General features: G+C 43.4%; 1 protein-coding gene and 1 long non-coding RNA gene across 3 annotated transcripts; both read right to left on the bottom strand.

Annotated features, from left to right (window-relative positions):
- Positions 1–1,418: 1,418 nt before the first annotated feature.
- Lgalsl (galectin like) lies at positions 1,419–8,527 on the bottom strand. The gene is made up of 5 exons (XM_020161693.2): positions 8,373–8,527; positions 7,518–7,589; positions 7,269–7,357; positions 6,470–6,647; positions 1,419–4,528 (listed from the first exon to the last, which is right to left on the bottom strand). The coding sequence occupies exons 1-5, from the start codon at positions 8,406–8,408 to the stop codon at positions 4,385–4,387; spliced, it is 519 nt and encodes a 172-aa protein (XP_020017282.1). The 5' UTR covers positions 8,409–8,527; the 3' UTR covers positions 1,419–4,384.
- Positions 8,528–72,657: 64,130 nt separating this feature from the next.
- On the bottom strand, positions 72,658–115,628 carry LOC141414825 (uncharacterized). Of its 2 annotated transcripts, none has more exons than XR_012439710.1 (4): positions 115,382–115,628; positions 115,135–115,271; positions 112,798–113,078; positions 72,658–77,524 (listed from the first exon to the last, which is right to left on the bottom strand). It is a non-coding gene; the product is annotated as an uncharacterized lncRNA (long non-coding RNA). The 2 variants fall into 2 exon arrangements; XR_012439711.1 differs by having other exon boundaries at positions 115,483–115,628.
- Between the last annotated feature and the right edge of the window lie 28,551 nt (positions 115,629–144,179).

Here is a 144,179-nt window from a genome sequence, read left to right as displayed (position 1 = left end):
GTGAGGTCAAGACTTAAATAGGCTGATTTTGAGCAATTCTTTAGGACACTCAAGTTTAAAACCACCAGAGACCTTTGTCTTTTATTTGCTGGTGGACCCAAGTGCCTAGAATAGCAATTGACACAGCTCAGTAAATACCTGTTGAATGAAGGCCCTACAGGGATTGTGGCACTCAGAGGTTCTAATTACTGATCTCTGCTAGACCATCTCATTCAACATGCTGTCATAAAACAACTGTAATGTCACATCCCCCAAGGTGCCCTCCTTGCTTGGCTGGGGACAGGAGAAGCTCTCCTATCTCTGCCCAACAGCCTCAGCAAATCATCCTCGCCTTAGTCGGCCTCGCCCTGCCCGGTCTGAACTGCCAAAGCAATGACAGAGCAAGCAGCCAACCAGCCTCACAGTTCTGCTTCCTTAACAAAAATTAGAGCAATTAGTAAAACCTTAAAAGGTATGAATAGGACTCTAGATCTAGCATGTAAGTAAATCTCTATCATCAACTAGTATCTAAAGCTGGGCAAACTGCTGTAAGTCATCCAGTTTTATTTGTAGGCTGAATAACTAAAGGATAAAATTTCTTCCCTGATCATTCAAACCACAGGAAAGAGAAGGCAAGAGAAATACAGGCTTACAATGTGCTAAAACTATATTTAACAATTTATTAAGAACCCACTGTCCAGTACCTGTGACACAGGAGAATCATGAGCTCCAGGCTAGCCTGGGCTGCATAAAGAGATCCCATTTCACAACTGTGTGTGGAGGGGAGAGGGGGATGGAGGCAGAGAAAAAGGGAGAAAGGAGAGAGAACCCACTGTGTCCTTCAACAGGTGAGTGGATAAAGAAACTACAGCACATCCATAGAATGGAAAACGGCTCAGGAACACAAAGGAAGAACTATTGAAATACAGTATGCGTGAAGTTCAAATGCATAATGCAAATTAAAAGCCAGCTCCAAAAAACTGTGTGATTCTGTCTTTTATTACATTCCAGAAAATGCAAAACTATAGGGAGGAAAACCAGATCACTGGTTACCTGATCAAAGTTAGGGGTCAGAGAACAAGTTTAACTACAAAAGGGAATTGGGGTGGGTGGGGATATGTGATGATTCTGGTTCCCTATTCAAATGATACATTCTGAATCTATGCATGTGTTACAACTCACAGACCTGTATACCAAAAAGTAAATTTAATGCATGCAGAATTTATTCTATTTTTTACTTTTTCATTATATTAAAAAAGAACCCACTGTATCCACAACATAAGGGGGGCTCTGAGACACTTTCTTTTCTTTCTCAATGTGGGAAACACATGAAAAAGTGGTCATGTAACGTGAGTGAGGGATCAATGCTACCCTGTATGGTCTTTGCTAAGTACATTATACCGAGGTCAAATACAGCATGTAATAAACTGGATGCCATCTTGTAGAAAATTCCTTTATTATAGTGCAAATAACTTTCAGCAGTGACATAATGTAACAACACATGTAGCAATGTTTTTACACCATACAGTAAATAAGAAAGTGTTTCTTTGAAAATATGTCATCATAGAACATTATTTCTACATCAATGCCGGAAAATGCCAAGGGTGTTTCTCTCAAGGCAATAGGTTTTCTCCCTCTTTTTGGATGATTTTCTTTTAACTACAAGTGGAAGGATTTGTCATTTAACAAATCATCAATTCTAAGAGTGAGCTCTTAGTGGTTTTGAAAGTGAGGCTGGCGAATTTTGAAATGGGATTTCAAAATTTAAAAAAATAATAATTTTAAGACAATTCTGGAATAGCCCAGAAAGTAGAAGCCACTTTTATTAACTGTGAAGTAGATAAACACATTCATTCCAATTTTGCTGCAGAAAGATTGTCGAAAGCCTGCCTTTTATTTCCCCAGAGCCTGATTGCTATCCCTTGGTTTTGGTTATTGTAAAACTAGGGCTCTGGTTAGAAATAACTCCTTACATATGCAAATACTTTGCTGTGAACCTTTAAATTGCACTTTCTATCCTAAAATTCCCACCTTGGACCTCACAGGGTGAGGAAAGGGGTAAACATGTTCCAGTTTCCAGCTAACCATTAGGACAGTGGGACTGGCCCCCTACTCATTTAGCTCTACCTAAATCAAATCATCACATCATTTAGATTAACCCCACTAGACTTATCCAAGGGCTTCCCTCTGACCTGTAGGGACATGAAGGGTTAACACTGTATTTTCACACTAAGCTGCCTAAGGGCTTGGCTGCTAGTGAGTTAGCAGATAGGTAAAGAGAATAGTTTTACTTCCAGTCACTTTTCCTCCCTGCTGCTCTAGTTTCTGCTCAATTATGCAGTGGGTAGGGAATGGTTGGCTACTCAAGAGTCCTCCCAAGGGGTCTTCCACTATGAGTTGAACCAAAACCCCTACAAATATATTTCAGGGTGCTCTCTAAGTCTTTCTACAAACACTCCTAATAAATGGCTTTATAAGCCACGGGAAGTTAATCACAGGCTTGAAAATACCTGGGGCCAAAGAGCAGCCCTCATGGCTGAGTATGGCTGAATAAGTCAGCTGGTATGTAAAGCTTTTTCATGTATAGCTGGTCTTGTTAAGAGTATCTTTGTACATAACACCATGGAACTGTGCTAAACAGTTTCAAAGTTGATATGAATCCAAATATATCACCTATAAAAAACACAATTTTAGTTTGCTTTATTTATCTTAGACTTTGGTACTGAAACACTGTCTACATTCTTGACACATGAATATGACATGGCCACTTCAGTGCCTCTGCATGTTGTGTAAAAAAAAAAAAAAAATCAAAAGCAAAGAGGACAAGGACATGTTGTAAAAAGACATACTATGCTGAACAAACAAAACCTAAATTATACATAAATACACCCCCACCCCAGCACCCCTTTCTTCCCCCACTAACAGGCAAAAGCAATGCCAAGGGTCCTTCTCTCCAGGGCCAATGTAGCTTGCGAAGTCCAATGCCCAGGGCTCCAACCATCCCTGGCCTTTTAGGTGACATTTACAGTCTGTAGCCACCTGCCAGAAACAAGCTACATTTTGATCAGTTCCCTGAGTGCAGGGAAATTTTACAACTCCATTCAGTATAGATTGTACTCAAAAGACATGGAGTCCTGGGAGTGGACCTTTCTGATAAACTAACCGGATCCTTTCCTAATCTGGATCCTCTCTTATTCTACTATCTCCTCCAAGCCAATACAGTAGAATGTATCTACTCTGAAGTTCCAAAGGCATTGCTTAGGGATATTGGTGAGGGTCACATAAGAAAAGTTATACAATGAGCTAACAGCTTAAGTTGATATAAATTATTTCCAAGTAAGTCATTTGGGGCCGTTTGCTTCTGCTTTTTACACTGCAGCTTTCATATGATACTTTTAAAAGTTTATGTAATAGCCATTTAAAAAATTTTCTATGCAATCACCTCTTATATGTTTTCAATTAATTTAATAACAACTTAATGAGCTATTATGTAAATCTAGGGAGAAGGAGTTAGTTTTAAGGAAGCCAATACTGTGCTAATTCACAGTAAGGAGAAAGAGCAATGCAAACAGAATTTCACATCATTGACAATAACTTGAAAGCAGTCTTAATCGAAATGTTGCAAATTTTTCCCAAAAGCACTTAGAGCAACTTATGTGAAGAGAGTCTAAGTCCAACAGTATGGAGAATATGACTCAATTTTTAAGGAGTAAATTCACCTGTTTATGAGTATAATATGTAATTTTTCCCCCTTGGACCTAAGGTATTTATACATTCAAAAGTTCACCTTGCTGTTCTTGAGACATTGCTCATTCTCTAATACATACATTGAATATAAATAAATAACTACGAGAAAGCTTCAAAAATCCGAGTTAACACTATGCTGTGCAAAAACCCCGAAACAAAACAAAAAAACAAAAAACCAAACCTTGAACAACCTACATTCTATGTAAATACCCTGACTAAAATGTTGGTTGTGCTACACAATTTCACTTCAGTGCAGAAATGCGTTGATTTTCATGTACCGTTGTTGCTTTTAATGTCTTTAAGTACTTTTGTTTCTAAACATCACCTTGCTTCAAAATGATGAATAATTTGCTACCAAATCACAAATCATCACAAATCCATTTTAGTTTAGTTTGAATAAAATCCAGCATAAATGTATTACTTTGTTTTGGGAATAATGGCTCGGTGTCTTTGTCTGACAGTTTTCTTCCTATGGGCAAACCATAGTCAAAGTTGTCATTTTGGACTTAAACTGCACAGAAAGAAGAGACAGTGAAGCTTGCCTTTTGTTTTTGTTTTCTTTTTAAGTCTCCAGCTCTTGCTAGGACCTTCTTCCAGACTGACAGTCATATAGTTGTGGCACCTGATCCTACATGAAATAGAAGTGCTTTAAACAACATCAGCCAAGTTTGGTGATCTGGAGGTCCCCATTTATCTTTATGGTGTCAATTGCAGATAACGTTTGAATACGATGGTAAAAGTCAAAAAGTTGGTGTCCATCCACAAACACTCGGAAACGTGGGTGCTCACAAAGAATTTCCACCTGGAAAAAAACAAAGAATAATCTCAACACACAATTTAATGAATGCTGCTGAAGAAAACAAACAAATGCAACTTCATTTTAGAGAAAGGCAACCTCCCCCCTGGTTTTACTTAGATACTGATTTCGGGGTTTCACTTCCTAATTTCTCCATTTAGTAGGTCTAGAGTAATGTCAAAAGAATCTGCATTTCCACCACATCCAAAGGTAATGCTGATGGTTCTAGAACAGGGCACACACTCTGAGAACTGCCCTATATTTTTCAATATCCTTTAAAGATTTTAAACTGCTTAGATTTTAACACTTCTCCCTGCATTCCAGAAAGTAACGTAAAGTAGCACAGATGTGTTTGTATGGCACTTAAGCCTCCACTATCATCCCCTGAACAATTCCATCCCACCTTTAGAGGAACCCCTCATGAGGCAGAAGTGGTATCCATTAGCAGCATGTAATAATAGTGTAGACACTCAAACATAGTAAACACTAAGGCAGAGGGAAGGTTGCATAGTAATTACCATTGGACCAAGAATGTGTAATTAACAAGGCTTTGTTAAGCCAAACACAAATAGTGATTCCATATCGTAGAAGCTTTTTCTTGTCCTTTTTCTTAAGTAATTCACCTTAGCTTAATTATTGCTTCTGTGTTATGATGTATTTATTAAAAGCATTGGTATTCACCATGCAAAGAGACTCTATATGTGATGTTAGTCACACTTAATTCGTATTATTGCTAAAATTATATCACCAAGAAAGGCCTGTTTCACTCCAGTTTTGTTATTGGGAAGCATTATATTCCTCCTGGAAGCCAGAAGTTCTGGTTGCTCACACTACTGAGCTAGACATTAAGATTCATCATTAAAAAACTGCTCTGGCCAAGAGGAGCCTAAGAGGACATTACCATTCTAAAGAAGGGGATAGAATGGGACAATGGGGCAGGGATGCCTTCCAGAGTGTGTGATTAGAAGGGCAAAAATCTCAATTTTATCACTGATGTAAAAGTCATGGATTCTTATTTTCCTCCCAGACTGTAAGGAAAAAAAAATAATCATAAGGCCTTTGAAAATTTCCAGATGAAAAACAACATGTTAGGGCTATATGCAACACAGAGCTTTTAACTGAGTTGCCATTACTGTTATGTATGATAATGGGATGTGATGAAGACAACTTTTCACCCGGTCTGACATTTCAGTAAGTCCTTCTAAATACATTACTGACTTGCATCTCTTACTTGGCATTACCCAGCATAGAGGAAGACTCCTGCTAATGCTGCTTGATTAGATGGCAAGTTTGGGTTGTGTTTCCTTTCTGCTAGATAGTGGGGAGCAATTCCACGTTCATCCAGGCCCAAGGGAAAGAATCTATCAGCCACATGGTCTGTGACCATGAAATAGACTGAGGCTTAATTAACTTAAGAGGGGGAAACAAAGATGCAGACATGGCCTCGTTAGCAAAGGGAATGGGAGAAAATGAAATGATAATCATGAAATTGCTTAAAAAGTTCTAACTAATAAAGTTTCAAGATCCTTCAAGGCTGAAGGAAAAAAACGAGGGAAATTCTGACAGTAATATTTATCAATTAATCAGATATTTGGGGGCAGGTATTTACTAGATGACATACTATGTTAGCTATTATATAGGAAAGTATTTATTAAACACTTGCTATATTAACTAAGTAGAGTTGTAGTTAAATATTCTTTTTGATCTCGATATGTAAATACTCATGTATTTACTAAATGTATGGGCTGAACAGACCCAAAAGCTACCATGGTGAGTATTAATTTCTATCAATAAACAGAGATCTTTCGATTTTTCTTTTTTCACCATCAAGTAGCAAATTTCCTAGACATGCAGAAATCCTGGCTGCTGAAAGTGCTCTTGGCACACCCTAGATCAGAACATCCCAGCTCTGCCAATGGTTGGGGCCATGGTTCTCGAGGAACTTACCCTGAATGGCTGGTCTGGGATGAATGGAAAGTAAGGGATTGCTGACTGCTCTTCACCTCTTTCCCCCGATATACATGAATTTCTGAGTAGCTGCCGGTCTGTGAACACAGCTTTGAGTTCAATTGCCACATCAGCAGGAGGATCCTCCGAGTCACCGCAAGTCAAACTGATGGCAAAGCTAAAAAGAAAATAGTCTCATCTATTCAGAGTTGGATATAACATTTCAACATGACCCAAGGCTTTTTCTGAGTTTGTCTGAGTTTAGACTACAGAGCAGTAGGGTTACACTCAAACCAACTGATTTTGTTACCCAAAGCAGGCTCTGGTAAAAACTTTGGTGGAATTGAAAATGTCTAAAATGACAGATTTCAAATATCCCAGGCTACCCACAAGTCTGTGTCTTAATCCTTTTCAGAATTTTCAAAAACAGTCCCAGAAATTGGTCAGAGGAAACAGTATCTCATAAAGTTTGGTTGTTGTTTATACTGATAGTTCTTGCTCTAAGCACCATGTTTCAAATCCACAAAAAAAAAAAAAAAAAAAAAAAAAACCACTTTGGCCTCCCTAAGGGTCAAAGAGAAAATGTGGGGCTATATTTATCATCTCTGATATAAATAGCTGTCTAGAGAAATGATGGCTGGGATTCATACACATTCTTTTCATGGGAACATGGTACTTTCTTGGCACTCCCAACTAGCAACACTGTCACCAAGAAGAGGAGAGAGGAGACAGCCTCAACAGGAGTGGGCAGGGCCCTACTACTGCCTGACAGCTGTGTGGTGACAGGACTCTGCCTTACCTCTCTGGGTTGAGGTCTACGATGCCCATTACTAACACCTTCTTGCCTGGTCTCATGCCACCTTTAATGTGCCCACAAAATGGAACTATCTGCAAAGGGGAAGAGGAGAAACAGTAAGTTTACAGGCTGTTAGAGAAAAGCCAGGCCCTCAGATCCTGAGGACCTGACCCATTAGAAAACGCAAAGAAAATGTACTTAGAACGGAAGAAGGTACAGGCAGAGATACAGAGCACAGAGAAAAGCATTTACCAGTCGTGGGAAGTACACGTTGGCTTCCACTGGAGAGCCCAAGGAGTTGTTTAAGTGCCCATCATCTAGTTTCTAAAAATAGAAGCACACAGATTGGCTTTCCACAGACCCTTTTCTCCTAGGAGGTGGAGGGAAAAGGGGAGGGAGGGGGAAGAACCCACACAAATCTGGTGGAACCCAGCAGCCCTCCTCAGTCACACAGGCAGTGTCTGCAAATTCTCCTCCTAGTCGATTAAATAACCGCATAACCCCCCCCCACACCCCACCCCGAACAAAACCCATCCTTTCCATCCCGTAGCTAAGCCTCCGAAGATCCAAATCAAATTCAAGGTCGAGGCCCACCGGAGGAGCCAGTGCCCCATGCAAGAGGACTGCAGGCCCCTCTCCAACCACAAATGTTTCTGGAACCGCGGTCGACCGGGCCTGCCCTCGGGGACGTGGCTGAAAGTGGAGCAACAGCGCTCAACTTCTCTCGGGAGCCCCTGGCGCGGCCCCAGCCCCATCTCCGAGGGGGAATCCCCGGGACGTCGGGGACGGTCGCGGGGCGACACACACACTCACCCACGCGCACACTCACGTGCAACGTGCACACACCTGGCCGGCGGTTGCACGGGTGGACACGGAGGGGGCTGTCGTCCGCAATCACCCTCCCCAGCCCCAGCGCCCTCGGGTCGGGAGAGCTCCTCCCGGGCCCCGGCGCGGGCCGCGCACCGCCGGCCGGTGCTAACAGGTACAGGGCGTCTTCCCACGCGGGGGGACGCCGGGCTGGGCCTGCAGCTCCTCTCCACCCCAGCCCCCGGCTGCAGCAGGCGGCGGCGGGAAGGGGGCGCCTCGCGTGCGCCCCGCCACACTCACCACTACGGCATCACTGTCGGCCACCGATCCCGCCATGTTCTTGCACGGTGCACCGAGGTGCACGGCAGCCGGCCAGGCGGCGGGGGACGCTGGACGCGGAGCGCGGGCGCGGAACCCGGGGCGGTTTCGCGCTGAGCGGGGGCGCGGGTCCGAGGCGGGCGCGCGCGCACACACGGGCACGCGCGCGCGCACGCCGGGGGCCCCGGCGCCGACCCGGCAGGCTGGGCCGGGGAGGAGGGGGAGGGGAGGCAGAGGCGGAGTGGCCCGTGAGGTCCAAGGTGGCGACGGCTGCCCGGACCTGGACCGCGGCCGCCGAGTGCGAGCCGGCGGTGCTGCAGTGATTGCTGTCCTTGTCCAAGAAAGAAAGGTGGCGAAGGCCGGGCCGCGCCGGCCCTGGGCGGCATTTAAAGGCGGCCGGGACCCGGCTCGGGAACCGGGAACAGGGCGGGGACCCGGCTGGGCTGCCGCAGCTTGCTCGGCTTGCCCTGCCCCTCGGCCATTGGACGGTGGCGGGAGGGACGGGCCTGTCCTGGTCGGAGCGTGCCGGAGGGCGGGACCCTGTCCGCGGGAAGGTGGGTGGGGCCGGGGGACTGGGGCAGGGAGGACCGAGGCCTGCCAGGTGACAGGTGCTTGTGACATTCCCGCCCCTCCCTCCCAGCGTCCTAGTCGCTAACCTTCCCTGTGCCGTGACCCCAGGGCAGAGGAATAGTGGGACAGGTGGAGGGAAGGTGGGGGCGGGTATTCCAAAGCAGAAAAGATCATTTCACTGCCCATATTAGAAAGAATCAAAGGTCTGCAGAAGTGAACATTTGACTCCAAAGAAGGAAAGGACTCAGGGAGGGACTTCCCTATCCAGGAGGCAGAAGACGACCAGGCCTGTTTTCCTCATGGAAGCACAGGCAGGTTTGGGTAAATTTTAGCAAATTAAGATGAACACCCTTGTGTTTTACAAGTCGTTTGCCCACATCTTGGGTAGTAATTTAATAAAACTCTGACATCCTTTGTGGAGTACTTCCTAAGGAATACACCCCTCTTTTATTCTATAGTACAAATTCCTTTATGCATTTCCATTAGGACGATGATGTAACTTCTTAGATAAAGCTGTATCAACACACCCTCTATTAGATGACAACCTTGGCTTACACATTCCATCGTGTGAATCACAGGGTGTTCTACACTAATAAACCAGGAACATGTGTGACCTACTGCAACCCAGGAGGGGCCCTCAGAAGGTGTCACTGGCTGTGTGGCCTGGAACATCACTGAATTGTTTGTGTCTTAGTTTTTCCTTTATAGACTAGAGCTAATGATGGTAATCTCAGTCAAGATGGAAGAATTACCTGTACACACCTGCAATCCCAGTCATATCTTTTGTGGAAGTGGTTCTGTCAATTACAGGCTGAATGGCAGCACAGTTGTGGCTTACAGTTTTACACTTGTTTACCATTCTGAGTTCAAAAATTACACGCATTAATTACTCTAAAATATTGGGAAACTTGGTATTTTTGAAAGCATACTTTGGTATATCTCAATTCTAAGAGTCTGGCATAGAGAATAAAGCATGAATGTGGTTCTTTGTTCTTAGCTAAGCTAAAAGTAATACAATATATCATGATATTAATGAGTTGGTACCCTGTGTTCCAATCCTGTCTCTCCTGATGAGAACTAGGCAGGGAGTTTGGATGTTGATAAGGAAAAGTATATCCTGAACTGCTGACTTGTGACATACATCAGGGTCTTGCTGACCTACTGCCCCTGGAGCCCATGAACAATAACAGCCCCTGTCTGACCATCTGAGGCCAAAATCTCCCCGCTTTTGCCACCCCCACATGTGGGAGGAGTTGATGACACATAGCCCAGTCTCTGAGAGTTAATGACACATAGCCCAGTTTTCAAGGATTGACCACACCTATCTCTGCAGACCCCAAAAAAACCTTGAGGTTTTGGGACCTCCAGGCAGCACTCCTTCTGGAGTCTGCCCACCCACTTTTGCTTTGCTTTCCACAAATAAACCTGTTCCAATCCTTGTTTACGCACAGCAGCAGCCATATTCCCTTGTGTTCAGCTACCTACTACTTGACTGTGTGCTAAAAAACTTCTTGCTTCTTTCTGCTTATTTGTTTTGGGAAATTGTTTTACCAGCCCAAAGCACTGAAAATCTCCAACACTTTGACTAGCTAGGTGATCTTGGAAAAGTTACTTGACTTCCCTGCCTTAGTTTCTTCCCCAGAGATGATAGTGATGGTGATGGTGGCCCTGATGATAACGCTATCTTGAGCTATCATGGAGATTAAGTAATTTGGCTCCAGCACCTTCTTCAGAAGAGCGCCTGGCCCAGAGCAAGTACTTACTCTACAGAAATCCTGAGTGCCTGCTATCTACCAGGCACTGCGGATTCAACAGGGACATTTTTGTTGAGATTTCATTTTAGTGGGGAGAGGCAGTGAATAAACAAATACACACTATGATGCGTGCTAAAGATATTAGAGAAAATAATGAAGCAGGTAAAAAGGAAGAAGGAGAGAGGAGGTAAGGCAATGTTGTGGTCAGGGGACAAACTGCTTTTGCTCTGGGGAGATGGGAAGCCTTTGGAAGTTGCTGAGCAAGGGTGTGACAGTTGACCTTCTGTTGTAGCCACATCCCTCTGACCGCTGTGTGGAGTGGCCTTTGGGGAGAGAATAGTGTGTAGAAGGGAGGGACTTAAGAGACTCCTGCACTGTCCATGCAAGAGGTAATGGCAGTTTAGAAGTGGTGGATGTGGTGCTGATGTGAGAGGCTGTATACCCTTGATAAGCCCTAGTTATTGCCATTAAGAAGCTTTGACAGTTCATATTCCTCTCCGTCTCACTTTCTTCACTTGCCAAATTAAGGACTTGGGCTCATTCATCATTCCTTCTGAGCTTTTAAACAGTTCTGTTAGTTCCTGAAAGCTATGTAAGTACCAACCAAATTTTAATGGGTTTGAGAGTAGGGGCTGCTGATTCAACCTTAGGTTGAATCTTGTGATAAATGTTTTTGTAGGATGAAGAATAACCCTTTGATTTGTTTTGTGAGTGGAGTTTAAGATATTTGGATTGCTGAAGATGAGTTTCTTACTTTTAGGATTATAAAGAATAGTGAGGTACTGAACCTGCCCAGAATACTTGAAAAGATAAATTACCTTTTATTTAAAAAATGCTTGATCCCTTCTCAATCAGTGTAAACGGTTAATTTTGCATATGGCAAGCAGAGAGAAAGCCTAAAAGAATTTTTTGTTGTAAGTAAAATCTGAGCATGGTTGAACTACCTTTTATAGAGAAAAGCCACTAGCAAATTAATGAACTATAGAGCTTTACAATTTTTTTTTGAGTTGTAGAGTGAAAGGTAGGCAAAGTTTGCAATGTGTTTTGATTATAGGCATTTGTAGCTAAAAAACATTAACCAAGACTGTGATCCATCTATGAAATTCAAGATGAAATGCATTCCTACTAGAAACTGCTAAAAAGGGTAAGAGGGCAGTCAAGCATGATTAGCACTGAGGAAAATAGAAACAGGGCTTTGAAGATGGACTTCCCAGATAAAACAGCAGATCACTTCCTTTTTCCCTTCTCATTTGATATGTTTTATTCAAATGTATGCATGCAGAATTTAGAATAGTGGGTGGAGAATTAAGAATTGATGGCAGTATTGCTATGTGCAGGGGTGCAATTGGACCAAGGAGAGATATTTGGAGATGGTTCCACTAAGACTCTGTAATAGGAAGGGTGACCCTCCAGCAGCACCCTGTGGGTATAGTTGTCAGATCAAAGGGCTCTTGTAATAGAGGTTTGTGTGCATTTTGCATTCCGTTCCACAGTACTGCTAATTTTGATCTGTACCTAATGTGCTCCCCATACTTGTACATTTGTAAAACTGACACTTCTCAATCATTGACTGTGTTTATGGTCTCGTGGCACTGACTCTTTCACTCCAGTCCTGCTGTGAGGAATAAGACTCAGCATAGTGTTATAGGTCCTTCAGGATTTTAGTTCTCCATCATTGTTTTTGTCAGGCCAGTGTCTGCTCTAATGGCAAGTATTCAGATAGACCACAAAATACACAAACCCAGCATTCTGTTGTTTATTTAGTTAGGTGGGAGGGTGAACATTTATCAAGCAATTTTTCTTTATTTCTTTTTTTTTTTTTTTTTTTTTTTTGTTTTAAATAAGATTTTTATTTTATTTTATTTATTTTTTTTTTTCATTTTTCTTTTATTATTCATATGTGCATACAAGGATTGGTTCATTTCTCCCCCCTGCCCCCACCCCCTCCCTTACCACCCACTCCACCCCCTCCCGCTCCCCCCCTCAATACCCAGCAGAAACTATTTTGCCCTTATCTCTAATTTTGTTGTAGAGAGAGTATAAGCAATAATAGGAAGGAACAAGGGGTTTTGCTGGTTGAGATAAGGATAGCTATACAGGGCATTGACTCACATTGATTTCCTGTGTGTGGGTGTTACCTTCTAGGTTAATTCTTTTTGATCTAACCTTTTCTCTAGTTTCTGGTCCCCTTTTCCTATTGGCCTCAGTTGCTTTAAGGTATCTGCTTTAGTTTCTCTGCGTTAAGGGCAACAAATGCTAGCTAGTTTTTTAGGTGTCTTACCTATCCTCACCCCTCCCTTGTGTGCTCTCGCTTTTATCATGTGCTCATAGTCCAATCCCCTTGTTGTGTTTGCCCTTGATCTAATGTCCACATATGAGGGAGAACATACGATTTTTGGTCTTTTGAGCCAGGCTAACCTCACTCAGAATGATGTTCTCCAATTCCATCCATTTACCAGCGAATGATAACATTTCGTTCTTCTTCATGGCTGCATAAAATTCCATTGTGTATAGATACCACATTTTCTTAATCCATTCGTCAGTGCTGGGGCATCTTGGCTGTTTCCATAACTTGGCTATTGTGAATAGTGCCGCAATAAACATGGATGTGCAGGTGCCTCTGGAGTAACAGTCTTTTGGGTATATCCCCAAGAGTGGTATTGCTGGATCAAATGGTAGATCGATGTCCAGCTTTTTAAGTAGCCTCCAAATTTTTTTCCAGAGTGGTTGTACTAGTCTACATTCCCACCAACAGTGTAAAAGGGTTCCTTTTTCCCCGCATCCTCGCCAACACCTGTTGTTGGTGGTGTTGCTGATGATGGCTATTCTAACAGGGGTGAGGTGGAATCTTAGTGTGGTTTTAATTTGCATTTCCTTTATTGCTAGAGATGGTGAGCATTTTTTCATGTGTTTTCTGGCCATTTGAATTTCTTCTTTTGAGAAAGTTCTGTTTAGTTCACATGCCCATTTCTTTATTGGTTCATTAGTTTTGGGAGAATTTAGTTTTTTAAGTTCCCTGTATATTCTGGTTATCAGTCCTTTGTCTGATGTATAATTGGCAAATATTTTCTCCCACTCTGTGGGTGTTCTCTTCAGTTTAGAGACCATTTCTTTTGATGAACAGAAGCTTTTTAGTTTTATGAGGTCCCATTTATCTATGCTATCTCTTAGTTGCTGTGCTGCTGGGGTTTCATTGAGAAAGTTTTTACCTATACCTACTAACTCCAGAGTATTTCCTACTCTTTCTTGTATCAACTTAAGAGTTTGGGGTCTGATATTGAGATCCTTGATCCATTTTGAGTTAATCTTGGTATAGGGTGATATACATGGATCTAGTTTCAGTTTTTTGCAGACTGCTAACCAGTTTTCCCAGCAGTTTTTGTTGAAGAGGCTGCTATTTCTCCATCGTATATTTTTAGCTCCTTTGTCAAAGATAAGTTGCTCATAGTTGTGTGGCTTCATATCTGGATCCTCTATTCTGTTCCACTGGTCTTCATGTCTGTTTTTGTGCCAGTACCATGCTGTTTTTATTGTTATTGCTTTGTAATATAGTTTGAAGTCAGGTATTGTGATACCTCCTGCATTATTCTTTTGACTGAGTATTGCCTTGGCTATTCGTGGCCTCTTGTGTTTCCATATAAATTTCACAGTAGATTTTTCGATCTCTTTAATGAATGTCATTGGAATTTTGATGGGAATTGCATTAAACATGCAGATTACTTTGGGGAGTATCGACATTTTTACTATGTTGATTCTACCAATCCATGAGCATGGGAGATCTCTCCACTTTCTATAGTCTTCCTCAATCTCTTTCTTCAGAAGTGTATAGTTTTCCTTGAAGAGGTCTTTCACATCTTTTGTTAGGTTTACACCTAGGTATTTGATTTTTTTTGAGGCTATTATAAATGGAATTGTTTTCATACATTCTTTTTCCGTTTGCTCATTGTTAGTGTATAGAAATGCTAATGATTTTTCTATGTTGATTTTATATCCTGCTACTTTGCTATAGCTATTGATGATGTCTAGAAGCTTCTGAGTAGAGTTTTTTGGGTCTTTAAGGTATAGGATCATGTCGTCTGCAAATAGGGATATTTTGACAGTTTCTTTACCTATTTGTATTCCTTTTATTCCTTCTTCTTGCCTAATTGCTCTGGCTAGGAATTCCAGTACTATGTTGAATAGGAGTGGAGATAGTGGGCATCCTTGTCTGGTTCCTGATTTTAGAGGGAACGGTTTTAATTTTTCTCCGTTAAGTATAATGCTGGCTGTAGGTTTGTCATATATAGCTTTTATAATGTTGAGGAACTTTCCTTCTATTCCTAGTTTTCTTAGAGCTTTTATCATGAAATGATGTTGGATCTTATCAAAGGCTTTTTCTGCGTCTATTGAGATGATCAAGTGGTTTTTGTCTTTGCTTCTGTTAATGTGGTTTATTACGTTTATTGATTTTCGTATGTTGAACCACCCCTGCATCCCTGGGATGAAGCCTACCTGGTCGTGGTGAATAATCTTTTTGATGTGTTGCTGAATTCGGTTTGCCATTATTTTGTTGAGGATTTTTGCATCAATGTTCATTAAGGAGATTGGCCTATAGTTCTCCTTTTTGGAGGTGTCTTTGCCTGGCTTTGGGATAAGTGTAATACTGGCTTCATAAAATGTGTTTGGCAGTTTTCCTTCCCTTTCTATTTCATGGAACAGTTTAAGGAGGGTTGGTATCAGTTCTTCTTTAAAGGTCTGATAGAATTCAGCAGAGAATCCATCAGGTCCTGGACTTTTCTTTTTGGGGAGACTCTTGATTGCTGCTTCAATTTCATTTTGTGTTATAGGTCTATTCAGGTGATTAATTTCCTCTTGGTTCAGTTTTGGATGATCATATGTATCTAGAAATCTGTCCATTTCTTTTAGATTTTCAAATTTATTTGAATATAGGTTCTCAAAGTAGTCTCTGATGATTTCCTGGATTTCCATGGTGTTTGTTGTTATCTCCCCTTTTGCCTTCCTGATTCTACTAATTTGGGTTTTTTCTCTCCTCATTTTAGTCAGGTTTGCCAGGGGTCTATCGATCTTGTTTATTTTTTCAAAGAACCAACTTTTTGTTTCATTAATTCTTTGTATGGTTTTTTTGGTTTCTATTTCGTTGATTTCAGCTCTTATTTTTATTATTTCTCTCCTTCTATTTGTTTTGGGATTTGCTTGTTCTTGTTTTTCTAGGAGTTTGAGATGTATCATTAGGTCATTGATTTGGGATCTTTCAATCTTTTTAATATATGCACTCATGGCTATAAACTTTCCTCTCAAGACTGCCTTAGCTGTGTCCCATAGGTTCCGGTAGGTTGTGTTTTCATTTTCATTGACTTCTAGGAACTTTTTAATTTCCTCTTTTATTGCATCGATGATCCATTCTTCATTAAGTAATGAGTTATTTAGTTTCCAGCTGTTTGCATGTTTTTTGTCTTTACTTTTGTTGTTGAGTTCTACTTTTACTGCATTGTGGTCAGATAGTATGCACGGTATTATTTCTATTTTCTTATATTTGCTGAGGCTTGCTTTGTGCCCTAGGATATGATCTATTTTGGAGAAGGTTCCATGGGCTGCTGAGAAGAATGTATATTGTGTAGAGGTTGGATGAAATGTTCTATAGACATCTACTAGGTCCACTTGATCTATTGCATATTTTAGATCTTGGATTTCTTTATTGAGTTTTTGTTTGGATGACCTATCTATTGATGATAATGGAGTGTTAAAGTCTCCCACAACCACTGTGTTGGCGTTTATATATGCTTTTAGGTCTTTTAGGGTATGTTTGATGAAATTGGGTGCGTTGACATTGGGTGCGTACAGATTGATGATTATTATTTCCTTTTGGTCTATTTCCCCTTTTATTAGTATGGAATGTCCTTCTTTGTCTCGTTTGATCAATGTAGGTTTGAAGTCTACTTTGTCAGAGATAAGTATTGCTACTCCTGCTTGTTTTCGGGGGCCATTAGCTTGGTAAATCTTCTTCCAGCCTTTCATCCTAAGCATATGCTTATTTCTGTCGGTGAGATGAGTCTCCTGTAAGCAACAAATTGTTGGATCTTCTTTTTTAATCCATTTTGTCAAACGGTGTCTTTTGATGGGTGAATTAAGTCCATTGACATTAAGTGTTAGTACTGATAGGTATGTGGTGATTCCTGCCATTTAGTTATCTTAGTTGTTTGAAGGTTTGATTGTGTGTACCTAACTTGATGTTACTCTCTACTGTCTTGCTTTTTCTTATCCTGTGGTTTGGTGCTGCCTGCCTTTTCATGGTTAAGTTGGGTGTCACTTTCTGTGTGCAGGATCCCTTGCAGAATCTTTTGTAATGGTGGCTTTGTGGTCACATATTGTTTTAGTTTCTGCTTATCATGGAAGACTTTTATTGCTCCATCTATTTTGAATGATAGCTTTGCTGGGTAGAGTATCCTGGGGTTGAAGTTATTTTCATTCAGTGCCCGGAAGATCTCACCCCACGCTCTTCTTGCTTTTAATGTTTCTGTTGAGAAGTCTGCTGTGATTTTGATGGGTTTACCTTTGTATGTTACTTGTTTTTCTCTCTTGCAGCCTTCAATATTCTTTCCTTAGTTTCTGAACTTATTGTTTTAATGATGATATGTCGTGGAGTAGTTCTATTTTGATCTGGTCTGTTTGGTGTCCTGGAGGCCTCTTGCATTTGTATGGGAATATCTTTTTCTAGATTTGGGAAATTTTCCATTATTATTTTGTTGAATATATTACGCATTCCCTTCGCTTGCACCTCTTCTCCTTCTTCGATGCCCATGATTCTCAAGTTTGGTCTTTTGATGGAGTCAGTGAGTTCTTGCATTTTCTTTTCACAGGTCTTGAGTTGTTTAATTAATAGTTCTTCGGTTTTTCCTTTAATTACCATTTCATCTTCAAGTTCTGAGATTCTGTCTTCTGTTTGTTCTATTCTGCTGGATTGGCCTTCCGTTTTGTTTTGCAGTTCTGTTTCGTTCTTTTTTCTGAGGTTTTCCATATCCTGGCTGTTTTCTTCTTTATTGTTGTCTATTTTTGTCCTGAGTTCATTTATCCATTTATTCATTGTGTTCTCTCTTTCACTTTGGTGTTTATACAGTGCTTCTATGGTTTCCTTTATTTCTTCTTTTGCTTTTTCAAATTCTCTATTTTTATTGTCTTGGAATTTCTTGAGTGTCTCCTGTACATTTTGGTTGACCCTATCCAGTATCATCTCTATAAAATTCTCATTGAGTACTTGTAGTATGTCTTCTTTTAAATTATTCTTGTAGGCTTCATTGGGTCCTTTGGCATAGTTTATCTTCATTTTGTTGGAGTCTGGCTCTGAGTTTCTGTTCTCTTCATTCCCCTCTGGTTCCTGTACTAATTTTTTGCTGTGGGGAAACTGGTTTCCTTGTTTTTTCTGTCTTCCTGTCATTGTCCTTGGTGTTGTTACTGTCCCTGTACTGTGTGTAATTAAGTATTTTCTAGCTTGTAATAATAACAATGGTAATATTGAGAACGGAAGAGTGAGCTGAGATGGAAAGCAAGAAGTTAAAGAAAAGGGGAAAACAAATATACAGACAAGAGGGAGAAAGCAGAACAAGGTATCAGACAAGAGAGTTTCAAAGGTATAAACAGGGAGTGTTAGTGTACTAATCGACAGTAAGGTGAACAGACAATAGAGAGACAGAGAGAGGATTGAGAATCAAAGATAAAAAAAATAAAAAATAAGTATATGAAAGTAATATCTATTTATAAAAATGAATTAAAATAAAATGGAAAATAGGAAATTAAAAAAAAAAAAAAAAAACCAAAAAACTTCCAAGTTTATATGCAATGCAATTTCAGTCTTAATAATTTGGATGTCCGTCTTAATCTCCAGTCCTGGAGTTGGTGCCTCAGATGTTGTTCTGTAGTTGTCTCATCAAAGGGGATGCATAAAGTAGAACAAAACTACACTCACACACACACAGAAGAAAAAATAAAAAAAAGGCCCCACCAAGTGTCCCCAGTTCAAATGCAATAGTTTCAGTAAGTTTTTCGGCTTGCAGGTGTAATTCGGTTGTTCTCTCATCAAAGGTAGGGAGAAAAAGAAAAAAAAGCGTCTGGAGACAGTTCTGAGAGTGGTATCTGCAACTGTGGCTCGCCTGCCTGCTGCTCTCAGCCTGTAGCTGGCGGCGTTATTTATGCAGATCTCTGGGGTGAGCTTAGCACTCACCTGGTCCCACAGGCTTTGTTTGCTCAGAGTTCTCCTGTGCGGGGGAGGGGGGCCTCTGCTACAGGCTTTTCCCTTTCCAAGCACTGGGAAAGGCGACACTGCCCCGAGTTGTCAGGCCTGCGTGTTTATTTACAGTTCACGTGGGAAGTGGGTCTTTCCTCCTCTCACAAGCGTCCCTGCTCCTGGTTGCTGGCGCGCCCCGCTCCCAATTTTTCTTTATTTCAAAACATGACTACAGTTCTTAATTATCTTAAGAACTGTGGTCATGGCTATCAAATAATAATTTTAGACACACACTCACAAATTTCTTTTGTACCAAAGTAATTACAGGACAGCCATAAAACTTGACAGCCAATGCCAGCCCCCAACTTTTCATCATTTTCAGTTTATTTATGAGGAAACTAGAACCAGCTTCTTGTGTGTGTTTTAATTACGAAGCGCAAGAAGGATTGATTTCAGAAAACCTCGAATTTAAGAAGAAATTCATGAGCCCATTCCCAGTGAGAGCTCATGGCTTCAAAGTGTGCACCATGCTCTGTGTGCGTGTGTGTGTGTGTGTGTGTGTGTGGAGGAGGGAATGGTGTCACTGGGGGCCCTTTTTGGTGCTGAGAAGTCATCCTTGGAGTGCTCCCTGTTCTCAAGAGAGCTCCTGTCAGGGAAAGGTATCAAAACCCCATCTGAAGGGGAAGCAGGATGTGTTCTGCTGAGGAAAACAACTCTGCTTTCAGCACTCAGAACTGGCAGCATGAATGAAAGATATTTTAAGACTCTCCAGCCTGCCTTTTTACATACACTGAGTCAACACAACTGCTCCTGTGCCTTCCCTCCTGCCTCACCTCCAGCAATTCCAACAGGCGGATCTGCCAGTCTTTTACACACAAGGAATGTGACAGGCCTGCCAGGAGGTGCCCCAGACCTAATTACTTTCTTATTATTGCTGAGTACTTCTGTTTTCTTTGCTGGCATATAGTTCTCCCTTTCATTGCTTCTGTGATTTTATTTTCTTGTCAAGTTGTATAAACAGCTTCTTAGTTTTGTAGTTTCGTGGAAACTTGCCTGGCCTGGCTGGGTGGAAGGAGACCAAGATTCCCATTCAGTGGTGACGTTGAGGTCCTGCTGGCAGGGAGGAGCACAGGAGATCGGTTGGGAGGTTTAGAGGAAATGTCTAGGGACACAGATTTCTAGCCTTCTTCAAAGGTGAGCTACACAGACCAGGGGTCACAGCACAGCTTCTGAACAAACCACCATCCAGTGGAGAATTTCAACTTGGCATCCAAATTTTATTACCCAAAGTGGTTAGGGAAGACATGCTTCATTGATTTATTGGATAATGATTCATTGAGCTGGGCTCTGGTCTAATTCCTGTTTTGATTATTTTTGACTTTCTTACAAAAATAAATAGCCACACACATACTTGCACTTAAAATACTTACAGACATGTTTCTTAAGGGCTTCTTTAATTAAACTAATGTTTCCACTGAGGAGAATGCCATCCCAAAGTATGGCTGTAGGAGAACAGAATATGCCACCTCCAAAATATATTTCTTTGGCATATTTTGGACTGGTTATTTTGAGAAGCTGCAGGCAGGAGTGGCTCTGAAAAGCTGTCTTTTTTTTTGGTAAAAGAAAATCTACATCTATACAGGAAATCTATAGCAGTAAAGTACCTTGTATCAGGAAGATGGATGTTCTAGACAAGTTTATCACCTGAGAGACTTATCTGCATAATCGGAAAACCTTTATTCACCATGCATCTTCTGCCTCACCTTCTTCTAACTTGTGTTCCGTAGCTCAGGATGCTATCCAAGCTTCAGTCATCTGCCCATTCCTTTGAGTCTCAAATCTTTGTGGAACTCTCATGGGTATGTACACTATTAAATATGATTTTTCTTCTGCTAATCTGACTTATGTCAATTTAATTCTTAGCCCTGATAAAGAACCTGGGAGTGAAGAGGGCAGTCATTTTTTTCCCTCCTACATTCATGTTACAGATACCTCCTCTGCACACTGCCTCTTCCATGTGGCAATATTCAAAACAGATCTCAGAACTTCTCTGCCAACATGGCAGCATAGCCTAGAAAAATGAAAACACAACGCTGTGAATTTAGGTACTGTTTCCAACCCACTCTCAATTGGTTAATATGTTTTCTATCTAAAGCCAGTTTGTCAGGTACACATTGATTTTTAACCTGATTAGTTAATTTTGTAGGGACAAAATAAGTGAAGAGTTGAAGAAAACATTTAATATGTAAGTATATTTCATATGCATTTTTTTTATGGTGCTAGGGATGGAATCCAAGGCCTTGCATATGCTAAACACACACTCTACCTTGCTACACTCTCAGCCCAAAAGATGTTTTTAAATTCATTTTTATTTTAGTCATTTTTTTTGAGACAAGATTTTGCCATGTAGTCCAGGTTGGCCTGGAATTTGCTTGGCAGCCTATGCTAGCCTCAAACTCTCAATCCTCCTACCTTAGCATCCCCAGTGCTGGGATTATAGCTACCTTAGCATCCCCAGTGCTGGGATTATAGGTGTGTACCACCACACCCAACTCCAAAAATGTTTTAAGGTAAGAGAATTTCAGATGGGCAGTCTACGTTGATTAAACTCATCACATGTCTTTCATTCACAGTGTTGGGCTCAGCTTGCTCAGTGTTGCTCTGAAACCCGAGAATTAATTTGAATTCTAAATTCAGGAGGCTTTGGCTGGGACACTACCTTTCAAGATTGCTTGGAGTATGTATCTAAAGATGAGATGGAATGGGGGGAGAGGGGACTCTTCAGCTTTTCTTAAAAACTGACCCTCATTTTCATTACCAAGAATTAATAAAAGCAACCTGGGAAGAGGAAGCAAAGTTGCTTTCTGTGCTTACTTATTTACTTACTTTTGGCAGTAATGGGGTTTGAACTCAGGGCTTCTCACTTGCTAGGCAGGCACTCTACCCCATGAGCCACACCTCCAGTCCTGATTCTAGAAGTTTAATGTCAGGAAACACTACATCATGAGAAAGAGAGAAGCCCAAACTTTTTTTTTTTAATGCCTGAGGTGGAGGTACAGTATTAAATTTCTATCTCCCCATGCTTTCTCAGCTTTCTCTGCTAATGGGTATCCTCTTTGGCAGTAATCTGGAATCTTCCCCCACACAATTCTTCCCACCCAGTTCTGTCCACCCTAGGCACCAGACCCTTACTAATGCAAAATGGCTGTTTCCCCAGAATCCCAGCTTCTCCCTGGACAGGTTGGTCCACTTCGTTCCTGGCCATCCGACTCCTCTCTGCTCCTTCTAGCAGATGTGGGCTTCCCTCTCCTCCTGAGCAGGTTCTTCCTCCACAGTCTGTGTCTTTAGTAGGCTGGATTTAGTGGGTAGATGCTCACCCAGACTGAAATAGAACATTGAAATCAAACAAGAGCATGCCATTTATGTCTGAGCCTTCCTCAGGAGGCAGGAGGGGTAAGTTCTTCAGGAAACTGCATCTTCTTCTCTTTTGATCATGATACTCTAGCTACCACATGCAGAAAAATGTGTATCGTCCCACATTGAGCTAAAGACATATAGCTAGTAATTATCCTAGAGAAGTTACATCTAAGGGTCGACACTGGATGATTGATACAGTTTATCTAATGCCAGGTAGTATGCTATTAATGGAAATGAGAAGAAATGAGCTGGTGGGAAAAGAGGTTGGGCAGAATTTGTGAGGGTGAGCAGGATATATTCTTCCAGGTCTAGTGCTGATTTTAATCTCAGTGTTCTAATACAGGCTCATAAAACAACCACAGGCTCACCCCAAAGCCCATAGTAATTATGACACAATGCTAAATGAGAGCAGAGTACCCACATCTTTTGGTAAATTGTAATTCAGTTTCTTTTGTCAGTGTTGCACTTGCATTTAGTCAGCGTGGTCTTTTAAAAACATAAGTTGTGCAATGTCAACCCTCCTTAAAATCACTTGGAGGGAGGTGGTTCTCTTGGTATTTATAATGAAGTCCTAATTCCCTTTCATGGCCTTCAAGGCCTTGTAGGGTTAGGTCATACCTGTCCAATTTCAGATGGGGGCTTTACTCTCCCCCTGCTCACCAGTCTTGAGCCAAACCTGGCCTCCTTAGTGTTCTTCCAGCACCAAGTGGACTCATTCTTTAGGGCTTTTACTCTTCCTCCTGCCTGGAATGTGCTGCTCCAGGCACTTTCCTGCTTTTTCATCCTTAAATTCTTAGCTCAAATGTCAACTTCTGTGGAGAGGCCTTCTCTCATGGAGGCCCCACCCAGGGCTCTTTCTCCTCATCTTCTCACACTGTTATTTATCTCCATCTTCAGCTGGCTTGTGTCTTACTTGGTGTGGCTTTTCTAACCAACGTAAAGGTCTCAAGAGCCAGACAGCTGCGAGAACTGGGCATGAAGCTCCATTGTTTGAACGAATGAGTGAGCAAACAAATTGATGAATAATTCATAGCCACAGATCTTCAGATGAAATACAGCCTCACAGCTGGAGACTCCAGGACCCCAAGATTGTCGTTCACTCATTTAGCTCCTGCTTCACAGCTTGAGAACAATCCTCCTTGGGTTGACGGCGTGAGGCCTCCTTCCCACCCTGAGAAGTCTGATCCTAGTAGCCTATGGGCTTTCTCTAAGTCCATGTTAAACATTAGCCAGAGTTGTTAGGGCTAAATTTAAAATGTCAGAAAATACCCTTGTCAGCAATAAACTGTTGAATTTGTAAGGTCTAGATAAGGAAGATAATGGTAAAAAAAAATCCTGAATCACAAGCCTACCTATATAATATCTATATTAGTAGTGTTATTCTGACTTCATCTTGATTGACTCTTTAGACTATCCTGACATGGAACTTGAAGATCTTCTCTAAGAGAAATGAGTAATGGAGGCACTGCTTTTCCAGATTGCTTTTTAAATTTTATTTAACAAGTACTTGCACAGTGTTCACTAGGTGCCAGGTGCTTCTCTAATTACTTGACAAATACTGCCACAGGTCAACTTCTCTGGAAGCAGCAGTTGGAACAGAGTTTGGGTGTGAAACAGAGTTTGAGGATTAACACTGGTGTGGCTCCCCCAGGAAGTGCCTGGCCTTAGGCAAGGCCACTGTCTGCAGCTGGGACAGCCTGAGTTGCTGACCATGCTCTCTGCAGCTGAGCACCAAGTCCTTCCTTGAAGCAGAATTGGAGAAGTCAATCTCTGTCTGCTAAAAAATGAACACTTTCATCCTTGCAACAATCCCATGAGGTAGGACCTTTTATTGTTCCCATTTTACACACGAGAAAGCTGAGCTTTGGAGAAATTAGATAACTCACCAAACTCAGTCAGGTAGCAGAGCTAGGATTTGACCCAGGCTGTACGGGTCAGCTATGCTATCTTATTACTTCACACAGAGAACTGTGAACAGCCTAATAATTAACAGTAGTAGTAACAGCATTGGCAGTTTACTTTGACATTGTGAAGTCACTCACATCCATGCTTTAGTTTTTTTTATTTAGTCCTTTGTAAGGTGTGTGTGTGTGTGTGTGTGTGTGTGTGTGTGTGTTTGCTTGGTAAATTTGCATTTACAAAGAATAACATTAAAAGGTAATAATTTGGGGCTGTCTACTGCATTCAAATATTAAATCTTGCCTACAAAAAAATCTAAGAACCAGGGCTAGAGACTTTCAGGACAGTGACTGGGCTTGAATCCCAGGACAAGAAGAAGGAACCCTCTTTTGGTGTTCGGGTGGTAGAATGAATAGGTGGAAGAAAGGTTAGGTTAGAACACACAGGGGGAGGCTGGCCTCGTCTGCCAGTCACAGAAGGGAAATGTTAGCAAGGAAAGAGGCCTGATGAAAAAAATGGGTAACCCTCTGAGGAAAAGGGTGAGGAGGTCAAGGGAGGGTTTAAGACACTGGGAAGGACTCAGAGGGCTGAAGAGGAGGAAGGGAAAGATGACATCTGGGCTGCTCCTCAGAGTGGATGGAGATGTGGACTTAGACTAAGAGGAGGAAAGAGGAAATCCAGTGGCAGTAAAATGTATTTCCATTGCCATGTTTTGAATTCTAGATCCACACAATCTTTTAAAAATATTTAAAAATCATTTCTACACTATGGAATTAGACTTCTTATTCTAAACAATGGGCTTAGGTAAGGAAGAAATCCAAAGATGGCAAGTTTTATTTGGACAATGCAGAATGCACATTTCTCTCTAACTTATAATTTATTTTTGTCTAGAAGTATTCATGCAATAGAAGTCATTATCCTTAAGCCTTTTAGCTCCTGTGGGATTAACTGGTTGCAGATTCTTTTTCTGGACTTTGGTGAAATCCCCTTTGAATCCAGTGGAGAATTTCTGTTTTAATCTCTTGCTACTTTCATTTGTATATAAAACATGTTCCAAAAGGCTAGAACAAAATCTTGGTAGTGAGTGCTCTTTGCAGAAGTAGTCAGTGGGGGTAAGATTCAGCAACATGACATAGAAACAGGCCAAATGTGTCCTCTAAGCCAGGAGGATTAAAGGATCCTGCTTGGGATCTGAATGAAGGTTATTCTTGCTACTGAATTGAGTATGTCACCATCGTTGACCCTTATGTTAGCAGGTTCTTTCCCTTATGACATATTCTTTCACATTCTCTTATGGATGTTCTAACATGATTTATTCATTTGCTCTTTTTCACAACACATAAAGTCATTTTAGCTACTTGGCCTATAGCCCACAGCATAATAATACTCTAAATAATTCACAAAGCAAAGCAAGTACGGAAGTGTTTAAAAAGTAATGCACAGCAACGGCAAGAAAATTTGTGATGCTAAATACAGGTCTTGCTTAGAGTAAATACGCAAACTCATTTATTACCCTAAACCAATTGGGAGAATGTTAAGAGACAGTATCTCTGAAGTATAATACATTTCTGGTACCATCTGATTGAAAACTAGCATGACTTCAGAGAAACATAGGTGTTTAGCTTAGAGTACACAGTTTGCACTTGGGATGGGGACAAAGGACTTCTTTCTGAACTGTACTATGCCATTGAAGAATGTTTTTCCAAGCCCTATGGACCTTATGAAAACAAACATAGGACTAAGTGTGGAGGGTTGGTTGTAGTCTAGCTTCAGGGACTACTGTAATGGTGGAGGGAGAGGAGAAGGTTTAGAATTCTACATGAGACCTTTTGACCCTTGGATGAGTCTGATTTGCCTTTCTGCAGTCACTTTTCAGCTGGGAATGGTTTGTTGATCCAATGAAAATAAGTTCTTTTTTAGGAAACACAAAAAAAGATGACATGTCTGAACTTTGAGATGCTTATATTTAATCCTTAAACACTGCATTCAGAAGCCACTCCTATTTCCAAGACATGTGACTCTTCCAAGAGCTGAACTCAGTATCAAAAAGTGAACTGTTTGGTAGAATAATTTACTCACCAAAAAAACTCAGGAATGTTCTTGTGAAAAATAATCAAGCACTGGACGACCACTGACAGGTACAATTGCAGGATTATAGGATATACACTTCTAATGGTTTAATAGATGAGATGAGTTTCTGTCCAGCATGGTTAGGCCAACTAAATACATTTTCTGTTCCCATGTGTGATGCTTTTCCACTCAGCTAAACTAGCCTTAGGACAAATTCATTTTCCCTTTCTAAAAACCAAAAATTAATCATCCATAGACCTTAAATGAATTTGATAGACAATCAGTATGGATCCTCATCCTGCATCTCTTCCCTGTAATGCTGTGATGCAAGCCACACACATATTTTTCAGCCTGGTGTTGTTCAAGAATTAACTGTACAACTCTTTCATGAGATGATATTCAAGCCACACAAAGATAGCAAAGTCAATGAGGCTGGTAGAGAAAGTGACTATAATCCATAAAACCAAGAGGTACTTAAGATTTAACAAGATTAACAAGTGCTATTGAAAAGAGCTACCTGGCTTGAGTCACACGAAGGGGTGATGCCAGCCAGCTCAATGTTCAGTTCTCTTGGCTTTGTTGTCACACCACACAAGTGGAAAGCTCCTGAAAACTTGCAGGAAACTGTAATAAAGTTCTTTAGAAAATGTTCAGATAATTGTATCTTAATGATTATTTCTCTTGGACCTCTGCAGAAGGAATGAGTTGTTTTTCTTCACTGACTGAGTTACTTGCTGTTAAGATTTCTTTTGTCTGCTTTGTCAGAAAGCTTACATCAAAAGCTTGCCCAAGTTCTTAGCTTCTAGTCATTTAGTTTCCAGTAAGTGCTGGCCTCTTTTGCCACAGTTTCCATTTTAAAAACTCTAGTGGGTTCATCAATGGCAAGCAGAGAGAGGCAATCCTTCCCCTTTTCAGGCTGTGTCTAAAAGCAGGAATGAACGGAACTCACTAAATTATAGACAAAGATCGTCACTCATGTCTACCAATCTTTTTGTCCCTGGGCAAAAGCAGTTTTTCCAGATCAGTCATTTTAGTTTTTATGACAACTCCCATTTTTAGAACACTATGTTTTACATTTTATATGCTGAAAGTTGGCTTTAAATGCTCAATAACTAGATGATCCCAGGAATTTTGGGTGATCCCTGGATAAGCAATTTGCTAAATGCTATATGTAGATACAACCTCCAAAGATATAGTAGGTATATATGTGCGTTACTATATGGATAGGTAAATAGAACATGGGCTTTTATTTAGATGTTTGATTTGGGCTTATCAACATATAGAAAATACAAGTGCTATCCCTGTCAGTGTGGGTAGTAGCTTGATGCACCCATTTTGGCGATTCTTCTAGCTGACTACATCATGTTCAGTCTTTCCTTCTTCTTTACAAACAGGACCAAGCTGGGGTCATTAGCCATTAGGGAAATGCAATTAAAACCACAATAGTTGTTTCTACACACCTATCAGAATGGCTAAAATAACACAGCATCACCACCACTAAATGTTGCTGGAGATGTGCAGAAATTGGACCTCTCACATGTTGTCGGTGGGAATGTCAGGTGGTATAGCCACTCTGGAAAACAATTTGGTAATTTCTTAACTAAACATGCAACTGTAGTACAACCTGGGCATTTATCCCAGAGAAATCAAAACTTATGTTCACACCAAAACCTGAATGTGAATGTTTATAGCAGCTATATTTTGTACAAGTGCAACTTCAAGTCTCCTAGATTAAAGGTGTTTTTAATCCAGTTGACATCTCCTATATAAAATGCTAGAGCTACCCTTCTGCCCTTGCAGACTGAAAGAGAAAAAAAAGGTTGGAAATAAAATCAAGTACTTGAAGACTTACCTTAAGCCCTCTAGGGAAAGGGAGAAAGTAATATTATATAAACTCCCAGGCATTATAGTGTTGCTCTTTTTGGTCCCTGATCTGAACCTAGACACTATTGGACAGAATTCAGATTCCTGAAAAAATAAAGTGCCCAAGTTTAGAGAGTGTTTATGGAAAGTTTACTATGTATAAGTCATGAAATTTCCCCATGAAATGAACCTGCACACCTAATGGTTATATTCTGCAGATGAACAAATTGAGGTGCAAATTGATATTTGCTTTTATATTATTTCATTGGCCTTGGTCAGGTTTCCTAACTCCTGGTTTGTGGTCTGTGGTCATCATTAGCAAGAACATACAAGGGTGCTCTGGGACTAGACCCTAAAATTAGGGCAATGAGAGTCTGAAGAGTTTGTTAAAATGTGCAAAGAAAAGAGGTCTTGAAATATTAATCTTTGTGAAGCTCATTTCTCCTCCTGAATTCTGGGTCCTGCCTTTAGTGGGCTTGTTAGAGTAAGAATACAGAGAGGGGAAAAATACAAATATTGCAGTATCCAAACCTCATTCTTGAATTGAAAGTCAGGGCTCCAAGAACCCTGGGCATAGTTTATGCTATAGCAAAGACAGAAAAGTGATGGGAAAGATGTCACCTCATGCTCTGTGCACTCCAGGGAGACAACTCAGATGTACCCTGTCCTAGAGAGAAGAGAGCTAAGAGGACTTTTCTATAAGGCCCCAGCCCACCCCATAGCCTCCTGTACTAGCTGAGTGAGAATAGCACTTGTGTGCCAGGCAAAGTAGCCATGTGACAAATCTCCTCCACAGAAAAGAATCTTCCTGTGCTCAGTAACTTTGAAGAGCTCTGCCCATGCCACCCCTAAATGGATTCCTCCAACCCTCTGGTGTAGAGAGCCTTACAAGAGCAGCAGAGGGTCCTGAGTCCCACCCAGGAAGGGAGAGGATGGTGTGGAAGAAAAGACCTTGCAGAGGAACTCAGAGGCTGGACCAGGGAGAAAGCCGGCCTGGTTAAGGTACAGAGGTTCCTCAGGTAGGCAGAGCTACATCTCTATGGAGGATGATTGACCTGATTGAAAGCTGCCTGAGTCCCTGGGAGTTGAAGGCAAGGGGAAAGATGATTTCTGTCACTGGTCCCAGGTCTCAAAGGCTGTCTCAGTTGAGTGGTGGGGATGTGGCCTGTCTAACTGCATTCAGGATGGACTGGTAAGGGCAGGACATCTGTGGCCTGGACTGGCAGTCATGAAATGGCCAGTGACCAGTCCTGCTCCTGGCAGCAGTCATTCCAGCAAACCCATGGATTTGCATTCCTGAGGAGTCCCAGAAAGCATTGGGAAGAGAAACAGGAAAAGGCCAGCTTCTGGAGACTTAGCGTCTTCTGGACACCAAGGGGAAGGGCTGCCTCTGAGTGTGGGGTAGTGAGGGAAATCTGTGTGACTGTAGAGGCTTGGTTGTACGTAAAGGCATTTCTTTACCTTGATCTGATCCTCAGCCAATATAGCACCTTTATCCTTACAGTTTTCAGATCTGGATTTGGTGCTTAGATTAAAACACACATGACAAACTTGTGCGTGTTGTTGGAGCAAAAGGAAGCCTACGGTTTTGTGCATAAGTGATGAGAAAAAGCAAGAAAATCCTCCCTCCCTCCATTCCCCCCCCTCCTTTGCTTCACTAAAACAACAGTTGCACAGGCAACGAGTGTGTACGTTTGCACACACGCACATGTGAGTGTGTGTGCGTGTGTACTGCTTAAGTCTGGGTATTTCTAAAACCCCAGCAGAGGCGCAGGGAGGCCTCCCAAGCACTGAGATTTAAGGCAGTGGCTCCAGGCTAGGAATGAAAACACACACTCCTACTTTCAGCTAAACCACAAGTTCTTTGTTTATAAAATGAAAAGGTTGAATTGAATAATTCCAAAACATTGTAATTCTGGGATTAGTAGTTTTCCTTAGATTTAAGTTTACTTAGAGTTTAAGTTAAACTCTTCCTAACATAAGCTCCTCTTCCTGAAGTCCAGCTGGCTCTGTGTGTGTGTGTGTGCACATGCATGTGTGTTGTATGTGTGATGTGTGGCATAAGTGTGGTGCCGTGTGTGTATGTGGTATGTGTAATGTGCGTCTGTATGGTATGTCACACACTATTTGTTTTTGCTGTTCCAAGCAACCTCCCACAATGCCTGTCTAGGATAGATTTCCGGATCCTTCAGCAATCCTCTCTTCCACCGCCCTCCAAATAAGCAAGAACACATGTGAGAAGGCTTCTTCACTCCAGCACCTCTTGAGATGCAGCCAAACAGCTGGAATTATATGCTTTGCAGAGCACCAGAGATGTGGCATGGAAGTGGGAAGTGCAGTTCGTATTTGGAAGCTAGATCCTATTTCTAGACCCTAAGAGGGCAAGCCTGGTAGAGCTGGGCTGCCTCTTGTCAGCAGTGAGGGGCATGTGCAGGTGTGAGTGTGTGCGCGGAGTGAGGAGATAGGATTCACAAAAACTGTCTTCTCTGGCACTCCTCCCCAATTACATGTACCTTTGCATTTCAGATTTGAATTTAAAGTCAGAGTCTTTCCTCTGGTCTCTTTTTCTCCCCAGCCGCCTTGCTTTCTTGTTTGTTCAGACAGTAGGTCAAGCGCCTTCTGGACAGTACTCAGGGTTCTTAATCCCTGCATGGGGGATTAGCAGAGGGGTTACAGCAGAGAGATTAGAGCGCCCTACAAGTGTCAGAAAGCTGGGCCCAGAAGTCTTCGGACAGCTTCCGCCTTCCTGCTTATGGGAGGGGGTGGGCTTGGCTTCCGCTTGATTCTTTGGGAAATCCAGAATTGGTAGTGTCCAGTTGGCATTCCACATCTGTTGGCAGTCATATGCAGCTGCTTCACAAACCACCTCAAACCAAGTGGCTTAAAATAACAATCATGAGCAGTTTTGTTCACAAATCTGCATTTGAGCAGAGCTCAAAAGGATAACTCATCTCTGCTCCTACATGTCACTTACTGGGGTGGCTTGAAGGTGAGGGCTGAGTCAACAGCTGGGGGCTGAAGTCACCACAACCCAGTTCACCCACATAGCAGGCATTCCATATTGGCTGTTGACTGGGGCCTTAGCTGGGATGGTAAGCAGTGGTACCTACATGTGGCTTCTTCATGAGCATGATGTTCTCACATGCATGGAGGCAGTGTTCCAAGAGTGAATGCTTCAAGAGACAAAGTGGAGGTGTGTGGCATTTTTAGGACTTAGTCTCAGAAGTCATTTAGTGTCACTTTTGCCATCTCCCATTGATGAGGTACTTAAAAAGTTCTATCAAAGACCAAGAGAGGGTGATGTCAACCCCACCAAAGAATGGGAAGAGGGTTCGATGTCACATGGTAAGAATAGCATGTATTGTGGTGTGTATAGGGTGCTATGCACTTTGTTGCAGTAATATAGTGCAGATGTATAATGTATAGTGAAAATGTACTATGGCATGGTAGCCATGTTTGAGTGTACAATATGGCACATTTCTTTTCATTCTCACCAGCCCTGTATTTGCCTCTTAAGACCTGTTAGCTTGAATGCATAGACAGATGAAATTTTCGTGAAGACTATTCTCATATGGATGCTAAAGCTTACACTTTTGCTTTGTCATGCGGTAGGCAGAATGGCTCCAAGGTGGACCCTGCTCTTGAATGTGGGGGACCTATGAATATGATGGGATTTTACTGGGGTGGTTAGGCTACATAATTTGGCAAAGGTGAGGGGATTTTGTAGAAGTACTTGAGGTCCCTCCTTAATTGCCTTGGGTTAAGCCAAAGAGAAAGTACCCTTATGTCAAATGGGTATGATATAATCAGGCAAGTTCTTTAAAAGAAGGTTTGGGCCGTCCTTGAAGAGAGACATCCTCATCTGGGCTCTGAAGGAGTGGGCAGGCATGTTGTGGGAAGGCCATGAAATAGGACGGTGGCCTCTAACTGTGGAGACCAACCCCTGGCTAACAGCCAGCAAGAAAACAGCCTACAACTGCAAGGAAATAAATTCTGCCAACATCTTTAATGTACTTGGAAGACTTCCACATAACACAACCCAGCAGACATCTTGATTTCACCTTTGGAGACCCTGAGCAGAAAACCCAAGTTCTCTCTGTCCAGGTTCCCAACCCACAGAAACTGTGAGATAATACACTTGTAGGTTTTAAGCCACCAAGTTTGTGGTAATGTGTTACACAGCAACAGTAAACGAACACAAGCCATACCATGAACTCCACTACCAAGAAAACTTTAGTTGGTTGGTAACTGGAGAAATACAGGGTGGATCCAGTATTGACACTCCACAGGCTAAGAGCCTCGGCTCAGATGTCACTGCTGTGCCATCCTCACAGGTTCCATTCAGCCAGATGTAATCTCTCACATCTGAAATCCTATAGCTTTGTTTGTCCCCTTTTGTGGTACTTCTCATATTTTCCATATTTTATCAGTGCTCCCATCTTGTCTTCCTGACTAGATTGTGAGGGCCTACCAGTGGAAATGCCCTATTTATTTTTGTGGTAATTCTTAGCACAATTCTTTGCATACCAACCAAGGCTTATTGGTAATTCATTAAGTACTTTTCTCAATGGCAGAACTTCAACTTTTACTTGTTGAAGCAGCTGGAAAATGCATTTTGATATGAGGACAATCAAGACATGGTCTTCATGAGTGTTTTCACAGTTCGTTTAAAATCTCAAAACTAGCCAAATATTCTGCTCCTCATTTGCAGTCAGTGAGAATGTTTCTATCATCTGAGATTCTGAAATTAAGCTCATGAATGTTCATCCAACAGATTCTGGTACTCTGGAACTCTCTGCCAAGACAGAATCACAGGTCTACAGATCTATCTGAGTAATCTTTATTTTTATCTTGAGAATGAAGAAAAGAATTTCCTAAACTATGGGGCTAGTGCTATGTCTAGAATCCATATTTGTGAGAGGTAGGGATGAAATTTCATCTCAGAACACTAAATACATTGTTTTGTTTTGTTTTGTTTTTAACAGAAATAAGTAGCCTTTAAGCTCCTCTTTTTTATTTATTTTATTTATTTATTTTTTTGAGACAGGTTCTCACTGAGTAGCAGCCAAGGCTGGCCTTGGATTCTCAATCATCCTGAGATTACAGCATTCCTGGTTACTGATTACAGATTATTCCTGGCTCATTGGCTCTTCTTTTGAATTAAGTTTTGGGACACTAAACATAGAGGAAGCGGAAAGGTAAGAAAACAGGAAATAGCCATATGTTTAGAATGACAAACCTTTTGTAACAGAAGAAGCCAGGAGCCTCTGGAGGATGGTTGGTTGGGGCCCCAAGGGATCCTTAGGAGCTCTCAGTGGCCCCAGGCATCCTTGTCTCAAGGAACCTCCTGCAGAGTTTTGTCTGACGATCTAAATACCATGGGGAACTGTTTTTGGCAACTGTTTTTGATTATTAACAAAGAGCATTGCCATTAATAATCGTCTTGTAGTTCATATAAAAATAGCATTGTAGTGCTACAAGGGATTCTTTTTGGGCCAAGTTATCAGTCAGGCCCACATTTATGTGCTTTGGGGGAGTCACAGATAATTATGTTGGGCTTAAGAACACCTTTGGGGACTTCCAGACCTGGGCCTTATTTAAAAAAAAAAAACAGTAAGTAAAACACTAGGCTCATACAACTTCCAGGAGTTCACAGAGTTTCACATACATCACCCTACTGTACCTGGGCACAGACGAAGTCATCCTCTCCTAACATAAGCTAATAGGGGAAGTGAAGCTCAGGGGCCATGAGTTTTAAGGCCTCCAGTGGCATCTGTTTTGTTTGGAAATTAAGAGTGCATGCCGAGTTCTGGCTGCCAAATCTCACGAGGCTCTAGACATCTGGAGCTGCCAGATCAGATGGCTATTAGTGAGCAGCAAGATGGTGTTAAAGCCCCAAGTCAAAATTAGTCACACCAGCTATTCTCTGGTCTGCCCTGTGGTTGTCCCCATGGTCATTAATGAAACTAGATATGACGGGATCCAGATTTTACGTTTCATATGGAGGACCAATCAGCATTTAGGAAACCCAGGAATTATTTTCCAAAAACCCTGGCAAGAGATCAGTGGTCTGCTGGCTGTTTAGACTCTAGACAATCCTTCGAGCTCACTGATCACTTAAGGTTAGCAGTAGTTTACTAGTAAATGTAGTGGGGGAAAGACTAGTAGAGTGTGTGTATTTGGAGGTTAGTGGACAGGAAGAAGTTAGGTAAAGAGCTGATAATTGGTGCTCCTTTCCCTTCATTGTAATGGGAGGGAGTGGGTGGATGGGAGGTTGAGCTAAGAGGAGGGAGAAGGGGTAGGATTTGAGGAGCAAGAAGGTTGGGATAGGTGGGCTAGGCTCACTCACCTCTGCCTCAGCTTCCCTGGGAAAGGTTCCTGAAAATGCAAATTTCTAGTTTGAGCTGTAATGAGTCATAACATGGGACCTACGAGGTGCATTCAAGCAACCAGGTGACTTCGATGCCCCTGGAGTGAGGCCCAGGGACCCCTGGATGATTCTTAAAAAGCTTTCCTGGAGGCCCCAGACAGTCTCATCTCAGGGGACTCCAGGCAGAGTTCTGCCTGAGATCCTACACACACTGGAAGCATTTTAGCAGCTTGATTATAGTAACAAAGCTGTGACAGGCTGCCAGCAACAGTGTAAAGAGCATAGGACCAGGAGCCAGAGTCCTGTCTTTAAATTCTGTCACTAGCTTGCTATGTGACATTCTACAAGTTGCTTTGCTGCTCTGAGGCTTTCCTGCTCTGAATCTCAGTTTCCTCACTTTGTAAAAATAGGGAGTTGTGTCCAAATAAATGCTAACACTCCATCCAGCATCCACACTCTGATTCTAAGACTGTCTATGCCACCAATGCCTAGTACCACTCAGAAAATTCTATGAAGATCCCTGTTCACCTGCAAGGAAGACAGGTGAGGAAAACAGAGGGAACAGACATGGGAGACAGGTGGGGAAAGAGTCTCATGCAAGTGGTCTCTCCATCAGTGTGGACCCCTATTTTTGTGGGGCCTGAAGCTTATATGATGTGAGAGGTGAAGTCCTAAGAAAAAGAATACAAAATTACTGTCAAGGAAAAAAGTACAGTAGCTCAGTGGCACAGTGTTTGCTTAGCATGCACTAGGCCTTGGATTTGATCCCCAGGAGGGAAGAGAGAGAGAGAAAGAGAGAGCCTTAAAATTATATTTATATTTATTCAGAACAATAAAAGAAATTACATTGAACTACATGTTTTATGAAAACTGCCATAAATACAGAATCCAGAAGAATAATATATTTTAATTAATTTGTTGCCCTGCACAACTTGAGGCTGTATATACCTTTTCTCTTCATGCTACAGCAGTTTTGTAGTATTTACTTTAGAGAAAGAGTAGAAAGTTCAATTTTCCTTCCAATGCACTTGCAATTTGGTTTTCTGAGTTATTGATAGTAAGGTGTCTTTTGGCTTCACAATGGTGCCTTTTAAGGGTGATAGTCAATGTGGAAAACCTTTGAAAAGTTCCTTTCATATCTGAGCTAGAAGAGTTGAAAGTATTTTGATAAAAAATGCTTTTGACTGTATCCGTTTTAATCCTTGTTTGTTTTCCATTATCTGCATAGTTCCAGGGCCGGTGCTGCAGGTCACATTGCTACACCACACCTCTTCTGTGCCTTCACGAGTTGGCAGAGTGGGTGGTCATGGTCACTGCTAACAGCAGTATGGCTAGTTGTCATTGACCTGCACATGGAAGTGACTACAAGCACTCCTAGGGAGTGTGACGATACATCTAATGTATCTCCAAAATCAATGTCTCTTCTGCTGGGTCCCAAAATGCCCAAGATCCCTCTAGCACTTCTTGACCTGAGGGCAAGCATGATGGTGGTGGGGGTGAGGGCAGGGGATCGGGGTGGAAAGAAGCTGTTCTCTCTTCCTATTGCATGCATATGTATATGTCTACACACATGCCCACTTATGCATATCACATACATGAAGGCATATTTTATATGCAACATATATATTACAGGGTGCTCTGATGTACATGGGTGTGTACGTGTGAGTGCAATGTTTCGGAGTGAATTGTGTCCTCCTTAAATTCATATATGGAAGCCCTAACCCCCGATATGATGGCATTTGGAGATGAGCATTTGGGTGAAGATGAGTATTTGGAAAGTGATTAGGGTTGGTTGAGGTTGATCAAAAGAGGAAGAGAGGAGCTTTCTACTAAGTGAGGACACAGTGAGAAGGTAGCCATCTGTAGGACAGGAGGAGGAGCCCTTACTAGGAACCAAATCTACTAGCCCCTGATCTTGGATTTTGGAGCCTCTACAACTATGAGAAACAAATGTCTGTTGTTTAAACCATCCAGTCTGTGGTGTTTTGTTACAGCAGCCCAAGACATTTTTATATAATATATCACATACATATACATATGTGTGTATCTATATCTATCTATCTATCATATATCTATCTCTGTCTCCATATGAACTCATTGGTAGGTCCTCCAGGGCCATGGAGCAGCCAGCACAAGCAGAGCCCTGGATCTTAAGCATCCTTGGTTTAATTTAACAGTAGATCTTCCTCTCTCTGATGTTGGGGACAGAGACCAAAGCTGGTTGTAGGAATCTCAGGGCTGAGATTCTTCCCCTGAGCCTGCTGAGTGGTTTGAAAGATTTGGGCAGATACCTCCAGAATGAAGTGCTATGAGCATGGCAGTGGTGTGGGGTGTGGTGAGTGACAAGTTAATAAGCACAATCTGAAAGTAAAAGAATGGAGCACTGGAATTATTCCAAAAGCAGTGCCCTCCTCAAACAAAGGCTTTTATGTAGAGAGCCTACACATTTCACACAGGAAAGCACTTTGGGGATGGATACAGTCCCGAGCATGCTCAGTTGGAGTGTGTGGTATGAAGCATGCTTGCTATAAGGTCATAGTTCAAGATGGCATGATGCAGACACATTCCTAGGCATGCTTAACTCAAGGTCATGGAGGACATATTTGAAAGATTACAATGGTGATCAGAAACACTTCTAGACATGCTCAGCTTCATTTTCCCAAAAAGGTTTTAGCTGAAGTCAAAGGAAAGGACACTTTGAAGTGTGTCCTTCACACTCCCCAAGGTTGCCTGTCTCCCTTATCTGTTAACAGGACTAGCTTGTATTTCTCATCTGTCTTTTCATCCTCTGCCCCCTGACACTTTGGGAGTCAGGAAGGTTAGTAGCCTGTCCAGGTAGCTGAGTGGAAATTCCCAAGTTTAGTTACTACCACCCTCACAGCCCCTGTGAAAAGGTGAGGGCTTAATCTGTAAGGAGGGAGTGTGGAGGGAAACTCTAAGATTTCCCTGAAAAAGGGATGAGAACCAGAAATACTTCCTTGATACGCACTTACAGAGAGCACAGCTAAGTTAGACCACCAGCAGAGGATCCAGCAGAGAACTTGGCTGATGAGGCAGTGTTAGGCAGCAAGAGCAGCTGGTGGCACCAGCAAAGACATGGGTGGGGGAACTCGCTAAGGCCTGGGAGGGTGGGATTGGACAGTGAAGGCTTCTAACTGAGTGATTGACTTCAAGAAACTGGAAGATTCCAGGAGACCTTGGGAATCCCCAAACACATATGTGAATACCCAAGAGGACAGACTACACCCAATGGAATTAGGACTCACGGGCAGTAGAGAACAATGATGCACCCCCTGGTATGCAGTTGCTACCCTGTGGGAAGGTGACCTCGAGCCAACACAGTGATGGATATCAGAACCCCAGGCCAGGGGTCTTCAGATAACTATGCTCCTTGGGAGGCACATTCTCATGGCTGCCATGATGGTGCAAGTGAATTTGCTTAAAATAGATAAGGCCAGCTACCAAGCAGTGCTTTGTAGTGCACATACCACCACAGGGTCTTGAAAACTTTTTTGCCTGGGCTGGACTGGAACTGTGATTCTCCCACATAGCTTGGAATGACAGGCAAACATCCACACATCATCACTTCTAGCTGAGATGGGGTCTCATGAACATTTTCCCCAGGCTGGTCTCAAACTGTAATCTTCTCACTCTTAGCCTCCAAAGTAGCTGGGATTATAGAAGTGAGCCACAGGCACATGGTTACTTCATTTCTTTTCAAATTTAGAAAATATTTACATTGCGCAGATTTTTAAGACATTGAAAAAGCTATTTTAATAATATTCAGTATGTACAAAACTTCCTTTCCCCTACCATTCCTTCTCTCCTCTGGGTGGTGTTGAGCACTTCTGGGTTTTTTTCAGGGTTAGGGGACAGGGCTGTGCTGCTCCTTGACTCAGGCATTTGGAATGGGGCCTCCTTCTGCATTGTGACCACCAGAAGCACTTAGCCAGCTGTTGATAACAACTTTGACCTACAAGAGGTGTGAGCAGCTTCTGCCCAGGCATTGGGTCGGCTCAAGAGAAAGACCAGACACAGGCTGAAGTGTGAGCACCATTTCTGCATGGGCCTCTAGAGCCCCACATTGTGGTGCTGTCAGCCTCTCTGCAGACTGCTTCTCCCCAGCCTCCATCTTGATCTCTCTAACCTCAAGACAGGGAGGTGATGACCTGCCCACCCCTCCCCCTCAGTTCTCTTCTGCGTCCTTTTTATTTCCCTAGAGCTTTGTCTGCTGATTCTCAAGGGAATCATTTGGAAGTAGTGGCAACTCAGCTGAACAGCAGCTCTGTTTTTATATTTCTGCTAAGAGAATCATAATGACTGGGCAAGAGGGAAAAGAGGAAGAGAGTGCAGCAACTGACTGTTCTCGGGTTGTATGGGTGACATACATACACAGATGTATTTAGAATGTCTGTATATTTAGGCAATTTAGAGATTTGGATTTATTTTATAGATATCTTTGTGCATAGCATGTGTGGCATGTGTGCACGCACGTGCAGTTCTGGGACCTGATCAGGTCATGTCCAGCTGTGAAACCTTTCCACAGCTCTGCTGGCTTGCTCTAGGATAAAGTCCAGACTTTTCCTTGGCACGGCCTCCACATCCTGTGTCCTATGCACCCTCCAGGGCCACACCACCAATCAACCACCTCCCCACCCCACTCTCCCACCACGACATCGCTTGCTGGTTGTCCCAGGACCTTGCTCTTTCCATGCTCTCTGCCTTTGCACGAGCTGCTAAAACTCTCTGCCTGCAAAACTTCCCCACCTCTCCTGGTCACTGCCTGCCTTGGAAAGTTCTACTCATTTCAAATGAGCTCACTGTCCCTTCCAACCTCAGGCCATGTGAAATGGCAGTGCCTAGCTGTGTGGCCATTGTGTGACCAATGCTGGACTAACCCCTGAGGCTCTGCAGTAGACGGAGGGAGGAGTGTCCTCTCTGCTGCCTGCCCCAGAGCTGGCTCACTGGTCCCTCTGTGAGAGTACCACCCAAGAGGGGCATTCTCACCACCCTGCACAGAGCCTGGCACCTGGTAGCTACTCAGTGTATGTATGTTACAGGAATAAATATGTATTCATAGATCCCATGCATAGGACAGCGAAGCTGGAAGCAGAAAAAGTGAAAGCAACATGTTGGAGGTATTGCCCAGGAAACAATCATCAGACCAGTGATAAAGCTTTCCTGCACAGATGACTCATTCACAGAAGGAATCAGAATTTCCCTCACAAAGACATGGATGTCACCACAGTGGTTGTCTCTTTTTGGGTCCTCTCCACTGTGGTAATGGGTGACATGGGGGTAAGAATGGTGTCAGTCCCTGCAACAACCAGAGCAGCCATACAGGCAAGGGGACCAAGGTTCCCCTCCCCAGCCTGATGGGGACTCCTGTCTGTCTCTACCCTCCAGAACTGAGGAAGGGGATCCCCCCCACACCCCTGCAAACATCTCCTGTAGCAGGATTTCCCACTCTCTTTAACCTTTTCACTCTTGGCTGGTTCTGCCCTTCCTGAATTGCCAGATTCTGGAGAGCCTGAATTTCCCTTTGGATTGCAACTATTTTTAAATGCTTTTTGGCCGTACGAGGGCTTGAACTCAGGGCCTTGCACTTTCTAGGCAGGCACTCCACCGCTTGATGTCCTTCTAGACTAAGCAGCTTTTGGATTTCTCTCTGCATTATATTTCCAGTGACTTCCTATTCATTCCGCCCATGAAATTCCTAATGTCCACCAGCGGATTAGCGCACTGGCGCACCAGGGCAGGTATTCTTGCCTATTGTATTTGTTGCTGGATCCCCAGTACCGGCAACAACAACGGCTGGTGGAGAGGAGATGTCTGGCTGAGTAGGAAATGGATGGATGAGCATATGATGAATGAAGAGACACCTGTAACAACTTGATGAATGACGGGCGTTGCATTCCTTTTGGTTGTTTTCCCATCTCTCTGTGATCTGTGGTGGCTTAAGTCTGGCCCTGTCTGGGCTGCTGCACCCCTTCTGTTCTAAGGATGCCAGGACAAGGAGGCAGGGGAAGGGGAAAGAGGAGGGGCCTCCGGAAGAGGTGGGAAAGGTCTTTGGGAGACTTGTTGCCCAGTGAAGTTTCCCTGGCAGCTGTCCACGGGCCTGGAGTCTGTGCCCTCCATAGAGGAGGCTGGCTTGTGTTACCAGTCCTGAGCCACAGTCCAGAACAGTGACAGGGAGGGCTGTTCCTTGGGGTCAGAGGTGGGGGTGGGGGCAAGGAGCACGACTCCTGGAAGCATCCGGTTTTAAACAACTTTGCTTAGAAACAGAAGAGAAACTCTACGGAAAATGGGAGGGCTCTGGCAGGCCTCCCAGGCCAGGAACACCAAGTTTCTGCCAACTTGAGCCGGAAATAGGGGACTTGAGGGCAGGGAGGAGGGAAGAGGCCATCGAAGGGGCCCACACAGCCCAGCCACAAGATTGATTGACTTCCCTGCTCTAAAGTAAATGTGTTTCTGAAAACCAGGAGCATTTTTTAATTCTCCCAGGCTGCTGTGCACACAGCCAGCCTACTTCCTGTGAACGCAATTATTCCCAGGTGCTTGTGTTGGCTTTCAGAGCAGGCATATCATATTATAAGCTCTTCATAGTCCTGTCTCAGAAATTCTTTGTAATAAAGGCATGGAAAATCTGCTGTACCTCTTTGGGCTTCTTTCCCTTTTTTTTTTCAGTGCCGGGGATTGAACCTCTGTGTTTCTGATGCAGGAACAGGCCTGGCAGGCACTCTCCAGGACACTAGTGAACTCACTAGTTCTGCTTGGCAGCTTGCTTTCAGCCCATCAGATCCAAGATGCCGACAATGGCCCTGGGAGAGCATTTTAGGCTGGCCCCGGGTAAAGGATCTCGATGTGCAGAAAACGTGCTCTGGCTGCTGATCCCAGAGGTAACTCAGGGGAGGAGGCTGTGAGTGAGGACTGCTGCCTGGGGCTTGGGAGCAGGGAGAAGTAGTTACACATTTTTAACTGCAAAAAGTTCTAAAATTGACTTATCTTAACAAGACCAAAAAACCGCCAGTCTGCAACCATTCATTTTTTTTCCAGGACTCCAGTCCTCCACTGTCCCCAGGGAGCTTGTGGCATTTCACAACCACTTTGACTTCAGAACCTCCCTCTCCTTGGCCCCCAGAACAAAGAGCCTCCTTATCTGAGGAGGTAGGTTGTGAGTCTGGACGCTTTGAAAGCCCATATCAGAGAGGGAGAGACAGAGGAGAAACCATGCTTTCTAAGGCCACCCCCTCTAGAAGGCTTTCTGGGGAGGATAAGTCATCTTTGTTGCTATAGCAACCGTCTGCATTGATAGTAGGAGGGTGGATGGGGACCACCACTTAGGAAAGCTTGCTGCTTTATATCACCAACCAACCACCTACAATTCCATTCCTAGTTAATATCCAGAAGCAGAGATTCTTAACGCTTTTTTGGTCTCGGGGTTCCTTTATACTCTGAAGTATGACTGAGGATCCCAAATAACTTTTGCACAGGTAAGTGATGCTGGTCAGTATTTACCATATTAGAAGTGAAAAGTAAGAATTAAAGCTTAATACATTTAAAAATAATAGACCCTTTTTATACTAACATCAATGTTTATGAAAAATAACTATATTTCCCCAAACAAACAACAAGCAAAACTTAGTGGGGAAGGTGGCACTGTTTCAGTCTTGCAAACCTGGCTTCATGGAAGGCAGTGGGGTTCTTGTGCCTGCTTCAGTAGTAGTCTGTGATGTCACCCTCGACACCATGTAACTGCTGGAAAACCCCACTGTTCACTGGGAGATGAACCTACAGAGTTATAAAAATAGTTTTGACTTCACTGCCCTCCTCAGAGGATTGCAGGGGGACAGAAGTCTCTGGACCACACTTTGAGGCCTGCTATTCCAGAGAAAATTCCATACCTCTATTCTAGCAGATAAATATGTAAATGTATATTATATCAGGTTCAAGTTCTAAGAGGAAGACGAATGGAAATACAAGTTTAAGGATGAAAAAGGAGCATATAAAATTTCTGATTATTTGATAATACTATTCAGTGTTTTTTTTTTATTGTTGTTTTGTTTTGTTTTTGTGACACTGGGTTTTGAACTAAGGGTCTCCTGCTTGCTAGGCAGGTGCTCTACCACTTGAGCTATACTCACAGGCTTTTTTGCTTTTTCAGGTAGGGTGTCATCACTTACCTAGAGTGGATCTCAGACCTTGATCCACCTACTTTTGCTTCCCAAATAGCTGGGATTACAGTGCACACCACCACACCTGGCCTATTGGTTGAGTTGGGGTCTGACTAACTTTTTGCCCTGGCTGGCCTCGAACTGCAATCTTTCCCAGGTCCATCTCCCAAATAGCAGTATTGCAGGGAAGGATTTTTTTTTAAGCTAATGGAACAATCAAACTGACATTTTAAACTTTATTTGGATACATTTAAATGAGTGATATATACTTATTGAAAAATGTTTAGATGTTAAACTATGAAAACTCTTCCAAATACACAGTGGAATTTAGTCTTTTGCAGCTATTTAAACTCAAGATGAAAATTCTTAAGTATCAACACAACACTTCTGATGGAGTACATAATGGCTCAGAATTCTCTTAGAAGGTAAGAAGCACGAAGACTCCTGAACGGGATGACGTTTATTATCCCTCTCAAATCTTTGGCTTTTGTGGATGTGGCCTAAGAGGTTACTTAGTGAGTGGGTACTGCACCCTAGCAGGACACACCCCCAATGTAGAGGTCCACTTACAATCAAATACCCTAACAAAAACAAAATGAAAAATAATAAAAGCCTACAGGACTCCCAACTCTCTTTCTTACACACACACACACACACACACACACACACACACACAGTCCCCCAAAACCTCCCACTCCTCAGAAGTCCATTCTGATGCAGGTGGTTTATGAACCGCATTACAGAAAAACACGAGCAGGATAGCAACGTGGGGTAGTCTGGCGATGAAAATCTCCATGGCAGTAACCTCAAACAGGATCATTGGAGATCAGAAATTCCATTTGAAGTCTGCATTGCTGCAGGATAAGTTCTCTTAGCAGGACTGCCTGAGCAGTCCTGGCAAAAGGTGCTACATGCACAGAAGTCTTAGACCAGGGCTTGGCTTGGCTTTGGTGGAAATCCAGGCAAGGGCCTGGGTTCCACATCTGGGTATAGACCTGGGACAGTGCCCACAGGATGGTAAAGAAACTCAAATTGAGAGTCCAACAGAAGCAGATGCTAGGAGATAGAGGTGATACCTACTGAGCATCTTAACCACCCTGTCCCCCATCTGGGAGTATGTAGACCTCCTGGGGGGCTGGCCATTCCTGGGGGGTGAGGACCTGAGGTTAGGATCCATTAGCTCTGCATTTTGCAACGCACGGTGAGCCCCACTTGCTTGTCCTCATTCCAATATGGATTTCCTCTGGCGCTACCCAACTCCTGGTGTTGGGAATAGCTTGGCAGTAGTGACAACAAGAGGACAGAAAGCAGAAGAGAATGAGCAGGCAGATCTCTGAATGACCTCAAGTCACCACAGCCACCTGCCTAATCAAGTACTGGAAGAAATGGGAAAATGTTCCCATGACCCAGAGAGCATTCCCCACAAAGGTGAGCTCTGATAGCAAGTGGGGTGTGTCATCCTGACAAGCCAGTGGAGGGGAGAGCATGTGTCATACAGGGGAGCTGGGGTTCCAGCTTGGCAGTCTTGAGTCAGCCTCCAATTAGTAAGGGCCAGGCCTCCCTTTCCTAAGGGCTTCTAGCCTCAGCTGGGCCCTGCCCAGTGTGGGTGGGGTTGTTGCTCAGCATTGGCCCTGGGACCAGCTCCCTGGAAGTGGCAGGGAACCCAAGCAACCTTGGCACCATTTCAAAGGCTGGCACCAGAAGCTTATCGTCTGGGTTTTGTTCAAGGCCAGGGCTGAGGTTGCATAAGAAAATGTGAAAATGCCAGGGCTCAGGTCCTAAGCTGAGTGCTTATGCTTTCCCTTGGCTTTGGTGAAAGAAAATACAGACTGGGAGAAAGAAGCAGATAACTCTTCTAGGAAGATAGAGGACCGAGTCCAAGAAACTCAAGAGACAGGGGATACAAAGAACGGAGGGGTCTGTATTCTACCTTTTCTTTGAACATTGTTGTGGATGAAGGCCTCAGAGACGGTTGTCACCCCACGTGGTGAATGCCAGGGGCAAGATAGAGACAAGAGCAGGCAGTGTTGGTAGCCACGCAGGAGAATTCTGGAGATTTTATACTATGATTAGGGACAGGGAAGATTCATGCATCTAATAAATATTAACTATCTGGCAAGATCTATAAAAATCAATAATTCTCAACCTTTATTTTATTTTATTTTTTGGTGGGTTGGAACTCATGGCCTGAGCACTTTCTAGCAGGCACTCTACCACTTGAGCCACTTTGCCAACCCTCAACCTTTATTTTAATGCAACTCATATAACTTTTACTTGCACGACTCTCCCTTATGGACATTATCAGATTTGTGTGCAATGCCCGGCTCCCCAAAAACACATGGCTTCAGTATCAGTGGATTCCACGTTAGCAAATTCAAACAATTGTGGATCAAAAATATGGTAAGCAAAAATTATGTCTGTACTGAGCTTGTACAGCCTTTTTTCCTTCTCATTATTCTCTACACAATACAGAATAACAGCTATTTGCATAACATTTACAGTGTATTAGGTGTTGTGAGTAATGTAGACATGATTTAAAGTATAGGAAATGATGCACAGAGATTATATGCAAATACTATACTACATGTTTATATAAAGAACTTGAGCGTATTTTGATTTTTGTATCCATTGGGAATTCTAGAATCAGTCCCTCTGAAGTATGGAAGGACAACTGCATTGCTACTGTGGGGTAAACTTGAATCATTTTAATTCATTAAAATAACAAATTCTTTGCAAAAATTGATGAAGGAAATAAAAGCAAGGCTAGAGCCTTGTCTCCCAACTTGGAAGAATGGCCTTCTCTCTTCCTGGGGTCACTTCCCTGTGATGAGCCCAAGAATTCCAAAATCCCAGTACGCTTATTGGAAGTCCAAAGGTCAGCCCTGTCTCTTAGTCATTGGTGCCATCTCAGACACTCAGGGCTCCTCAGCCACTGCTACCACCAGGGCTCCTAGATGGCTGGACAGTCAGAAAAGGTCTCCCATGTACTGTAACTGATAGTTTGTAATTTTATAACCCCATCTGAGCCCTAAAGCCTGTCCTGGTAGCTGCTCATATACCTCCCCATCCTCCAGGCAGGGACTGTCCTTGTTGCTGATCCTTGAGTTTGTGGCTGGCTCTGGCACAGCCAGCCATGGTACAGTTCCTATTGGCAGTTCTCTTTTGAGCATAAGACAGGATGGTCCCTGACCCCCTCCAATGCTAAAGGGTTGCCACTCAGATGAAATCACAGAGCCACTTCCCCAGGGCCCAGTCTACCTAGAAGGGCACATGGGGACAATTCCTATGTCTGTCCTTCACAGACTGAAAACCACAGTTGCTTCCTCCCATTTCATTCCTATAGGAGACAAACTCTGGGTTTCCTTAGAAACAAAGTCCCTGGAATCTGCTTCACAGCCAAGGGTTGGTGACTCAATCTTGAGAACTACTGAACTTGAGGATGAGCCTTAAGCACAAACATCTATGTGGCCCCAGACCAAGCAAACTCTGAACTATTCCCCATCTCTTTCTCAGGGGACTAAGTTATGCTGTCACTATGCTGCAAGGTAAGCCATGAATATCGGATGCAGATTGTGTTAGTTAGGGCTCTACTTGATGCTGTAACAAATTAGGCCCCCATTTCAGTGACATACTATGTTAGAGGTCTACTTACCACTCAAATCAGAGTCCAATGTCAAATTCCTAGTTAGCAAGTGACATATTGTCTTGTGGTAATTCAAAGACACAGGCTACTTCCATCATGGGCTTATGGGTCCTAAAAGTCCTCAGCATTAACTGGCAGATATAGAGAAGTTACAATTTCTATTCCTCCTCTTCCTCTCTTCTTCCTTCTAGTTCTTCTTTAAAGTGTGGTAAAATATACATAACACAAAAATTCACAGTTTTTACCACTTTTAAGTGCATAGTTCAGTGACATCAAGTATATTGACATTGTGCAGCCATCACCAGCATCTATCTCTTTCATTTTTCTAACACTAGCTCCCCACTTGACTCTTCCCCTACTCCCCAGCAACCAACCTTCTACTTTCTGACCCTATGAATCTGGCTACTCTAGTTCCCTCACATAAAAAGAATCATGCAATACTTGTCCTTTTCTGACTCACTTATTTCACTTAACATAATGTCTTCAAGGTTCAGCTGCATCATAGCAGTCATCAGATCTGCCTTCCACGGCATCAGTACATCACCTTTGTTTATCCATACATTGACTGATAGACACCTGGGTTATGTCTACCTTTCAGCTATTAACACCAGCTTCTTAACCCTCTTGACCTGCAAGTGGCACTGTTGTTTCTGATCACATCCCATGGAAGAACAGATTGCATAGCTTCACCTACACGCAAGGGGTGCATTGAAAAGCAATCCCTGGCTGGCTGGGCGGCCACTTCTCAGAACCAATTTCGCCTATGGAAGGTGAGGCACAATTTGTTGGTGGATAGCTCACCAGCTGTCCCTATCACCTCTTTACCTTTGCAATTCCTGTAAAGGCTACTTACAATGGTCCAGAAAATATGCCTTCCTTTTTCTGGTCAGCTCCCAACAGTACAAAGATCTCAAAATCTAAATGTATTTTCACTAACTAACTAGAGCTAGTATTTGCAGTCATTTGCAGTTTTCAATGTTTCCCCCTCCCCATAGGACACACTGGTTCAAGGTCTGATTCTATCTCTGTCACTCTCTCACAGGGTGATATCTGTAGAGCCCTTAGCTCTCCAATAAATTTAATCAATAGTAGTTATTGATCTTCACAGCAAAATGATGTTTGCATTATTTCCCCATTTGTATAGATGAGGATATTGTACCTCAGAGAGATTAAGCAATTTGCTCAAAGATAACTAGATCATAAATGGTGACCCCATCTCTCTGACTACACACTTTTGTCATGGGGAACAATAATTATGGGAGCTTTTTTTTTTTTTGGTAGTGTTAGGGTTTGAATTCAGGGTCTCATGCTTGCTAGGCAGATGCTCTTAGTGCTTGAGCCACTCCATCAACCCCATAATGTGGGTTTTTGAAAAGTAACCTTGGTGTCTTTCAAAGGGAATGTTGAACTCCCAAACCAAACGCCGCCCTTTGAAAGACTGCCACACACCACAGCTGGTAGATCTGAGCCCCACTGGAGAATGTGGCAAGGGAAGAGAAGAGGTCCTGTCACTCAGGAGCCTGTCCCTGTTCCTGGCCACAGAGAGCTTCTCAGAACTCCTTGGATCACAACGACTATCTTCCACAACTACTGCCACTTCCAAGCAACATTCATATAGTCCCTCCTGTGTTCTAGGCCCTGGAGAGATTAATAGGAATAAGAAATGGTTTCTTCCCTCTAATGAGTGCTTTATCCAACCAGTGAAATGGACATGTGAGCGAATGGTTCTCATAAAATATGATGATCCACACAGAGAGACGTACAAGAGGCTATGGGAATGTGGGTGAGGGGCATTTAATTTTGCCTGACATATGGCAAGTGACAGCAAGACAGTAACAACTGAGCTAGGTGTAGATGGCTAAGAGAGTATTGGTGGAGGGGGCTAGAGGTGTGGCGCAAACAGAGGTACAGTGCTGCCTAGCAAGTTCAAAGCTCTAGTTCCACCAAAAGAAATTGTTACCTAGAGAGTATTGGTGAAGACCTATTTTAGTTAGAAGGTAAAACAAACTCTGAGTGCCAAAGAGTGTAGGGTGCTTGAGGATGAAGGGTAGATACAGTGGTGGCTAAGCATAGGTGGGGGAAGGGTTAGATTAGGCAGGACAGGGGAGAAGGATGAGGATTCTGTAGCTGAGGCAAGGAGATTATTAACTGGGGGCTAATAGGATCAGACTATCTTTTACGAAGCTTCCTCTGGGCTGGGATGAATAATGGCAAGTCGAAGTAATTAACCCATTTTATTCCTACCCCATTCATTCCCGGGGGGCAGCACCGTACTAGCCAGTTTTGGGTCATGCCTGATAACACATGACAGGTTAATTCTAGGCAAAGGCCGGAGAAGAGAGCACCTAAGAACGCCCATTTTCCTACAGTGACACTCCCCTTTAGTTTGTAGGTGGCGAAAACCTCCTGATAGACTTTTATTCCTCTTTTTGACTCACAGACTAAACCAAACCCCAATTTGGGTATCAGGAAGCCAAGGCTTCTATCTGATTCCTGCAAGGGCAGAGTTAAATCTTGGAGATGCCAGGACCGTGTGACTTGTCCCTTCTGTCATGGACCGAGATGCAGAAGGAAGCAGAGGGAGACAGGGAAGAAAAGAGGGAGACGATAGCAGAGTGATGTCAGAATCCAGGCCAGGACCCACCACACGTACTCATTGGCATTCCACTCACATGAGAGCTGGCTTCCCCATTGCCCTTACAGCAGAGAGGATGGACAGACATGTTTTTCTAAGTGCTTTACAAATGGAGGCAGCAGGCAAAGGCATTCTAAGTTGACAATGGGCATGCAGTGAGAAATCACAACCTGAATGTGACAGTTGCTCTTTAAAGACACCACAGGCATTGGTGCCCTTCTCTGAGACATGCTTGGTGTGGGAAGGCCCTTGGAAACTGTTCTCCCCATGGACAGAGTTGGGCCTGGGTTTGAAGCCTACTACTCATCTTAGAGACCCTAATCTTTCTAAGCTTCATCTCTATTATTTGAAGAATGCCTCATACACAGGGTGGCTTTTATGATAAAAATAACAGTATTTAAGTGTAGGCTCTTTCTTTTGACTCTGGAGGCCACAGGGATTTGCATTATTAGGGTTTATATGTTCCAAGGCCATGGAGCTTGGACCTTGATGCCGGCATTCACCAGACTTTGCCTGCTCAGAGATCAAGGATGTGAAAAGCAGCTTATCTCAAACTGCTGCCAAGTCCTCTTTATTATTTTTCCTCCCGGCCCCTTGATGTGATGACATGCCAGCAGCAATGTGTAAAAGATCAAAACGTTGTTGAGGTTGGTCCCTGAGTGCACCAGGGCTAAACTCAACCCTGCCACTCACCACAGCACTGGTGTCTCCAGGAGCTGCCCCAGGCACCATCTCCTCATGATACTTGCACTTAGTGGCTGACAAAAGTTTGTAAATTAGATCATTTGAAATGTTGTAGGGGAGTTCATTCTTTAGAATGGCTATGTGGTAAATGCTTTTGTAAGGTAAGTCATTCTCTTGTAGTATAAATCACCTAATCTCCATATGGGATTTGCTGTGCAGATTGTGTTCACCTGTGAGTGCAGGTGTGCTGAGACACTGGTATAAGGGGGAAGACAGAATACACATCGAGAGACTCGAGTGAACTTCTGTCAGCACGCGAACACCTTTTGTGAGTCAGTTTACCCAACAAACATTTGCTAGAACCCACCCTGTACCAACCCCAAGGGCACAGTGTTGGAGGCACATGCTTTCTGACTCCAAGGACCCCACAGTCTAGTTACCAAGACAGACAGGTACACAGTGTCTATAGCACCAAATCACAGATGCCAAGACAATATGTGAACTGTGATTAGATCTAGTCTCTGGATATTGATCATCTAATCAAAATAGCGGCTAAGGGACCTTCCCCAAAATCTTCCTCACAAGATCTTTGTCAAATATTATAGAGTGTGCAATATCATTATAAACCAATTATAAATGACACTGTCTATTTGATACAATATTCAGAGAAAATTCAGATTCTCCAATCAACATATGTCCCTATAACAGCAAGATCACTGATTAAAAATACTTACTTCATTTTCTTTTCTCATTTCTTTCTAGTATCAAAAATGATTTCATACAGCAAGGCACAGGGTTCCCTAGTTCCTTTGAGCCCTGCCAGATCTGGAGCTGTGATGATATTCCAGGGCAGAGCCCATGACTGGGTCTCCTAAGTCTTAGCTGCTAATCAGCATACCTTGGCAGAGTAAGCTTCTTGAGATCCAGAATTTATTTTCAACATGTGGAGTTGAGGAAGTTAAGAACTGGCATTAGAGCCTAAGAATAAAAGTATGTTTGAATGAAAGTTATAGGAAAGTAGATTTGGCGTCAAAACAAGGGAGAAACCATCATGGCTGGGGCCATCCACTGCTGGGGGAGATAGGAGGGCTTTCTGTTATTAACAGAGGTCAAGCAGAGGTGTGACAATAGCGCTTCCTAAACTGGGTGGGAGGTTGGATTGAATGAGGGATACAGCCAAAGTCTGCTCTGCTTTCAGCTGATGGAACAAAGTTGGGCTGTCCTAGTCTCTACTTTATCTACTAAGTTGGAAACTTAACCACTAAGTTGGAGAGAAGCCCTGGCTGGCCAGTGATGAGGAGCCCCAGAGTCATGCACTGAGCTCAAAGGCCCACGAGCACAGTCTTGGGAGTTGAGTCTCCAGATCCATCAGTTCCATTTGATGACTGGGAAGTTCCTTCAGTTCCAACATTGGAGACCAGCAAGGCTGGTTTGTCTCGTTCTAATTATTATTTGAATGCCTATTTAGCTTATTCCTGGGCAAGGCTTGAATCAAGTCAGACCTGTTAATTACTTGGACCAAAGTTATATAATCGCATTTGGGCACTTAAAAGCTCAGCAATTATGTAGGAGCCCAAGTATCTTGTACACAAGGAGGAGCTCTAGTAAGTGTCAGAAATGTATGCTAATACACTACACAAAGCCTAACCCCCAAAGTGGAGGGTGGAGCACTCTAGCACACTCTGTTTCGCTGAGGTTGTTATTATAATTATTGCTCTGAGCACATTCTAAGAAGATTCTGGAAACCTCTCAAACAAGTATGACATTGACTTTACCCTAGCCTATGGAACCCATTACATTTGGAACATGTCTCTCTTGCATTTGGCTTTGCTAATAAATGTCCTATCAGAATCTGTAGGAGACATTGTAAGGAGACCTCCCTTGGCCTTTCTGGTTACCAACATTCCCTTCCTCCCTCTCCCTCCACAGATATACACCATAAGGCCTATTTAGTTCTTTAGTTTTTTCACTTGTATACAGCTATCTCTAATTCCCAGCCCCAGTCCGAATGCCTCTTAATCTCCCACTCTTCAAATACTGGCCCTCCCTACAAGGAGAAGGGAAAGCAGAGAGGTACTGACAAGTTGATAAAGGGAAAGACAAGGTTAAGGTAAGGAGGAAGACTTGGGTTGGAAGTGTTTGCTGCTAAACTCTCTAAGACTCAGCCAGCTTAAACAGCCTCAGAGGGCTCCTACTCCATAGGTCCTGAATTCTCTGCCCTCTTTACTTGGAGGGGGAAAAGACCAAATAACCCGTCTCTGTGCAGCCTCAAAAACCTCACAACCAGATGCTATCATCTACAGTTTCTGCTCTCCTACTCTCCCTCCCACTCTGTGTCTTCCCTCCCTCCTCCTTTCTCTCTGGAAATCAAACACAGGGCCTGGGGAATGGTAAGCCTGTACTCTACCACTGAACCATTGTCTGGGTCTCTTACAGGAAGTCAGCAGGCTACCTCTGAAGAGGGACATTCTAGGGGGAGGGTCATCCTCATTGCCCTCCTGATGGGGGAACCTTGCAGAACCAAGAGTTGAAGGAGGTGGAGATCTTGGGCAGGTTTCATGGAAACACATGACTGAAATGTGTCACACATGGGCAGTTTTCTTAATGTACCCCATATATAGCTTCTGCCCAAGGACACTGACTTTAGCTGATCTCTTCAAATAGACATTGCTGGATCCAGGAAAGACAGATTAAGCTTGACTTTGGATTCTCCTTTTCTAGTTAGGTATGGCATTACTGATTCTATTTGGAACTGGAGGTCTTTTTTAAAAATATTAGCACAACTAAATAGCTCATTACTTAATGAAGAAAGGATCATCGATGAAATAAAAGAGGAAATTAAAAAGTTCCTGGAAGTCAATGAAAATGAAAACACAACCTACCGGAACCTATGGGACACAGCTAAGGCAGTCCTGAGAGGAAAGTTTATAGTCATGAGTGCATATATTAAAAAGACTGAAAGATCCCAAATCAATGACCTAACGATACATCTCAAACTCCTAGAAAAACAAGAACAAGCAAATCCCAAAACAAATAGAAGGAGAGAAATAATAAAAGTAAGAGCTGAAATCAACGAAATAGAAACCAAAAAAACCATACAAAGAATTAATGAAACAAAAAGTTGGTTCTTTGAAAAAATAAACAAGATCGATAGACCCTTGGCAAACCTGACTAAAATGAGGAGAGAAAAAACCCAAATTAGTAGAATAAGGAATGCAAAAGGGGAGATAACAACAAACACCATGGAAGTCCAGGAAATCATCAGAGACTACTTTGAGAACCTATATTCAAATAAATTTGAAAATCTTAAAGAAACGGACAGATTTCTAGATACATATGATCATCCAAAACTGAACCAAGAGAAGATTAATCACCTGAATAGATCTATAACACAAAACAAAATTGAAGCAGCAATCAAGTCTCCCCAAAAAGAAAAGTCCAGGACCTGATGGATTCTCTGCTGAATTCTATCAGACCTTTAAAGAAGAACTGATACCAACCCTCCTTAAACTGTTCCACGAAATAGAAAGGGAAGGAAAACTGCCAAACACATTTTTTTTTTTTCATGTAACTCCAAGAATAAGAACAGGTCTTTCTTTTATTTAGCTTCATATATCCACGGACGGAGCAGGGTTGGGGGTGGGGAAGGAAGGGAGGAATTGATCATGTTCTTGCAAAACCCAAAAACTCTTCAGAAAGCACCATCAACTGTATGTGAAAATGCACCCTGGTGAGACATTTTTAGATCACTAATGCCAACACTTTATTCCACAGCCATTTCTAAAGAAAGTTTCATATAGAGTTGGAAGTCAATGGGCACTGAATTCCAAGAGGAGTAAAGGAGCCTACATCTTACTGACGGACAGTTGCACTAGGTGCAGGAATTGTCAAACCAGCTTTGTCAGAGATTTTTTTGAAATAGGAGAAAACACACTTTGCCTCTCCAAACTCTCAGTCTGCAAATGGGGTGAGTCTTACAAGACCTGAGCGCACTCTGGGTTCCTTGTCTTTTTTTTTTTTTTTTTTTTAGTTTTTCGTTTTTTATTTTATTTATTTATTTATTTATTTTTCATTTTTCTTTTATTATTCATATGTGCATACAAGGCTTGGTTCATTTCTCCCCCCTGCCCCCACCCCCTCCCTTACCACCCACTCCGCCCCCTCCCGCTCCCCCCCTCAATACCCAGCAGAAACTATTTTGCCCTTATCTCTAATTTTGTTGTAGAGAGAGTATAAGCAATAATAGGAAGGAACAAGGGGTTTTGCTGGTTGAGATAAGGATAGCTATACAGGGCATTGACTCACATTGATTTCCTGTGTGTGGGTGTTACCTTCTAGGTTAATTCTTTTTGATCTCACCTTTTCTCTAGTTCCTGGTCCCCTTTTCCTATTGGCCTCAGTTGCTTTAAGGTATCTGCTTTAGTTTCTCTGTGTTAAGGGCAACAAATGCTAGCTAGTTTTTTAGGTGTCTTACCTATCCTCACCCCTCCCTTGTGTGCTCTCGCTTTTATCATGTGCTCATAGTCCAATCCCCTTGTTGTGTTTGCCCTTGATCTAATGTCCACATATGAGGGAGAACATACGATTTTTGGTCTTTTGAGCCAGGCTAACCTCACTCAGAATGATGTTCTCCAATTCCATCCATTTACCAGCGAATGATAACATTTCGTTCTTCTTCATGGCTGCATAAAATTCCATTGTGTATAGATACCACATTTTCTTAATCCATTCGTCAGTGCTGGGACATCTTGGCTGTTTCCATAACTTGGCTATTGTGAATAGTGCCGCAATAAACATGGATGTGCAGGTGCCTCTGGAGTAACAGTCTTTTGGGTATATCCCCAAGAGTGGTATTGCTGGATCAAATGGTAGATCGATGTCCATCTTTTTAAGTAGCCTCCAAATTTTTTTCCAGAGTGGTTGTACTAGTCTACATTCCCACCAACAGTGTAAAAGGGTTCCTTTTTCCCCGCATCCTCGCCAACACCTGTTGTTGGTGGTGTTGCTGATGATGGCTATTCTAACAGGGGTGAGGTGGAATCTTAGTGTGGTTTTAATTTGCATTTCCTTTATTGCTAGAGATGGTGAGCATTTTTTCATGTGTTTTCTGGCCATTTGAATTTCTTCTTTTGAGAAAGTTCTGTTTAGTTCACATGCCCATTTCTTTATTGGTTCATTAGTTTTGGGAGAATTTAGTTTTTTAAGTTCCCTGTATATTCTGGTTATCAGTCCTTTGTCTGATGTATAATTGGCAAATATTTTCTCCCACTCTGTGGGTGTTCTCTTCAGTTTAGAGACCATTTCTTTTGATGAACAGAAGCTTTTTAGTTTTATGAGGTCCCATTTATCTATGCTATCTCTTAGTTGCTGTGCTGCTGGGGTTTCATTGAGAAAGTTCTTACCTATACCTACTAACTCCAGAGTATTTCCTACTCTTTCTTGTATCAACTTAAGAGTTTGGGGTCTGATATTAAGATCCTTGATCCATTTTGAGTTAATCTTGGTATAGGGTGATATACATGGATCTAGTTTCAGTTTTTTGCAGACTGCTAACCAGTTTTCCCAGCAGTTTTTGTTGAAGAGGCTGCTATTTCTCCATCGTTTATTTTTAGCTCCTTTGTCAAAGATAAGTTGCTCATAGTTGTGTGGCTTCATATCTGGATCCTCTATTCTGTTCCACTGGTCTTCATGTCTGTTTTTGTGCCAGTACCATGCTGTTTTTATTGTTATTGCTTTGTAATATAGTTTGAAGTCAGGTATTGTGATACCTCCTGCATTGTTCTTTTGACTGAGTATTGCCTTGGCTATTCGTGGCCTCTTGTGTTTCCATATAAATTTCACAGTAGATTTTTCAATCTCTTTAATGAATGTCATTGGAATTTTGATGGGAATTGCATTAAACATGTAGATTACTTTGGGGAGTATCGACATTTTTACTATGTTGATTCTACCAATCCATGAGCATGGGAGATCTCTCCACTTTCTATAGTCTTCCTCAATCTCTTTCTTCAGAAGTGTATAGTTTTCCTTGTAGAGGTCTTTCACATCTTTTGTTAGGTTTACACCTAGGTATTTGATTTTTTTTGAGGCTATTGTAAATGGAATTGTTCTCATACATTCTTTTTCCGTTTGCTCATTGTTAGTGTATAGAAATGCTAATGATTTTTCTATGTTGATTTTATATCCTGCTACTTTGCTATAGCTATTGATGATGTCTAGAAGCTTCTGAGTAGAGTTTTTTGGGTCTTTAAGGTATAGGATCATGTCGTCTGCAAATAGGGATATTTTGACAGTTTCTTTACCTATTTGTATTCCTTTTATTCCTTCTTCTTGCCTAATTGCTTGCCAAACACATTTTATGAAGCCAGTATTACACTTATCCCAAAACCAGGCAAAGACACCTCCAAAAAGGAAAACTATAGGCCAACCTCCTTAATGAACATTGACGCAAAAATCCTCAACAAAATAATGGCAAACCGAATTCAACAACACATCAAAAAGATTATTCACCACAACCAAGTAGGCTTCATCCCAGGGATGCAGGGGTGGTTCAACGTACGAAAATCAATAAACGTAATAAACCACATTAACAGAAGCAAAGACAAAAACCACTTGATCATCTCAATAGATGCAGAAAAAGCCTTTGATAAGATCCAACACCATTTCATGATAAAAGCTCTAAGAAAACTAGGAATAGAAGGAAAGTACCTCAACATTATAAAAGCTATATATGACAAACCTACAGCCAGCATTATACTTAATGGGGAAAAACTGAAACCATTCCCTCTAAAATCAGGACAAGGATGCCCACTATCTCCACTCCTATTCAACATAGTACTGGAATTCTTAGCCAGAGCAATTAGGCAAGAAGAAGGAATAAAAGGAATACAAGTAGGTAAAGAAACTGTCAAAATATCCCTATTTGCAGACGACATGATCCTATACCTTAAAGACCCAAAAAACTCTACTCAGAAGCTCCTAGACATCATCAATAGCTATAGCAAGGTAGCAGGATATAAAATCAACATAGAAAAATCATTAGCATTTCTATACACTAACAATGAGCAAACTGAAAAAGAATGTATGAGAACAATTCCATTTACAATAGCCTCAAACAAAATCAAATACCTAGGTGTAAACCTAACAAAAGATGTGAAAGACTGCTACAAGGAAAACTATACACTTCTGAAGAAAGAGACTGAGGAAGACTATAGAAAGTGGAGAGATCTCCCATGCTCATGGATTGGTAGAATCAACATAGTAAAAATGTCGATACTCCCCAAAGTAATCTACATGTTTAATGCAATTCCCATCAGAATTCCAATGACATTCATTAAAGAGATTGAAAAATCTACCATTAAATTTATATGGAAACACAAGAGGCCACAAATAGTCAAGGCAATACTCAGTCAAAAGAACAATGCAGGAGGTATCACAATACCTGACTGCAAACTATATTACAAAGCAATAACAATAAAAACAGCATGGTACTGGCACAAAAACAGACATGAAGACCAGTGGAACAGAATAGAGGACCCAGATATGAACCCACACAACTATAACCAACTTGTCTTTGACAAAGGAGCTAAAAATATACGATGGAGAAATAGCAGCCTCTTCAACAAAAACTGCTGGGAAAACTGGTTAGCAGTCTGCAAAAAACTGAAACTAGATCCATGTATATCACCCTATACCAAGATTAACTCAAAATGGATCAAGGATCTTAATATCAGACCACAAACTCTAAAGTTGATACAGGAAAGAGTAGGAAATACTCTGGAGTTAGTAGGTATAGGTAAGAACTTTCTCAATGGAACCCCAGCAGCACAGCACCTAAGAGATAGCATAGATAAATGGGACCTCATAAAGCTAAAAAGGTTCTTTTCATCAAAAGAAATGGTCTCTAAACTGAAGAGAACACCCACAGAGTGGGAGAAAATATTTGCCAGCTATACATCAGACAAAGGACTGATGACCAGAATATATAGGGAACTTAAAAAACTAAATTCTCCCAAAACTAATGAACCAATAAAGAAATGGGCAAGTGAACTAAACAGAACTTTCTCAAAAGAAGAAATTCAAATGGCCAAAAAACACATGAAAAAATGCTCACCATCCCTAGCAAAAAAGGAAATGCAAATTAAAACCACACTAAGATTCCACCTCACCCCTGTTAGAATAGCCATCATTAGCAACACCACCAACAACAGGTGTTGGCGAGGATGCGGGGGAAAAAGGAACCCTCTTACACTGTTGGTGGGAATGTAGACTAGTACAACCACTCTGGAAAAATATTTGGAGGCTACTTAAAAAGCTAAACATTGCTCTACCATTTGATCCAGCAATACCACTCTTGGGGATATACCCAAAAGACTGTGACACAGGTTACTCCAGAGGCACCTGCACACCCATGTTTATTGTGGCACTATTCACAATAGCCAAGTTATGGAAACAGCCAAGATGCCCCACCACTGACGAGTGGATTAAGACAATGTGGTATCTATACACAATGGAATTTTATGCAGCCATGAAGAAGAACGAAATGTTATCATTCGCTGGTAAATGGATGGAATTGGAGAACATCATTCTGAGTGAGGTTAGCCTGGCCCCGAAGACCAAAAATCGTATGTTCTCCCTCATATGCGGACATTAGATCAAGGGCAAACACAACAAGGGGACTGGACTTTGAGCACATGATAAAAGCGAGAGCACACAAGGGAGGGGTGAGGATAGGTAAGACACCTAAAAAACTAGCTAGCAGTTGTTGCCCTTAACACAGAGAAACTAAAGCAGATACCTTAAAAGCAACTGAGGCCAATAGGAGAAGGGGACCAGGAACTAGAGAAAAGGTTAGATCAAAAAGAATTAACCTAGAAGGTAACACACATGCACAGGAAATTAATGTGAGTCAACTCCCTGTATAGCTATCCTTATCTCAACCAGCAAAAACCCTTGTTCCTTCCTATTATTGCTTATACTCTCTCTACAACAAAATTAGAAATAAGGGCAAAATAGTTTCTGCTGGGTATGGAGGGGGTGGGAGGGGAGAGGGGAGGGCGGAGTGGGTGGTAAGGGAGGGGTCGGGGCAGGGGTAGAAATGACCCAAGCCTTGTATGCACATTTGAATAATAAAAGAAAAAAAACACATTAGCACATATTCATTGTACAAAACAATGGATTTGATTATGACATTTCCATACATGCGTATAATGTACTTTGGTCATATTCACCCCTTCTAGTACCCTTTCCTGGCCCTCAGCCCCTCCCCTTTTCTCCTTGAACTGGAGTCTTGATGGCACATTTTACTTGGTGTGGGTTCTTGGTCTGAAACTCAGAAGATGCTTTTGAAACTCAGCTGTCAAGGACTCATTTATTTCAGATCAGCCCTTCACCCCTTCCTCCCAAGTCATCTGTGAGAAAGGCAAGCCCATGACACCTGGCAGGGCTGGCAGGACACTATGAAGTGTAGGTGGCATGTGGCTGTTAGCTTAGTAGAGTGGGCCTGAGAAAACATTCCAAACCAACCCTTCACACTGAGACTCACCCCCCAGGAACTACCAAAGATAAGGGCAGCAGTTTCCCCAGAGGAAGTCCAGTAAAGGTCAGTGCTGTTGTGCACCAGAGCTCAGGTAACAGTGTGGCTAAGCCTGGCCCAGCTCATTGGGTTAATAAACTTCTACAAACAGTGCTCCAAGAATAGGGCATGTGAAGGGGGAAGAAAACACCATGCCTGCCTGGGGGGGCTGAAATGGCTATGGTAAACAACCAAAGGCAAATGCAGATCTGAATTGTGGCTGAAGGATAATGGTTTGGGGATTAAAGTTATTTGCATCATTCACCCCTAAAAGGGCACTGAGCAGGAGCTGTTTGCAGATCACACAGATTCCCAGAGGCCTCTTGCCTACCACCTTTGACCCTTACAAGAGAGACTCTTGCTATGAGACCATGGAGACAAATGAAGTTTTCTTCATTGATGTCACTGGGAATTCTAAATGTCCCAGAAGGGAATATGGATTTTCCTTACTCTCAGGCCTGTCGACAGAAAAAAAAGTCTTAGAACGGTGAGTATCCTAAAAATAAAAAGAGAAATACTTTTCCAATTGTGAAATCTGCCCTTGTCACTAGGGGAGAGAATTAGGACCACCGGTTTGTGCTCACTTTCCAAACAGTGCTCTGAGATCTTGGGTTTGATAAGATATAGTCACAGTTTTTCCTTTTAAGGAAATTTGAGTGTAACTAGTTCTTCCTGCCTGCAGTCCTCCATCTCCTCACTGTCCATTCTTACCCATCTTTCAAGACCCAGCACAAACACCACCCCCTGCTATTAGCTTCCATCGCCGACCCATAGCACGTCTCTCATGGCCACTTTCCACTTTCTCTAAGGTATATTACATACATGTTTTATAAAAAAAAAAATTTCAAAAGATTGAAATCTTACAGCTTGTTCTCTGGCCACACGGAATTAAATTAGGCTTCAGTAAATTACTTAGGTAACTGTACATATCTGGAAATTAAATTAACACACTTATAAACACTATGAATCAGAGAAGAAGTTTTAAGGAAAACTAGAAAATATTCTAATTGAAGGATCATGAAAATTCAACGTTACATTGCAAACCTTGTGGGATGTAGAGAATATAGTGCTTACAGAGAAATTAATAGCATCAATTTGATAATGTCAGAAAAGAAGATAAGTTTAGAATTAATTATCTAAATTTGCATGTTAAAAAATAGAAAAAAATTAAGGAAACTAAACCTAAAGAGAGTAGAAGGAAATAATAAATATAAAAACAGAAATCAAAATACTGGAAAATAAGCTATATAGATGTCACAAGCACTTCTTGTTTCATTACCAATAGAGTATAGGTAAGCAGTATTCAGGAGACTCTTATTTCAGAGAACAGGATTTTATTCAAACATCCACACGGCCCTCTCACACAGATCCTAATGTCCTGTCCTCTTTTACCCCAGCCAGCCAGGAACTTACTCAGGCCTTCCCCAAGCCTTGCTCACCATGCTTAACCAATGAGGGGAGTCCAGCTGAGCTCCGGGGAATCCTTACGGCTGATCTCAGTTGCAGGTCTGGTCTCGAGGTTCAGCAGTGACACCTGGTCGTCAGGAGAAGGGGGCAGTGCTCTCAAGAGGCTGCTGCCTCTATGTCGGAGCTTCGGGATGGGCTCTGACAAAGCGGTCTCCAGCATTCGGAAGGCGAGCGATGAGTGGTAGTGAGGCTCGGGGTTTTATGCTTGGTGGTGACCTCAGAGTTGGTGTTATTGGTCTAACCACCTTAGGGTTGGCTCATTTGCCTATAGGCCTGTCATTCTCTGGCTTGGTTTCTTAGTCCTAACACATGCTAACTAATAATTCTTATTACAACAATTTTTCATACTTTAACACAATACAGTCAATCAACACAACAGCAATCTTATATGTGTTCACCACAATAGATTTTTAACAAAGTAAGAAATTGGTTAGAAAAGCTTCATTAAAATGATAAGCCCCAGAAAGATTGATCAATGTGAAAGAGAAAATGCTAATTACTAATAAAAGAATGAGAGAATATTATTATTAACCCTACAGATATTATGATAGCAGAGAAATGCTACAAACAGCTTTATGCCAATGAAATTGATAAATGAAATGAGAAAATTCTTTGAAAAGCACAATTTATAAAAAAATCAACATAAGAAGAAATAGAAAAATGGACATAATCCATAGTTTATAAAGAAATGGAATTAATTATCAAAAACTACTCAAAAAGAATACTCTATACTTCAATGAGTTCACTTGTGATTCTATTAAACACTTAAGGGGAGAAAATATACATTGAAAATTAATCATTTATCAAAAATCAATTTATTAGATGGAAATCTGTCAACTAATTAACAAGTTAATCAATACCATAACATAGACATGAAATAAAAAAGAATAACAGTAGCTAACGTGTATGAAAAACACATGACACAAGCTTGTCATCACAAGCTATTTGGGAGGCTGAGGTTGGGAGGATCTGAGTTCCAGGCCAGCCCAGTCAAAAAAGTATGCAAGACCCCATCTCAGTGGAAACAATGGTGATGTGTGCCTGTTATTCCTGTTATAATAGGAAGTATAAATTAGGAGATTCATGGTCCAGGTGGGTATGGGCAAAAAGTAAGACCCTATCTTCAAAATAACCAGAGCCAAAAAAGATTTGGGGGCATGGCTCAAGTGGTAGAGCAACTGCTTAGCAAGTGTGAAGCCCTGATTCAAACTCCAGTACTGCCACACACACCCAAAAAAACCCCACAAATTTTGTATAAACTCTTTCAAAAAGAGATTGGAAAATTTCCAATTCGTTTTATCAAGGTTAGCATAACCATGATACCAAGACCTGATGAAATGAAAATGACAGATAAATATACCTGTAATGTAAAATTGATTTAACATTTGAAAATTAATCAGTGAAATTAAAAATAATTACAGAATAAAAGAGAAAAGCTATAAATTCATCTCATGAAAACAAAATAGGCAGATGACAAAATGTGATGCCCATTCATGATAAAAAGTAAAACAGGTCCAGCCCAGGGAAGGGTATCAGGGGGGAGAGTAAATGGAGATGGTGAAGGAGGGTGACTATGGTTGATGCACTCTGTATATGTGTATGAAAATAGACAATGAAACCTATTGAAATTGTTCTAAGAAAGGGGGAAAGGGAATAAGGGAGAATGATGGAGAGGGTGAATTTAATTAAGATACATTGTAAGCTCATATGTAAATGTCACAATGAAATCCCCCTGTACAACTAATATATGCCAGCAAAAAAATTTAAAATTAAGAATTTTTTAAAAAGAGCACAAAAAACAACTCGGACACCTGGAAATAGAGGAAACCTCCTCAGCCTGATAAAGTACATCTATAAAAAACTTACAGCTGCTATCAGTACAATGGCCAAACACTAGACATTTTCTTCCCAAAATTAAGATAAAGTAAAGGCTGTTCGCTTCTAGACCATTCAACCTCATAACTGGAGGTCTTAGCCAGTGCAATAAGACAAGAAAATAAAAGAAATAAAAGTCTTTAGTAATTTAATAAAATATGCATAATAAAAGCATATTTTGGGGGTGGGGACGAAGGCCCTGGGTTCAATGCCCAGTATCACAAAACAAAGCCAAACCAAAACAACCCCACATTTTTGGAGTAAAAACTTCAAAAGTTTATTAACAGAAGTTAAAGAAGATTTACAAAATGGAAAGATATATGTTAGGGATCAGAAGATTCAGTGTTGTCATAAAGTGACCTGAAATTTCAGCACAATTTTATTATAATCCTAATGGGTTTTTGTAGAAATTAACAGGTTGAGCCTATAATTTTTTTTGAGATGAGGTCTTACTTTGTTGCCTAAATTGGTCTTCAACCTCCTGGATAACTGGAGTTGTAGATATACACCACTGAGCCCAGCTTATTCCTGTAATTTATAGGGAAACACAAAGGCCTATTTTAATAGCCAAAACAATCTTCAGAGGGGACTCCAAAACTGCATGATTCATGCTGCCTGATCTCAGTACTATTATGAAGCCAATATAATCATGGTAGTAGGTTATTTAGGTAAGGATGAACAAATGGGTGAATTGGACAGAATAGAGAATACTGAAATAGACACATACACATATGGTTTATTGATTTTTGATAGAGACATCAAGGATTTTCAATGAGGAAAGAAAAATCTTTTCAACAAATAGTTCTGAGATAACTGGAGAAACTAAATTGTATAAAATACATGTCAATCACTACTCCTACCACACTCAAAATTGAATTCAAAAAATTAAACTTTTAATTTCAAAATTGGAATACAGGCCAATATGTAAAAGCTAAAATTCTTTTAGTTTCAAGAGAAAACATAGGAGAGTATCTTCCTGAGGGTAGACAAAATTTTCTTAAACAATGAATAAAATAGTTATGAAAGAAAAAGAGAAAAATTACACTTCACTAAAATTAAAATTCAATTATTAAAAGAAACCATTAAGAAAATAGATGATTAAGTGCCAGAACAGGAAAATATCCACAGTGCTTGTGTCTGCCAAAGGACTTGTATTGGAGTATGTGAAGAACACTTACAAATCAGTAACAAAAATACAAACGGCCCAGTTGTAAAGAATGGGAAAAATATTTGAGCAAACAATTCATGAAAGAAGATGTATGAATGTAAATGACCACTTGATAATACGCTTAATATATCATTAGCATCACAATGTGATACCATTTCAAACCCACTCCAATGACTAAAATTGAAAGCTCCAAATATGAAGCAACTGTCTCTCTATATCACTGGTTGTAAAAATGGAAACCATTTGATAATTTCTTAAAGTTAATCAAAATATACCCTGTGACTCAATAAAGCCACTCATGGATATTTATCTAGAGAAATGAAAAAATATATATATCTAAAAGTAATTGTTCACAGAAACTTATTCCTCATGTCCTCCAAACTGGAAGTAACCTTAATGCCTATCAACAAAATGGATAAGCAACTTCATGCACACAATGAAAGCACTTAGCGGTCCCCGGCCCCATTGACACGCATTTGCAGTGTATGTCTTTTTATCCCTAAGTCTCTCTATGTGGAAGACGGTGAGCTCACACTGACGCCTACAACGCGGTCCGACTCCCATCAGTCCGGTCATGCTCCTAACTCTCCTGAAGTGCCACCCATGCCCTTCATGTATTTGCTTAGCTGCTCAGGCCTCCTCTGTGTCACCTGTCGTCCATCTGCCGTGGTCCCCTTCCCCACTGGATGCTCAGGGTATGGCACTTGTGTCGGGCTGTCCCTCCACGGGGACACCCTCTCCTCTTCCACTGGGGTTTGAACATGCTGCTCCGGACACTGAGGATACAGCTTTGTCCTGCTGCCCTTAGAGCTTTAGGACGAACTAGTTCAGAAAGGAAAGGGAAGCAATTAGAACATGAAAAGGAAAGGATGAATCTAACCTGGTTGTTGTTATTATTGTTATTATTATTATTATTTGGCAGTACTGGGGTTTGAACTCAGGGCCTTGTGCTTGCTAGGCAGGTCCTTTACTGCTTGAGCCATGCCCCCAATCCCTATTTTTTGAGTCGGGGGTCTCACTGTGTATCCCAGGCTGGCCTGGAACTCACGATCCTCCAGCCTCTGCAGGTTATTATTATAATTATAATTATTATTATTATAATTTTATAACTTAAGCTCATTCTTGCTCTTCTAAATCATGTGCTAGGGGCTTCAACTTTTACAACCAAGTGGAGGGAGAAGTAAGGCATTTTCTTAGCTGGGGACAGCTATCTAAGAGAAATCCTGTCCTCTTAAGGGCATTTATTCAAACAGCTGCTCGTTTCTAAAATGAAAATAAGTTTTTTTCTTTCCCTTGTCAGTAATACCAGTGAAGTCTATCTTCATGCTAAGTGACAGGCACATGCTTTGTCTGCTGTAGCTCCTCTGAGCTAGGTTGTCCGTTTTCTTGGTGGGGGGGGTTATGAGCCATTAGCTGAGGGAGATGGGGCCTTGAGGACATGGGGGCTTTGGTATGGTTAATGTGGAAAATAAGAAAGAAAGGGACAAGGAAAGGGGTCATTGTGCTGAGGTGTGCCTCACACTCCCTAAGAATGTCCTCTAAGACTTCAGCCATATTATGCATTTCCAGGTCATTCCACAAAGCAGTCCCCGCCCCCCGCATGCCTGTGTACTCCTGTGTCACCTGGGGCAGGATGGTCCCCAGCAAGCCTGGGGAAGTAGCTTAGGGACATGGTTGGGTGGTCATGGACTAAAGGAAAACGGGGTTTTCTTTCTTTCCCCTGGAATCAGTTAGAGAAGAGAGTAGGCTCTAGGTTCGGAAGGCCTGGGCATGGATCCCAGCATGCCTAGCTGTGTGACTTTGAGTAAGTGACTTAATCTCTCTGTGCTTCAGCTTCCCAACGGGAATATTAGTACCTTATAGGCTTATTGTGAGGGTTAAATGAATTAATAAATATTAAACATTTTAGAACTATGTTAGATGCAAATGTAAGTGCTCAAAACTTTTAGTGTTATTGTGAGATCTTACTCTGGTCTTATCTTAACTGACCTTGAAAGAGGCCGAGAGAGTTCTGGCTGAAGCTGTCATGGGACAATAACTCACGAGAAGTCTCTTAAGGTCATTTATTGTTTTAATCAGCCAAAGTAGATTTTTCTGAAGCAAGTGTACTATCAATTATCTTCCAGAAGTAAAGGAAGGAAAACTTAAATTCACTTCTAAGGACTAATCCTGTTGTGTTGGCAACCCTTAAGATGCTTATATAAGCTGGGTGTGGTGGCACACACCTGTAATCCCAGCACTCAGGAGGCAGAGGCAGAAGGATCAGAGTTCTAGAGCAGCCTGTGCTACATACCAAGACTCTGTCTCAAAAAAGAAGCGTAAGCACAGCTGCCATTTCTCCTAGCTCCTTCATCCAAGGCTGGAGTCTTAGTGTTTTGCACATTCATGTCTTTATTACTGTATTAGTCAGGATTCTTTCAGGGTCAACTGACAGAGAAACCAACAAAATTGCCTCAGTCAAGCAGGGCACTCATCCTAACACATACTTCAAAAATCAAAGGGGGTGTTTAGTAGGTTTTTGAGCCTAGCTGGATCCAGTGGCTCATGTGACATAAACAGTCTTGGCTCTTTTTTTTTTTTTTTTCTGTTGCCTTCTTCAGGCAGGCTTACTTCACCTGGTGGGCCCCAGAGCTACACACTACACAGGGAGAGGACCCTTTCCCAGTCATTCCACAAGCATTCTTGATTAACTCTGAATTTATTAATTTGGGGCCACAAATCCATCTCAGAACCAGCACTATGAGTAGGGGATGAACTACCCTGATGGCCAGGCCAGGTCGGGGCTTATCCTGCAGGGAAAGAAACCAAACAGCTGTGCCCCATCCATGTGATCATGGCCATTGAACCTGGCAGCCCTGCCCGACACCACAAGCAGTTCCCAGATGGAAACAACAGATTTTCAAGTAAAGGTCTCCCATTGCCCATCCTGCAAAAGCCATTAGCATAGGAGGCTCACCCCCATGAATGCTGACAGGGACATAAGCATCTTGTTCTCTTACTCTTAGATACAAAGATTCAAGTCTACTGAGGTGTCTGCCCCCCAAGAACATGAGGAGGCAGGCTGTCTCTAGCCTGCGCCATCTGTGTGCATCATAGCCAGATGTTCCAGGGAAGTTAACACCCTCCAGGCCCCAGAACAGTCCTCTACCTATGAGTGATGTATGCAGGTGGGATAACTTTGGGGCAACTGCCCTGAGCTGACTTCCCAAGTCCTATAGTGGGTTAACCCCTAGATCCTCTTGGTGGCAAATGGCTTGAGAATGTCCCCTTCACTGATAGCTTTCCCATCCCACTTCTATGCTGGTATTGCCTGGGCTCACTTCCCAAAGAAAATGTGTGCACTTGAGTTTCTGACTCAAGGTCTCTTTCTGGGGAAACAGAGGCTAAGACAGAGTCTACCACTGTGTGCAGTCATACACATGTGTGTGCTTACCCTTCTCTTCCATACAGATAACTTTTTGTTTTATCTGTCTGACTCCTCTCTTTCCCATGGGAAAAATGCCTTTCATCTTTGGGGTGACTTTCTCTGTTCTTCAAGAGCCATGTGGTCCAAAAGAAGCTGCACCTTCTCTGGTTCTATTGTCTTGGCCTCCTCATTGGTCTAGGAGATGAACAGAGCAAATCAGAAACTTTCCTGAGAATTTTTGACTTGTAATGAAGAAAAAGAGAAACAGCCTGCCTCTTAGGACCTATCTATCAAATTTAGGGACTCATGTGTTACCCCTCTGGGTCTTCTGCCAACATTGTGAAGTAACTCATCATCTGTAGAAGGGAGCTGTGCCTCTAGCTCCCTGTCCAATCTGGTAGATCTTCTCTGATGGTGGCTCACAAGGCAACTGAGGACTGTCTTGTCAGTGTGGGTCTCTCTACTGAGAGTGAACAAGACATCCAAGGGTCATACTTCCAGACTACGGAGGTCACCATGATGACTATGCAGCTCTGACACATGCATCCAGGTGTGAGACACCTGCCAGGCCCCAGGCCACACTTTCTCTCAATGGAATACATGAAGGTGGACAAAGACATGTTTGAGAGGAACAGCCACTTATGTATTTGAGAGACATCCTCACGTTTGCGGAATAGTCCCTTTAGGTCTCTGGCCCAAGAGTAGCCAGGCCAGTGCCTTCAGGTCCAGACTTTTCTCCTGGTCCCCATGCCAGAGAGAATGAATTGTTGAGTGTGTACAAAAATCCTTGAGTGTGGTGACTGAATCTGGCCATCTTAAGGAAGCAAAGTATTCAGATGAATATAAAGAAAGATGGGCTTCCACTCTTGAAAGTTCATCCCAAAGGGGGGAAAACCCACACGTGTAAAGGAGTCCATCTCATGGTACGGATAAGAAAAGAAATTTTTGTAGAAGCCATTCCTTAATTTTTTTTCTTGTGGTGCTGAGGATGAAACCCAGGGCCTCAACATGCTAGGCAAGTGTTTTACCACTTAGCTACACTCTCACCTCCTGCAATTCCTTGATGTGACTCATGAGAGTAGACTTTGAGCTCTCCTAAGGCCCTAAAGGTGAGAGAGGGGAAAAATGCACATGTACGTAGACATTAGAAGGGATGGCAGAGTGGGCAGGACTGGAGTGATGGGGTAAGCCAGGCATCCTGTATAGGATCTTCTCCTGGGACCTCACACATCCTCATCTTGTAAAGAAACATTTTAACTGACATATAACTGACAATAAACCACACACAAATCATGAGTGAGCTGTGGGACATGTTTTTACATAGTAAACACACCTGAATTACTGCCACACAGATGGAGATATGGAACCTGGAACTCCAGAAGCTGCCCAATTTTCCCTCCCAGTTATTTTCCCACAAAGTTAACCACTATTCTGACATCTATCACCGTAGATTGGTTTTGCTTGTTTTGGAACTTTATATAAAGAGATCAGGGCATCCATATTATTTTGTGTCTTACATCTTTCACCCAGCATTATGACCATGAATTTTACCTGCGATGTTCTATGTGGCAATAGTTTGTTCTTTTTTATTGCTAATATTTTGTCAAATGATTATACTATAATTAATTAGTATATCCAAGGCTTCATTTAAGTTATTCCTTTCCTGGTTTGACAGGGTCAGACAAGAATACTTCATAACTAGGAAGACAGAGAGAAGCTTGAAGAATTTCACTGTTAGAAAGTCATAGAATTGGAAGTATATTTTGACATCTCCAGGGGCTAGGAGTTCTGAGGAGACATTACCTCCTCAAGAAGGAGGGTGCTGGTTACTCTGACTCCATGACAGGCCCTCTGCTGAGCATTTCACCCACTGTACTTAGTCTTTTTTTTTTTTTAACACTTCCTGTGGGTAGTATTACCCCTGTCTTAGAAAGGAGGAAATCAAGGCTTGGTGAGAGAAAAGACTTTCCCCACGGTTGTAACAGATAAAAAGAAATGTGAAGAATTATAAGTAGAAGTGAAAAAGTTGGATAAATTTGTGGATAAGCTTGATAATTATGAGACTAGACGGGATGGAGATTATCACATATATGATTGAAAAAATGCAACATGCTGCTAAGGATTAGTGAGAGCAAGGAGGCTTAAACAGTCCTTCACTGTTATGTAGATCTTTTAATTAAAACAGGACTTAAGAAACACTTTAAATCCTTCTTTACACCCTCTGTCCTTAGCCATCCCATTCAAACTTTTGGCTTGGTTTTGGCCTCTGGCACCTCACTCCTTTTCTCTTTCCCAGCCTTCAGATTCGATTAGATTGCTGATCTAGTTTCTCCTAAGATCTTACACTCTCCAAACACACACACACGCCCTGTTTGGTGAGACAAGGCCTTCTTTTTGGAGTGTCAGCTCTTTGTTTAGCAAGCCTTGCTCTGGTTTGATAATTTTCTACTTTATGCTCATAAAACTACTGGGCATTTATTATTCTATATAAATAAAAACATCACCACCTTGTTGTCATGGAGACGGGCCCCTCCCCACCGCCAGCCTGTGAGTCTGGTTTGTGCAACTTCCCCAAAGCTACAACCTCATGCAGAGACAGAGCTTCTGAGATTGGGACAGGGGCTGCTGGGAGACCTCTGCTTTCCAGACCTCTGTCTTTCTCCACTGTGCATTTCAGATATTGATCCCAAAATAACAGAGGTGCCAACCAAGCAGAGGTGGGCTTCATGTTCCTCCTAAACAATACAGGACTGGCAATGGGGTTCTATCCTTTGGAGGATCCGTGTGCCTCCTTTTCTTTGATTTGCTAAGTTTCAGGTATTGCCCTGATCTGCATTGTCCAAGATGGCTCACTACTATACCCGTATCCCAGCCAGGGAGATGGAAAGAAGGGGTTAACATCCAACCTGGTATTGTACCCACCCACCCTGGCATTGCAGGTAGAGCCACATTGTAGGGACATAGCACAGAGAGTCAGGGTGAGGCATGTGAATTCCAAGGTCATAATACCTGTGTTTGCACCTGGCTCTACCACGTACAGACCAGTTCACTCATCAACTCCACGCCTCAGTTTCATTATCTGTAAAATGGGGGTGATGGTGATGATAGTTTATTCTCCCCTAAGCCTTGCTGTGAGTTTTGCATGAGCTATTATGTGGACAGTGCTAAGAATAGTGTCATGTGATAAGTATTCAGTAGATAGTAGCTGGCATAATTATCATGGAAGCTTTTGCTGCCATGGTAGTGGTGGGAATATTGTGGTGGTAGTGCCTGTAGTAGTGATGGTATTAGTGGTGGTGGTGGTGGTGGTGGTGGTGGTGATATGACCACTGTAAGAACTCATGAAAACAAGGTCGGAGCACACTGATAAATCCTATCTTCCTGACATGACCTTTCACCCCGGAGACCCTGGAGATGCCCACCACTCAGCTAAGTGGCAGAATGGAGCCAAGTCAGGGCTAATAGTGTCAATTCCTGGGCAATATAACCTTGATTAGAGCCAAGTGAAGTCACTTCTGACTCAAGGAAGATGTCACCACCCACTTCGGGGTGAGATAACAAAGGCCTCCAGACCAGGAATGACAGTCACGTCTCCACCCAAGTCACAAACAGACAAACAGGACCTGGGGTGGTGCCAAATTCTAGGAGAGCTTCTGTCCTGGGAAAAAGTTCTCTGTATCCAAAGTGGGAAGGAGACAGGTTGGAATGAAGCGTTTCAGTCCTGTTTCATAGTAACCAGTGAATCAGCTCTGAAAAGCCTCCATCTCCAGAATTGTAGACAAACTGTTATAATCCAGTTGAGTGTCCCATTTTACATTCCATTCCTGTGTCCTCTGCATCATTAGCCCTTGTGACACTCCCTCAAATGCTAACTCAGATTTGTGACAGGGTTCAAGAGTATCCTGGCAGACATCTATCACATCTTGGCTTACATCCCTTGGCCCACTTTGGCTCTGGACACTGCTGCATCCAGCTGTGTACCTGTCTCTCTTGTTTTCCATTGTAGGTGCCTTCTACATGGTTTCCAAGAAGGTCCCTGTGGGATTAAACTGCTCATAGTGGTGACCAGTACCATCAAGTCCCCTTGGACTGGCTTTCTCCCCTTTCTCATTTCATCCCCAAGTTCTTCCACTTCCAAAGTAAACTACCTGCTTTAGCGTCCTTGTCTCAGGCTTTGCTTCACAGAGGAAAGCTCAGTAGAACCGGCCCACAGAAGGGTGCTGGACAGCAGACAGGGGTGCACCGTGACATTAGGTCCTCCTCCCCTCTGCTCTCCGCAGCATGGGGGGAGCTGAGACGGTCTCTGGGTGGGGTGCCTGAAGAGAAGAGAAGGCAACTGCACCCCCTTCCATGCCCACAGACTCCTTGTCCTCCTGCCCTTCCTCCCTGGCCCCAGAGCTATGCTTCCTTCAGGTCGGGCAGTACCATTCATCCCTCACTGCTCAGGTCAAAAGCTTAGGAGTCAGCCTTCATTCCTCTCCTCCCTTGTTCCTCTGAGTCTGGTCTGTCAGCAAGGCTTCCCGAATATCATATATCATTGATTTGAAGACACATTTCCCGCATATGATAATGTCTATAAATTCAGGATGCATCTTGTGATAGATGGCACGCCATGGTTTAATTATGGTGTTTTCCCTTCTTAGTGAAATTGGACCGCCCTCACCATCTTCTCCACATGGTTCTGGTCCAAGTCAGCATCTCCTCTCCACAGCACAGGGGTGGCTTGATGACTAACCCCCCTGCTTCCATTCTTGGTCTACTTTAGTCTGTTCAGCACACAGCAGTCAGAGAGCTCTTTTCAGATTGCAAATTGGTTCAGCCCACTTTCTTGCTCACACGATTTCAACAGCTTCCCATGATATTCAGAATAAATCTCAAACTCTTTCCCACAAAATATGAGCCCTCCGTGATCAAGCTCCTCATTTCCTACTACTCTCACCCACTCCCCTCCCTTACCATGGTCCAGCTAGGCTCTGAAGCTTTCTTAACAGTTCTCAGAATGAGTCAATCATTTTCCCATCACGGGGCCTTTGTACAGCAGCTCCCTCTTCTGAAAATCTCTTCCCCTTGCTTACCCCTTCTCTTTGTGTTTTTGTTCAAATCCTATACCCCACCCAGAGAGGCTCACTAAAGCAACATCACATTTCCCTACCTTATTTCCTTTATTTATTATTGATTGATTGATTGATTGATTTATGTTGGTCTCACTATATACCAGGCTGGCCTTGAACTCGAGATCTTCCTGCCTCAGCCTCCCAAGTGCTGGGATTACAGACATGTATCACCATGCCTGGCTCTTATGTATTTTCTTTATAGCACTTACTTTGTTTATCTGTTGGATTACTTATCTTCTGTCTCCCCCAGTACAATGTAGGTTTCTTGTTGAAGTTCCCCAACACCTAACAGGTATTAGGTTATCAATATATACTTGGAGAGTATTGTTTGAATGAACAAATGGAGATCCAAAGTATTGGTGAGAAAGTTGCTCCTGTTTGCCCGCTCCTTCTGCAAGAAGAGGCCATAGTATCGGCCACCCCTGCTGGGTTGGAGTGCAGAAGAGATGTGGGCTGCTTCAATTTCATTCTGAGGTCAGCCTGATGACTTATTTCTTTATTTACTCATACCCGGCCTCCTTCCACAAGAGATTAGATGTGATTTACAGGAAATACGCAGTTCATTAATGATGTATAAAGACAGAATAAAATTAGAATGAGGCAAAGGATCAAACACAATAGATTGTCCAGACTTCAAAGACTTATGTACCCAAGATGTGTGGGTGTCAAATGTACCCCCAAGTTCACTGGCATAAAAAGCAGAAGACTCAAAACTTCCTGTGAAACTAGATGAGGACACAAAAAGGGAAGGGGACTGTGGCTGACTGTAGGTGGCTACTGTGGGTCTCTTCAGAGGGCTGGCTTGATGGACCCTGTCTTACATTTCCTCCGGGTCAATATTCTGAGGGGTGGAAAGGTAGAGGGGCTGGGAGGAAGGACTCCCTTTGAAAAACCCAACTCTGTGAGTGGCCACCTCTTCTGTTGTATCCAACCCTCCAGGCTGGGCCTCAGCAAACTCAGTTGATAGACCACCTGGGGAAGTCCCACCTGCTGTCCCTCTCCCATTTTCTTCCTCTGGGAGCTATGTTGCCCACTGTCTGCTTCCCAGGTGAATGACACATTGGAGACTACAGCCAACTCAATGGCATCTGATCCTTTTGTATTTACATGTCTGACCTAAACTCCAGCTGAAACTGAAATTCCCACTCAGCCTCCAGTGGGTGCATCACTTTGGAATGTGGCAGACAGTCAGAGTCCAATTAATTTTTTGATTTCTGTTAATTACAGAAGGGCCATTGTTCCAGGAATAGAGTTACCAGAGCGAGCTGAAGTGGCAGATCTGGACAGGTAAATTTGGCAGCCAATCTTCAGGTAGCTGTGAGTGTGCTTTGTTCCATGGCCTCTTACTTACTTTGATTGCCTCTCCCTTGACACCGATGTTGCACTAAAGAATGGACAGGCCAAGGGAATCCCATCCCCCTTGAAAAATGAATCAAAGAAGCAGGTGTGGTGGTACATGCCTATAATCTCAGCACTGGGGAGGTTGAGGCAGGAGGATTGTGAATCCAGGCCAACCTGGGTTACACAGTGCAAAAACTAAACAAACAAAAAACCAAGTGAATCAACTCTTTCCCAGCAAGGTATAGCATAGTCATAGGAACTCTGCTTTAACACTAAGTCCTATTACTTAGAACTCCTAAGATGTAAGTAAAGAAAATAGATGTGATGCTAGGCAGAGGTCCTTGTCACTGTGGCTTCAAGGCACCTAGGAAATAATTGAAATCATAGGTGATAAAAACAGATAAACCATGTTTGTCCATGCAACAGAATATCAAATGAACAACTCAGCAGTCAACTGGGTTACAGATACAGAGTACTACAACACAGCAGAATCTAAGAAACCCATCAAGGCAAGAAGCCGGTTGTAAAAAAGTAAATGATGTGTGGTTCCATTTACCTGAAGTCTAAAACCTGCAAAACCAATTCCTGGTGACAGAGGTCAGGACAGTGGTTGCCATGGAGATGAGGGTAGGGGAAATGAGAGAACTTTCAGGTAATGGAAATGATCTATGTCTTGTTTGGGGCCATGGTTACACTGCTGTGTGTATCTATTCAAACACATCAGATTATACATTCATATGCTTGCAAAGTTTTACTTCCAAAAAAAAAAAACTGAAAAATGATCATTGATCTCAGAAATTAATCCTGATGTGCTGTTTAATTAAGAGAAGGTTTGGAACATCTCTTGCTGTAAATACTTGCTGTGAATATGTATAAATACATATGAACATCTGTAGCAAGTACAGTCTTAAAAAACCACCTAGGTGAACACAGAAGACCCCCATCACCTCTGAGTAGAAAATGAGATCAAACTTGCAATATCCCCAAATGAAAGGGGATTTCTGGACCTCAGCCTCTTCCTCACTCCTCATCCCATCACTTCTGCTTACTTCAAAATGTCTTCCAAGAATTCTGGACGTCCTTAAAAATATACCACCATGTGCCACAAGCTGTTCTGCAACCACCACCAACCAAAGTCTGCAGGATTTCCCTTCTCCTCCCAGGTACTCTTGGCTGTTGTTCCTACCCTCCAAGCAGAGAGAGAGAGAGAGAGAGAGAGAATACAAGCCCCAGTGCCACTGTGCCAGGAACACTTCTGGCAGACCTCTCAAGGGTGCCTCTCCCCAAAGGTGCACAGTTCTAAGCAGGGATGAGGAGAGAGTTTTCTTTCCACCCTCAGATCCAGACAGGTGTGTGTGTAAGTACTAGGATTTGAATTCAGAGCCTTACACTTGCCTAGCTACCTGAGCCACATCTCCAGGCCTTTTTACTTTAGTTATTTTTCAGGTAAAGTCTCCTGTGTTTTTGCCTGGGGCTGACCTTGAATGTGATCCTCCTACCTATGCCTCCTGCTGTACTGGGACCACAGGTGTGCACCACTCCCAGCCCTGTGGATCACTCTCATTGGCCCAGTGCAGTATTATTTTCAGGATCCTGGGAGGCTGTGTCACTAGAAAGGTCCAGACACACTTATCTGAAGTGATCCCCACTGGTGTAGGGCTAAGTTTAAGGTCAGGGCTTTGGGTACCCTCAGTCCACTACTGCCTTGGGTTAGAGCTGTGTGCAGATTCTCATCCATGTGTCCCCCTCCAGTGCCTCTTTCAATGCACAGCACCAGTTGATGCCAGGGGTGGCAGTGCCCATCCTGTAACTTATGTGCACCCCAACATCATGGCACCCAGTAAAGTCACCCCATACCTTCCACAGGGTGTAGACTGCATGTCAAACTGTCCCGCACAGGTGGCCTTGCCTATATCTCTCCAAGGGATTTAGATGTCAATCCTGGCACCATTCTCTTCCAGGTGGGTCTTAGGCTCCTCGGAAAAAGGACTGACTAGGTTGCATGAATAAGCCCTGACTCCTGGCTCTGGGCCCCCACTTACTGTTCCTGCTGGTAGTAGTGCTTGAAAGGGAGGGGTGCAGTGAACATGGAGAGAGATCACATTCTAGGAATGCAGTGATTATGGACTTGTAAATTGGAGACAAAAGTGAAAGATGTTTTTGCTATAGAATTCCTATCAGTAAATTTAACATGGCTGGGAAAAAAAATTATAGTTCACCTTCTCCTGCAAACTCCAGGTAAGAACCCCATTTGTGGTCAGTGGAGTCCAGAACAATCTTTCCACACAGAATGACTTATGGCCAGGTGGCAGGGTGGATGATGCAGCCGTGACTGCATCATTAAAAAGACTGTTGTCCAGGAACTGTGCAGGGAAGAAGTGCCACACTGTTTAAATATGAGTGAGCTAAAGAGCCAGGGGACTGCGAGGCACCACAATGCTCCTTGTGTGACCTCCATGTCAGTAAAATGATAGACACATGTACAAGTATCTCTTTTCTCTCCTTACTGTAAATATTTACCAATAGACAGCATTGATCTAACATGGACCTATGGATTTTGTAGTACATCTTTAAATTAGATGGTTATATAGACTGTGACCTTATACGGTATTTGCATGGGGCCCAAACATCCTAAGGGCAACCCTGGTATCCGTCTTGTCTGTGCCAAATTTCCTTCCCTGCCAGCAAAACCCTCTACCCACAGTCAAATCCTTAAGTCTGTTATGAAGCTGTTCCCTCAACTTGGACAAGTTAATTTCAGCACCAAGAGGCCCACTCTGGGGATGATGTTACTCCAAGCCAGGCAATAACTTTCCCCAAAAGTGAATTCACCTCCAGAAGCTGAAAACCTATGGCACTGTTACATAATGGTCATTTTCCAGACTCTTGGCCCCATGCCCTGTGGTATACTTACCCTGTCTCTTTTCTTGTCATTCCAGTTTGAAAACCATTAAGATCCAGCCTCAGCCTTGTCACCCTATGTGTGAGGAGTGTGTATTTACAAGCTAGGAGTCCAATACTTGTTTCAAAAGTTGATCATCACCTTGTACGATGCATAACCTTGGGCAAGAGACTTAACTGACACTTCAGTTTCCTCTTTTGAAATACCAGGATGATTTCTGTGTTTTGTACAAACTGTTTTGAAAATGAAATGTGTTAACCTGGAGGCGCTCAGTGCAGTCCAGCACATAGCACTGGATACACAATTTCTCCCTGTTGCTTTATCTTTCTTTTCTTTAGCAATAGCAGTTTAACCTGATCCTCTGCAGATGATGCTTGTGCATCATAGAAGGCACATTTTTTCCCAACCATGATTTACATTTCCTAGGCCCTTCCTGGTCAGGTGCTGGGCCAGGCCTGGATTACAGGATCAGGGCTGTAGCTATGAAACCTGAGGGAGAACAAACCCAGACTGATCTTTTGTGCTGAAGCCTCCTGAGACAGGAGCAGATAAATCACAGCCAGCTCAGAAAGTTCAAAGCAAAATTCATGAAACATGCAAACAATTGCTAATGAAGGCCCAATGAGGAGAAACTAATTATGACTTGGGGAGGTGGATCATTCTAGCAATGTACAAGTTGTCCAGCTGGGGACGCAGCCATTCAGTATTCTCTCTGTGACAGGACAGGATAAAGACACAATGATTAGATCTATGGTAACGACAACTCTTATAATCCCCAGCACTTGAAAGCTTGCAAAGTGTTTCAGCAACACCTGGTCCGGAAGTCAAGCAGACAGTGCTGTATCCTCATCCCCTGGGGTCGAAGTGCCACTCTTCCTGCTCTGGCCTGGGTCCAGTCTTCGGTTTCTACTGCACCCCTTGGTCAGGAGGAACTTCTGTCTTCCTCCATGTGACAGTCCAGGAGAATACACCTACAAACTGCCCCTGAAACTGTAAGCAGGAGAGAAGAGGTCAGGAAGACGTGACTAAAGAGGTAAGTGCTTCGATTCTCTACAAGAAAGACACTCTGTTTCCAAGACACTACTGAAAACAAAGTCAGAGCAGTGACAGGCTCAGTAAGAAATGAGCTGCTTCTTTGTAGATGTTCTCCTAACGGTGACACGAGAGAGTCAGCAAATCTTTGCTCTGTCCCTCACAGGGGATGTCTAGCCACTGTTGGGTACTCCCAGACAAAGGGCATCCACTCCATAGTCAGAAGTGGTGGAAACATGTCTTAGAGATCCCAGCAATGAAATTGTGGAGGTGAGAATTGGTGCCACCAACCGCCTTCTTCCAGCCTTTCAGTTTCATGAGAAAATTAACCCTTTGTCTATTTAAGATGTAAATCAAGGATCCTATGATTTATAGCTGAAATCAGTTATATTTGATGCACCATAAAATGTTCCATTCAGACAAGACAGAAGCTGGGAAGAGAGCCAGGGGAAGAGAAGCAGGGCCTCTGTCTGCAACCCCCACTGAGAAGCTTTGGGCACGTTACACTGAGGCTGGCATTGAGTCTGCCCTGGTGGGCACTTCTCACAAAATGCGCTTCAGTTCTTTTCTTATGCCTGGCATGGCCCCCTGCTGGGAGGCTTAGTTCCAGTTCACAGCCAGCAGAGGAAGTTACAATACTGAGAGCAAAGAGATGTGAACGTTTTACAGAAAAGCTACAAGAAATGGGGAACTCATAGCTATGAGCTCCACCTGCCAGTTCCCAGGGCAGGTGACTGTCTCCAGGAGAGGTGACCTTGCTGGACACCGTGGGAGGACAAGAAGGAAGACAGGAAGAGAAGGAATGAAAACCAGTGCCAGTAAACCGGCACTGAGGGCTCTGTCCAGAGTGGCCAGGGCTGATTCTATCAGGGAAGCAGGCATTACTTTCCCCATACCAGGACAAGCTGTGGGTCTCTGATCCTCTCGACTGTCCCCAGATAGAAGGGAGGAGGTGAAAAGGGAAAGATATTATCCTGTAAGAACAGCAAAGACAAGAATACTTCTATGCAGAAGAAGGTGAGAGAAGCAAAGTTGCCAGGGCAGAGGCTAGCCCACAGTGAACTTCCTGTGCATTCAGAAAAGGTGCCCTTCTGGGTTTCCAGATACAAATCCAATGAGCAAGGGGTACTTTTGTGCAAATTAAAATAAATAAAAGGATGCAGTCCTTGACCAAGTATACAGCTTGGCGAATAGAACTCTGGCTGAATTTTACCCTCCACTCATTCCCTTGGCAGGTCATATTTGTGCATTGTACAACCTACACAATGGTCCACAGTGGCCCTAATGGTTGATTGAATTACTGCAGAAAGACTCTGAATTTGTTGCTTTCCTTGAACAGAGAAAAATATACCCTAAGAACCCTACTTTTCCTCCTGAAGATTTCCCTAGCCTACCTTGAGCTTGGATGTAGGGAGAAGAAAAAGAGGAAGTTCTGAGAGGGGGAGAAGGAATTGTGGGTGGCCTCAAGACCTTCCCACACTGAGAGGAGGAAGCTCATTCTTGGTTGGTGATGGATAAACACACACAAGTGGAGGATGAACCCAAGCGAGGACCACACCTGGCATGCCACAAGGAGGGAGAATTGCCCCAGCTTAGGGAATGAGGAAGAAGGCAGAGACTCACCTCTGTGGGGCTGCAGGAGAGCCTCCCTCTTCCCAGAGGGGCAGTGGCTGTTCTCCTGGCTGGGAGGCATCTGCATTCCCCAGGCATAGCTCACACTCTCTGGGCAGGTGCAGAGTCTCACTGACAGCTGGGCAAGGGCGTGGCCATGGCTGTCGGGCAGCTCTCAAGGCCCTGGGGTGCTTCACTTTCCTTCTCCCACCCCAGCACTTTTCCCGTGAACTGAGCAGGTAATTCTGTTTGACAGGCTGCTGGCTAGGACTTACTCAAGCAGGAAATCTACGAGCCCAGCGACTGGCTTTCCGACACCTGCCTTAACCCTGCAGACCTGACTGATCAGTGCATAGAGGAGAGAACATGGGAGGGGTGCATGTATCCCACACACGTGTGTGGGGAGTGACGTAGACTTTACATAGGAATCCTGGGCCTGTGGTCATCTCCCCAGGGTGCCGTTCCTTGAAACTCTGAAGAATGTGGCTTCTCCAGCCATGTTCCTTCCATGAAGTCGCCACCTCCCCTTGACTTTATCTGCTGTGGTTTGTAGGTTACCAGTGAAGGAAGCAAGGGCTTGTACTTGGGGTGGCCCAGCTATAAGATAAGGGTTCTGACAGTGGGTGACAGGGCCCTGGTCCTCAGTGAGGGGCCGCAGGTTGTGGCTCCAAGTGTAGTTCCACTGTAGGACAGGACCTCCTCCACATTGCTCTCCATGCCCTGAGTGCTGTCCCCCCTCTCACCTGTCCTTCAGGATTTGGCTCATCCCATTCTCCATTCTTTCCTAGCTCTGGAAACCACCCTCTCTGCTGTGGTTGGCAAAGTCTTTCCCAAACCTGTGTGCAGTGCTATCCCTCGGAGGTGAATGGCCCCCACTCCCTGGCCCCTGGAGTCTGTCCCTCTTCCTTTGGGGTTCTTTGACTCAGGGAAGGTCCCCAGCATCTCAGGCTAGTGTGGTATCTGGTTGACTCAGTCCCCTAGAGATGGGGTGAAATCTCGCAGCCAGTTCTGGGCATCTTAAGTCCCAAGTAGTTAAAAAGGTGGGACTCCCATGAGGAGTTGCAAGGAGCTGGGCAGAGGGTAGAGGGGCCAAGCAAGGGGCTACCTCAGGAGAAGTTGGCACCAGCCTGCCATTGAGGAGCACTGGAGTACAAGTGACACCTTAGAGGTGGAGTCACCTTGGGGCAAGGTGGCAAAGGAGTGAACTTTCAATCTGCCAACCTTAGCTATAGGTGACCTTGGGGGTGTCATACATTCCTGGTACTTCCTGCTCCTGAGGGGTAACGGGAGCTCCCCGAGCCCAAGAACAGGCTTCCTAGGAAGCCAGGGGAGCAGATTTGCTCAAAGCAAAGCCCTCAGGCCAGAGGAAATGTGAGAATCATACTGGAAGGCACTTGGAGGTCAAGGTCTGGCTGGAGCACCTGGGGAGAGAGGTGATATTGGCCAGGACTGGCAGCAGAAGTCAAGGCCTCTGGACACTGGTGGCCAAGATGGTCCATCAGGGTGGGAGGCTGGGCACAGTTTTGAGATTACTCTGGCAGTCTTTTCCAAACCAAGCCTTTAGTGGAACCAACATTTTCACAAAGAGTTCAAGGTCTTTCCCAGAATGACTTAATTCCCTCTTCCCCCTCTTGCCTGGTCTTCTTATTCTGTGCTCATTTTCTGCCTGCCCTCTGTATCATTCCTGGGTAGCTCATGTTGCCTGGAAGCCTCTCAGGTGTGGCATAAGCACTGGCTTTAACATGGAGTTGGGTTCGATTCTCAGCTCAGTCCCTTCCCTCCCATGTAAAGGCTCTGAGCCTCACACTGTTCTCTGTAAAATATCGTGATGGCTGCAGCTGCCACAGGGCATTATGAGAACTAAGGTCGATCATTCACTTGAAGAACTTAGCAACACATCTGCTGAAGTCTGTGTTCGACAAATGCCACTTATTCTGTGTGCAAACAAGGTCTCCATGCTATGCCATTGTTCTCTGAGGTCAGTCACCAGCTCTGACTCCTTATGTGCTTATGCAGAGGCCCATCTATGTTGGGGTGTACACCTGGAAAAACTTGAGCAAGGAGAGAAGTCAATGGTGTGCCCTTATCCCTATCAATAAAGCCTGGAATATGCAGCTCCTCACCCTGGAGTTCCTCCCCCATGTCACAGCAGGGTGTCCATGAGGACAAGCACCAAGAGTCAATACTGAGGCCCCGCCAGGGGAAGAAATTGTCTCCAGCAGGAAATACAAGGCCATGGGGAAAGGGAGGAGGAAAGACAGCTTTTGAGAGGGCAGGCAGGGCTGACTCTGCGTTTCCAGCAGCACAGCACCAGCTGCCAGTGCCACATGGGCGTTACTCAGTCCCAGGCGTGGCCACTCTACCTCTCTGTGAGTCGGTCTTATTAGAGCCTCAGCAGTCCCCCAGACTGGCTTGTCATTCTTTCCATGGCCAGGGAGAATGTAGCTGAGTGTACTCTGGCGCTGCCTGCTGCACAGCTACTGTCCCAAAGTGGGAAGACAAGGCTTTGCCTTATCTGCAACTGTGACCTAGTGAGGGACCTTGGAGTATGTGCAGTGGGCTGGGTGGGCTGGGGACCAGCCTCAGTGGAGGGTGATCTCAGGGAGCTCAGCCCAAGAGAAGCAGGATGCAACACTGCAGGCATCTGGCTGAAAAGAATCCTTTCTGGAGAAAGGATTGCTATGGGAGGTTGCATGAATCCTTTAAGGTGGACAGGGCATAAGGGTGTTGTTGGCAGGAGCTAAGCTCCCTGCAGTTGTTCAGGACATTGTGCACAGGCACCACAAATCCCCAGAAAACTAGGACCTGCCAACAGGGCTGGCCCAGGAGAAATGAGGCCCAGCTGCCTGTCATATGGTGCACATGTGTCAGTGTTGGAACTACAAGTGGCCCAAATAGTCACATACACACGTACACACTCAAATGTGCCTGCATGCATGCATGCACACGTGTGCATGAACACACACACACCATCAGAGCCATAAGAACCCTCTACCTTCCAAGGTCTCAGAAATCCAAATAATCAGTAGTCTCCTTTCTGTGTCCAGTGGCTGACCTAACTGAGACAAGACTATTCCAGATCTTTGTGCCAGGAAGATGTTAGAACTCACCCTTTTAAGGTCTCCTAGGAAGAGCAGGAAGTTAAAACTTGGGGAATGACAACAGGAGGTAGATGAGCCAGATTTTTTGCAATCACAACTTTGAGAATCCGATGAAATTAAGGGGCACTCTCTCTTTAGAGAAATGTGTTTAGAGCATATTGATGCAGAACTGTGCATATAATTTCAGGGGTCTACCCAAGAGCCATTTATCAGCTCCACGATAAGATACCCCATTCTGAATCTAGATGTGGTAATCCCACATCCACTTGTAATCCCAGCTAATCTAGAGGTGGAGGTAGGAGGATCATGGTCGGAAGCTCTGAAAAACAACCTAAAAGCAGAAGGACTAGGACCACAGCTCAAGTGGTAGAACACCTGCTATGAAAGTCCAAGGCCTGGAGTTCAAACCCTGGGACATCACCCATACACACACCAAAAAAAAAAAAAGTCAGCCATTCTAAAGTTACAGGTTCTAGACTAGCTGCAAGAAGGCAAAGTACAATACTGGCACCACCTACCACCATACCAAGTTCCAGCTAAATGATGTCATCCTGAGACTCAGAGACTAACAGGTGACAATGTCAAACCAATGACACATTCCAAAGAGAAACCAACTCTCATGGAATGCTTGATCCCCATGGATCTTTCTCAGAACCACCCATTAGGTTCCAGACCTTCCATTGGTTCAGGGCACCACATTCCTAGGCCAGTGGGAGAGGGGGCTCAGAGTGGCTGGATGAAACATTGTGATGAAAGTCCTGGCTTTCAGCACAGAGAGTAAGTTTCCTTGCCCTGATGGAAGCAGCAGCAGGAGAACAGTGGAAATGTGGAGGAGAAAAGCCCAGGTGGGGTGCCCTGCAGGGGAGCCTCAAAGACCCAAGCTTAGAATGTTCTGTCATGTAAGTGTGCACCAGATGAGCCAGTAAAGCTGAACTCAGGGTAGAAGGATTGGTAGCAACTGTCTCTTTCACCTTGCTCCGGACATTCATCCATTCATTGAGTTCCCATGATATACTAAACACTGGAGAAACAGATGCCACAACACAGCACCAGTCCTCAGTGAATTCACAGTCTATCAAGGAAGTAGCGGCCTACACTGGACATTATAGGGCAGTGCCACGTGACAGACACAGGCCCAGGAGCTCTTTGGGACTGCTGGAAATCCACTATGCTAAAGAAAAACCTGTGCATCTGGTGCCAGTGTGGCCCAGCGTAGGCCTCTCAACCTTGGCTACGTGTTAGAATCACCTGGGAAGCTTTGAAAACCATTAATCACTAGGTCAAGTCCCAGGCAACATGAATCAGAATCTGTGGAAGGTCCCAGCTGTCAGCATGTTTTAAATCCCCACAGACAATTCCAAGATGAAGAAGGATTGAGAACCTCTGGTTAGAGCTTCACAGCTCATTCACATGGCCTTTCCAGAGACTCCTCCTTGACTGAAGCCTTCATGGTTGAGGGGTTCAGGAGTTAGGGATGACCAGAGCGAAAAGGGACTAGAGAATAAAACCGAAAAAAAAAAAAGAGCTTTCTTATGCTTTCTTAGCCCACTAGTAGCACCTTTAATATCTCTAGCCATGACTGACACCATGAGCGCAGACAGAGAGGGATTATGGCTTCCCTCACATTTAAGGCCCAGAATCAGTTCTTCTGGAATTGAATGGTGGTAAGCACATCTCTTTCCATCCCCACCTGAAAGGTTCTTCCCTGGCCCTGTGCTCCCTACAAAGCAACCACAACTTATAAAGTATGTTCCCACACTCCAGGAAATGTATGTGACTTCTGTTGGGGTTGGGGTTAGGGAAATAACCATTCAAAATGTCATAGAACCAGGCCAGGCACCAGTGGCTCACACCTGTAATCCTAACTTGGAAGGCTGAGCTCAGGAGGATCACAGTCTGAGGCCTTCCTGGGCAAATAGTTTGTGAGATCCCAACTTCAAAGTAACCAGAGCACATGAACCGTAAGTGTGGCTCAAGAGGAGAACACCTGCTTGCAATCACGAAGCCTTAAGTTCAAACTCCTTTCCCCCCCATCCCACCCCACCCCCGCTGCCAAAAAATGTCATAGAACCAGCAGGAAAAGGCAGTCTGGTAGTAATAATGACACACAGCTGCCTATCAGAACACCATGCATGTGGTGTGTGCACACAGAACTCAGTGCCACACACACACACACACACACACACACACACACACACACAGTTCTTGTCAGCAGGCAGCAGTACCCGGAGTAAACCCAAGATTAAATTTCTTTATTTCCCAAATGCTCAGAAATGTGTGCTATCCCTGGGTTTGAATGAGTTAGACTTGGCACATCCATGAAATATTGATGAGGGAGAAACCAGAGGCAGATAGTTCATTCTGTCTGGGCTGGAAAGTGTGGGTTGGTGAGAGAAAGGTGGAAGTGAGCAGCACTTCAGCCCCTTCGCTGTGGAGGTGACTCAGGTAGACTGTGTCGGTAGAGAGCAGCAGAGGCTGGGAGCAAATCCTGAGCCACCCTTGCTATTTAAAGTTGAGTGGAAGGACGAACAGAAGTGGGTAGTGAGGAAGGAGGAAAACCAGAAGCAGGCTGACCCAAAAGCCAGGCAAGCATCCAGGACATAAACATGACCACTGAGTTAGGCAACAGGGCAGTCCTGGGGTCTTGATTAGGGTCAGCTCAATGGCGCAGTGAAGGCAGGGGCTAAACTGGTAGGCAGAGAAGTCATTCTAGAAATTTAGGTATGATGGGGAGTGGAGAAGGCCAGGTATGGTTGGAGTCTATGAGGAAAGTGTTTTTGTGTGTGTGTGCTGGGGATAGAACTTGGAGCCTTATACATGACTCTAACATTGAGCTACACCCCACCCCCCAAAAATGGGAATTTCTAGGGTTTATTTTTTATGCACATGGGAATGATTCAGGAAATAGGGGGAAGTAACAAGCACTAGAAAGGAGAAACGGGGGATACCCCTAAGGAGTGAAGACCTTGGAAGATGGGGACTCTTCCCGTAGGAGGAGGAATTGGCTTTGGGAAGACAGATATCTAATTGCAGTATGCACAGAAGGAAGGACGTTCAAGTTAGCTGGGAGACAAAATACTTCTTGGTCCTTCCCAGTAGGTGGTTTGTTTTGGGGGCAAGGTAGAAGAGGATGGGAGAAGTCTTTTTTTAGCAAGATTCCTGGCAATAGAAAGTAAGCAACTCAAACGCCCTGCCCTGAGCTAATCGGTATTTCAAAGGGTATATTGGGATGTATTGTGTCACAACAGGAATGGTTAGAGTGAAGTGTGGGCTGTTTACCACTATCTAGGTCACATTTACTGAAACATAGAAGTCTGAGCTCACTTTAATCCATAAGATGAAAGTAAGTATTACCAGACAGCAGCAAGAGTACAAAGGAACATTCTGTCAGTGTGGCCTCAAAATCACAGAGTTTAGGAAAGGTACAGCAAATGTCCCAGACAGCATCAACAACGTCAAAGCAACACTCCTCTGCCCTGCATCTAACTCATGAAGTGAGGAACTATTCTCTCCTCAACCAACAACAGGAAGAGACAGCACTCTTGAGAATGCTGATGTCTATTATTTTTGAAAATGTGTTAGATAAAGCTCCTTGGACATAGCTCTTCAGCCTTATACCTCTGGAAATGAACTAGTGATAAAACAAGTCTTCCAGAGAAAAACTTATTTGGATTTTTATAGCCTTATAGTTCTTCTCAAAAAGTGAAAAAGATGCCTATAATTCCAGCTGCTTGGGAGGCAGAGGAAGGAGGATCTTGTTCTACGGCTGACACCAGACAAAAAATGTGAGACCCTGTCTGAAAAATAACTAAAGCCAAAAAGGGCTGGGGGTGTGGCTCAAGCAGTAGAGCACCTGCCTAGCAAGCACAGGCTCTGAGTTCAAAACCCTAGTACCACCAAAAGAAAAAAAAATGAGAGATACCCAAGGAGAGAGAAAAATATGCAGAGAAAGATATTTTTTTAGTTGACTCTTGAATGCTCATAAGTGAAACAGGTGCAAATATGCATTAAACAAATGAAGGAAGGAGAAGCAGGGTTTGAGAGAGCAGGGAAAGTGGTTAAGATGTGGCCTTATTCAGTAATCCCAGTACAAATTCCCTTCCTCCAGGTGGATTTCCTTCACACTGGATCCTGGAGTGCTCTCAACATTTCCTGTTCTCTGACACCACCCTGGACCCCTCCTTCCCAACAGAGGAGTCTTCCCCTTCCTTTTTCTCCCACAACCCCTGGTGATCATCTCTGGAAAGAGATGGGAACATGCACACTTATTCATGCTAATAGAACTGAATGACAAACTGTCCACTCTAGTGTGGATAAGCAATGACATGCTGCTCTAGGGTGAAGCCATAAGCTCTGTTTGTTGTCTTTGTCCCATCATCTCCATGTCTTCCAAAACTCAAAGTAGACCAATGGCCCCCACAGGGCAGTGGGCGACTGTTCCCGCCACCACTTTGCTCAGTATGTGCAGTGGCCACAGGGAATTCACAAATAATTTGAGTTTGTAGTGCCATTTCTGGGCCCCATGGAGGGTGGGAATGAGTGGGGATGTTTGGGAGGAGCCCTGGGTGGAGGCCAAAAGGAGTGGAGTGTGCCAGCAGTCTCTAGAGGGTGACTCAATGGGAAACAACGTTAGAGAAGAGTGATGAGTGGGGACTTGGCCAAGAGAGGAGTGAGGACAAGATGCCTTTGACACACTGTAAAGCTAAGGAGGCCTGGGGTTCAGTCAGCATTTCTCCCCAGGTTGTGTTGAGACCTCTCCCCTCCCAGCTTCTGCCCATGCTTGGGTCTGGGCCTGTAGGGGCACTCCTTCTTAAGGAGGTTCTGCCCCTCCCTCTGTCCCACCCATCTCCCCAACCACAACCAAAGGAGCAAAGGAAAGCGGTGGATATTTTGAGGGGACATGGTGACCACAAAAGCAAAGAGCTATGCTTGAGGTTTGGAATGTCATCCCAGTTGCGAGGATGTGTGTAATCCAGAGTATGCAGAGGTTTGCTTGTGGTTGAACATGGGACACATTACAGACACTGTCATGTGTTTCTAGGAAACACTAACACCCGTTCCTTGGAGCTTGTTATTAGGCTAGAGATGTCACAGGAAGGGAACCTCAGCCATGCTTATGGTCTTAGATCCATTCCTGTAGGCTTGGCTCTACAGGAGCCAAGGAGGGTATCCAGGAGCAGACACTAGACACTGCTAGTCTCCAGGAGAGGCCTGGCTGCCTCTGCCTGCTGGCTTTGGTGGCCCCTGAGCACTACACTGGCTCTAAGTTGCCAGCATTAACCACACAAAATATGACTTGTACTCTGCACCCCCTGCCTGAGTTAGTTTCTTCTGGAAAGAATTGGATGGGTTCCAGCTAGCTCATAAAACCTATTTTAATATTAAAAAATATTATTGCCTATTTGTTGGGGGAATGGGGACAAGAGTGGAAGAAAGATGTCCCATTGTGAAACTTTTTTAATGTAATTTTGGGTTTAAACCATGTGAGCATATTATGTATATATATGTATGTGTGAGTGCATATATGTATATATACATATACATTTTTTAATTTTTAAAAACCTATCTCAGAAGCTTCCTTTCAGCCAAGAACTTCTAAACAATATTGCTTTAAGTCACCTGGTGTACAGTATTCAAGTCATGTTCTTGTGTCAGGAAAGTTCCTTATCTTTGCCTCAGGGTGACTTCTCTGCAAAGAAAGGCCGGACACTCCCACAAATCAGATGACAAGGGTGTCTCCAGTAATCCACCTCTGAGGAAGGTGTGAAACGGTGAGGTGACTGAAGTGACTCTCAGCATCAGCAGCCCTGAAGGGGCAGAAGTGTCTTTTGAAGACTGAGGGGAGAAGGACTCAGCAAGAGTCATTACCACCTTTGAAACAGATGCACCACAATTCCAACTGGACACACCTGAGGTGGCTTATCTGCCACCAGAGCCAAGCAGAGCCATGGTGCAACCTGAGGAGCAAGGAAAACTCAAGGAAGCAAGGAAAACTGTATATGTCCTTTGAAATGATCATTTTATTTCCCCAGAACGTTAAAGTAAATGAAAAAAATACAAAAAAAGTGCTAAAACTCACAACACTATCTTAGGTTTAAATATTTAATTTATACCAAACTAAATTTGTTATAATTTTAGTTGAATATAAGTTAACTAAAAATTATTGCCAGTTGTGGTGGCACACACTGGTAATAAATGCAGTGAAGAGGATGAGGCAGAGAATCATGAGTTTGAGGCCAGCCTGGGCCACACTTTTGCTAGCAGAATAGCTCAAGTGGTAGAGTGCCTGTTAGCAAGTGTGAGGCCCTGAGTTCAAACCCCGGCACTGCCAAAAAAAAAAATTTAAGGTTTTCATAAGTTAACAGAAATGATAAAACATGGTAATTCTATCCATTGAAGAGGAGATTGGCAAAGTGGATTTGGAAAATGTGGTTGATGAATTTGCTTCCTTTAACCCAGGGCTACATAGCTTTCCTTTTGCTTTAGGTTCTAATTCAGTGCTTCATATGGCATTAAAATGAAATTATTTATCTTGACTACTGAGGCGTTGATGTTTCCTTCAGTTTTGCACTGGTTTACCATAGTGGCTCTGAGCTGACCTTTGCCCTATGAATTACTTCCTGGATGGCTGCTGAAGTCAGACTGTCTTCATTCCCATCCTCTCCTGCAAAGGACAGTCCCCTCTGTGTCTGCCAGGAGGAGCCCCTTTCCCCACAGAACTTGTTCCTGCTTTGCACTCTCACAATGGAAGCTCTATCCCTGGACCTCGCCTCAGTAACGCTGTTTTCACGTGTAAAGCTACTCAGACGCCCCAGCAGTTGTCCTCCAGCCCTGAACTAGGTGAAGCTGACAAACGTAATTCTCTTAATCTCCTCCAAGGCCCTTAATCACTCAGAATGCCTCTGCCCACCTGGGTGTGCGGATGGAGCCTCCTCATGATGGGACAACTAACGGAAAGAAAAAGGCCACTTAAGCCAACTCCTTCCTCCCCCTTCTGACCATCCTGCTCCTCCTCCAGAGGTCACTGGCGGGAAGCAGCACTACAGGGACTCTCCATTTCCTCAGCTGATGCCCCCACCAGATGTTTTACAGCTGGAGAAGAGGGGCGGTGGTGGTCGTTTCTTTTGTAAGAAGCTGCAGCACGAATATAATTTTCCACATGCTGACTCGTGTGACTGGGTGCTCAGACTCCTGCACACGATGCCTACTCCTTTGGTGACTTGGGGAAGAGGGTGGGGAAGCAACTTCGATCTAGTAATTTTAGTTAATTTAAGTTCCTCTGTGACTCAGTTTTCCCATAAAGAGAGCACTTACTCCCTTCTGCAGGCAGGGGACAGACTGGGTGACCTCTCACAGTCTCCTTTAGCCCCAGGATTCCATCTGGCTATTATTAGAGTCCTCTGGACAGAGCTGCAGTGTGACACGATGCTTCTGAGTGGAATATGTTTATAGGTGTTCCACTCACCAACCCATCCTGACTGTCATGTCAGTGCCACTCAGCTTTACGAGGGATATTTCTCTGAGTCTTTCTTTCCTGTTAGTGTTTCTGCTTCTTTTCCCCAGGCTGTTTGTTTTCTTACCCTTTTCCTCACATTTTTTTTTATCTTCAGTAGGTTCCACTAGACAAAGGCAGCAAGTCATTATCCCTGCTAGTTCCTCCCTGTTCCCCTCCCTGGCACACAGAGGGTGGCAGATGACAACATGGGCTTTGCAATCAGATAGACTTGGTTGAAGCTTGGTCCCACTACTCGCTAGCTAGCTGGGCAGTTGGGCAGCCTTCCTAGCCAGTCTTTGGGCCACAGATTTCTTCTGTGGGATATGGGATGCTAATATATGATTCACGGAGTAGTAGAAGGATTATAGATCAAGTGCTGAGCACAGAGTTGAGTATCAAGTCAAGTCAAAAAATGTTAGCTCTTGAGCTACTCATCTGATAAGGGATTAATGTCCAGAATCTATAGGGAACTCAAAAAACTCAGCCCCCAAACAATCACACCCCTGTGAAGAAATGGGCACATGAATTAAACAGGGAATTCTCAAAGGAAGACATACAAATGGCCAGTAAATATATGAAGAAGTGTTCAACTTCCCTGGTTATAAAAGAGATGCAAATCAAAACAACACTTAGATTTCATCCCACCCCAGTTAGAATGGCCAGAATCAAGGGCAATAACAGCAACAAATGCTGGCGAGGATGTGGAGAAATAGGAACCCTTATGCACTGCTGATGGGAATGCAAGTTAGTACAACCACTGTGGTTTGAGGAATCTCTAGTTTTTTGTGGAGATTCCTCAAAAAACTAGAGATAGAACTGCCATATGATTCAGTGATACCACTCCTGGCCATCTACCCAAAAGAACGTAAGACAGGATACAGCAGAGACACCTGTACACTGATGTTCATCACAGCACTATTCACAATAGCCAAGCTTTGGAAACTACCCAGCTGCCATACAACTGATAAATGGATCAAGAAATGGTGGTATATTTACACAATGGAGTATTATTCAGCCATTAGGAAGAGTGACATGTGGTTTGAAGGTAAATGGATGCAAGTCGAGGACATCATGTTAAGTGTAAGCCAGGATCAGAAAGAAAAAAGGTGCGTTTTTCTCTCATATGTGGAAGATAGATCCAAAGATAAACATGTACCCAAAAACAATCATAATCACATACAAACTCAGATGTAGAACATGTTTGTAACAGTGGAACTACTCTATGGAACTCGGAAAGAGGGAAAGGAAAAGAGAATGATCGAGCATCAGTAATATCGCATAACATAAGATGTGAAGGTAGAGGACACAAGGATGTGTATTGAAAGATGTTGAAAAATGGGGATTGGGAGGTAAAGAGGTAAGGGAGAGTAATGGAAAGTGTTGAATGGATCAAAGTAAAGCACACTCACAGTGGGCATACATTGAGACAACTTTGAACATCAACTTGAATATTAATAATAAAAACCAGGACTGTAAAATAGATACAGTGTATGTGCGGGGGCGGGGTACTAATGGAAGAAGGGAGGGTGAAGGAAGGAGATTAAGGTGACAGTATATGGTAGATGGACTTCATACACCTATATGAAATAGAACTAAGAAACCTCTTGCAATTGAGGGGGAGAGACAATGAGGGCAATGTAAATAATGTACAGTATAAGATTAATCTGAATTCCCGCTGTATAATGAATAAATCCTAATAAAATTTTTTTTTAATTAGCCACTGAATGTGTCAGTGAAACTTTGCATGATTGAAAAGTAACTATGCATGAAGTACATGTTGCATTCTTATTCACAAATTCAAATAATACAGAAGTCTACAGAGTGAAAATTGAAAGAGCCCTTTCATTGACTCCTTCTTCCCTTTTCCCTTTCCTTTTTCAGCATTAATAATAGGTCTTTTCTTTCCTTACTTGTCTTTCTTTCTGGGAAGGAGAGAGAAATTTATTATCTGATTTGTGAATAGAGTCATGTGTTGCATAAGAAAGTTTCAGTCAATAAAGGACCCATGGACAATGGTGGTCCTGTGAGATTATTTTGCCTAGTGATGTCATAGCCATCTTAGTTTGGGTAGGTACACTCTATGATGTTTATACAATGATGAAATTGTCTAGTGATGCATTTTTCAGAACAGGTCCTTATAGTTAAACAATGCATGACTCTGTATTCTTTTTGTGTGTGTGTGTGATACTGGGGTTTGAACTCAGGCTCCACACTTGCTTGGCAGATGATGTACCATTTGAACCATGTCCCTGGCCCTTTTTTCTTTATTTATTCATAGATAGGATCTCACACTCTTTGCATGAGGCCAGCCTCAGACTTTGCTCCTCCTACCTATACCTCCCACATAGCTTATTTTAAAGACACAGTGTTGAACAGGTATGGTTGCACATGCCTGTAATCCCAGCACTTCCGGCACTTAGGAGTCTGAGGCAGGAGGATCATGAGTTCAAGGGTAGCCCGGGCTACATAATAAGATCATGTCAAACATAAATAAATAAACATTCAGAAGTGTATCACCTCCCAAAATTAGAAAAAGATCCCCTTGATCATTCCTGCACCATTACTTCTGATTCAGGAGGTAGAAATTCCAAGGAATCTAGAATTCTTATCTCTGTCATTTACATATCTGTAACATATACATACATAAAAGTGCACACACATATAGATTTTTAAAAATACAAACATATGCATTTTTAAGAGTATGTGTTTTAAATATTTTAAAATATTTTATATCACCAAATTAAACTATATTTGCCATTCTGCAACTGCCCTTCCTCACTTAGCCTCATGGTTCATAGTTTAGCCATTTTCATGTTGGCATGCATATGTGTCAAATTATTTTTAATGACAATGTAGTACTCCATAGTAATATATGTGCTCTAATTTACTTCTAATTTTTCACTACTGTGTAAATAGATACTTTTAACTTATGCAGAAGACCAAGTAGTTTCTTTGCTGCCATCCTTGTCAGCAGCTGTCCCTATGCAGCTTGGAGTGTCTATAGTGTTAGGAAGTACTTTCTGGGTCTGAGCAAGAACCTTGTAAGGTCAAGGTCAAACATATTCTTGCCCCACAAATCCTAAAGCCATGCTCAGAGCTGCCTTAAGGTCTAGATCCTTTGACGCCACATGGCATGACTGGAGTCTAGATAATCCTAATGCTGTACAGTCTGAAAGCAGAAAGAAGGCTGGGCATGGTGGCCCATGCCTGAAGTCCCAGCTAGGTGGGAGGTGAAGGTAAGAGGATAGAAGTCTGAGGCTAGCCCAAGGCAAAAAGCAAGAGATCTTATCTAAAAAGTAACTAAAGCAAAAATAGTTAGAGGTGTGGTTCATGTGGTAAAACATCTGCCTAGCAAGTGTAAGGCCCTGAGTTCAAACCCCAGTACCACCAAAAAGAAAAAAGCCGGAGAAAGACCTCCAACTGGGCTGCTTCTTGGAAGGCCGGCTAAGTGTAAGTGGTAGACAATTTGAAATTCTGAAGTATATGCAGATTTTAAATGTGAGCAAGTATACATTTTAAGTGTGAGTCATTGTGCAGGTACATAGACTACAAGTCACCAAAAAGAACACAACTGGATGAAATGCTGAATGACGGAGGGTAGAGCTGTGTGTTCCGCTTGCGTGTGCTCATCGTAGGTCCTCCCTACAGGTGTGCACCTTGGTTTTCCTTATAAATTTACCTCATCACTTCTTCCCAGAGACAGAGAGTGATAAGGAACTGTCCATCACGTGTGGACAGCACATATGGACTGTTACAGCCATTCCAGCCTGAGAGTCCTTCTCTTCCAGAAAGCCGGTAGTGGGTAGCACTAAAGGATGCTGTCATTCCCTATGCTCTCAAATTGCACGGAGTAGTCTCCATCATGTTCATTTGAATATGATTTTAATATTGCTTTGGGAGTGTTCCTGGGCCCGTGTGCCCTCAAGCTCTAGGTGTCTCTGAGATAAGAGTTTTCTCTGAGGACTGAAGCAATTGCTAAATGTGTATAGTCTACCGGCAGTTCATCATCCTGTTAAGGAGACACTTCCTTTGCATCTGAAATTCCTGGCAAATCGGGTGGCACGCAACACGGTAATATATCAGGGCTCTAGTGAGACAAGTAGGAATCATGGTGGATGTTTTAATCAGAGCCTCTCAGACAGCAAACTAGTTGTAGAAGTTTCAGCAGAGGCTGAAAGAACAAACAAGTGAAGTAAGGTAACCAGCAACAAGGAAGGACAGGAAAATGGAGGTGGGGGAGAGTGCTGTCACAGCCCAAGTGGACCTGCTGTTGCTCTGTTGGAGGTAACTGTGGAAGGGGCTAGAAGAGCAGAAACCAGGAGCAGAGCTGCTGAAGCAGAAACTGGGACACCAGAAGAAAGGATTTTTCCTTTATTGGCTCACATACTCGGGGAGTACAGGGAATTCACTGGCTTCAGGGATGACTGTCATCAGGGTCTGGAATGATGGTGTGATGGCTCTGTGCCTCAGTTTCCTGGCTTTGCACATCTTGATGATTTCATACTCAGACAGAGATGGTTATTCACAGACTCCCATCTTCCCAGTAGATTGACCTTATCAGGAAAAGAACCCTTCTATATCTAATGGGTCCTTCCCCTATGAAGGATGGGTCCTAGGACTGGCCAGCTGCCTCTCTCCATCACATGGCTTGGAGGAGGGGAAATCCCTCCATGGAACACTGGGGAGATGTTATGATGCAAAGGATGATGGGAAAGTGCATCAAGGTGGCAAAATCCACCACAGTTTTCTATGAACCACAACAGAAACAGGGGCTGTGCCTTCAAGGAACTTACTTTTTTGGCTGAAGTATGAAAAAGATTTAGAATCATTCTCAAACCCCAAATAAGCCAGTGCAAACTGATTTCCTCTGAACATTGCTCTGGAATACGGAGAGCTTCAGTCTAAGGTAACTAATCACACAGTGCAGTCTCCACATGCAAGGAGCTGTCAGGAGCTACTAGACACAGGAGAGGTAACCCAGGCTACTGTGACCATATGGAAATGTCAAGAACCATAATCACATCAGAAAACCACAGGATGCCCCCAGGAGCTTCTCCATGTCAGTGAAAGTCCCAAAAGGAAGATGGCACACCCAAAAGGGCTTAGCTGAAAGAGACTTTAATGAGGAGATTGTTTACAGAGAGGTGGGCTGAGTTAAAGGAACCATAAAGATGAGGTAGCTCTCAGGAGCAGCAGCAGTGGGAAGCCATGAGCACCCTAAGCCTGAAGGGGATGGCGGGGGTGGGGAGCGAATAGTTTTACTGGAGCCTAGTGGTTGCTACAGAAGAGGAGCAACCTCCCAGAAACAGTGGCCACAGGGGACCCCAAACACTGCCAGGGCCTTGGTCAATCAGATGGGGAGGGGGTAATAAAATATCTAGATTCCCCCCACCTCTGCTCTTCTTCTATCCTCTGATCTCTGTGGACTTCAGTGAATCCCAAAAACCAAAACCATCTGGAAGAAGGGATATGGAAAGAATGGATCTGGGAGGGGTGAGCATGAAGCTATCAAAAAAGATTCTATAAACACAGTCAGCCTGGGCTTTCAGAGGGAAAGGCAGAAACCTAAGCTCAGGTAGGATATGGTCCAGTTATCCCAAGTGAGTGCTTGAACCCCCGTCTACACTGCTGTCCACTGAATTATATTGACTGACTTTGGGGTTGAACTGTCCTTGACAAAAGTGCCAAACCAAATCTCCAGGATACAGGCCCTAAAATTGTTTTTTTTTAGATTTTTTTTATTGTTTTATTATTCATATGTGCATACAAGGCTTGAGTCATTTCTCCCCCCTGCCCCCACCCCCTCCCTTACCACCCACTCCACCCCCTCCCTCTCCCCCCTACCCCCTCAATACCCAGCAGAAACTATTTTGCCCTTATCTCTAATTTTGTTGAAGAGAGAGTATAGGCAGTAATAGGAAGGAACAAGGGTTTTTGCTAGTTGAGATAAAGATAGCCAAACAGGGAGTTGACTCACATTAATTTCCTGTGCGTGTGTGTTACCTTCTAGGTTAATTCTTTTTAATCTAACCTTTTCTGTAGTTCCTGGTCCCCTTTTCCTATTGGCCTCAGTTGCTTTTAAGGTATCTGCTTTAGTTTCTCTGCGTTAAGGGCAACAAATGCTAGCTAGTTTTTTCAGGTGTCTTACCTATCCTCACCCCTCCCTTGTGTGCTCTCGCTTTTATCATGTGCTCCAAGTCTAATCCCCTTGTTGTGTTTGCCCTTGATCTAATGTCTGCATATGAGGGAGAACATATGATTTTTGGTCTTTTGGGCCAGGCTAACCTCACTCAGAATGATGTTCTCCAATTCCATCCATTTACCAGCGAATGATAACATTTCGTTCTTCTTCGTGGCTGCATAGAATTCCATTGTGTATAGATACCACATTTTCTTAATCCATTCATCAGTGGTGGGCAGGCCCTAAAATTGTTTCCAGGGATGGTAGACTGCTTCTAATTCCATCTAGAGATGTGAAACTATGCAGATGACCCAAGAGAGCCCTTCATCAGTGTCCCCAGCACTTTCCTGAAAAGGAATGAAGGTAATTTTGCAACTACAGAAGAATCAGAAACACAGTTGTAAAGAAATCGAAACCTTTGAATACAAGCTTGGCCTTGATCTAAGATGGAAGCCCACATTACCTGGATGACTGGATGATCAGGAAGACACAGTTCACTCAGGGTAGTAAAGAGCCCATAAAAGAAAATGTAGGAATTAAGTATACTAAAGATTGTTACCAGCCAGTAGACCAGTGGTTTTCAACCCATGAACTGTGATAGTATTTATAGATTTGCCATCAAATTTTGATTAACATGTACAATTTATTTTTGGCAAAACTCAAGTTGCATATTATTAAGGTACTATTTGGCAGAAAAAATATTTTGTCAAAGAAACTTTCAAATATTATGTCAAGTTAAACACAATTCATTGTGTGTAAGAAGTACAAGTGAAATTTGTGAATTTACTAAAACAGGGAGAAATAATAGAGGCTGAATAACAAGGTGGTTAAGATCAGGCTCTGATGCCACACTCCTTGGATTCAAATCCTGGCTCTTACTGGCTATGGGAACATAAGTTCCCCCATAGATTGTTATGAGGACTAAGGATTAAACACAATATTTGCAATATGCTTAGGACTTTGCTGACGCAGAAATATTAGCATTATCTAAAAGAGTATACTGCTCCTCACTCACTATTGTCACCCAGGCTGGCCTTGAACTCACAATCCTCTAGCCTCAGCCTCCCAGTGCTGGTGTTGACCCTTTTAACTCAGCATGTCCTAAGCTTTTCCCATAAAGTTGAATAAATAAAAACATAGTTTTCTCCTTAATACTCATTAACGCCCCTTCCACAAGACATGCCAGGAAAAGCAGCCACCACTGACGATGTAGTTTAGAAAAAGGGAAGGAGGAGCTTGCATTTCAGCTAGTATCCCACTGGTAGGCACTGTGGCTAGGGCAATTTGGTGAGAACACTTGGAGGCCATTATGCACAGACTGTAAACCAGGTAAAGGATGGGGTAGAGACAACCTTGAAAGGGTTGTAGATTCTGGGGAAAGGTGACTAGAGGCTTGGACAGAGATTGTGGTGGAAGTAGTTTGGCACCTGTGGCTCATACCTGTAATTCTAGCTACTTGGGAGGCTAAGATTGGGAGGCTAGCCATTGGAGACCAGCCGGGCAAGTAGTTCATGAGACCCCATCTTTAAAATAACCAGAGCAAAATGGACTGGATAGGTAGGGGTCAAGCGATAAGGCACATGCTTTGCAAGCATGAAACCCTGAGTTTCATGCTCAATCCCACCAAAAACGGAAAGAAAAAAAAAAAAAAAGATTGTGGTGGAAACAAACTCAATGTAGCACAGCATTTTCCCTTCTTGGAAGAACTTTTGAAAGAAGAAGCCCTATTTACCAACTGCCTGGCTTGGGTCACACCCCTCAAAACACAGCTAAGCCAGAGAAAACTTCCATCCACAGCATCTGTTCAGCATCCCTGGGCTTCCAAGCAGGCAACAGAGGACAAGCAGAAGAGAACTGTGTGCTCTTCTCTGGCTGGAGTCTGATTTCTTTATTTCTTCCTTCCTTCCTTTCTTTTTTCCTGCACAGGTCCTGCTGTGCCACTGAGCTAATCTGTTGAAGCAGGTATGTCCCTACAGAGGGGAGCTGCAGGCTGAGCAGAGAACCTCCATGCTGGGTAGCCCTACTTCCTCTAAAAGCCCCTGAAAACCAAGACTAGAGTCTGTTATCAATCTGGTTTTTGTCTGCTTCCTGCTCCCAGTTAAACATATCCAGAGCAGGGCATGGCAGACAGGAAAGTACTTATGCAGCCCAGCCTTTAAGTTAGAAGCACACTGGACCAATACTAATGATGCTGGGTACAGAGCTCCACCCCCACCCCCTCACCTGATGAACACCTGGCCTGAGAGGAGACGGGAGTAGACGGCGATTTGTATAAACCAGTTAGCACACTGTGAATGGCACTTAAGTGCTAAATAGATGTGCTTATTCTATGATTTCTTCTATGCATCTAAGAAATTCTCTGCTAGATCTTCAGTAAACGCTTCTGGTGTTAATTCTTTTGAGGGGCACATCTTACCTCATGCCTGGTGTTTTCCCAGTCCCTGAAGCCCACAGCAATCTTGGGGGTCTCCTTGGCTTAGAAAAATGTGAGTCCATGTCAAAGAGGCCCCCAAACGTCACCAGTGTCTTGCAGACATGGTCAGGCCTGCACCTGCTCTTCTCTCTCCAAGACGCTCAGAGACTAAACGGAGAGGTGGGGATGGAACTTGTGTGTTACCAAGCACCTGCCCAAGGAGCACTGCTGCTCCTGGGGGAGGTTGCTGCCAGGGCTCTCGGAGCTCCTTGCAAGGAGCCCCCAGGAAAATGATCCCACCCTAGGTCTACAGTAGTCTCAGAAACTTTTAAACCTTGCCCCAGCTGGAAAAAAAATCTCTCAGGCAGTCAGAAAATGAGATGAGCCAGGCACCAGTGGCTCACGCCTGTAATCCTAGCTACTCAGGGGGCAGAGATCAAAAGGATCTCAGTTCGAAGTCAGCTGGGGCAAATAGTTCGTAAGACCCTATCTTAAAAAACCCTTCACAAAAATAGAGATGATGGAGTGGCTCCAGGTGAAGGCCCTGAATTCAAGCCCCAGTAGAGAAGGTACTTTGCTCCACATTTTACTAATGAAGAAACCAAGGCATAAAGAAGTTAAGTACCTGGTAAGTGGATAGAGTAGGAATTTAACGTAAGCTGTCAGACTCCGGCCCTCATGCTGTTAACGCTATTCTGCATTCCCAAGAACCACCACTTGTTGGTTCTGCCTAGCTGCCCCCTTTGTCTCAGCAGCTGAGTGCATTCCAGTCCCTGTGGTTGGCAGAATATTTAAACAGGAGAGTGTAGAAATCTCCTCCACTACTCTGACTGGCACGTAATGGGCATGCGTACATACTAGGCTCTCCCCAGCCCCTGGTGCTTTTTGACCTCTGGGCTCCACTCTGCATAGTAGTCCACATCCCACCCTTTACCCATTCCTGTAGAAGTGGGTCAAAGAAATAGCCACGTACGATTCATCTAACACTGATGGAGTGCCCACTCTGTGCCTGACTCAGTGCAAGAGGCTGCAGATAAAAACACAAACCAGACCCATGATCAGGGGTGAGACACAAGCAATGGGATCATTTCCATAGATAATGGAGTCAGAACTGTGTTGGGGCAGTGTGGGATGGAGAAGGGTGGTCTGAGAAGGCTTCCAGGGAGATAGTGCCTAAGCTGATCCCTGTTCCAGGCTCAGTGAACAGCAGGTAGGAACATAGGTGATGAAATAAACCAGAATCTGTGAAAAAAAAAAGTCATGATGAATCAACATCAGTGATTCCGGCCACCAGGGGGACATTTGGAAATGTCCAGAAACTTGTTTTTGTTTTTTGCTTATAACAACCATGTGTGTGTGTGTGTGTGTGTGTGTGTGTGTGTTTGTGTGTGTGTGTGTGTTTGCTCATGCCTGTTACTGGGTGGAGCTAGAGATGCTGCCCCCACAATGAAGAATTGTCTCTGGCCTAAGATGTCAACAGTGTCAAAGTTGAGACTAGATCTACAAATGGCACATTGGTTGTGAAGAACTTCTCAGCACAGCAGTAGCATACAGGTAGATAAACTAATGGAACAATTTGGGAAGCATATAAACATACATGGGGATTTAGTACATGATAAAGGTGTTTTTCAAAACCCAGAGATTACTCAATAAATGGTGTTGAGATTCTTGGGTACTCATCTAGAAAAAAATTAAGTTGAGGCCATACCTCTCACCAAATACGAGAATACATTCCAATTGGAATTTACTACATTTAAATGTAAACAATAAAATCACAAAAGCACCAAGAGAACATATAAAAGAATTCTTTTATAATTTTAAGGTGGGAAAGTTCTTCCTAACTATGACTCAAAAACCAACAAGCTATGAAATTGATAAATTTATCTAATAAAAGTTAAAACGATTTAAACTTGTGCATGTCAACAAACAAGCAAATGTGCATAAATAAGCAAAGCCAAAACCAAATGCAGACCTAGAGATAATACATAGGCCAGACACAGGCAAATCTTAAGTTATAACAATATATTATATTATATATTATATTTGTCTAAAGAAAAGACCAACAAAAATATGAGGAAAGGAAAGCTGGGTATGGTGACTCACTTCTGTAATCCCAGCACCGAGGAAATGGTAGCAGGATAATCATGAGTTTAAAACTAGTACAGAGCAAGACCCTGTCTAAAAGAAATCAAGGACTGGAGCTACCTCTCAGCAGTAGAACTAGCACGTTCCTGGTCCTGGGTTTGAGTCCCAGAAATGCAAAAACAAAACAAATTAAAAAAACCCAACAAGCCCAAGTGCTTTATTTAACATATAAAAAGATGTTCATTCAGCATCTTCATAAGAAAAATGCAAATTATAAGTACTGAGATGCTTGGCTGTTTTTGTATCTCAGCTTGGTTAAAAAAAAGAAAAAATAATTGAAAAGACACAGTTGGCTGTAAGGACAGACATTCCCATACATTGCTGGTGGACGTATCAATATTAACGATGTAAACCCTGAACAGGGAACTGGTTACTAAATTAAGGGTCACCAGGGGGCCAAATGTGTCCCTTTATTTGTTTTTATGGGGACTTTATGCTAGGAATCATTTTAAATAGCTAAAAAAAATCAAAAGGAGAGTTATATTTCATGACTCATAAACGTCACAGAAAATTATATCAGAGTCCATAAATTAATAAAATTTTATTGGAACATGGCAATGTTCCTTTGTTTATACATTGTCTCTGGCTTTTTGGCAACTGAGTTGAGTAGTTTCCAGAGATTCTATGATCCCACAAATCCTAAGATATTTGCTATCTGACCCTTTACAGAAAAAGTACTCTGTGTAGAATATATACATGAAGCTGAAATACACAGCTACAGAAAACAATGAAAAAAGCATTTCACGGATTTTTATGACAAGGTTTCTAGAGTATATTACTAAATTGTAAAGAGAGCAGATGTAAAAAGTCTGATTGCATGTTACTATGTTGGTGAAAAGGGGAGGATATATTTGTATTGTATTTAATATGTATAAAAATTATCCAGAAGGAAATATAAGAAATTAGGAAGCAGTGATTATCTTTGGGGGAGTTAGATTGGCGAACACAGAACAGAGGAGGAAGGAAACTGAGCGTGTATGTGTGTGTGTGTGTAAACTATACAAAAAAAGTAAGTTAAAATATTTTTTTAAATACACCATGGTAAGTGAGAGCCACGATTCAGGTTGCTGCAAGGGGTTGGGCCTGGCTTTGTGGGGTGATAAGGCCTGAGATATTTTGGAGGGCTGTCCCTGTCCTCATTCAATTTAGTAGCATCCCATTGGTGCTCTCTCAGCCCATGGCCCTTAATTACACTTTTGATCCCAGCAGGACATCTAGGGCCTGGACATGACATCATATGCAGTAGTGAAGGTCAGCCTCAGCCACCAGGAACACCTGCCCAGTGCCTTCTGCCTGCCTCCTCCCAGTCCCTACCAACTCCTTCCCTCCTTGTTGCCCTAAAGGAGACCTCATCACAGCAAGCTAGGATATTGGTTTCTGGACTGCTCTAGAACTTCATTAATTTTTCTTTTTATTCCTATATAATGTACCTGCCTCAACCACTTTGCACCATAGGCGCTCTGGGGGCTTACAGGTCTTTGATGCCTTACAAAGGCATGCCAATTTCTGCCTTAGTCCATTGGGCTGCTATGGCAAGCATACCATAGGCTAGGTGGCTTAAGCAACACCCATTTATTTCCCACAGTTCTGGAGGCTGGGATCCTCAGGTGAAGGTGTCAGCAGCTTCTGGATTGCAGGGCAAAGGGAAAACAACCCCAAGGCACTCTGAACTTTCCCCATAATGATTAACAGGAGAAAAAGGCATACGGATTTATTAACTTACAAGGGGACAATTGCAGGAGTGCCATGACCCAATAACTCAGTGAGGTCCAGATGCCTATATACCCCCGCTTCATAGGAGAGAGGGAGATAGGGAAGGTGGCAATTTTGAGGGGTAGTAAATGATTTTAAGTGAACGAGTGGACCCCATGCTCAGACAACAGTAACTGGTTCTCTTGGGAACTAAATGGGCCTAGGAAACAGAGAACAGCTTGTGATAGAATCTGTCCTGGTGGGGCTACATTCTTTAATCTTCCTTCCTGTAGTTCAGGTTCATGAAAAATTCAGGAAAAGGACCAAAGGAAATCATTTTCTACTTTGGTGGTCCAGTCTTGATACAGATAAGAGACCATCAGAGGAAAGCCATTTCCAGCTCTTGCTGCTTTCCAACGGCCTTTAACCCAACAATCAGAACACCAAGGTGTCCTGTTTAGGGGTGGTGCTTTCTAATCCCCAACAATGTCATGTGAGGGCTTGCTTCCTGGTTCATGGACAGCTGTCTTCTCACCATGTCCTCTCTGTGGAAGAGGGGGAGACAGCCTCTTCAGCTTTGCAAAGTCTAACCTCCCCCCACAGGGAACCCACACATCCAAAGCGGTGAGGAAGGAGGCACAGACATTCATTCACCTTTTAGTGGTTCTCAGCATTCAGCCTTTCTTTCTGTAGATAGTACCCGCCAACTAGAAACCCATCATCCTGAAGCCATCTTTAAGCTTGTGTTCTGTTTGGCTCCTTGCACATCAAAGGGAAGATAACAATGAGAATTTCAGTACGCAACAATGATCACCATTTCAAAGAGACAACATCAGTGCCAGCCGTGCAACGAGACCCCCCCCCCCCCCCCCCCGGGTGTCAGTCACTATCTGCAAACAGAAAATGCAGCTCACTTGTCTATCCAAGTAGGAAGAGTCAGAAATCACTTTCTAACTGCCAGCTGTTGCTTTTGCTCGTAAGAGCTTTGGGACACAGCAACAGGGAGCCCTGAGTCTATGTGAGCGTGTGCTCTCAGGGCAAGGAGATGAAACGGTTAGTTATGTGTTTACTGGGAACCCAGGGCCCCCCGAAGCATGAGCGACAAGTGCTCCTCACCCACCTACAGCCCTAACCTAAACGTATTTAATGGTAACCTCAGTCCAGTTCCCTGGAACCTGAGCACTGAGGACTCTGTTTTGTCCTCAGAGGGGCTGGGCCTGGAATGAAGTGGCTGAGGTCAGAGTGGGCGTCAGCTCTGCCCAGGACGGGCTTGGCTGTGCTCACAAAGGCGCCTCTAGAATCTGCCTGTTTTTGTTTTCCCTCCCCTCCCCCTCTCTATCTTTCTGGTTTTGCCCCTACCTCTTCCTAAGGAAGAAAGTTCTTTTCTTTCCTGCCACTCAGGGCAGAGAAGTTGAAAAGGGCTACTTGTTCCTGCCTTTTTTTTAAATAGATGGGCAAAAGGACTCCGAGTCTCCAGCCTCAGGTCCAAGGTAGCGGCGATCTTGTCCTTTATGCTTGTGCTATAAGCACAGCAGCCCCCAGGTCTCGGGCAAGGAGAGGACCACGCTGCACACACACCCTCCCCCAAAAGGGTGCAGTGGTTCAGATGCTCGAATAACGCGGGGTCGAGCGCCACCTAGCGTCTGCTGTGGACATGTCTGGCGTCCGGCGTGGCTGCTGCTCTCCTGATGGGGTTTTTTGGAAATTGCCTCTAACCACAAGAGGGACAGGAATGGAGAAACGCATGCTCTGCGCGCAGGGCCGTCCTCCCGCCCACGATGACGGACTAGGAGCTCGGTGGGAGAAGCTGAAAAGCTTCAGTCCTAATGTGTCGCAGACAGGGGTGGTGGGTGAGGGTCTGGGGGAGTCTCTTGGAAGGAAGCTGGAGTGACTCACTAGTGATATTTAGAGTCTTATAATCTCAAAAGATTGGCTTAGGTTTGTCTTCATGAATATTTTTGCTCACACTAGGAAAAAAAATATTGGTGCTATTTTATGGCTTTTATGCTTTTCAAACTAGTTTCTGAGCGCTCTCTCAGACAGAGCCAGCACACGGGCTATTTCCGGAAGCCCTTGCAAGCTGCTTCCCCCGTAATCCACTCCTGGCCCTTGTACTGTTTGCTTTTTGTCATTCATCAAAACAATCAGGGAGCTGAGCGCTAGTGGCTCACATCCGTAATCCTAGCTATTCAGGAGGCAGAGATCAGGAAGATCATGGTTTGAAGCCAGCCTGGGCAAATAGTTTTTGAGACCCTATCTTGAAAAAAAACCATCATGGGGAGAAATGACCCAAGCCTTGTATGCACATATGAATAATAAAACAATAAAAATAAATAAATAAATAAAATAAAATAGAAAAAAAACCATCACAAAAACAGGCTGGTGGAGTGGCTCAAGGTGTAGACCTTGAGTTCAAATGCCAGAACTCCCCCCACAAGAAAAAAAACAATCAGAGAGTCGATTTTAGTATTTCCATTTTATACATGAGAAAACTCATTCTTAAGGGGTTACATCACTTCCCCAAGATCTTTTGGCTAACAAGGGAGGTGGGATTTGAACCCTGAGTCATTCAGCTCCAACATGTTAGGTGGCTGTTGAAGAGGAAGCCATCATATCTAGGAGATTCTGGAGGAGACAAAAACCTGTTTAGCTCAGAGGACTTCCTGCTATAGGGACAGTCACTGTGACCCCCAAGGGTAGAACCTTGTGTAAGCATCCTCCTTCCTCACAGCATCTGACTCTCCCTCAACACAGACAGTTCCTCAGCCCGCAGTCCTCCACACTTGGAGACCACCCCAGAGGAAGAATGAGAGCACAGAGCCGAGACTGGCAAATGTACAGAACGCCTGGAGAATCGTGGATTTGTCTCTGACTCCCTGAGCCTTGGCCTCATCCAACGGAAAACTGGGAAATTCCCTGTGGGCTCCTCCCTTCCTTTCCCCTCCAGACCCGCCACCATGCTGCACTGGAGAGACACCTCCAGAGGAAGGTTAGGCAAGGCCACTCTCTGGGTTCCTCTGAAACAAAATGTTGCTTAAATATTCAGACACAGAAATGAAGTCTAAATGGAGAAACACCCTGCTGTGGGCCAACCCACCCCCTCAACCGCCATATACAGGGTAAGTGTTCAGGCTGCTGACCGACCCTGGGAGGTGGTTTGAAGATGTATAAGGAACACAGGGTTGGAAGACTTGGTCCCAGTCTGTCACTCTCTCAGTGGCTTTGAGCAAGTCTCTTAACCTCTCTGAACCTCGATTTCCTCAGTTGTAGAATGAGGACAATTCTTCTCTTTCCTAAAAGCTAACATAGTACCCTGCCCATTCCCCTCACCCGCCATGGGTAGCTTTGCTTCCTGTGGTGCTAGGTTATCCATGGTCAATTGGGGTTCAAAAATAGTAAATGGAAAATTTCAGAAATAAACAATTTGTGAGTTTTAACTAACTTTTATTATAGCATACTGTTGTAATTGTTCTGTTTGAGTTGTTACTCTCTTGTTATACCTAATTTATGAATTGAATTTTATGATAGGTAGGTGTGTATTGGAAAATAATGTCACTTGTATAAGGTTTGGTACTGCTTGCAGTTTCGGTCATCCACTGAGGGTCTTGGAGCATCTGTCCCTAGGATCAGGGGTGCTGTGGTGATGAACAAGTGCTTTTCAAAGCCCTACAGGGTGTGAGAAAGGAACAGTGGGCATGCAGAATTTAGGTCCAGGATTCTTATTCACTTTGCCCTGCCCCTTCCCTCTCTCCACCCCCCTCTCCACACCTCTCTCTCCCCTCTGTCTCCTCTCCTCTGCCCCCAAAGAAGTCTGTTTCACAGTCCTTGTGAAGTCATTGCTATTTATTTATTTATTTATTTTTATTCTTGGCAGTACTGGGGGTTTGAACTCCGGAATTCACGCTTGCTAGGCCGGTACTCTGCCACTTGAGATATGCCTCCAGCCCATTTTGCTCTAGTTACTTTTCAGATAATGTTTTGCACTTTTTTTGCTCGAATTGGCTTTTGACCACAATCCTCCTATTTCTGCCTTTTGCATAGCGGGGATTAGAGAAGTGAACCACCACGCCCAGCTTGTTCTTTGACATAGGGTCTTGTTAACTTTTTGCCTGGGCTGGCCTCAAACTACAGCCCTCCTAATCCCTGCCTCCCAAGTAGTTGGAATTCATGAGCCGCCGTGCCCAGCCTTTATTTTTTCTTGTTTAGAGTTATAACCGATCTTAGAAGACAGTGTTTCAAATAAAAACCCTGTGGCCAGGACTGCTGAATGCTCTTTATTTAGAAGAGGCAGGAAAGGGGAAGCAGGAAGTGCTACTTGGCGTCCATGATTTGCAGGCGGAAGGCCCCAGAGGCTATTTCCTGTGTTTCTATCTGGAGGGGAAATCATCCCTAGTCCATCAGGGCTAATGCTGTCCCAGGAGGGCAGTGAACGCCAGGAGAAACCACCAGGAGCTCAGACAGACTCCTTCCCATTCTTTCTCCCTGGGCCAGAGAAAATCTTTCGATTTCCTCACAGGCTCCGCTTCTAATTTAAGGTGCCTCCACCCAGCTTGGCAAACTGTGCTCTCCTAGAGAGGAAATAGCTTCCCCAGGCCCGAGGCCCAGGAAGAACAAAGGCCTCATTAGAACCAGTCACTTACTCTGAGTACACAAGCCCAAGAATGTACTGATGATGGCAGATACAAATGAAGTGGTAATTAAGGATACCATGCAAATGATCTTCAGCTTAGTAACTCCCTCTGTAATTGAAATTTACTAAATTAAGTCTGAGATTTTGGAAACTAGGTCTTTAAAAAAATTTTCCTGGTTATACTTACCCCCTCTCCTCCCTCCCACCCACCCCTTCCTAATGTAATTAGTTTAAAATAAGATCTGGGGTTCAGTTGATGCTGCTGTCTACTGATGTGAAGGTGAACTTGCTCTCTGGAATGCTGGTCTTCTATGATCCCCCCGGGGAAGCCAAGAGGAGAGGGTCTTCATCAGCCAGAAAAGCTGCTGTTGTCTGCCCAGATGCATGGCCAAATTTGTGACATTGACATTGACAGTTCTCAGCTTCTCTCTATGCTCAGATCTGGTACACCTGAGGACCATTTAGAGAAGAAGTGATGGTTGCTTTTTTGGAGTAGGGGAGAACTTGAACAGGGGAGACAGGCAGGGGCAGATCAGAAACTCAGGTTTTTCTCAGAGATCAGGGAGCCCTAACTGCTCCAAAGCCTATCCTCTGCCTCCTGATGTGACCATCCCTGGCCTTAACTCATTTCTCCTGGTCTGTCCCAGCAGAGGGCAATGCCCACTTGCCTTGGCCAGCCCAGAACCCAGAGGAGCTGTGTGACCTGAGACAGGGATCAGGAGGCGTTTCAGCCTCCCCATCCTTCCCTACAGTTGGCCCTTGTGCAACCCGGAAAAAGGGCTGTGGTTGTCCAGAGTACATCTGACCTTCCTGAAGAGCAGTTGGCCTGTTTCATTAAATTCAGATTAAAAGCCCTGCTGTCTTTGGAATCACATTTTAGTTTCGTCAGAGCTGATACATGTGAACAGGAGAGATTCTACCCACAGCCTTCCTCCTCCACTTCTCCTCCTGCTCCCCACCTACAGCTTCCGGAAACTGTGAGGTAAACACGGAAATACCTGGAGTTAATCCACCCTCACATGGCGAAAGACAAAGGTTGTGTTGAGGTCCTTCTTTGGAACGCCTGCTAAAGCAGCAGCTCTCTGGCAGGTTGGCAGACCTGAAGAAAATGCTTCTCCACCCCTTTAAAATTGTGTGTGCACCTATTTTCCCTGTCGAGTCATGTCAATAGTGTCTGAAACCTAAGTGAATGCTTAACTGCAAATGTTCTGAAGTCAGACCTGCAGCAGAGTTGCTTTTGGAGAGCATAATAGGTATATGTTTCATAGTAAATCAGAGAAAAAGTCCATGGCAATCTTGTCTCTACTTTAGCCCTGGCTTCAATGCTGCCCCGAAGGAATGTGTGTGATCTGGTGCTCAGCATGGCAGGTACTCAGCATTAGGTGAATGAATGGTTTTTGTCCAAAACCTTTCAGGACCTTCTTGATGGTGTGGGAAAATACCTCAATTCTATAATCTCGTGTTGAGGATCTGCAATCAGATGCCAACGTGTGCCTGCCTGGTCCCTCACCATCTCTGCACAGTAAGCCCAGCATGGCAGTCACTTGGAGAACTTGGTAGAACACAGCAAGCTGGGTGGCACATCAACAGATGAGGGGTGGGCTGGAGAATTTGCCTCTTGGACAAGTTCCCTGATGCTGCTGGTCCAGGATCATATTACTCTGTTTCCACAAAAGGCTCCCCTCAGCCTGCACCCACCAGGTGGTCATGGTCCAGTTTAAATGCACCTTGTCAATACAACGGAACATGCTAGCACAATGTACTCACTCCTAAGGGCTTCCCTCTGTACTACCACACCCCATTAAGCTCCTGCCTGCCTTTAATCTGCAAGCTGCCCAAACTTCCACACCACTCTACTTTTTGGAATCCCACGCATGCTCTAGTGGAACCTCATTTTCCCTGCTAGGCTCATGCAGCCTGAAAGCACACCTTGTCTGTCCCTGCAGCCTCTCATGGCAGAGAGCCTGCCTTGTGGACCTGGAATGGTTTCGTCGGCTCTGACTTCCACAGTGCATGAATTCTCCCATGGATCTTTCATTGCTGGAGCTCCTTGAAGGCAGCATCAGGTCTTGTGCCTTTTCCCACGCCCCACAGAGCCCTATCAACGTGACTTCATAACCCAAGTGAGTTAAGGATGGGCTGCTGGCCTGAGCAGACTCCATTCCACTCACTGAGACCCTAACAAACAGCTTCAGAGTACCTGATGCTGCACTGAGCCCTGGAGATCCAAAGTGGAGTTCAAGTCTACTTTATATTCATGGCTTATGATGGCCTCTCTGCTGGCCTGGGTTGTGAGTGAGCTGGAAGACACTGGATGGCCTTCCTCACCTGAATAAGGGAGCAGATCCTATCACTAAAGCAAAGCGCCAAGTGCTCAGCTTGACTTCTTGTCTTTGAGACTTGGAAGGGACGTGTCACTTTTGGTGGTATCAGGGGCATGTGACAGCAGATGAAAGATGTGCTGCCGCCTGTTTAAATGTCAGTGAAAAAAACCCAGGGTGCCCCGAGAACAGTCACATTTCTCAGTGTGAGCACCTTAAAGGTCACTGTGCTTTCTGTCCTCCTCCACGTGAGCTTTCAGCACCATGCCCTACAGCCCCAGGGTCCTGACGGTTAGTTAGAGAAACTGGACTCAAACTGCTTAAGCAGAGGGAACCTTTGCTCATTCCTGTGGCTTGGCCCAGTGACTCACAGAATTGAAAAAGGAGCGATAGGACCTGGGAGTTAGGAGCTACAGCTGGTCCCAATTATCTGCTCTCATCTCTTCATGTCTTTGCATATGTCTGTCCTGCTGCACCCAGGATAAAAGGTACCATGATCAGCCTTGTCCAGTTTCCATGTCCACAGAGGTCATGTGGAGTGGTAAGGAGATGTTCCCCCAAAGGGACATGGGACCAAGCCAGATGTCCAGTACAAATGGTTAGCAGGTGTTAAGCCTTTGAAATGAGTCAGGCAGGCACTGAGCTAAGAGCTTTACATGGAAGATCTCGTTTGACCTCAAGCTGCCTCTGTGAGGCAGATCCTGTATAATACATCTGACTATCTTACAAATTAAAAAGCACAGCATAAATTGTACCTAGATCCTTTCTGCTGCTCCATTGCTGGGTTTGGGACACTGACAAGACGTGATCTGGATATAAGAATGCATTTTCTTTGGAAATAAGCATGTACTCTACCTACAAAGAGGGCCTGAAGTCAATGGCTTAGCACTGGTTGTCTCTGTATTGGTAGTTACAAGAAGTCTTAGACCATAAATGTCCATTTGTTAATTTTGGATGTTTGGGTTTCTCTATTAAACCAGCATATCTATGAGTCTACATTGAAGGGAGAGAAGTCTCATCATGGAAAACCAGAGGCTTCTTTCCCTGTGTCCCCTATTCATTCGACAAGAACACACATCCTTTGCAATAACATTTAAAAGACTAGAGAATCAGATTAAATGAGATAATGTCTGGGGTTCTCCCTCCAGACCAGAGGAACTCTGCCACCTGGAGGTGTTTTCATCGGTCCTGGGATGCCACCAAATGAAGGCTCCCTCCTCTGTGACTTTATTCTATGGTCAGTTCTTGATCGTATTTCCTCTAAGAGGAACCAGCAGGCAGGCCTCCATCCATCTCTGCCTTGCAGGATCTCCAAGACTAAGAGCAACCCCTCCCCCCCACTGCCCAGTATGTTCCTAGTACACTGCAACCTTCATACAGTCAGTCTCTGCCCCTCTGTTCACCGTTCCATCCCAACTCCTAACACAGAGGCTGGCACACAATAGGTGCCTAATAAACATTTACAGCATAAGTGAATGATGCGTGGTTCTCAAGTGATGCCTCAGGTAATTATTAAAGTCAGTGGTGACACTAAGCCAGGTCACTGTGCTGGACATTGTCACTCTAGCTGACAATGGTCAACTTTCCTAGGTCAAGAGTAAGGACACGAGTTGTCAAAGATACGTACAGCTTTTCCTCCTGGTAGATGTGAGGCACCAACTTCTGGTTTCATGAATGCAAGTGCTGACCCTTTGGGTAATGTCATACATTCTACTGCCATACTCAGTCATCTATTTGTCAGTAGAAATGTGCTAACCACAGACTTCACATCTGTAGCACAGAGGAGTCAGATAAGCAGAGTTCACCCGCTCTAAGACCACTAGCAAAAGCCAGTATTTACTGAGCACTTACTCCGTGCCTGGCACCTTCTCTGCCTAATCTCATTGACCCCTTGGGATAACCCCATGCAATGGTGCTGTCGTCATCTCCGTGTTACTGAGGAGGAAAGAAGGCTTCTAAGGTGAGAGTTCCTAGCTCAGTGTCATATAACCACTTGTAGCCAGGGTAGTTGTAAGTTTAAGGCAGAACTGGGGCTCAGATCCATCTGTCTGACTGCAATACTAGCACTTTCAAGTCACCGCAGCAGCAAGCCACTTAATTTCCTGCACCTCAGATTTTCCTCCTCCCATGGAGACGACCTGATCTTGCTGGATGCAGAGTGTGAACTGCAAAGCACACACGCCTTGTCAGTTAATGTCATTGTCCCAATTCAAAGGGGTTTGGAAGCCAGCCTTAATGGATAGATGCCTTTCCCCCTTAGTCATCTTGCCAATGCTTCGTTTATCAGCAGACTTTACTGAGCACCTACTTCGTGCTGCTCACACAAAGACAAATAAGAGGGCATCCTTGCCCTTAGGACATTCATGACCTATGAGCACCTCCAGAAATTAATGAGGGCCAAGGCTGAATCTACTCGCCCAGGAGTCACCTTGTCCTGATGGCCTCTTGTTTCTCTGGACATCAGAGTGAAGTGAAGTTTAAGCCTAATTGTTAGCCCTCTGACCATAAAAGAAAGTAGAAATAAACATTGCCCTAGCTTTGTGGGTCACACTCCGGGGAGGAAGGAAATCCTCCTCCCTACAGGGAGGTTAACAGGTTCAGAAGCAGCTCCCTGCTTTCCTGGCCTTGTGACCACTGATGAGTTGCTTAACCTCTGTAGGTCTCAGTTTCTTCATCTCTGGAGGGGAGGCCCCAGGGTCATTTGAGGATGTGAGTTTAGTCAGTGCCCGGACAGCAAATGTCAGCCAGTGGACAGCTGAAGGCAGCAGGTAGTGATGGCTGTGAGCGAGTGGAGAGGGAATGGAAGAGGGGGAGCCACTCTGGACCCAGGGTAAGGAGGGGACCCCTTGTCAATGACACAGGAGAGCATTTGCAACTGGGCACCAGTGTTGTTTAAAAATGCCTGACTCATAAGTTTACAGGGCCAAGAGACAAAAGGGAGAAAACACCAAGTAATAAAATCTGGATGTCTTTCCACATTGTAAACTATCGTTTATTTGCAGATAAGGAATATCAGGAATTTGTATTAAGCTTTCAGATCCACCACCTCATCAGATCCTCAAGAAAAAGAGCACACCCATTTTACAGATGGTAACATTGAGACTCATGAAGTGCAGCCATTGGATTAGGGTGATGGAATCGAATTAACACCTAGAGCTTGGTCCAGGGCTTACCACCATCTTCTCAAGCAATTCTTTGTGGAATAAATGAGAAAAAAACATAGATGCTTATCTGAAGAAGCTTTACAACCTCTGCTGGCTCCTGCCAGGACAGTTGCACTAGCCCACCCACTGGGTGGCACCCTTCAGCAATGCTGCCCCTGCTCTCCCTCTGCCCTACCCATCCTCACTTCACCCCCATGCACAGAAACCCTATTTAACACTCTCCTCAGCTTTCCAGACCCTTAGCCCGGCAGACCTCATTGTGTGTCACTCTCTACTCCCAGCCCTGCAAGCCTTCCTCCAGTCCCTAGAGCCACAGGGAATCCCTCCTACCACAGGGCTTTTGCATATGCTGCTCCCACTCTCTGGAATGCTCATAGCTCCTTAGTCTATCTCAGTTAGAACCTCCTGCTTCTGACACCAGCATTATCTCCTCAGGGAAGTCTCCCTCGCCCAAGTCCATGACAGAGTCATTACTTACATGTTCTTCAGAACCAGGCTCCTCTCCTCCAGGGTTCTTGTACCCAATGACAATTGGGCCTTGAAGAGTGTGTATTTTGGTCGAGTCTGTCTCCCCTCCACAGCAGATGCAGGCTTCGGGAGAGCTTGCCCCATGTCCGTCCTGTGTTCTCATGGTGTCTTTTCAGGGCTTGGCACTCAATGAACTTTGATGAGTGAATGCTGCCTCCACCTCCAGATTCCCAGGAGGCAAGACGTTCAGAGAGGTCAGTTTGATGAAGCCATTTCGACATCATCTGCACCCTGTCAAAGTGCAAAATCTCATGGTTTTCTTGCCAAGTAGCTTGCACAATGACATTCCCAACTTCGTGCAGTTCTTAACCCTCCCCCGACCATGCAGGACTCCCACAGTCTTCTTTATCTCTATTTAGCTTGAATTTTTATGAGATGAATTATGTTTGTAATCAGAAAAGGCCATAAAAGTAATTTTTAAAGTCTGCCAGAATTGGGTAAGACTCCAAGGCTATATTATTTCTGCCTCTAAAAATCATAATTTGGAAGTAAATATAAAGTATTTAATATATGTCTTTACTGACAGTACTTAAAGAAGCACTGGGAATTTAATTTCGGAAGTTAAGGTTTGAATGTCCTCTTTGCCCCCAGCATTGCATTGTTACTAACATCAAGGGGTCCAGCAGAGAAATGGAGAAGCAAGAGATACCAGTGGCTTCTCAGAGCAGAGGAGATGCCTTGCTGGTCTGATTGATGGCCCTTCTTGAGCTATGCCAGCAGAACAGGTATAGGAGTCCTTGATGTGGGTACTAGATGGTGCCAGCCCTCCTCCCCCACCATATTCTTCCCTGACTCCTCCTACACCCCAAACTCTGCTCTACATAAGAAAAGGCCAGGGATAGGATGAGATTATTTGGTTTTAGAAAGTATTATTATTTTTTTAAGTCAGAAGATTTAGTTGGTTTGTTTATTTCTAGTCACATGAAAGATTTCCCATACCAGATGACTGCATTGAAATCGCACCTATCTAAGATGATTCTTCCCCTCTCTGCTATAACCCCTTCTCATTTTATGCTGTTTGTAGTGATCCATTTTCTGCTGTGACAAAACACCTGAGGCTGTGTGCTTTACAAAGAAGAGAGGTTTTATTTGGCTCACATGCCTGCTGGCTGGAAGATTCAAACAGCATGTCACCAGCCCTCTAGCCATAACATGACAGAGAAATGGAAAAAGAACTGCCACAGGCAGAAGGCAGAAAGCTCACTCTGTAACATTTCATTCTTATGAAAATTAACTGGGGTCTCTCAGGAACTACATTAATCCCTTTTGAGGGCCATGCCCCCAGTGACCTAACCCCTGCTACAGGCCCCACCTCTTAAAGGGGAACAAGCTTCCAGCACATGAACCATAAGGAGACAAATCCCACGCAGACATGGAACTGTTAGAATGGAATACTATGGACCGGATAACTTACAGTGAACAATTTATTTTTCACAGTTCATGAGGTTGGGAAGTCCAACACTAAGGGACCACCATCTAGTGAGTCTTTTTACTGCATCTTCTCATGGTGGACAGGCAAAGAGAGGATCAAAGAGATATAAGGAGTCAAATTCACTTTCTATAAGGAACCCACTCCTATGGTCCCCAACCCACTTTCATGACAACAGCATCAGCACCCTTGGGGGGATGGAGTCCTCATGCCCAATCACCACTTAAACATGTCCTTACAATGGAAATTAATGTCAACATGGGTTTAGGAGGACACCCATTCAAAGCACAGCACCAGTGATTCTTTCTTAGCGCTTGAATTCTCATTGGTGAGAATCTCTTGGGTTATTAGGAATAAGCATTGGATAGCTTTTGGCTAGGTCCGAAAGACACAGCAAAGGGCGGCTGTGGTGTCAGAAGCAGAGTCATGGCAGAAATGTCAGGAGACTCAACTCTGACTGGGCTGACCCATTGGGATCCTGCCTGCTAACCGTAATTGAGGCTTGAGCATTGGTTGGAAGTGTGGGGTGGAAGAAGGTAGTTTTAAGACAAGAAATTCTTGAAGAGTCAGAGAAAATGTTCCCTCCTGGACTCAAAGATTGGGTGGGCTAGGAGATTTGCGGACAGATAAAAAGAAATGTAGTAGATTAAACCCCTCTTCTCTGCAGGGCCACTGTATAGGAATCTATAAGAATTTAGACAAATGTGTGATTAGCCCTCATTCTGAATTGTATGTGACTGATGCTTGGCGATTATTGCGATGGATGGATGGAAGGATGGATAAATGGATTAAAGAATGGATAGAGGAAAGGATGGATGGATGGATGGATGGATGGACTGAAAATGGATGGATCCATACCTGTGACAGACACTGTGGGTGCCCTGTCTGTATTCTCTTTGTTCCCACTTCTTCACTCCAAAGGTTACTTATTCATAGAGTCCTGCTGCTCCCTCTTTGAGCCTTTATCTGGCTGAGGAGCACAGTAGGCCTGGGAACTAGAAAAGAAAAGGAGAGTTAGTGTCCGAGAAGCATCCTTCAACCCATGCTGCATGGCAAGTTGGTAGAAAAAAATCCCATTTTCCTTATGTCTCAGTTAGGGTGACACCTACACAGTAGGAGTAATCCTCAGTTGCTCTCATTTGATAATATGCCCTTTACTGTCTTTCTTTCCTCCCTTGCCTTTTTCCAATGTTTCCTGGAACCGACCTCCAATGAACTTAGTTCTTGAATCCTGCTTGTGGAGCATGCTTCTGGGGTAGCATGTGACTGAGAAGACCCCAAGGTTATCCTTAACTCTCTGTCTGCCAACTAAAAACCAGAATGATTTAGCTGGAAGAGAGCTGACATTTAACTTACACCTCATTGGAAGAGTAATAAACCCTATCAAAGTGCAAAATCGCTAGGCTTTATTGCCAAATCCTGTGCACAGCTGACAAGGCAACCTTTGTTCTGTGAGCAGCCCCACCCCAACCTCAGGACTCCCACAGTCTCCTTTATCTCTGTTTGCTTGGAATTTTTATGTGCTGCATTGTTTAACCCACACCTAATTGGAATAGTATTAAAGTCATTCTTGATTAATTCTTTCTGGAAACTCTCCTCTTACTAAGTACTTAACAGAAGTTCTGTTTCATTACCAAAATTGATCAGGCTGTTATTTAATGACTGAAAGCAGGACAATGTCAGACACATAAACCCATTTTCCTGGTCAACCTTCTTTGACAACAGTTGGCCTAACTTTTGTTAAAAGAACAGCTCTTATTGCTTTCCTCTAATTAAATATCTAAACTCTCCACAGCTCCCTGGAATACCTGCAATGATTTCCAGCAACATTTTAGGAAGGGTTCTTGACCTGAGCTCTGCCTTAGCATCACCTCAGAAGTTTTCATTGAAGTCCTGGGTCCCACTGCACACCAATCAAGGGACAGGGTCCTTAAAGTCTCCAGATGGCTCTAATGTCAGCCAGGGATGAAGACCACTGATTTAAGAGGACAGAGATTTTATGAAATTGTGAACACCAGCCGCCCAGGAGCTATAGCTCTGGACAAAGCAGGAAAAGCTAGAAATATCAGTGATGGCAGCCCCAGGTGATACAGCACGTGTCATAAAAATACAGTCACTGCACACTTCACACCATGCTTTTCTGGAGCTTCACTACCTGCACTTGAGCCAAGAAACCATAGGAAGCCCCTAGTCAACCACGCAATAATCTTTTGCTCTTCTGCAAAGGTGTCTCCTCCCCCAGGAGATATCAGATCAGTAATTCTGTCTCTCATTTGTAAGTTTGGATGGTGGAGTCTCATTTTTTCATGCATTTGAATTTCCCTATCTTCAAGCCTGAGTCATTTTGCTCCTTTAGGAATTATCTTGATCTTGGCGAGTATGGCTGCCATTGTCCCTGGGATGCAATCCTGAGATGTTCCTTACATCCGCAGAAACAAAGAAATCAAATGGACCCTGCATGTTATGACATCTAGCTGTGACTGGACTTTATTAAGTGCTGACCTGTGACGGGCACTGGAGAACTTCTCTAAGCCCGATAATGTATTTTCATAAAACTTTAAGAAACCACAGTGACTGTTTGGGACTCCAAGCCAAATAGTAATATAACTTAATAGGTCCATGAATCTTCTAAGATGTTTGTACATTTTGGTATTTACATGATTTTTTTTCCTAGGGAGACAGTCTAGTCTGTAGGGTTTGTGGTGTGTGTGTGTGTGTGCAAATTCTCAAGTGGGTATGACTTCACAAAGTTTAAGAATTTGCAATTCATGCTTTTCCCCCTTTTGCCCAAGAGCCCAAACACAGATGTCTTGACTTAAGAGATTAATACTGAACCTTTCGGTCTCCCCTCTCAATTTCTTCTCTTATGGCCTCCACCCTTCACCATTGAGGGACTTTGAAATGTTATGAATGCAGATTTCTGCATGGAGGGGATGGGGTGGGGGGAGGGTTCTATGGAAGGATCATGCTTTGAGGTCAGCCCAGGGAAATAGTTCGTGAGACCCCATCTCCAAAATAACCAGAGCAAAATGGACTGGAGGTCAAGTGGTAGAGTGCCTGCTTTGCAAGTATCAAGCTCTGAATTTGAAACCCCAGTCCCAGAAAATGAAAGAGAGGATCTAAAGGCACAGGGTACTCAGGAGCCAAGGGACAAGGAAACAACATGGCCTGGCTCCTGAGGTCCTTCAGAACAAGGAGCTGGTGTGGGTTCTTGGGAGGCCTCCAAGGCCACCAAACAGTGTCCAGTACTAATGTCCCTGCAGGCAGGGAGCTGGACTAGCTGGAGAGGGGAGCATCCCTTTCTTCTGCAAGCAAATGAGATTATTTTCTTTCCCTGAATTCTTAAAAAGACATGAGAGGTGGTCATCGGCCTCTATCAGGCCTCCACTAAGCTGAGGGAGCAAGAACTGGGACTGCACACCTTGCTCCCTCCCTTGGAAAGGCCAAGTCTTCTCATTTTCTCTTCTGTGATGGGGGGATTAATCAATGCTTCATTCTCAGGGAGGAGTCACAGGTCTCTGTAACTGAGTTCCACAAAAGGGAGAAGGCTGCCATATGTGTGGGGGAATGAAGGCAGTGACAGGGAAAGGGGACCCACAGTGATTACTGTGTGGTATGTTCCAGGCATGTGTTAGACCTTTTGCCCATGCTAACTGTCTGGAGAACAGCTGCAGGGCACTTTCAAACAGAGGAGCAGCACAGCACAGAGGTCCCACTGAAGAGCTGGACAAGTCTCCAACTCCCAGAGTCTCATGCTTAAAGTAGAAGAATGAATCTTTATATTTCTCGTGACAATGACTGCCAGTTGCCTCTCAGTACTCCACTTTTCCTTCTATAGCAGCACTGTCCAGCAGAACTTTCTGTGATTATGAAAATGTTTTGTGGCCACACTCTCCAACACGGTAGCCATGAGCCAGCTGTGGCTATTGAGTGCTTGAAATGTGGCTAGTCTGAGTGAAGAACTGAATTTCAAATTTAAATTCAAGTTCAATTCTTTTAAATTTAAATCGCCACATGTAACAGGAGGCTATAATATTAAACAGTTTTTTGTTTTGTTTACTTGGAGTAAACAAACCCAGGGCCTCATGCATGCTAGGCAAGTGCTCTTTCCTTAACCTCCATCTCCAGGTCTGAACAGTGAATTTCTCTAGTGGTTCCAATAAAGACTATACTTTAGTGGCTCTTTCAGGCGTGTGCTGAGTTTTGGCCCACAGACATGAGGGTAAGTGATATAGGAGATATATGACATATGGAGGTCATGCCCTCTCCATGGCCTTTTACCCACTCTTGCTGATGGGACCAGGATATGGCCATAAGCCATCTGGAACCAGGTGATGAAGACAGCACCTTGGGCAGAGCAGAGCAATAGGTTATAGAAACCTGGATCTCTGAGGATGCTCTCATGCAGAGGGCTCTAATTCCAGCTCTGACATCTGCATGCGAGAGAACCTAAAATTCCATTTAAGCCACTGTTAATTTGGGTCTCTGTGACACTGGCTACACTATCTTCTCTCCTAAGCAATATACTGCTCTCCTGCCTCTTACAGAGACTGGGGAAAACAAATGTCCTATTATGATTTTGATGGTGTGATTGCAAAGTTTCTGCCAGTACTTTATGCAGTTTAAGAACTGAGACCTAGAGTAAAGTACCTCTGTTTAGCAGAGGTGGGCTGGTGAGTTTGGGGGTGGGGGGGGAAGGGATTGAAAGCTAGATGCTACTCATGAGAAAGAAATCAAGATTTGGAGGAGATGACTGGCCCCTGAGAAAATGGCATCAAGATGGAGTAAGGTCATGTGGCCATTGGAAAACTTCCCATGCCAGTGCCAGTCATTCTGATGGGTATGGGCTTTGTCAACAGTGGCATCTGTTGTTCCTGGGCTGAGCTGTGCTGTAACCCCTCCCTTGTTCCAAATGCTGCTGTACATCCCAGCCTGTGGGCAGTGCTTTAGAGAAAACAAAGGAATTAGGACATCCAACATGGGACAAAACAGTGTAGAGACAGAGCAGTCCTGGGAAGTCCTGGGAAGTAAGTCACAGTGTTAGCTCAAGTGTGCAAGGAAGCATGAAATCCGAGCAAGGGGTGACTAGGAGATGAATAAGCTCCTTGAGAGTCCCCTAAAACAAGTGGGGAGGGGGCAGGATGGCTTGCATCACATGTAGGAGGCGGGTTCCTACCACCTCACTCAAATCTTTGAGATTCGAGTGACAACCAGGCAGTTGACACTTTACTTTGCACTTCCCATCCTACCTTTCCTCCTGGCCAACCCCCAAACTGACAAGCTGAAAAGAGAATGGAATGTTTCCTTAGTGAGTTCTCTAACTTGCCTGGATTGAAGGAAGACATCTAGAATACAAACTCTTTAAGAGGAATGAGAAAACCTGTAACTGATCAGAGGGTCATGATGGATGGGTGAGCCTCATGGCTGAAAGACAAAAGTAGAAGCTTGGGCATTCTGGATTTGAAACCCCATATCCCAAACAGCTCCTGAGGCAGAACATTTAGCACTTGCAGAAAGGTGCTTGCTGTTGTTGTTGCTAATAGTGACACTTGTGCTCAATGTCCAAGTGTTTTCTGTGCTTACACTTGGTCAAGTGATAGAATTTCAGGAGCTGTACCTGAGATAAGAGAAAGGTGACAGGCATTCTCATGGTGCTTTCACATCTCTAGTTGGGTTAAGGCACAAAATGAAGGGTGGGAGCCACTGGAAAGAGAACATTTGGGAATAATAATTATTATTGGTGAACATCCAGGATGAAGCTAAATGGCTATAGGATGCAGCCTAGAAGTTTTTGGTTTTGTTAGTTACATACACCATAAATGTAAGATGTTTCCAAAGCATTTCTGTTATTTGATGTTTTTAGCAGTTTAGATTTCAGGCAAACAAGTATTTATCATAATTTGAACAATAACTAGTCATTTTTCTTCCCTTCCTTCCTTCATTTCTTCCTTCTTCCCTCCCTCCCTTGATCCTTCCTTCTTTCTTTCCTTCCTTTCTCTCTCTCTCCCTCCTTCCTTCCTTTCTCTCTTTTTTTTTGTTTTGCAGGGCCTAGTCCAACAGACCTTTTTGTGATGGGCTTTTTTTTCTTTTTTTTGAGATAGGGCCTTGTGAGCTATTTGCCCAGGCTGACTTCGAATCTCAATCTGCCTCCTGAGTACCTGAGTAGCTAGGATTACATGTCTAAGCCACCAATGCCTGTCTCTCTCTCTCTCCATCTCTCTTTTTTTTTTTTTAAGGGAAGGAGGATTTATCTTGGTTCAGAGGGTTCAATCTATGGTCACTTGACCCTATGTGCTTGGATAGAACACCATGGTGGTGGGAGCAGGTGGTGGAGAGACCTGTTTACCTCATGGCTGACAGGAAGTAGAGGGAAAGGAAGAAGCAGAGAGAGAGAGAGAGAGAGAGACAGAGAGAAAGACAGGGGCCAAGATATCTACAAAGATCTGCCCCCATTGGCCTACTTCCTTTAGTTAAACTCCACCCCTCAAAGTTTCCAAAACCTCCCAAAATAACACCATCAGCTGCAGACTTAGGTTTTGACACATAAGCCTTTTGGGGGAACACTTCATATCCAAACCATAATATTCCATCCTTGGCCCCCAAAATGCTCATGTTCATATCACAATGCAAAATGCATTCAATCCTTCTCCAAGAATCTGCATAGTCCAACATTGTTCAAAAGTTCGAATTCAAAGTCTTTTCTGAGATTCAAGGCAAATTCTTATCTGTGAGCCCTTGTAAAATCAAAAAAGAATGTTTCATACTTCTAAGATACAATGGCACAGATAAATAGTCCCATTCAAAAAGAGAACAGTTGGAGAACAGCAAGGAAGGATGAAACTGAGAGAAGGAGCAAGACCGAAAGTGCGAACATTAAATCCTGTAACTCCATGTCTGGCCTCCAGGGCACATAGTGTTGTGATGTGAACTCCAATGGGCTTGGGCAGCCCGGCCCAATGACCTTGCTGATGGCAGCCCACATGGCCTCTCCCCTGGGCTGCCTCCACTCCTTGCCTGCAGCTTTTTGGGGGCAGATGTTCCATTTTCTTGGCATCTCCAACATCCTGGGGAATCTATTGTAGCTTAGGCATCACCCTTACAGCTTCATGCAATGCCACCCCTCCAGGGGCTGCCTGCCCGGAAGCTGGCCCTGCCACACATTGCCTGGCCTCCAGGCTTTCCACCTGTGGTTGGAAGCCTCCACGAGCCCACAACTCTTGCATTCTGCATGCCTGCAAAACCAGCATTATGTGGATATCGCCCAGGTCTGCTGCCAGCTCTAGCAGTATCTGGGGAGCAGAACCCAGGAAAATGCTTCCCTAGGTGACCCAGTGTGAGCACGGTGCCTCAGTGGGTCTCTCTTTTCAAGGGAAAGTCTTTTAAGTGAGTCCATAATTATACATCCGGGAGCCTGGAGTGGGTGGGGTCTGGCTAACTCCTGAGATGCCCTCGAGGCATCCTTTCTAGACTGGTCATTTTCAGGATGAACTTTAACCTCACTGAACTACTTGCTCATTTGTTTTGTCATCTACCCCTCCCCTCACCCCCAATGCCACACATTGTCACCAAATCTTGTTTTTAGTAGGAAGACTAAATACACATGTATCTTTTAACTATCTTAATGAAACTCATTTTAAAACATTGTAGAGCATCTGATTGAAGACCTCATGCAGTACATTTCTCTGTGTCCTTTCTGAGGTTAATAAATACCTAGGGACCAGCTTAACTGGTGGCTTACCTCTTCTATTACAAATCCTCCCAAGAAACCAATGTGTCTAATGATTCCAGAGGAAGACAATTTCTTCCATTTCAACTCTTAGAATTGTGAATGTGAAGTTTATCTGATACTGACTTTGCATGATCCGAAATATTTTGGAGGGGGAGGGAATAAAGGAAAATGATGGAGGGGGTGAATTCAACTATGATATATTCTAAGAACTTTTGTAAATGTCACAGTGTACTCCCAGTACAACAATAATAAAAACATACTTTGGAGGTTATTACATTAATTTTCAAAAGGGTAGGTCCAGGATTGTCATTCTATTATGTAAAAATCTGTATATCTATATCTATATCTATATATCTATATATAGATATATTTTATGTTACTGGGTTTGAACTCAGGGCCTCACACTTGAGTGCTAGGCAAGCAGCCTTACGGCTTAAGCCACTCCACTAGCCCCTTTTTGTGATGGAGTTTTTTCAAGATCAGGTCTTGTGAACTATTTGCCCAGGCTGGCTTCTACCCTCGATCTTCTTGATCTCTGCCTCCTGAGTAGCTAGAATTATAAGCATGAGCCACTGGTACCTGATAAAAATCTGTATCTTTTCACATGTTCTCCCTCATGTGTGGAAGCTAGACTTATAAGTTAAATGTATATATAAATACACATATGATCATATATGTGTATATACAGAGAGGAATAAGATTGTGCTAGTGGGTTTGTCTGAGGGGACAATGGGATGCAGGAGAGTGAAAGAAAATGTTAAGAGAATGAAAAGTACTGAAACAACCCATCTATGTATGACTACAATATAATGTACTGTACTTTAAGCTGTTGAATATTAGGGGAACTAGTAATAAAGAATGAATAAGTAATGAGGGGGACTAATTTGAGTAAAGCACCATACATACAGGCCTGAAGTACTAAGGCAAATCCCCCTCAGACTATCAATATACACTTTAAAAAAAGTGAAGGACAGGAAAATAAAATAGGTCTTTTCCAGGAGTGGGTATCAGTGGGAGGGAGGGAGTGGGCATAAGGAAAGGGTGAATATAGTGGGTGTATTTTTATTCATATATGAAAATAGAAGAATGAAATCTGTTGAAATTGTTCTAAGAAAGGGGGGAAGAAGGAGAATGATGGAGGGGAGAATCTATCTTGTAAGCACATATGTAAATATCACAATGTATCCCCCTGTACAACTATTATATGCTAATAAAAAATCAGTATCTTTAATGTGTATTACACTTTCAGTTCTATATTTCAGTGTCCATAGAACCCATGTTATGCCATTGCTAGAAAACAAGAAATTTTTAGAATTTTTTATATTAGTCGTCTTTTCAAATGTCATAAAGAAGAAGGAATTAAGTCGTTTGTAAAAGTACTGAATTTGATTTTCATTTCCTAAGATTTCATTTCTTTTAAAGAGTGATGTGGGAGTTTAACTTTGTCCTAAAAAAGACTCCAGTGTGAGAAGTGTGGCCATCTTACCGATGGGCCACCCCTCGCACCTCCCCTCGGGATTCAGGGTATGTATGGCATCACAGACCAGGTTCAGTGCCGCCGGCAAACATGGCTTCTCAGATAAAACAGGATCCCAAGCACTGACATTTACAGCGTGTGGGTCTGCCAGTTTGGAACAAGAATTCACACATTCTCACTGTCATCCTCACTGCTGGCAGAGGCTAAGTTGAGAACATTTAGCAGGAGAGCCTGGTGCTTGCCCTGCACTCATGGCTCGTGCCTTTGGAGAGACAGATAAGGTATTGTGAGGTTTGCTTGGAACGACCACGTCTTCTTGAATTTGAATTGTAAATTTTTGCACAGAATTACCTAGAAAGTGTAGCAAAGTGCTCCTTACTTCAGTAAACCACTCCCTTGAGTGAAAAACATACAGTGAGCAGAGTGGAGATTAGAGGTTTCTTTTCCAAAGTTTTTGGAATGGACTCCAAGTTTCTTCCCTCCAAGGGAAAACTGCTACAGCATTTAAGGGGGATAATTAAAAGTGTTTGTTTTAAATGTGAGTCATGACAAACCTAGGAATTGAAGTCTTAGAAACAGGAGGACTCTTCTGAGTAGGGATAGTAGCCGAAAACCCAGAGCAATGTTGGGGGGAAAATCCTGCTGCTCTGAGACTTTTTAGCCCTGTTTGTCTCTGGTACTGGAGAGAGATGCCCTCTACCCTTGGTCTCCCCACTAGGCTGAGTGGTGCCTCAAATGTGTCCTCTACCTCCAGTTTCCTTTTAGGGAAGGACATCTCTCCAAGAAGTTCTTGCTAGGACAGTGTTATCGAAAGGGGCTATGTTAATCCACCATTGCTGATTTTTCGAACTACCAAGAATCCACAAGCAATGGATTAAGGAGGTAAATTTGAAATGTAGGAATAAGGAATTAAAAAGGAATCATGAAATGGGTCCAAGTAATGTAAATTAGTGTAGCCATTATGGAAATCAGCATAGAGGTTCCTCAAAAAACTAAAAATGGAACTCTTGCATGATCCTGCTATACCGTAACTCTTGGGCATCTACCCAAAGGAATGTGTCTGCATATACTAGAGACACCTGTGTACCCATGTTCATTGCAGCACAACTCACAATAGTCAATTTATGGAATCAGCCTAGGTGCCCATCAACGAATGGCTAAAGAAAATATGGCATATATACATAACGGAGTACTATTTGGCCATAAAGAAGAATGAAATTATGTTGTTTGCAGGAAAATGGATGGAACTGGAGGTCATCATGTTAAGTGAAATAAGCCAGACTTATAAAGACAAATATTGCATGTTTCTCTCATATACAGAAGCCAGATCCATAACAAAAGAGACATAAACCTAAACAGGGGACTATTTTTTTTGGGGGGGTGGCAGATAGAGAACGAGAAAAGCATAAGGGAAGGTAATGGGGAGTAAATAGAATCAAAGTATAATGGATACATGTGTGGAAATGTATTGAAATCCATTATTTTGTATAATAATAATGAAAAAAAATAGGTACCAAGTGTAAGACAGGACAATGCCAGGCATGACAGGGGCCCTGGAAGCTGAGGGAGCCTGGGAATCTAAATTCAGAGACTAGGAAGTGGGAAAGAAGCAAAGTAACCCCTGGCTGCATCTGCAGAAGTCCTCATCAACTATGACATGAGTACATAGACTTTCTTTTAAAACAGTTTTTCAGAAGCTGTTATGCAACACTACCTTCATCCATCATGGTGTCTGCAAGGCTAGCGTCACCACACCATGGCAGGACTTTCCAGTCCCATCTAGGAAGCCCAGTTGCAGCTGCTCTGCCCACAGTATCTGAGCACAGAAGCAGTGTGAGTAACTCTTCCAGGGAAGCAGCAGTCTCATGATAACCCTCAGCCCTTACCTGCTCTCCTGGAGTTTTCCCAGGGCTGCTCCAAAACAGTTAACTGAGGGGTGGCCCTTTCCCCCTCAGGTCCTACTCTGATGCCCAGCCCTCTAGGAAGGGTGGAAGATGAAAGGATAAGGGTTAGCGAGGCAGAACTATCTTCAACCCAGATGTTAAGCCCAGGATTAACAAGAACCATTGGGGTCCCCTGAATGTCTGCGGGGCATCCACCCCTCATGCTCCGATTTGCACACCCATCATTCAGCGGTCCTGCGTCCTTACCAGCTATTTTACCAGTCACATTTCTTCACCAGGGGTGGAAGCTTCTAAGTGGCCTGGCGCCCTCCAAAGCTAAAAACAAGCCTTTTTTCTACCATGTTGGGCTTTCAGGACCCAGCCAGTACTTTAATATACCTGAGCCCCAAAGGACACCCTTAAAATAGGGGCGCTCTAGACAGTAGCCTCGACACATGGACCTATTTCTTGCTAAAATGAAAAATGTCCCAGTCTATTTTTTCCCCTTTCTGGGAAGCTGACCTAAACAAGTAAGGATGTGCTATAAATGTCTTTCAAGACTTGACTTGTAGGTTCTAATTATAATTAAGATGATAATACTTTGTATTGGAGCTGTGCCTTTCTTCCAAAGTGCTCCAAGCACTGTCAGGGCACCAGGGCAGGTATCACGGCTGGCTCAGCTGGCTGGTTTGTGTCCTTGCAGATTCTAATTACACCTTCTTTTGATTCTGGTTTTCAACTGGCCTTTCTTTCCCCAGCCAGGGGCATCAAGGCCTCTTCCCTGAGCTTACTTGCCTGGGTGGCTGGCGGTGTTATCCGAGGGAGGAGCTCTCATGGTTCACCTCCCCAGGTCCTCCTGCTGCTTGGACCTGACCCACAGGCCCTTTCGGGATGTTGTGTGCTGGCTCCACCTGAAACCTTCCTGCCAAGAGCCTGTCCACTGTCGTCACCCTCACTCCCAGACTCCCAGGTGCCAGAGAGTGAGCACTGCTTCCTGCCCCTGTTGCCAAAGGAGGGCCCTGTCACTGCAGGTGCTCTGTCCTGGAGCCTGCCCTCAGTGGACTCTCCTCTGCCCTCAGTATCCCAGCTCCAGGGCAGGGACAGGCTTAGGCTTGTCAGGTCACACAAGAAGCTTGGTGTGGCCTTCAGGATCCCTTTGAATGTACACTGAGACTCTTCTCTGGCTCTGAAAGAACCTCTGGCAAACCTTCTGACTGTTCTGGTCCCTCTGAGCTAAAAAAGAGTTCAAGGTCACTGAAGTCATGAAATATAGTCCAGATCCTGAAATTAAATGACCAGTCCTATGGTTAAAAAAAAAAACAAAAAAAACCTCTGAGCTGAGTTTTAAGTTGCGAGTTCTTGTTCCTGGCTCAGGCTGACTATGGGGGATGGGGCATTGTGATCAACTCTCCTCTCCCCTTCTCCCTTAACCTAATGACTACAGTTTCTGACACACACACCTCTCCTGGAACTGGAAGAGCAGGAAGGAGAACGGGAGAAGAGCACAGGAAAGTTCCAGGGTGGCTCTTCTCCTGACTTAGGCAGTATTACAGTTCAGTCTTCTTCAGAGACTTCTTCCTCCTCATGGTGACTAGCTTCTGTCTGCTGTGAGACTCAGACAAGATTCCGCGCATCTAAATTCCAGTGGTTGTCTGTACTTCCTGGGTTCCTGGAACTCCAGTGGCATCTCGGCTGCTTTCAACTTGCCCCCCAGGTGAGTCAAGGGGGACAGCATCCAAGTCACCATGCAACACACATAGTCCCCTGCTTGCATCATTTGTCTTTCACCCATTTGGCCAGCCCAGTCCTCTCTCCTTACTCTGCCATGAAGGCCACTCGTCAGCCCTTTCCATTTTCCAGTCTGTTTGAATGCACTGCACCCCCAAACTGAAAGTGATGCATCTTAAGTTCTCCTCTATCTTGAGAGAGGGAGATGTACCCTCCAATCTCCCACAGTGTGCAAGTGTTGGGAAACTGTCAGTTTTCTCCAAAAAGCCTTCTGAAAATCTTGCCTCTTGACTCTCACTCAACTCCATTTTTAGCCTAGATGTTGAAGACGGGATTAAGAATAATCTGATTTTCCCCTACTTCTTTCCACCTTATTTTTGGGTGTGCTTTCTATTGTCTTGATTCTTTAGCTGTAACTTGAATCTGGCAGGAGAAGGAAGCACAACCAGAAATCCTACCTGGCCTCTCTTTGGGACTTTAACACATTCACCAGAGCCCTGATGCAGTTTTCCCTTACTTCTAAATTGGAGTTTTTATGTACTTATTGGGTTAAATATCTGAAGGCAAACAGAATTAGGATGTCAATGCGTTTCCCTGTGAAAATCAGTACAGTTGGCCCCCATTGGCCTCTACTGAAATTTACTAAGGCTTCCTAGCAAGAGCAAGGGAGCCAAGGCGTCTTCTGATGCGTGGTAGCCAGACGTTTATTCCACCCAATCCATTTCTCTAATAAGACAGCCATGGTATAGCTCAGAACACCTGCCCCTTCTATTAGTATCATCCGGGTATCTAAAAGAATAATTTAGAGAGGTATCTACATATTTTGAAAAATGATAGTCAGAGACACTGCCTAATATGTTACTTCATGTTCCATCTGTATAAAGGCAGCCATTTGGTTTCATACCTACTGACATTTAGTACCTATAGTTGAACTTGCATGCTTCCTTTTATTTATTTATTTATTTTAGCAATGAGAGCTATATAACTTGATGTGGTTCTCATTTTGCTTTGCCTACCAGGAAGTTCAGAACTAAATTTAGTGCTCAATTGCAGTAACTAATTCATCCCAGGAAACTGATGTGTCTATCTCATTTCACTTTTCCTTGGTTTCTGTTATTTCTTTCTCTTTTTAAAAGTTGTGTTATATTTTCAGATATATTCTAACATTGTAAACCATCTCCAATCCCTTTTAAAATAGTCATAGGCTATTCATCCTAAATACACATGCATAGAATTCACATTTGTTCATCCCTTTGAAAATATTTATTGATCACCTCCACATGCCAGGCGTTTTGCTAGACCCTGAGAGAAACAAAGGTGAGCAAACAGATCTTTTCTCCCCTCATAGAGCTCAGAGGGCATCAGGTTCATTGGCAGGAGAGCAACTGAAAACTCAGGGTACCAGGGAAAGCGCCTAAGAAGTAAAGTCATAGAACTGTGCAGTTATGGCGGCCAAGAGAAGCTAGTGCTCTCAAAGGAAGGATAAATCCCTTCCTGCAAGGAGACCAAGTAAGGCAACAACTGAGACCTGCCACTTAGCAGCAAGGTCGCTAGTTACTCTTCCAAGAGCAATCTCTCTGGAATACTGAATGGGAAATAGGGAACTAGGTTCAGCTAGGTAGACAACTCCTTCAAAAACCATTGTTGTGGCAGAGAAGGATACAGGAGTTGCTGGGGAAAGTGGTGTCTTGTACTGAAAATGGCCTCTGCCCTACCAGGAGCCCATCAGTTACCATATTGATAACTTCAAATGACTCTCCAAATTTCTTTTGATTTCCAAGTTTTCTTGAGCTTGGGAACAATACTAATTTCAAAAAGAGGGTCCCAGATCCTGGACCATCATATCACTTAAGTTGATCACCACCTGGCTGTCTTCTACTCTCTTAACTGTCTCTGTGGCTACTGTTTTCCAGGAGTAGCCAGGAGCCCAGGAGCGCCTTAAAGACTCTATTCTCAGTTCAGACGTCTAACATGCTTGGCTGCCAGTCCACAGCTGGCCTCCATCCCAGCTTGATTTAAGAACACAACAGCTTTACAGAATCTGCACAATCAATTCCTTAGCACAGCAGAGGAAGGTGGGTTGGCCAATAAGACATGAGAATATGGGAAACGCATTCACATTTCACTTTTCCAGGGCTGGGTTCAAGTCTCACCTGGACTTCACTAGTGGCTTTTCTCATTTGTCTCCCATTAGTGTGATTTCCTCAGGGCTCTGATGACTGAGGGAAGCAATCTGCTTTGTGATTTTAATGTTGCAAGCATCAGAAAAAAGCCAGATTTCTTCAAGACAGACAGAGGGGGCTGTGTGATGCTTTCTCAAATTTGCTTTCCTGATGATGAAAGTTGTAACTTCCTCCCAAATCACAGAAACTTAGTATATAATTACATGATATACTGCCTACTATTCCTCCTTGATCGTGTACTTGTACTTCATGTTAACATTCAACCAACTCTCTGCTATGGTTTGGATGTGGTCTGAGTGTCCCCAAGGATCCATTATGATTGATATCTCAATCTCTAGGGTGGCACTGTTGGGAGGTGGTGGAGCCTTTGGGAAGTAGAGCTTTGTGGGAGGTCTTTAGGTCATTGAGGGCGTGAGGTAGCTCATATTAAGACCCCCTGAGTTCACTAGAGAGGACTGTTACACTCTCAAGAACCCAGACTGGCCCCCTCTCTCCTCGTCTCTGCTCCTGTTCAGCAGGTGACTGTTTGCTTCTGCTCGAGCTCCTGCCACTATGTGCTGCCATCCACTGCCCTAGTCAGAAACCAAACCAATCCCACTCAATCTTGGGGTTTGAACATCTAAAACCTTTTCTCTTTGTAGTTTAGCTGCCTTGGGTGTTTCATTGTAGTAATACAAGCTGACAAATGCACTTTTAGTTTATAATGAGAGTTTTGTAAATGCTTGCATTTTTGGGTTTTTTTTTTTTTGTCTTGACTGCCTGGAATATTTGGGTTATATACAGAAAACTTTTTTTAATTTTTCAGTTGATATATTTATTTATCCACTTTCTTTGAGACTACTTTAAAGTTTTGCTCATAGCGTATTTCTATATTTTTTTGAGGAGGTAGAAAATAAATAAAATCAATAAAAATTATTTTACATGTTCATTCTCCTATGAAGTTACTCTCATTTGTGTGATATAGGAGAGATTCTTAACTTGTTTTCAAAGATAAGCTCCTTGCTAGTTCACTTAAGACTTTGGGTGTGTGTGTGTATGTGTGTGTGTGTGTGTGTGTGTGTGTACAACTGCATTATAATACAGTGGTTTAGAATGTGAGCTCTGAAGACTCAGTTCAAAGACTCAATTCCAAAATTTACCACTTACCAGCAGGGTGACCTTAAGCAAATTCCTTAATTCTGTACACCTCAGCTTTAATGAGAAAAGCAGTAATACCTACCTCACAATAAGATCGCGAGGATAAAAATGCCAGTACAGTCATGCATCACTGATCAGTAAGGTCATATTCTGAGAAATGCATTGTTAGGCAATTTTATCATTTTTGCAACCGTTGTAGCATGTACTTATACGAAGCTAAGTGGTGTAAGTCAGTTACTCCATGTGGCCTCCTTGATGCAGTCAAGAGATGCAGTAAACATGGGACATTTGAGGCTGCTGCAGCATAAGATGTCAAAATGTTTTATAGTAAACCTTTAAAGCAGAAGTTAACTCTAAAATAATGATAAGAAGTATAGGATAGTAAATACGTAAACCCGAGACACGTCATTTATTATCATTATCAAGTACTATAGACTGTATGCTATCTGTGTGCCAGAATTTTCTATGACTGGCAGAACAGCAGGTTTGTTTACACCAGCATCACCACAAAACGTGAGTAAGCCATTGAGTTATAACAACTACGACGTCACGAGGTCACAGGCATTTTTTCAGCAGCATTATAATCTCATGGGACCATCATCATATTTGTGGTCTGCTGGTGACTGAAACACTGCTTATACATTAATAAAGGTAAAATACTTAGAGCGCTATTGTTAAGGGTAATTACTGGTATGGAACAGAGCAGGGAGGTGATGCTGAAAGCCAAGTCTCCCTTGCAGAGGTGGACAGGAACTGCCTTCCCTCCTCTGTAGGGAAGAGACAGAGGTCAGGACAATGGTAACAGATTGAAAAGATCATTCTGCTCAGTAGCCCTCAGCTTCCAGGTCTAGACCCTCACTCTACACAGTCTCAGCCTGCATTTCCCTGCTCTACTAGTTGGACCAAGAAACTCCTAGAGGGTCCTCTACCTGTTCCTCTCTTTAATCCATCTCATGAGTTTTTAATTCCAATGACTTTATTTTTAATCTTTAGACTTCGGTTCTTTGTTATTACTATTCAGTCAGTTGCTTTTATTTATTTATTTATTTTATGTTATACATGCTCATCTCTAAGAGAAAATTGTAGCAGGGGGCTGGTGGCTCACGCCTGTAATCCTAGCTACTCAGGAGGCAGAGATCAGAAGGATCGTGGTTTGAAGCCAGCCCGGGCAAATAGTTCACGAGACCCTATCTCGATAAACCCATCACATTAAAAGGGCTGGTGGAGTGGCTGAAGATGTAGGCCCTGAGTTCAAGCTCCAGTACTGCAAAAAAAAAAAAAAAAAAAAAAAGAGAGAGAGAGAGAGGGAGAAAGAGGAAGAAAATTGTCCTAGAAGGTAATCCTCTGTTCTCCTCCCAAGAAGTCACTTTCTGCTCTTTGAGCTGATTATTTGAAATTTAGTGCTATATCTAAATAACATATTTGTATTATTGTTTGTCTGTTTGTTTTTGGTTACTAACATTATACTGCTGCTCCACTGTGGAAAACAAGGGGTTAGCTCTCTCTCTCATTCCCTTGACCTGCCAGTAACACACCCTCCCCTAATAATTATATCCTAATTTGATTAAACACTGATGGTATTCAGTATTTAGATTTATGTGGTTATGTAAACACCTTAGATTGCTGGACCATGCAATATACTAAGGATACATTTCCTTTCCTTTAGCAGTTTCAATTTTTCCATGGAATCAATAAATTTTTTTAATTGCTTAACTTTCTCTGACTTTATGGTCAATTTAATCCCAGCCCTCTGACAGTTGTTCATACCTCCTCTCTGTATGCTGGGACAGTTCTTGTATTCCATCAACTCTTCCCTTCTTAGAGGACTTGTCTGAACCACCATTGGTCAATGCAAGTCACATGTCTACTCAGGAACACATACCCTCCCTTGTACCCAGAGGAAAAATTGGGGTCTTTTTCAATGGCTTTACTGACTCCAATGCTAACTCACTTTGTATATGTGTATATGCTTGTCGGTCATTTTTATTTCCTCTTATGAAATGAAATCTATGCCTTTTTTGCCTTCTTTTTCTCTTATTTTTTCTTATTGATTCAGAAAGGTCATATGTCAAAACACTAATTTTTTGTTAGATATGTTTGTTTCAAATATCTTTCCTGTTTGTTTTTCACTTTCTTAATGACATGTTATTATGAACAAAAGTTTTAAATTTCATGAATTTAAATGTATTGAATTATTCATTCAATTTAGATATTTTGCGATTGATTTATAAAAAATTCTGTCCCCAATGATCATAAAAATATTCTGTATTTTTAAATTTTTTAAAGTGTTTGCCATTTTTTAACATTTAAATCTTTAATCTACTTAGAAATTTGTGTATGTTATAAGGTGTGAACACAATTTCTCCTTTTGGGGGAGGGTCATGATTAACCATTGGTCTCAGTCCCATTTCTTCCTGGCATGCTTGCTCTTATGAATCAAACTTTTCTCATTCAGTGAGTGTATTTCTAATCTCTCTTCCATTCCATTTGTCTCTGTATTTATCTTTCATCAGTTCTCCCTCCCCCATGTCTTAATTGTTAGGGTTACAGTAAGTTCTTGATATCAGTTAGGACAATCCTCCTCTCTCCTCCTTAAAGATTACCTCTCTTTCTTCTGCCCCTTCTCCCTTCCAAATACATTTTATAGGCAGCTAGGATTTTTCTGTAGAACACTCACAAAATATTCTCACTGAGCTCTTGATTCAAACTACAGATAAACTTGAAGTAAATTGATCTCATGATATTGGGTCATCTTATTCTTGAACAAAAATTTCTTTTATATATTAGGATCCTTTTTTACTTATCTTTCCATGAACTTATATGTGGTCATCCATCAGTGTCCACAGGGGATTGGTTCCAAGACCCTCCACGGATGCCAGAATCTATGGATGCTCAACTCTCATATACAATTGGTACAGTCTTTTCATGTAACCTATGCACTTCCACCTATATGTTTTAAATTATTTCTAGATTGCTTGTAATACCTAATACAATGGAAATGCTATGCAAATAGTTGCTATACTGTATTGTTTTGGGAAGAATGACAAGGAAAAATGTCTGTACATGTTCAATACAGACACAACCATTGTAGGCCTACCATGTAGTAAATGGCAACAACATATTTTTTCCCAAATATTTTCAATCTTTGGTGAGTTGAATCTACAGATGCAGAATCCACAGATAGAGGGCTGACTGTAATTCCTTTTTACATCAAGGTTAACATTAGTATCACAGCTTGGGTGTCCACATTTTATAGATAATGTATATTTAGAGCTTACCTGATATAATGTATAGCTTTAATTCATTCTGACTTTAAGTTTTTCTTTTGCTTTTAGAACTTGGAAATTTCTGTTTCTTGGTTTCATGCTAAGTTGTATCTTATAAACATTTTGGTCATATTTTTTCCAGAAATTCTTAGCTGTTTGGAATAAGTGAAGGGATTCCACTTGCACTTAATGTCTTTAACTAAAGACCTCCTTAACTTTCTGTAGAACTCCTAACCAAGTTTCACAAATTAATCAGAGCTTCAGGGAAGTGTGATAGAAAAGCTGTTATGACTTTCCTCCTACAGCTGTCCATATCTGCCTGTGTGATCTGCATCTTCTTTTTCCTTTGGGGTTGCTTACTTCTTTAGATTGTCAGAAAGGGAAGGACTGCATTGACCTCCTCAATTGTTATCATTCTCTGATAACTTTCAAGAGACATTTTGTAATAGAAGAAATGAACCTATAAAGGAATGGCTGTTAAGTTTGCATAATTTTTATTAGTCATTTCCTTCATGGATGGAAAAATATGTAAACATCTTTGGTGACAGACAATATCAGAACTTCTCTGGGCTGTAGGTCACAGTTTTCTACTCCCTTCTCTCTTTTTCCTCTTCAGAGTAAAAAAAAAAGTCTACTAACCCCAGAAACTATCAGACAAATGCCCATCCTGTTGACCTTGCCTGACCCCTTTTAAAAAAACTGCATACTTGTTAGAAATAATTTGCAGATCTGAGATACTGGCCAGCAACTCCAATGTCAGTTTTCAGAAAGCGCCTACTGAGTAAGAAAACAGAAGATTTAAGCACATTGGTGAGAAAGTCAATGATTTACATACAGGCCACAGGGTTATATTACTGGCTGCCTTCTGCAGAAAACTGTCAAGCAAACATATTTCCTTTCTTGAGAGGATCAAACTCCTACAGATTCAATCTCTCCCCAGTTCACGGTGTAGTCATGTGAATGAACTCATGGATGGTTAGAAAAGTTCTCTAAGAGAGAAGTGTAAGCACAGGATATGTCAGGGAGGTTAGCTGTGAAGTGAGCTCTGTGCTATCTTGGAAGGAGTGAAAACCAATACATTAAAACAAAGAATTGGAAGATGGAGCTCTATTTCTCAAGGGGTGTGAGCTAATTCTGATGTATGGGTTTATGTCTTTATTTGGTGTCAGATTAAATGGAAATGTGAGGGCATTCATGACTCTCAAAATAAAAATATGACAAAAGGAATCCTACATTCCCATGACAAGATGATGTAGACTGATCAAAATAGTAATGATAATGGAGTAGCCCTATGACCTAATAAGGGAAATGGCTCCATTAAAGGAAGACTAGTCAGTGTGGGGAGGAGAGGCTGAAGCAGTCTTCTCCACCACGTCCCTCCCAGGAAAAGGAAATGAGTCCCTGAGCCGGAGAAGAGAATGGTGGTTTGGGCGTCAGAAGTCTCATGGACCCTCAAGTAACAGGATCTCGCTTTTTTGCAGGTGTTTCAAAGTAACTTATTGGTAACCAGGGTGGGAGGCTGGGGGGAGAGCTGGGCGCTAACTGCTGGGGCTTCCAGCCCCTGCACACACTGTGAATCTCAGCAAGGGGTGGACTCAGCAGAATAGCTCCTTTCTGAGTGCTTGGAAATTAAGCACATCAGCAGGTGACCAGTTTGGGCTGAAGGTCAAGGGAGCCTTCTGGAAAATTCTGTTCTGTGTAGGGTCCCTAAGACATTCTCATGACCAAGGAGAATACTCTAGCCCCAATAACGAATATGATGTTGAAAGGAGAGGCTCGGGGTGAGATGTGGCTATGCTTTGAACGTCTTTACCAAAATTCATGTTGAAATTTAATCGTCACTGTGAAGTATTGAGAGGTGGGACCTTTAACAGGTGGTTAGGTCATGAGGGCTTAGCTCTCATAAATAGATTAATCCATTCATGGATTACAGTGTTAGTGAGGTATTTTAGGAGTGTGTCTGTTATAGCTGGGCTTGGTGGCTCATGTCTGTAATCCCAGCACTCAGAAGGTAGAGGCAGGAGGATTCCTGAGCTATATAGTGAGACTTTGTCTTTAAAAAACAAACAAAAAAATCAACATTCTGTCTTAAAAAACCAAAAAAATTAAAAGTGTATCATTACCAAAGCAATAGATAATAATCTGAGTCTGGCTCTTGCATGTGCCTCTCTCTGCAAGTCCCCACCAGTAAAAAAAGACCTTCTGCAGAAGCTAACCCTTGATCTTGGACCTCCTAGCTCCCAGAACCATGAGCTGAATAAATCTTATTTTTAAAATAAATTATCCAGTCTTTAGTATTCAGTTATAGCAACAGAAAAACAGATTTGACTTGATTTAGAACGTAACTTGGTCTTGGCAAGTGTGGTGTTTGTAAGCATTGCCACAATGCCACTTTCTTCCTTAGCATTATATTCCAGACATGGAGCTATGAATTTAAATGCTTAGTTATTACAAAAGCCACTGAAGACATGCTTTAGACATGTCTCTGTTAGGGTGCAGTATCATGAATCTTAGAAAGCAAAATGTTTTAAACGATTGGAAACAAGATTGCGTGGATTTTGACACGCAAGTAATGTAATGTAAGTCATGTTGCTACTCTTTTGTGTGTGTGTGTGGTGGCAATGGAGTTTGAACTCAGCACATGAGCGCACCCCCAGCCTTTTTTGCCTTAGTTATTTTTCAGATAGCGTCTTGTCTAGGGCTAGCCTCCTACCTTGATCCTCCTACTTCTATCTGCTTTGTAACTTGGATTACAGACTATACTATCACACCCTGCTTGTTATTTGAGATAGGACCTTGCTAACCCTGGGGTTTGAACTCAGAGCCTCACGCTTACTAAGCAGGCACTCTTACCAGTTGAGCCATTTCTCCAGCCCTCTTACTAGCTTTTTTTGCCTGGGCTGGGCTTGAACCTCTATCCTTCTATCTCCATCTCCCAAGTATCTGAAATTACAACTGTGAACAACCACTCCTGGCATTGTCACTCACTGAGTGTCTGAAAAGTCCAAGCCTCCCATTATGATAAAATATTGAAATAAAGAAAAACAACAAATACTTTCCATGGAAAGGTTGAATAAGAGTCAGCAACATCTTGGGTTTTGGAAGATTGATCAGTTTATTTTTTATTTTATTTTTTTTTCATTTTTCTTTTATTATTCATATGTACATACAAGGCTTGGTTCATTTCTCCCCCCTGCCCCCACCCCCTCCCTTACCACCCACTCCACCCCCTCCCTCTCCCCCCCAATACCCAGCAGAAACTATTTTGCCCTTATTTCTAATTTTGTTGTAGAGAGAGTATAAGCAATAACAGGAAGGGACAAGGGTTTTTGCTGGTTGAGATAAGGATAGCTATACAGGGCATTGACTCACATTGATTTCCTGTGCGTGGGTGTTACCTTCTAGGTTAATTCTTTTTGATCTAACCTTTTCTCTAGTTCCTGGTCCCCTTTTCCTATTGGCCTCAGTTGCTTTTAAGGTATCTGCTTTAGTTTCTCTGCGTTAAGGGCAACAAATGCTAGCTAGTTTTTTAGGTGTCTTACCTATCCTCACCCCTCCCTTGTGTGCTCTCGCTTTTATCTTGTGCTCATAGTCCAATCCCCTTGTTGTGTTTGCCCTTGAAGATTGATCAGTTTAAAAGAAGTGTGTGTCCAGGACCATGGACAGAGGCACATCCAAGCAAGGGCAGCTCTCGCAACATCTCTTTCCCTAAATAAAACAGTTCAGTCACGCTACTTCTAGGATGAACCCCACTTTACAGATGTAAGAAATGAGGTGCAGAGAGATTAAGCAGCTGCCTAGTTGGCAGAGTGGCTCAAGTGGTAGAATGTGTGCCTAGCAAGTGTTAGGCCCCGAGTTCAAATCCCAACACCACCAAAAAAAAGCAGCTGCTTAAGTTCACCCTGGTAATAATGAAAGAGATAGGAATTAAATTCAAATTCATTTCACTTCAAAGCCTATACAATTTTATCATGGAAGTCAATCCTTCCCCTTGCCCACCTCCTTTGTTTTGACAGCTTTTCCTAAGATTTGACCACTTTCCTGGAGATTATTTGTTCTTTCGGTCACATTCTCAGTCAACACAGACAACAGTACTTTGGCTCCTGCAATGGCAGTCCAGACTGGAGGCTGGAGAAGCCACCCACAGGGCTGTGCTCAGGATATCCCTGGATTTCTCCTCCTTTCTTTCTTTGCGCCCCCTTAAGCCTAGCGCTCTGGAAGGAAGGTGGTGTTGGAGGCACACAGCCACAGTGTCTTCAGTTTACTGCTTCCGAAACACTATTTCAGAACCATTTCCATCCCCCTCTCCTCCCCCTGAGCCAGCCAGACGTCCTCCACCCACCCACCATGTGTTGGCCCTGTGCAGTTAAGCTGCCTTTCCCTAGCACCTCAGTGGGGTGGCAACAGTTCTATCCTATTAACAATTAGCTTTGGAAACCCCACTGTTCGTCAGCACCCCTGCCTCTTGAGCTAGAAATAGCCCTGAAGTCTCCAAGTAGCATGAAGAACAGAAGAGGGGGAGAGGTGGGTAATTTTCTTTGAAGCTACTAAATTGTTTTTCTATTAGGCTGTGTGCATGAGTTCTCTTCAGAGTCAGTAGATGCGATCCACATTTAGGGAAAGGAAGTCTCGTGAGTCCAGCCAGTACAGAGACCTGGCAGGCTACCAGCCCGGTCATCTGCTGTCCCATCCTCCTCCTTTATATTCAGGGAAACAAGTGGCTCTTTTCCTCTTTCTGTCAGCTTTGGTTTTAGGTAGTCTATTACAAATCTCTCCTGCTATTATTAGGAGACAGCCCTGGTCACTCTGAGAACTGAATGGGTCAGAGGAGGTTTTTAGGGGCATGGAGTCTAGTCAGGAAGGGCAGTCAGTGGTCCACAGAATGAGACCATCAGAGGGGCCAAAACCCAACCCACTGTCTTTTGATTGGATGCTAAGGGCAAGTTTCCTCCATGTTCTCCTTCATTACTTTTTCAGTTTTCTTAGGAGCCTAAGGACACCTCCCTGGGCCACCTCTGGTCCTCAGGGCACCTTTGACACAGCCTCTTGCTAGTGTTCAGGGGTTGAAAACAGAACTTGGCTGAATTTAAATCCCCTCTTGCCTCCTTTGCTGAGAGCCCTTGTGTGGGCATAACCTGACTGGCTACATGGAGTTCCTCCTGTCTTCCTCCTGCAGCCAGTGCAGGCACAGTCATTTCTCATCCACTTCTGCTTTCCATGATGTTCGTCAAGGTCAGTGAATGAGCTGCATTTTCTGAACTGTCTCCCCTGAGCAGTTTTAATCTGAGAGCTAGACAGGAAAGGAAGACTCCCTAGACACTCACAATCTATAGTACAGGATTCTTGATTACCAGGTTCTGTGAGCTCAGGCACCTGTCTTAGAGCCTGCAATTTCCCCATACTGTGGGCCATTCTGGAGGGCATAAGTCATCTAGTTTTCAAAATGTATTATTTTCTGATGGTCCTATCAAGATCTTCTCTCTCTTTTTTGGGGGGTAGGATATAACATGAGTTAAATAAAAACAGAAGGGAAACAACTGTAAGTCTTAAATAGATTGAATTCCTTCATTTATCATATGTTTGTTAAATATATATATTAAGGGCCTGTTGTGTGCCAGGAACCCTGATAGGTGCTAGGATAAAAGAATGAACAAAATACACATGGTTCCTGCCAATAACGTTGGCATAGAGAGAGAATGAGAGATTAAAGTATCCCATAAATATATGTAACTACAAGCTAAAAATGTTCTGTGAATGAAAAGTACTTACTGCCTGTGAGGACAGGGATTGTGTCTCGTTTATCTTGGCTTCTCCAGTGCCTGTTACTTAGTAGGTGGCTGTATATATTTTGCAACACGGGGAATCAAACCTAGGATCCTGTGCAAGTCAGGCAAGTGCTCTGCCAGTGAGCTACACTCCCTAGTCCTTTAAATAAGAGTTTATAGAATTACTGGGTAGCTGGATGAGCTCATGAAAGAAAGAATGAGTGCATAGTGCAAGAATCTATTGAGGACGCATCATTAATAAGAGGTTGTGATGATTAAGAGCCATTAGTCCCAAGTAACTCTCCCACCTCGATCATCAACTTCAGTTGTAGCATCGGTCTATCAGTCTCTCTGTGGGTCAGCTGTAACTGGGAATGGTGCACAGAATCCCAGCCATGCAGCATCTCCTCACAAGACCTTTTTGCTACTCTCTGCAATTCTTGATGGAAAATACCTTCCTGGAAACCAAGTAATTTATATAGTCCACCAAATAAGAAGGAGGAAAGTTGCTGGAGGTGCTGTGTAATTTCTGCTGCAATTAGTCTTCATGGCCTTCTTTAGGTTTTCCTCTGGGCCTTAAGGCATCATGATCATCTCTGGCACTTTGATGTCCTACTTGCCTTAGTTAAGGAATCTGGTTAAAAGATACTGAAATGCACAAGGGAGCTCAAATAAAAATAAGAATTATAAAGAAAGATGGAAGTAGATCTTATAGGAATAAATTTAGAAAGTAGAAATATTTCTCTCTCTCTCTCTCATTTCTTCTTTGCTTTGCTTTGCTTACCTTCCTCATTCTCTTTTTGCAGGCTGATTTTTTTTTCCACAAAGCTCTTGTTTTTTTTTTTCATGAAGCTCTGCTTTTCCATGGCCCTATCTCTAGCTTCAATTTCACATGACTGAATTAGTCAAGACTGTCTGGAATATAACTGATATACACCCAAACCAAACTAGCATGTGCAAAAATAAAATAATTCAGCCACAGAGTTGAAAAGTCTGGAGGGATCTAATTTAAACACAACTGGATATTCTGGCACTAAGATAACACCAGATCTCTCTTGGCTTTTCTGCCTCTGTCACTCTCAGCCTGCTTTTCTCTATACTGCCTTTGACCTCAAGGAATGTGTTGGCAACCAGCAATTCTAGATTTATAATCCTCCTCCTTGGAATTAGCAATTCCAGAGAGAGAGAAAGAGAGAGAGAGAGAGAAAGCACTTTCCCCAGCACTTCTAGCTAAAACCCAGGTTCTCTGGCTGGCCTGACTTAGCCTACAGTTAAACCAATCTCCTAGGCCAGGAAAATGGGGTCCACTCATACATTGATAAGGTCTTTGTCTCATGTCCACTTCTAAGATTAGGTCAAGATTAGCCCCATTACAGTCATGGTGCTGGATGTTTCTTAGTTTAAATTCTTAGGAGAATCTGATTGGCCCAACTGAAGTCAGATGACCACCCTCAATCAAAGGCTACTGGCAGAAATGACTACCTACACTCTTCTTCAAAATGGACTGTGGGTGGAATACAGACTTTCTTAGGGGGTGGGATTAAGAGAGCAGAATTGACTAAAAAATGTTAGATGTACTTTCTTTAGGAAAGATTTCCAAATGGAAGAGATATAAAAGTCTTATGATATGAAAAAATATTAAGCAGTTCAGATTTTACAGACCCATTCAATTTTTAGAACCTCCTTTTTTTGACAAATGATGAAAGTGAGACTTGGAGGGTTTGATTGGTTTGCCCATAAACCTGATGTGTGAAGTCTCCAAAATCTCAAGAGAAGACTTTCCTAACATAACCAGGATGCTTAGTCAAAGGCTTTTGGACATCAGTCCAGCTTCACCAGGGGTACTTCTGAGCTGCCTGGATTTCCTCCCTTGGGACCACTGGACTCATTCATTGTGAATGGCTGCTTGCTAGAGGGGATTCAATTTGATGCAGGATTTATTGGAGATGGCCTCCACATCTAGCAGTGGATTATGTGTGACAGGTATACCAGTTAGGAAGAAAAGACATTGATTATTTCTACTAATGAATTTCTACTAATGAATTAAAATAATAGAAGGCAGTATTAATTAAATACAAATTGAAAAAGTGAAATTCATTTAGTTGAAGATTGGATACTATTTATCTTTCTCACACATTCTTTGTTTCTACTTTGACTTATCAGTTATTTCTGTTGGACTCTTCCCTCCCTTAACTTGGACTGTTCTCACCAGGTCAAGTGCAGAATTTGGTTTCCACCCATTCTTGGCACTTGCGAACCCACACATCCTTTGGGAGCACATCCCACAGGTCAGAAATTCCAGGTTTCCCCCAGTGAGTGTCAAACTCCTTTGAGACTGTCCTAGGGACACTGTGATCAACTGGGAAGCTTCCTCCTCCCAGAGCACTTTATTGGGAATAAGGACCTAAAGGGAGGGTCTGCTGTTCTCATTGTTGTTGTTGTTGTTCTCTAATGGCTGGACAGACACAGCTGGCCATCTGCAAGCTAAGATGGAGGAAATTGAAGAAGACAGTGTAGGCTCTCCTACTACCCCATGAACAGTATTGGATTAGAAGATGCAGAACTTGAATCTAAATTAAAGGACTGTTTTGAGCATCCCTCTGGGTGCCAAGAGGATGTGCATCTTCTGGATGCTACTGCACAGCTAGATAAACTGTAGTGCCCATCTTTTTCTCTCAGTCAGTATTTTTGCCCCATTCCCTAGACAGAGCAAGGGAGAAGTCCCTGGAAGAGTGGTAGGAAGAGGGAAGAGAAGAGGTCTATTTTGCTGCCCACATAACCAGGGAATACAACCTGCTCAGCTGTGTTGATCATCAAGTTATTGCCACAGCAGGGCAGATGCTGCTGCCTGCTGAACCTTGGCTAGGGAGTAAGACCCATATTTATTCAGAAGCTCTAACATCATCTTACACATGCCTTCCACTGTTATAGCCACCCAGGTCTTTAGTCTCCCACCATGCCATGTTCTGCACCCCCAGCCCATCCTCTGCATGTGCCACCCCTTCCTCTCCCCACCTTTTCCCTCTCCTGGACCTTAGCGACTCTATGGCTCCATGTCTGTCTTCATCCCAGAACATCACACTGTAGCCATTTTCACTTAATCACTGTGTGTGCAACCTCCATGCCAAAGTAAAAAGTCTCCAAGGGCAGTGATTTGTCAATTTTGGCTCACATAGCATCCCATGCTTGGCACGTTGGATGTTGCAGAAGACCAATGTACAGGACCAAGTGAGCTTGGGAGAGTAGGCAGGCAGCTGGTATTGGAGGGTGGGAAGGGGGGAGTGTGCAGAGCCAACAGTCAGGGTATGAAAGAATATGGAGCAGGGTCAGAAAGAGTCGACTAATATTTGATCCACCATGGAGGAGCACCAAGCCAGCTCTGAGGACCAAAGAACAAACGCTGAGAGTCCTGATCACAAATGACAGTAATAAAAAGGGGAATGGCACACTGGGCATGGAAGTGGAAAGATCAGCGCTAAGGAGGCTGTAGAGGCTGCTGCCCAGGGTCCCCCCTGTCTGAGTGGCAGCCCACATTTAATGAGCTAAAACTGAATCAGTAGAATGTGACCAAGATCCTTCCAGAGAAGTGGTTCTCAATCCTGGCTGAGAATCAGTGGGGGTATTTTTTAAATGCAAAGGTCAGAAGAAATTCTGACCTTTGTTTTTAATCCCAAAGGCAAAGAGAATCTATTCAAGGTTTTGAGGAGCAGTGGGTGAGTGTGTGTGTGTGTGTGTGTGTGTGTGATAATGATGGTGTGTGCATGAGTAACAGATCAGGGAAACTAGTTCTGAGAGTATTAAGCATGTGACTCCAGAACAGACATTTTGCAAAAGCATCCCATGAATTTAAGGTATGCTGCAGGGCTGGGAGCCACTATTCTCAAACGATAGTCTTTAATCCTGGCCGCCCTGTGCATTCACCTGGGGAGCTTAAAAACTATGGAGTCTGAACTTCACTCCCAGAAATTACGATTTAATTGGTCAAGTGTGGCATGTACATGGGATTTTGCAAAGTTTTTCCAGATGTTTCTAATGTGGAGCCAAGGCTTGAGAACCACTGCTAAAGCTACTCAAGCAGACTTGCTATTACAAGGCATGGTCTGTGAATCAGCAGATAGACAATACCTGGGAACTTGTTAAAAGTGTAAGATGTCAGGCTTCATCCTAGACCTGTTGAATCAGGACTTTACACAAGATTCTTTGGAAGATTTTTGTATACATTAGAGGTTGAGAAGTATTACTTCTGAGCAGTGATCTCAAAGTAGGTCCTCTGAACCAGTAGCCATTAGCATTGCCTGAGAACTTGTTAGAAATGGATGTTCATAGGCCGGGTGTGGTGGCACATGCCTGTAATTCCAGCTACTTGGGAGGCATAGGTAGGATTGTGGTTCAAAGCCCACCTTGGGAAAAAATGTGAGGCCCTATCTAAAAAAATAACTAAAGCAAAAAAAAGGGCTGGGGGTGTGGCTCAAGTGGTAGAGTATCTGTCTAGCAAGCCCTGAGTTCAAACCTTAGTACTGCCTAGAAAAAAAAAAAAAAGAAGGAAAGAAAGAAAGAAATGACTGTGCATGGGGTCACTGAATCAGAAGCTCTAGGAGATAGGGAAGGCTAAAGGCTCAGTACTGTACTTCCACAGGCAGAAAGTAATCGTTTCACAATGAGAATTCACTGGGGAACCTGGCTGGCTATTTCAGAGTTAATTCATTTCCATAATCTTGGGTGTAATTTTGTCTTC

The sequence above is a fragment of the Castor canadensis genome, chromosome 12, assembly GCF_047511655.1.
Source record: "Castor canadensis chromosome 12, mCasCan1.hap1v2, whole genome shotgun sequence".
Taxonomy (NCBI): domain Eukaryota; kingdom Metazoa; phylum Chordata; class Mammalia; order Rodentia; family Castoridae; genus Castor; species Castor canadensis.
This window is presented reverse-complemented; position numbering and strand designations above follow the sequence as displayed.

Bases quoted from the DNA above. Each gene is read 5' to 3' on its own strand.
- Lgalsl (XM_020161693.2), bottom strand. From the start codon at position 8,408: ATGGCGGGATCGGTGGCCGACAGTGATGCCGTAGTG. The intron at 7,358-7,517 runs GTAAATGCTTTT...TCCCCTTTGCAG, and splicing joins ACGTGTACTTCCCACGACTG to ATAGTTCCATTTTGTGGGCA. The intron at 6,648-7,268 runs GTAAGGCAGAGT...TTTTCTTTTTAG, and splicing joins GTAGACCTCAACCCAGAGAG to CTTTGCCATCAGTTTGACTT.